This window comes from Pantherophis guttatus, chromosome 4 (assembly GCF_059756535.1).
Source record: "Pantherophis guttatus breed Tessera chromosome 4, ASM5975653v1, whole genome shotgun sequence".
NCBI classification, from domain to species: domain Eukaryota; kingdom Metazoa; phylum Chordata; class Lepidosauria; order Squamata; family Colubridae; genus Pantherophis; species Pantherophis guttatus.
In genome coordinates, this window is record NC_142066.1 from 28,944,714 (window position 1) to 29,068,392 (window position 123,679).

Sequence of the window (123,679 nt, forward strand, 5' to 3'; positions counted from 1 at the left end):
CTGTGGGCATGGCTTCATGGGCGTGGCGTGGCTTGGTGGGTGTGGCTTGGTGGGTGTGGCTTGGTGGGCATGGCAGTTGAAAGATACTGTAAAATCTCCATTCCCACTCCACTCCAGAGGAAGGTTACTGCAAATTCCCCATTTCTTCCCCAATCCAGGGGAAGCTTACTCAAAATCCCCATTTCCTCTTGATCAGCTGGGACTTGGGAGGCAGAGAATAGATGGGGGTGGGGCCAGTCAGAATTTTTACTACCGGTTCTCTGAACTATTCAAAATTCCGCTACCGGTTCTCCAGAACTGGTCAGAACCTGCTGAAACCCACCTCTATAATACACATTGTATTTGCTCCAGACCAGTGGTAGGTTGCTACCAGTTCGCCCCGGATTGGGCGAGCGCACGAGCACCCACAAGCAAACCAGTAGCCACGGGATTTGAAACACACTACTGCTCCAGACCGTCCTTATTCCTAACTTCTAGCTGAGGTCTGCAAGAGGTCTAACTCTTTGTTGTTGTTATCAATCCTCTAACCACCTAGAATTGATACAAGGGTTACACGTACATATTCTCTGTGAATTCTTGGTTCTTGTCAGACAGGCTCCACAATTACAGGCATCCCAATTTTTTTTTCAAGAGCATGCTATAGCCTTGCTTCATTTTAGCAGACAGCCCATCACTTCTGTGGTCATGTGGCCAACATGGCTATATGCCAAACCGCACGGAATGCTGTTAATGTCCCCCTGAAATGGTACCTATTTATCTACTTGCTTTTGTATGCTTTCAAACTGCTATGTTGGGAGGAGCAGGGCACGAATGGGAGCTCATCCCATCACACAATGCTTCGGTCTCAAACTGCCAACCTTCTGGCTGACAAGCCCAGTGTCTTAATAGCTAAGCCACCGCAATCCCTCATACCTTATTGCATATTATTACCTAAAGTGCTTGGGCTTCCCAAGATGCAGGCTATAAATGGCTACCTGATTATTACTGAAAGGGAGAAGTAAGTTGGCTAAGTTAGTCTAGAAGTGTAATGGTAGAGGCAAAGGGCACTACATATGATAGAATGGGAGTGTTCTGTCCTCACTACACGTTACTCCATGCGTAGTTCGACATGCAGTTAAACCCTCTTATCCTTGAATAAGCCAGACCGCAAACGTAAATCTTGATACTTTATTAAAGAACAGGATAGGGTGAAACAGCGATGCTGTGCATGGGATATAGATTTTGTCTTCAGAAGAATATATGTCACAGACAAAGCTGGATTCTTCTAGATGTTTCTGTTACCTCAGAACGTTACAAAATGGAGTCTGGCTTCTCAGGATGCACCTTTTTTCCAGAGTGAGGGATGATAGGAATATAGATGCTCTGTAGGATCAAATGCTATCAAACCAATTTCCAAACAATGAAAGATTTGTGTTTGGCTATCAGATGGAGCTCAATGCGCGTTAAAGAACAACAGCAATCAAAATACACAAACTATATGCTGGAGGCATGACAAGGAGACAAGTGTGAGACTAAAATAAAGGCAGAGACAGATAGCAATAGTGGAGAAGAAACCACTCCTAAGATGTAGAAATGATGGCCTGAAGAAACTCGGCTTTGTAAATGAAGAAATCTGTTTTTAAAAATGTGAATTTTTTTTTTATTACATTTATATCATAGTTATCTCAATGTCGGAGTGAATATAATTTCTTCACTGCAGAGAAGCCAACCCAATACTCAGTGGCAGAAAGTCTAGGACTTTAAGCATATAAAGAACATATAAAGAAAACATATAAAGAATGGTTGCTGGAATTGGGTATGTCTAGTTTAATGAAAAGGAGGACTGGGATGGCATAATAGCAGGGTGGAGTGAGAGGATAGTTGCCACAAAGAAAACCTATTCTCCAAAACAACTGAAGGCAGGACAAGAAGCAATGGAGGGAAACTAATCAAGGAGAGAAGCAACCTAGAAATAAGGAGAAATTTCCTGACAATTAGAACAATTAATCAATGGAACAACATGCTTCCAGAAGTTGTGAATGCTCTGGCACTGGGAGTTTTAAAGAAGAGATTGGACATTCATTTGTCTGAAATGGTATAGGGCAGTGATGGCGAACCTTTTTGCCGTTGCATGCCAAAAGCGGGGGAGTGTGGGGGGTTGTGTGCAGGTGTGTCCACACCCATAATTCAATGAGTCCCACCCCCCACACACATGCACGCTTGACACCCCCACACGACCCCTGCTTTTGGCACGTGTTGGCACGGTGGACCTGGTAGGCCCGTTTTTTCACCATCCCCAGGCCCTAGAGGCTTTCTTGGAGCCTGAGAGGGTGAGAACAGCCTCTCCCCCGCCCCCACCCAGAAGCCCTTAGGAGGCTGGAAACGTCCTGTTTGCCAACTTCTGGTGGGCCCGGAAGGCCCGAAAATCAGCTGAACCAGGGCAATGCTCGCGTGCCTACCATTATGGCTACGCATGCCACCTGTGGCACACGTGCCATAGGTTCACCATCAAGGGTATAGAGTTTCCTGCCTGAGCAGGGGGTTGAACTAGAAAACCTCCAAGATCCCTTTCAACTCTATTATTCTATTATCTAGTAGATTTCCTTTCTTGCTACAGTTCTCATTGTGTCAAAATCATTCTTCCCATAGCTTTCTAGAGGTACCATATTTTTCAGAGTATAAGATGCACTTCCCCCCCCTAAAAGAGGGTGAAAATTTGGGTGCATCTTATACACCAAATATAGCCCCGCCCACCCACTGCCTTCCCCCTGGAAAATGGGTCACGCGGAGGCGGCAATAGGCTATGGCAATCCCTGCAGCCTAAAACAGGTGATCTTCGGGAGGCCGATCCAACTGACAATCTGCTGCTTATGCTAATCAGGCTGTGCTGAAGCTGAAGCTGAAGCTGAAACGGGCTGTTTGCTGCAAGGAGGCAAATTCCTGGGAGACAGAGGCAGATTTTTTTTTCTTGTGCTAATCAGGCTGTGCTGAAAATGAAACAGGCTGTTTGCTGTTTGCTGCAAGGAGGCAAATTGCTGGGAGGCAGAGGCAGATTTCCCCCCCTTGTTTTCCTCCCCAAAAAAGGTAGGTGCGTCTTATAGTCTGGAGCATCTTATACTCTGAAAAATATGGTAGTTCTTCTTTTACAACTACAATTCAGCCCCAAATTTCCGTTTCTAAACAATACAATTGTTAAGTGAGTTTTGCCTCATTTTACAACTTTTCTTGCCACAGTTGCTAAGTGAATCACTGACGTTATTAAGTTAGTAACCCAATTGTTAAAAGAATCTGGCTTCCCCATTGATTTTGCTTGTCAGAAGATTGGAAAAGGCCTCAGGATACTGCAACTGTCATAAATACACGGCAGTTGTTAAGCACCTGAATTTTGATCACATGACCACAGGGGTCATGCCACTGTTTTCAGGCCATTGTAACTTTGAACATAACTAAACAACTGGTTGTAAATCAAGGACTACCTGTGATTCCTATAATTTCCTTAGAATGCAAGAATTCTGCTCCCAGCTCCTGAGTGGTTCATGCATTGACGCCTAAATCTTTCTTTGAAGGTATTTCTAGTTCAGAGAGAGGCACTAGGAATTTTTGGAATTTTTCACCCAATGCCAGAAGAGAATAACATCTGGGCTAAAATGACTTTTGATAGCGGGTGCTGCCATCCATCCTTTTTCCCCATTATTTTTCTGCTCTCCATCTCCCATTAATCTGTTTATCTCTCAGTGGGCTTTCTCTCTCTCCTGTCTCCCTGGTGATGCCGTTGACAAGTGTGGTAATTAAGTACAGAATTGCTCCAGATGTTCTCTTGCTAGAAGAGTAAACAAGACTTGCTGCCCCTTGGATGGGGACAACACAAGGAGGGAAAGAGTGCTGGACTTGCATGTGAGAAATGCAGAGTTCTAAGGAAGATTTGGATCCAATAGAAGAGAATATCAGTAGCTCAGGGTTGAACTATGGAGTCCTTAGTGCTCTCTGAATTTGGTTGCTTCCTTGCAGATGTTTTATTACCCAACTAGGTAACATCATCAGGGAGACTTGGATGTTTGGGGATAAGAGAAGGAAAGCCAAGACTATGTTCCCTGGTGGGTCCTGGTTGAAAGATGGTATTTGCTTAATGACTGGTTGCTTAGTGACTATTTAAAGTTACAATGGACACCCAAAAGTTCCAGAGTTCCGATAGCTGCATACTTGTGGTCAATTTAGGTGCTTGGCAAGCTCCTCAGCTTTATGATTTGTTATAGTATTCCATGGTCATGTGACAGAAATGTACAATGTTATTTTGCCAGTTTCCAGACTTTTTTAGCCAATTTCCAGCAAAAATGCCAATAGGAATAGTTAGATTTGCTTAATAACCACGTCATCATTTAACGACCCCTGCAAAAGAGTCCTAAAATTGGATCTGGTTATGTAGGTGCCTTAATTTAGGAGCATCATGATTCACAACGGAAATTCAAGGGTTCGTTATGGTTGTATATTGAGGATTATCTGTGTTGTCCATGTGGTTGGAAGGACTGCTCTGAAGAGGCTCACAGCAGTGGGCCCAGAGATGTAATTTGGGGCACTTTAATCTATGAAGGAAATACAGAACAGAAATAAGTATGAGGTGATGTTTTTTTTTTTAACCCTTGTACTAATCTTCTATTAAATGAAAAGGTTAAAAACCATTTCATATTACCAGTAACTGCTCGGTAGAAGCCAAAACAACCTTCAGCTTTGTGTAGCCCAAAGAAAAGACTCTGGGGCGGTGGTGAAATGTAAAATTTGTTACTACCAGTTCTGTGGGCGTGGCTTGGTGTGGGGGGGTAATGTGACTGGGTGGGCATGGCCAACTTTTTTTTTTTTTTTTTTTTACTTTTAAAAGCATTTTTTTCCCTACAACCTCTTTGGCTGAAGAGGTTGCAAAAAAAAAAAAAAAAGCTTTTAAAAGCCTCTGATGATCAGGCAACTCAGCTGGTTCCAGACAGATGACCTGTATTCGAGAACTGGTCTAGCAAATGTTTTGTATGTTCTGGTTAATAGTATAATATTACCGGAGAAGAAGCTACGCAAGATTAGGTTTACAACCCTTAATGCCTTTTTGCCGAAGTTACAGTGGGCTTTGGCACTTAGATCATCTGATATGAGTACTCCAAGGTCCTTGACAGAGTGAGGGTCATCTACAAGGTCATATCCACTCAGCTTGTATTTAGTGTTCTGATTCTTTTTGCCAATGTGTAAAACAGAGCATTTGTTGGTTGAGATTTGGAGTTGTCAATTGTTTGACCATTCCGACACAAAGTCAAGGTCTTTTTGAAGGGTAGCAGCATTGTTGGTAGAGTTAAATATTTTTACATCATCGGCGAAGAGAACGCAGCTGCTTATAATATGATCACATAGGTCATTTATTATAGTATGAAGAGTGTTGGTCCTAGAACACTGCCTTGGGAGACACCATTATTTACAGGTGCAGGATTTGATAGGGCACTCCCTATTTTGACCACTTGTTGTCTGTTTGACAGGAAAACAGTTATCCAATTATGGAGGGGTCTGGAGATGCCATAGGATTTTAATTTTAGAAGTAGTTTGTCATGTACCACTGAATCAAAGGCTTTACAGAAGTCTATATAAATTGCATCTATTGATTTGCCCTGATCAAGATTTGTAGTCCATATGTTTTTGCAGTGTAGTAGATTACAGGATAATTTTTTTCTGAAACCAAATTGTTTATTAGAGAGTAGGTTGTTTGTTTCTAGGTGGAGGGTAATGGAATGGTTGATGATTGATTCCATGACTTTGAAGGTGCTGCAGCATAAAGAGATTGGTCTGTAATTTTCAACTAGGCTAGGGTCTCCCTTTTGAAGATAGGGATGACCGTGGCTAGTGACCATAGGTTGGGTAGGGAACTGGTCCTGAAAGATTTTTCAAAGATTATGCTTAGGGGTTCTGCTATAGCAGTGGAAAGCTTTTTTTAAGAAATACGCACATAGTCCGTCAGGTCCAATGGATAGAGATGGTTTCAATCTATGTAGTGCCTTTTCAACATTATCTTCTGTGAAATCTATTTGTGTTAGATTGTTGTAGTCATTAGTAGTACGACTAAGGAATGCTGGGCATGAGCCATTGCTGTTAACAAAGACTGAGCCAGAGAATGTGTTAAAGAGGTTTGCTTTAACTGCTTCATCATTGCATTCTTTACCATTAGGTCCTTTTAGGGGTGGGATGGATCTCGAATCTTTAAGTTTGTTGTTTACAAAATTATAGAAGGCGCGATTGGATTTCGTGTGCAGAAGGTTTTCTTCTTGTTTGATGTGGTAATTAGTGCATTCAGTCTGTATTTGGTGGCATATATTTTTGTAGTGGCTTTTAAAGTTAGCTACATAGCCAGTTTTGTTTTTACACCAAAGGGATTTTTTGGGGGGATTGGAGCTTTCTTATTGATATGGGTAAATTGTTTTTCCTGGTTTTGGTGATTAGTGGTACATATAGTTTAATAACTCTATTGACTTTGAGGAAGAAAATATTATAATGGTCTTTGGAAGTGTTACAGTTAGAGAATAGAATTTGCCAATTAAGAGATGAGAGATCATAGTTGGCTTTTTTAAAAGTTGTAGTTGCATATGATTTTTGTAAGGGCGTATATTGAGACAAAAGTCTATCATGCTGTGGTCACTGTTGGAAAAGGGTTCTTTTATTTGTAGTCCATAAATTGAGCTTAAATTGAGTTTAATTGAGTTTAAGCTGTTGCAGAAGATGAGGTCAAGGCAGTTGTTGAGTCTAGTGTTGTTAGTTACTAGTTGATCTAGACCTAGATTAGTAACAGCACTGTATAGGATTGAATGGATGGGTTCAGTTGTACATTCGTTTATTGTCCAATTAATAAGAGGTAGTGTTAAGTTGGGTGAATGAGGATGCAGCAAGCAAGGCAGTAAGTGACAATAGCTCTTTATTGTAGGGTGAGAACCCAGCAATTGACCAGGGGAAACAGCTCCCTTTATATACCTTGCAGCTGTAGTGGTCAGCCAATCAGCTGATGGTCAGTTAATTCAAACTGCCCGCCCAAAATCTACATACATACCACTCCTCCCTCCCAGAAGTCACTTGGGGTGGACATTAGCATACAAAGTCTCTCAGGTGACCAGGGCGTGTCCACACCCTAGTCGACCTGTGCAGTTCAGCCGGAGGTGTGGCGTCGAGCAGGTCGGAGGAACTCCCTGTTTCTCCCTGCTCCGCCAATGGAACCTCCGAGAATTCATTGTGGGCGGTGACTTCTGCGGCTGGTCGATCTTCTGCGGTGGGGCAGCGCTGGATCTCGGGGCCGACAGCTAAGTCCTCCACTAAACTCGGGTTTGAGTTAGTTCGAGAGTCCTGTTGGTAGCTAGGGAGCGGTTCATCGAATTCGTCTTCTGTGTCGGCGGCCCAATGCTTCCATAGCTGGTCAATGTGTCGGTGCCAAATCCTCCCATCTCCCATGTCTACCCTATACGACTTGGGGCCGGTTACCTCCGTGATTGTCCCGGTTTCCCAGAGGGGCCCGTTCCCGTAATTCCTAGCGAAAACTGGCATCCCTATTGTGAACTCCCTCAGCCTTTTTTCTGCCCCTCTGAAACTGTCAGGGAAATAACTGGGATGTAGCCTGTCTAGGACTCCTCGGAGCTTCCTCCCCAACAGAAGTTCTGCTGGGCTCCTGCCTGTGGCGGTGCATGGTGTGGCATGTTGGGCCATTAAGAATTTATCTATCCTCTCCTGCCAGTCCCCGGGGCCTAGGCGTGAGATGGCTTCCTTAGCCGTTCTCACAAATCTCTCGGCCAATCCATTACTAGCCGGATGAAATGGGGTGGAGAGGACGTGTCTGATCCCCAACTCTGCTAGGTACCCCTCAAATTGCGTGGCCGTGAACTGGGGCCTGTTATCTGAGGCTAAGGTGTCCGGTAGGCCATGGGTGGCAAACAACTGCCTTAGCTCTCTAATGACGGCGTCGGTGGTAATGGTTTTCATGAGTCTGATCTCCAACCACTTCGAGAAAGTGTCCACTATGACCATAAATACCTGCTCGTGGAATGGGCCAGCGAAGTCTATGTGGATCCTGGACCAGGGACCCTGGGGCCGTTCCCATTCCCTGATCGGTGCTGTGGGGGGGGGGTCTGGCCTAGATTCTTGGCAGGGTTGGCACTTCCCCACCCACTCAGTGATGTCTTTATCCATTAGGCGCCACCATACATAACTCCTAGCTAACCCCTTCATCCTTACAATCCCGGGGTGCCCCTCATGCAATAGCTTTAAAACTTTCTCCCTTAGGCACAAGGGAACAATAACCCGATCGCCCCACAAAAGACAACCCCCTTGCATTGTCAGCTCACCCTTTTTGTTAGTGAAATGTTTGGATTCCCCGCCTTCAGACTTTTCCGGCCACTCCCTCGTGACCCAACTCATGACTTTCCTAATCACATGGTCTCTGGTTGAGGCTCTTGCTACCTCTGCTGAAGTGATGGGCCCCAAGTCCAAGACATCAATCAGCAGGACTGGAACTCCGGGTGTGGGGTCCTTTATCCTGTCCGGTAGCGGGCAACGGCTGAGGGCATCGGCATTGCCCATGTTCACCCCTGGTTGATGTACCAGGCGATAGGAGTATGCTGCCAGGAAGATGGCCCAGCGTGTCATCCTGGGAGATAGGGCTGCAGGGGTGGGTCAGTCTCCTGCGATGAGATCCAGAAGGGAGCGATGGTCTGTGATGAGTTCGAAGTCTCTGCCAAACAGGTATTCGTGGAACTTCTTGATTCCTGAGACAGCTGCTAGGGCCTCTTTGTCAAGTTGACTGTAGTTCTGTTCGGCACTTGAAAGAGTCCGGGAGTAGTAGGCGATGGGTGCCTCTAGACCGTTCGATAGTCTATGGCTCAGGACGGCCCTCACACCGAAAGGGGACGCGTCACAGACTAGCACTAAGGGAAACATAGAATTGTACTGAATTAGGAAACTCTCGGCCGACAGAAGTTTCTTTACAGCAGCGAACGCTGTAGCTTCAGCCTTTCCCCAAACCCATTTGGACTTTTTGGCCAACATTCTGTGTAGGGGCTCCGCTACTGTTGCCTTGTCCCTTAGAAAAATTGCATAAAAGTTCAATAGTCCCAGGAACGCTTGTAGTTCTGCCTTATCTTTGGGGGTGGGGGCCTCTCGGATCGCCCTAATCTTGCTTTTGCTGGGGTGAATGCTGGCTCCGTCTACCCGGTACCCCAAGAACTCCATGGAAGGGACTGCGATCATGCACTTGTTGCATTTTGACCCTGAGTCCTGCACTCCTGAACTTCCCTAGGACTTGTCTCAGCCTCTCCCCTAGCTGCTGTTTGTCTTCTGCGGTGACGAGCATGTCATCGAAATACGGGACCACCCTGGGGATCCCCTGTAACAGTTGCTCCATGGTGCTGGAATAGTCCTGGAGCTATGCTGACTCCGAATTGGAGTCTGGTACACTTGAAGGCACCTCTATGCATTACTATAGTTTGTGCCTCTGCGGTAGTACCATCTACCGGCAGCTGGTGGTACGCCTGCGCAAGATCGAGTTTCGCAAAGATCTTGCCTGGCCCTAGGAAATGCAGAAGGTGATGTACGATTGGAACTGGATAGGCGCTCTGCTGCAGGGCCTTGTTGATTGTACATTTGTAGTCAGCGCAGATGCGCACAGACCCGTCCGGCTTAACAGGGGTCACAATTGGGATCTCCCACCAAGCACGATCAACTGGCACTAACACCCCCTGCTTTATCGATTTGTCCAATTCCACGTCGATCTTGGGCTTTAGGGCGATGGGTTTCAGCCTGATAGGGGCAATGTTGGGGTCAAGTTTGAATGAGATAGGGGTCCTCACATACTTGCCAAGCCACTCATCGAACACATCCTGGAACTCCTGTATCAGGTCGTCCTTCAGGGTGCTTCGCACGTTGCAGACTCCGGTGAATCCCATGCCCAGGGCTCTGCACCAGTCCATGCCCAGGAGGCTTGGGAGCTTTCCACTGATGACAGTGAGGGGAAGCTTCTCCCGGAATTTCCCGTACTCCACCTGGAACTCGCCAATTCCTTCCACAGGGATGTGGTTCCCCTGGTAATTGCGCAGTCCCAGCCGCTGGTGCCGTAGTTGCCATCTCTGGATACTGGGGACGGTCTTCTTTATCTTGTCCCAGGACATGATGGTAAAGGGGGATCTGGTATCGATCTCCGTTACACACTTCTGCCCCTCGATGCCGACCGTCGTGTAGGTCTTGTCCCCGGGGGATGTGCAGGTCTGGCCGATTTGGATGGTGCAGGTCTTGAGATTCTCAGATTTCACACTTTTCCGGTAGCCGCCCTTCGGATTGGTTCTTGTTCGCTGCGCCGTCTCTGATTGGCTAGTGTTGCTCCGCGGCTTGTAGTGGTGGTTTTGCTTGGCTCTGCAGACTCTGGCGATGTGCCCCTTCCACTCGCATTGCCGGCAAATGGCGTCTCGGAACTTGCAGGTCTGGTGCGGATGGGATCCCCCATAACTCGCACAGGCATCTCGCTGACCTCGCCAGTTCTGCCGGTACTGTTCGGTCCTGTAGACCTCTTCATCTGACTCTCCCTCGCTCTCCGTTCCCACAGTTTCCTGGTGACCCGGAATGACTTCTATGCCGTTCTGCTCTGTGCCATCCCCTGTAGTCGCTCGGCTGCCTTGGATGAGGATTCTTGAGCCCTCGCCTCATCCAGTGCGATGTGTAGTGTGAGATTTGTCTTTGCGAGCAACCTCCTCTGTAAGGGAATATCTCTCACTCCGCAGATTAGTTGCTCTAGCAGCATCTCATCGAGATCTCTGTATTCGCACTGGTTTGCGGCCTTACGCAGGGCCGCGATATACTCGCTGATCGATTCTCTCTCCTGCTGCAGCCGTTGCCGGAAGTTGAACTGTTGGACGTACTTCGATGGCGTTGGGGCATAGTGGTCCTTCAGCAGTGTCTGAAGCATCTGCCACGAGATGGTGTGGACCGAATTCGGTCCGACAGGGCCTCGGCCATATCGAACACCTTGGCTCCACAATGGCTCAGGAACAGGGCTTTCTTCCATACGTCGGGCAGCCCCTGTTGGTCGCTGGCCACCAAGAAGCATTCAAAGTGGGATATGTAGGATCCCCACTTCTCTTCCGCGGGGTTGAAAAGCGCTGGCGGCACGTAGGCAGACATCTTCGGTAGATTCTTCCTGTGCTTCGCTCGCTCATGTGGCTGGATTCGGGTTTGCAGCTGTCTTGTCGGCTCATGGTTTCAGCTCTTTCTGTGGCTTCTGGCCTCAAAATCCCACCCTCGTCACCAATGTTAAGTTGGGTGAATTAGGATGCAGCAAGCCAGGCAGTGAGTGACAACAGCTCATTATTGTAGGGTGAGAACCCAGCGACTGACCAGGGGAAACAGCTCCCTTTATATACCTTGCAGCTGTGTGTGGTGGTCAGCCAATCAGCTGACGGTTAGTTAATTCAAACTGCCCGCCCAAAATCTACATACATAACAGATAGGTTGAGGTCACCCAGAAAGATAAGAGGGTATGGGCAAGAGGTTGCCCATGTTAGTAGTGTAGTTAACTTGTTCACATGTGCGATGTCGTAGTAACATAGTAAGAAGCAAAGTGTAATGTTTAAGGACAGTTTGCAGATGATAGTTTCCGGAAGAGCAAGTTCATGTGCAAGTTCATTGAATATTTTTTAGGTTTAGTAACTTTTTGTAGAAGATAGCTACTCCTGCGGGTTTCGCGATCAGACTGGTAAACGTGATATTCTCTTACTGTGATGATGGAGTCAGGGAGGGATGATTTTAGCCATGTTTCACAGACAAATATAATGTCAAATGTACCAGTATTTAAGAATGTTGGAAGCTATCCATGTTCAGGCAGGTTGATCAGCCATGCCTTCTCCCGTAGTGCTACCTTTTTCTCACAGAAGACAAAGCAGGGAAACACAAATCCTGCAACTACAATATGGATTCCATTCCTTCCTCAGTGGGCCCTAAAACCATCTTCAACCCCCATATTAGCATTCTGGGCTTCCAATACTGCCTTGTTTTTCAGCACTCTTTGTGGGGTTATGATGTTTGGACCAATTGAAAAGACATTAGTGGTGTTTTGGAGAAGGAATGGAGGGGAGGTAGTAGGTTCTATGGAGTCCCCTGTGCCAACTCACAAGCCTTAATGCCCTTCCTAATTATTACTGCCATTCTAGTTTCAAGATTCCTTTAATAAATTTTTATTGAAATTATCATAATATAAAGTACAAATGAAAAAAAAAAAAGATAATGGGGAAATGGAGAAGGGAAAAGAGGAAGAACAAGAAGTGTGGGCTAAGTAGGGGGAAGGAAAAAAAGCATTAACTATCAACTTTTTTTCCGCACAGCAGAATAAGAATAATACAACATAGCCACAACTTTTTTTACTTTTACATGCTTAGTATAGCCATTTGCATAAATTTACTATCTAATTAATACACCTGAGAGTCAGAATTTCAATTTTTTCCTGTCTCGAGCACAAAGCCTAGAAGTGGTTTTCAAATAGAAATAAAATTGGACATATTCTTTTCTTTAATTAAAGCAGTTAATTGGCCATCCCTGCTAATGCCATCAATTTTATCTTGCTCAGTGGCATAATTCCTGTTTCCTTAACCAGTGTCCCACAACAAAGGAACCAAGTCTATTCCAACACCACCAACACTAAAAAAAAGGTAAAAGTAATTTCGCAATGGACAATGCGTTTTAAACTTTCTAGCAGTTTCAAACACATTCTATTTTGAAAAAAAATACTTTCAGGAAGAATGTCTTCACTTTTTAATGGTTATTTTTATGTCTATAATCACTGTGCGAGGCCAGAATTAGACAGGTACAGCTTTTCTATCCTTGGTCTCCTTAACAGAAAAGAGACATAAGAAACATTCCATCCTTGAATGCTTTCGTAGCAAATGGACTTTAAACATATGACATTTGCATAGTGAGAGGGAACAAATCTAGGAATTCATTCCTGTAGGGCAGTATATCTCAACCTTGGCAGCTTTAAGGTGTATGGATTGGACTAGAATTCTGGGAGTTGAAGTCCACGCATCTTAAAACTGCCAAGGTTACGAAATAATGCTGTATGCATTCTGTTCTCTAAGGTCCATGGCAGGAGCCATTGGCTATCACTTGCAACTCAGATCAGTCAAGGTGCTGTTTCTCTTTCGCATTAAACTAATATCAAAGTAAATTGGGTTATTGCTGCTGCCTGAAATCTAAGGAAATCTGGTTCCCTATTCTCCAACAGAAGCTTTGTCTAAAAGCATGAAGAAGAATGAGATGATGAGAATTCACAAGATTTTGGTATTCTGCCTCAATCTTAGAAGGTATCAAATGAAGGCCAAATTTTTCTGGGATTTGACAATTTCATGGGATGCAGGTCCTCTTTAATTTTTAAAATATTTAATTATTTTTAGTTCCTGTAGTTATCATCTTGGTCATGAATGGGCTGTGATATCTGCAGACCTCATAGCCTCACAAACCTTTGGCTTATAGGATGGCCCTGAAAAGATTTTGATGACAATATAGTGGTTGGCACCATGGAAAAGTTTGAGAACCACTTCATAAAAACATTTTTAACTTGCTTCTCAGCTGAAGATGTTCTTATAACAATTTATAGATTGGTGATTAAAGACATTCCTGCCCTCGAGCTATTATTCACAAGAAAAAAGGAAGAACTCTAGAATCAACTCTTAGAAGTTAGCCGGGATAGATCCAGACAATAAGGCTCACTTTGCCCAATTTTTGTAGCCATCAAATGAAGCAGGCCTTAACTTAGCAAGACAGAACAGGAAGAGGCATACTGAGAACTGAGAGGTCACCAACATTTGCTCTGGCCATTAAATGAGCTCAGAAATATTTCTTCCCATTAGTACTTATAGTCTGACCAATAAGGAGTGCCTCTCTTTTCTCTCTCTAAACAAGGAAAAACCAGTATTTTGGGGTTCTCCTGATGCATACAAGCCACTAAGATGATTAAGCTGCTCTATGTATATTGCTTAATCACTTTCCATCCAACCATACTGAGATCACATCCGGCATGCCTACAATCTCCCATCAACATAACCCAGCATGACATCTGACTTCTTAGATTTTCCAAGCTTACTTTTCTTCTTGCAAATGTTTTATTACCAGGCTAAGTAGCATTATCGGTGCTTTCAATGAGTGCTTGAAAACAGAATCCCCTATTTGTCCAAAACTGCAGAAGGAAAGTGGTAAAGGTTCAGTCACGATGTCAACTTTCGTAATGAAACTGCAGCCTGCCTGTCTGGCATCTACCAAAGTCGATAGATGCACTTCAATGAGAGAAGAACTAAAATATAAAGTAGCACAGTTCTGTTTCCTGTCCCATAACATAGCATGGCAGCAATCATGGATGACAGAAGACAGGTTAAATGCATCTGGTCTCTCAGCTGAAAACACACAACTTTTTCCTCTATCTTAATTTGACCTAATTTTGGCTTTTCCTATCTAAACCGATAAGTGAACTTCTCCTCAACAACCCTTGAGCAGCCTTCTCTGGACCTCTTTTTGTAAAAATAATAATAATAAAAAATTCGTTATTTACTGCTATAACAGTTTCATTTTGTATCTGTTGTATATCACATTCAGATATCCACATTTGGATTTATTTGAATACCAGTAATCTAGAGCAGACTTGCCCAGACAAATTATTTGAGGGAACATCTCTCCCCAGTGGCATTTATTTATCCCATCAGATCCAGCAGAAGCAGTTTGTTGTGGGTTCCATATACTAAAGCAGGGGTCTCCAACCTTGGCAACTTTAGACCTGGCTGAGGAATTCTGGGAGCTGAAGTTCACAAGTCTTAAATTTGCCAAGGTTGGAGGCCCCTGTCCTAAAGACCCAGCAGGAGGGTCTTTTCTACTGCTAGACCTGTCCTATAAAACATCCTTCCCCACCACCATTTGTATTGTTCCTTTATTTATTTATTTGGGTTTTGGGAGTACTGTTTAGGTTTTAATCGTATGCTGCCCAGAATCATGAATTTGAGATAGGCAGCTATCTCAAATAAAATAATAAAATTAAATATAAAATTAAAAAATAAATACAGAAACTCTGCAGCTTTCAGCCTCCTTTGAATTTTGGGAACTGAGGCGGATCTGGAGAGGATCAGGTAGAAAAAAAGCTATTAAGCAACAAAATTGCAGTGGGAATCCACTGCTACTAGTTTTTGTATTCTCATGGTCTTGTGCTATTATATTCAGGAGAGTGGTCAAAACGCCCCCCACCCATCACATCATTCTTCCATATTCATTTAGTAGGCCTGATTTGCTCCTGTTCTGCTTCACCTTGTGTCTAGGGAAGTCTTAATTTGACCTAATTTTGGCTTTGCCTATCTAAACCTATAAGTGCACTTCCCCTCAACAACCCTCGAGTAGTCCTCTTCCTTCTCCCTCTCCTCCTCCTCCTCGCCTTTGCTGCCTTCCCAAGAGAAACCAGGCAGCCTTCACGCCATCTGCTCCTTAGTACAGTTTGTCAAATCTTGCGTGCGCCTTGCCCTGTTCTTCTCTGGACGTTGTTTGTTTGTTTCTTGTTATAAATAAACCTAATTAATTAGAAATTTTCTAGCAAGTGGAGAGCAATGCTTGTCACATCGCCTGCCAGGAGGGGCTCTATCGGCGAAGCTGCTCCAAGCCAACCAGCAGGGCAGAGGAGGCACCTCAGAAACTCCGTGGGAAGGGAAATGACTCCAGCTCTAGTGGCGTCCTCTGCAAAATGGCACGGATCTCACAGGGCCACGCTCCCCTTGCACTCCATCTCAACACAATGAAAGTCATTATTCATTCCGATAAACTTTCAGGCCAGCAAGCTTCTGTCATGTTAAGTATGTGTGTAAATTATTCAACAGCAAAGTCATCCATAGGAAGGGAGGGGGAAGAAGGTTGACAAAAGGAAGCTGAACTGAATTTGGTTTGTTCTTGACAATCAAACTGTTATGGATTGGTTTCAAACCAGGTTTTCCTCCCTAGCCCTCCTTGACTCCGAGGGTCAGCGAGATGGTCTCTGGCCTTTAAAAAACAGGAGCAGAGTACAAATAGTCCTTGAATTATGGCCAGAATTTCCACTAGTAAGCGAGGTGCTGTTAAGTGAGTTGTTCCTGATTTTTCAACCTTTTTTGCCATGGTGGTTAAGTGAATCACACAGTCATTGGGTGAATTCAGCTTCCCCCATTAACTTTGCTTGTCAACATCTGGATGGGAAGGTCACAAATGGCGATCACAAGCCCCTAGGACACTACAACTATCACAAATACACACCCATTTCCAAGGGCTCAAATTCTGATCACATGACCAACGGTAGTAAGTGCTAGTTGTAAGTCATTTACCGTGATAGCACAGTGGTTAAAATGCATTATTGCAGACTAATTCTGCCCACAATCAGGAGTTCAATCCTGACAGGGTCCAAGGTTGACTCAGCCCTCCATTCTTTTGTGGTCAGTAAAATGAGGACCCAGATTGTTGAGGACAATATGTTGATGTTGTAAATTGCCCAGACATTGCTATAAAGCACTCTGAAGGGGAATATAAGTGCTATTGCTATTTTTTCAATGCTGTTGTAACTTTGAATGTTAACTAAATGAATGGTTGTAAATCGAGAACTACCTATATCTTCTTTGGACATTAAGGGCAATTAGCCAGTCTTTGTACATCATGTGTCCTCTAGATGTCTTGGATACAGACCCTGGATTGACAATTTATCAAAAGAAGCATGTCGTCAGGGCATCAAGAGAAAGAGGACACTACAGAATTTTTTCAGCCTCTAGTTATCTTGCCCTTAATTTTTTTTTTCACTGCCACCTCAACTTTAGTTTTCAGCACTTACTGAGTCTTAATGTCTTGTCAGTTAAGCAATGGAAGGTACCATTGTTGGGCTATGCTTAGAGCGTTTGTTGGCCTTAATCTGACCCTGGTTAGACTCCAACTCCCATTTTGCCCAATTAGTTTGGCCATTGTTGGGCAGCTATTTGATGCATGACAGAATCCCTTTTAACATTCTGAGCCAGAATAGAGTTACTGAGGGAAATGATCCTTCATTCATTTTATGTCAAAGAATTAATAAATTATGTCACATATTAAGCCACCAAAGTTTCATCTGGCCCAGCATTCAAATGACTTCTAGCATAGCAGCCAACTCTCAAAAACCCTTAAGCATGCCAAGATGTCTTTGAACACAGAACTTTGGAATGTCTTCCCAGAACCAGCTGATCTGGGTGTTGGGAACAGCCGGGGACCCCTCCTTGTAATGCATAGGACGGTCATGGTGTGCTGCTAATGGAATTGTTTTCTAAAGAAAAATGTACTTGGCTTCCTGTTGTTGATTTTTAGCTAACAAAGCATAACAATCTAGGCTTTTTGTGCAATAATGTTGTTTAGAACCAAAATGTACTTTAAGTTGATGCTTGTTATGCTATTGCTATTGACTAGTGTCCCAATATACATAGAAGTTTTAAATTGTGACACAAGGATATGCTTTTCTATCTGGGGGAAGAGCCAGATCTTTATGGCTTTGCAGAAAGCTAAAAGGGTAGGGGTCTGCCAGATCATTGACTGAAGAGGGGGCTACCACAGAAAAGGAACACTTCCTATGTCCCACTAGATAATAATATTTTAGGGAAGGAATTTAGGAGCCTACCCATTCAATCTGAACTGATTAATAGGCAGATATCCTCAGGGAGAGGCAGTCCTGCTAATAACCTGTCCTGTGCCATGTAAGGTTTAAAGATGATAACAACTGAAATTGTAAGTTACCTATCAACCCGTAGGCTGCTTACAGCCCTAACTTATTTTCTTAAAAGTTTTAAAGGTTTCCCCTGTCCAGTCATGACTGACTTAAGGTGGGGCATGCTTATCTCCAATTCTCAGCTGAGGGACCCTCCTGTTGTCTGAGATACTTCCATCATCATGTGGCCAGCATGAAAATACGGAATGCAGTAATCTTCCCGCCAAAGCAGTACCTATTTATCTACTTTCATTTGCATGCTCTCACACTGCTAGATTGGCAGAAACTGGGGTAAGTAACAAGAGCTCACCGCAGTGTGTGGCACTCAGGTCTTAAACCCAGGCTGTCAGTTTTGCAGCTGACAAGCCAGCATCTTAACTGCTGAACTATCGTGCCGCAACGACTTACTTTCTTATGGCTCTCAAAATTGCCGTTCTGAAATTAATAAATCTGCAAATATTAGTGGTGCTGTTTTTTACACTTTCAATAAAAATGAGGAGGAGGAGGAGGAAAAAAGAGGATGAGGGAACAGAGAAAAGAGGGAAAAGGACATATTAAATCTTTGAATAGGTTTAACAACGTTCTACCTGCAGGAAACCAGAATCTTCCCCACCAATAAAAATTATAATGGGAGAACAGCCCTGCCATTAGCGTGATGACATGATATCCTGTCCCCTGCTGCCTTTGGACCTTAATATTAATTTGCGGGATTTTCTGCCGCAAGATGCAGTGATAATTGTTGGCTTAGGCAATTTTGAAAAGAGATTAGAGAGATTTGTAGTTGAGCCTGTGTCTAGGACTTTCAATGCTTAAATAGGGGATGAAGGTGGGGGGCAATATTGTCTTCATGCTATTTGTCAGATTCCCAAATATATATGGTCAAATATCACACAAAGCACAATGCTGGACTCTTTCAGCCATAAAGCTGGTATCCAGTAGAGCTTGTATTTATTTGTTAAATTCTCTTGAATTTTAAGACAAATTCAACAGTTTATATAATTGCCAAAAGAAATGACTTACATATTTTAGCTTTCCAAAGTGGCTTGGCATACAGTACTTAAATATGTATTTATGTATTAGATTACTATTCTAAGTGTGTGATTTTTACCTAAAGCCTGTGATTTAGCACATTGGAATCACAATGTGAATTTCTCTCCAAGTCAGCCCAGTAACTGGTCCTTCAAACCTAGTTATTCCTTGCCTTTTTAAAAACTGTATTCACCCTACACTCTTATGTCGAGAAATCATTACTTTTTACAAAGGTCTTAAAGAAAGTCTCCTGTATCAATTACCCTCTGGGATTCAGCGTGAAAGTGGTGCTGGCTGTTAAAAATAGACACATTCTCTCAGCTTCAAGACTCCAATTCTGTCCCTTCCTCCTTCTGACTACTCTTTCTGAAAACCGAATGGGTCATCAGGAGTCATTATTATAGAATAACAGAGTTGGAAGGAACCTTGGAGATCTGCTAGTCCAACCGCCAGCTCTAGCAGGAGACCCTATACCCGTGATGGCGAACCTATGGCATGCGTGCCACAGGTGGCACTCAGAGCCATATCTGTGGGCACGCAAGCGTTGCCCTAGTTCAGCTCCAGCGTGCATGTGCACGCCGGCCAACTGATTTTTGGGCCTTCTGGGCCCACCGGAACTCAGGAAATGGGCCGTTTCCAGCCTCCAGAGGGCCTCTAGAGGGGTGGGGAAGGCCGTTTCTGCCCTCCCCAGGCTCCAAGAAAGCCTCTGGAGCCTGGGGAGGGTAAAAAATGGGCCTACCGGGCCCACCAGTAACATTTTTGCTGTCACGTGCCAAAAGTGAGGGGAATGCGAAGCAGGGGGTCGCACATGCATGTGTGGGGGTGGGGGTGGGGCGCAGGGGGGAATTGAATTATGGGTGTGGGCACATGTGTGCGCGACCCTCCCACATTTCCCCACTTTTGGCACGCAACAGCAAAAAGGTTAGCCATCACTGCCCTATACCATTCCAGACAAGAGGCTGTCTAGTCTCTTCTTAAAAGCATCCAGTGATGGAGCACCCATTACTTCTGGCAAGCCTTCTACTTATTAGTTGTTCCACCTGTCAGGAAATTTCTCCTTAGTTCTAGGTTGCTTCTCTCCTTGATTAGTTTCCATCCATTGTTTCTTGTCCTTCTTTCAGTTGTTTTGGAGAATAGGTTGACTCCCTCTTCTCTGGGGCAAACACTAAGATATTGGAACACTGCTCTCATGTTACCCCTAGCCCCTCTTTTCCCTAGATTAGACAAACCCAATTCCTGCAACCATTCTTCATAGGTTATAGCCTTCAACTCCCTAATCATCTTTGTTGCTTTTTCTTCACTCTTTCTAGCGTCTCTACATCTTTTTTTTATAATATGGTGACCAAAACTGGAAGTAGTATTATAAGTATGGTCTTTCTAAGGCTTTGTAAAACGGTACTAATACTAATACTTCACATGATCATGAGTCTGTATTTCTTGATGCAAAGATAGGCAATGTGTAATTTTTAGCACAGAATGATACAATGGGACCTGCAGAGCATAGGCCAAAAAGGCAAGATGGTGGCTATAGAGATGCAATAAAAATTCTGCATGTTAAAAAAAATGGAGCTGTTTGTGACAAGGCAATTGAATCTTTTGGCCACAGCCTGTGGACACTCCTAGATGATCCTTAGAAGGTGTTGTGGTATGAGAACAGAACTAGACAAAGGACTTTTCCAGAGAGAGTGCAGTCTTTGTAGTGGGACAAGATTCTCATCTACTCATATTGTCAGTGCACTTTTAATGCCATATGTCAGCCTATAAAAACCAGAGTCGGGGTTTCTCTTTCTTGGGTATTGAAAGGAGGCATACCTGACACCATAGTTCTCCAATTCTCCCTGCAACAGTGTTGTCTGATCCTGAATAAAGACATATTGAAATTGATCCTTCAGAAACAAGAGTGAATCTCTACTCTTGCCTTTTAAGATTTGGCCTGTGTCCACTTCGATTTGTCCCATGACCCAGCTCCTGCTATATCATTGTATTGCAATGTTTCTCAGCCTTGGCAACTTTAAGATGTGTGGATTTCAACTCCTAGAATTCTCCAGCCAGCAAAAGCCAACTCCCAGAATTCCCCAGCCAGGCCAAATCTTAAAAGCAAAGCTGGCTGGGGAATTCTGGGAATTGAAGTTCATGCATCTTAAAATTGCCAAGGTTGAGAAACACAATAAGGCAGAAATTCATGAAGGGATTCTAATCCCTAATTAAGGATCCTAATTCCTTCACGCCAGCAGATAATTGGAAACAATAATATTTTTCATTGTGTTCCAGCAGGACAAATGATTCATGTTTTGGCCCCAAACTGAAGAGTCCATAGAAATTATTCTTGGTTGGTTGATAAACAAACAAATAAACAAACCCTGATTTGTTTTGCTGAGAGTTCTCTGTGCTGGGTGTTTGCCCTGAGAGGGTGAGTAATGATAGCATATCCATTCTCTGCAATATACACACTCCCCCACAAGCTTGTAAAAATGTCCATGCTTGTAGCACCTCCACGTTCCCAAACAAAATAGCCTTCATCAATCTCTGTTATGTTTTAATGTTAAATCAGAACAGTTGCAAGAAGGAAAAACAGTCCATTTAGAAATGCCCCAAGTCTTGTTTTAATTAAAGTGAAATTCTTCTGAATGGACCAAAGATACAAAACTTTGTTCAGACTTCCCCAAGGGGTGTAGGGAAATAAATCCAATAATTATAGTAGTCCTCAACTTGCGACCACAATTGAGCCCAAAATTTCTTTTGATAAGTAAGACAGCTGTTAAGTGTCTTAACAGCTATCTTACTTACTTACTTACTATTTTACAAACTTTCTTGTTAAGTGTTAAATTAGCAACACAGTTATTAAGTGAATCTGGCTTCCCTATTGACTTTGTTTGTCAAAAGATCGCAAAAGGTGATCACATGACCCTGGAGCACTGCAACTGACATAAATACATGCCAGTTGCCAAGTGCCCTAATTTTGATCACGTTACCATGGGGAGGCCTCAACATTCTTAAATGTGCAAAACGGTCATAAGTCACTTTTTTCACTGCTGTAACTTGCAATGGTCACTCAACAAATGGTTGTAAGTTGAGGACTACCAGCATAGACAAATGAGCATTCACATTTTGGACTTCTCCAGTCCATCTTCTGGATGGATACAATAGGCACAGCAAAAATTTGTTTAGGTTCCAGGTTCTTCTAATCTATATTGTGTGACAGTCATTTTGCCCTGTCATGTTTTGGAAGACAGATAATCTTGCATCCTCTTCTACATTTGGTGGCACCAAGTCCGACTCACCTCAGGTGACAAGAAGTGGCTTTTTTTCCTTTTGGGTAAGCAATGAGGTTCTGTCACAACTGAGGCCAAAAATACGGAAACTGTCCCTCTTCTAATACAATGAGATCTTTGGTCAGGCCTGACCAGGAGATGCAGTTACTGCTGGGGTTGGATTGAGATCCAAGCGCATAGAAGTGACTGTTATATATACAGGTAGTTCTTGACTTACGACCACAATTGAGCCCAAAACCTCTGTTGCTAAGTGAAAAATTTGTTAAGTGAGTTTGGCTAATTTTACAACCTTTCTTGCCACAGTTTTTAAGTGGATCATTGCAGTTGTTAAGTTTCATAACATGGTTATTAAATGAATCTGGTTTCCCCATTTACTTTGCTTGTCAGAAGGTCGCAAAAGAGGATCACATGACCCAAGGAGACTGCAACCGTCATAAATATGAGTCAGATGCCAAGCTGGCTCATTCAAAATTCAATCATATGAATTTTGATCACATGGCCGTGGGAATGTTGCAATGGTCATACTGTAAGTGTGAAAAATAATCATAAGTCACTTTTTTCAGTGCTGATGTAACTTCGAATAATCCCTAAATGAACTGTTGTAAGTCGAGGACTATCTGTAGATAGTCCTTGACTTCCAACTATTCATTTAGCAACTGAAACAATACCCTGAACAATAGCACTGAAAAAAGTGACTTACAACCGATCATCACACTTACACCATTCCACCATCCACATGGTGACAACATGATCAAAATTTGGGTGCTGGGCAAGTGGCGTGTATTTCAGTGGTGGATTCCTCCCGGTTTGGCCGAGTCGGTAGCAGTGATGATATGACATCACCGAACGATTCTCTTTGTTCGGGAGCTGGGCCCTCCCACCCCCTGCGTCATTCTTACCTTTTATTTGGCCCCGCCCCCAATCTATTCGCTGCCTCCCGAATCCCAGCTGATCGGCTAGAAGGAAAAAAACTGTTTAAACTCTTGCCGCGGGGCTTCAAAGGGCCGCCCTACAGCTGATCAGTGTTAAAAGGCAGTGTGGTGGTAGACCAGTGTGCTTGAAAAACAAATGGGTAGACCGGTACAGCTCTGCAAGCAGTTAAAAGCCTGGTAGACCAGTACCTCTGCTAAATCCTAAAGAATTGTCACATGACCATCAAACCACGGCCACAAAATAAGCCACGCCCACAGAACCAGTAGTAAAAAAATTTAGAACCCACCCCTGGTGTATTTACAATAGTTACAGCATCCTGGGGTTATGTGATCACCTTTTGTGACCTGGCCAGCCAGATTCCAAGAAGCAAAGCCAATGGGGAAAGCTGGATTTGCTTAATGACTATATATACACTTAACAACTGCAGTTATTTGTTTAACAACCCTGGCAAGGAAGATCATAAAATCAGGTGTAACTCACAACACACCTTGCCTGGCAACAGAAATTCTGTCTCCCTTATGGTCATAAGTGGAAGATTACCTGTACCTAAAGGTTCTTACGTCTGGCACGAGTAAGTTGCTCAAATAATAAAAGGAGAGAGAGAGACGACTCAAAGACTTGGATCTCAGCCTCGGTGCTGACATTGACGACGACAAAACGAAATTACCTGTCGCGCAGCTTAGAGGTGTTCATTAAATCCAAGAGAAGGAATGAAAACTTACCGACAGGGTGAGAACGAGAGATGATGTTAGAACCAAGGGCAGCCAGGAGTCCTGGACTTGGAGATACTCTTGAAGGGAAGTGAGGATTAGCAGCACAAACATTTGGCAGGAGTGGGAAGTTACGATTTTGGACATAATTAGATGATCAAAGGCTGAGGATCTCCCCGGGACCCAGAAAGGAATAAAGAGAATGAATTAGAGAGGGAAATATATGAGAACTACAATTTGTGTGACTTAGAGCAGATTTACAGAGAGCTGGTGCCATGATAACGAGGAAGAGAATTAGAAGAGGCAGCTCTTCCAACTTTGCATTCTCTAAATATATTGGACTTCAACTCACAGTATCCCTGGTCAACACTGTCCTTCTGATGGGGAGGATTAATTCTGTCCCAGGTGTGAAGACTAAAAGGAAGACTTTCTAGCTTGGAAATCTAAAAATGGCCTAGATTCCTAGGTATATTTTCATTGTTATTTTGATGGTATTTTTAATGGGCTTATACTTTGTCCGCCTTAAGCTTCTCAGACTGTCAAGAATGCTTTTTATGCTCTATTTTTCAGTCTAATTTTGCTGGATCTGTCTTATAACAGTTACATCCTTAACACTTTAGAAAATAAATTACTATGGTACCTGCAACTCTTCGCTTGAAGCTAGAATAAACTCCCATTTTTACAGAGCAATGGAGAAAAATGATCTTCAATGCTAAATTAAGTTGAAATTGTATAACAAAAAAGCAAACTGAGAGCAAACTAAATTTATTGTGATAGGATGAAGAGTGGTGAATGCTGCTTCTGCTCTATTGACAAGATGTATGAAAATCATTTGCACAGTCACAGTGATGTAGAAGTTTGTGTGGAGACTATCCAGATTAAGTATGAGGACATACATATATGTTCTGAGCACCTATGATCCATATTAAGTCTTGGTTTGAGCAAATTCTATTGAAAACAATGCAATTTGCTACTTGTCGCTTGGTTTGGATGATAAAATGGGTGTTGCTGAGAAACAAGAGACTTTTAGAGTTAGAAGAGCAGGATCTAAAGTTTGGATGGCATGGATATTTATGGTACAATAAAGTCAGAGCTAATGTAGATTTTAAAGAAGATTTTATTTGTGCCATAAATAAAAAATATGATATAAATCAAGGCTGTGCCTGAAATACTTTCACAGGTCTCTCAGCACAAGAAGCATTTTACAGATGAGAAATAATAGGCAAAATCAAATGGTTAATGCACCAAGAATTAATGGAAAATCATCAAAGACAATGTAAACTTAAATCAAGACAGCACAGCACCTAATGGCAGGATATAATTATCAATGCTCTTCCCATTTAAAGTTATCATAAAAATTTAAATGGATAAAAAGACTTATGGTATGGAATTTGAAGTAAAATTGTGTACCGATGATGAAGATGTAATTGTTAAAACATATAAACTTTTGTTGAAATTTGAAATAGATGAAGAACAAGCTAAAGACTATATGATAAAGTTGGCTAAGGATTTTGATTAGAATATAGAATGGATCAATGGGAAAATATGTGGTTAAAAAGTTGAAACTTACTCGATGTTAACATTTTTTTAAAAAATGTTAATAAAATGATATATTGTTAATACCATGACACCAGGGAAAGTCTCTAGAAGATATAAAGGCATTTCAAATGAATGTTGGAAATGTGAATAACATGAAGGGACATTTTATTATGCTTGGTGGGCATGTAAAAAAGGTTAAAAATGGATTCAGATATACACACAGATAGTCCTTGATTTATTACCACAATTGAGCCCAAAATTTTTGTTGGTAAGTGAGTTTTGTCTCTTTTTACAAACTTTTTTGCCACAGTTGTTAAGTGAATCAGTTGTTAAGTTAGTAACATGGTTGTTAAGTGACTCTGGCTTCCCTATTGATTTTGCTTTTCAGAAGGTCGGAAAAGGTGATCACATGTAATGGTCATAAATACGAACCAGTTGCCAAGCATCTAAATTTTGATCATGAGTCTGTGGAGATGCTGCAATGTGAAAAACAGTCATAAGTCAGTTTTTTCAGTGCCGTTGTAACTTTGAATGATGACTAAATGAACTGTTTTGTAAGCCAAGGTCTATCTGTATGGATACAGAGGATTTTAAAATATAATATTCAAGTGGAGCCAAAAACCAGAATAGGTGATAGAAATAAGAGAATTCTGATGAAATCTTGGAGAGAGTGGTTTGATTAGAATTGTGCATGCAACTGCTGAGATGAAAGATCAGAAACCATTTATAAGTGAAATATCTCCCAAAAAAACAACAACAAACCACAGAAAGTCCAGTTGCCCCTTGAAAAAGCACTTTTGTAACAATCATGACCTGGATGATCGAGAATCTCCATACATTTGACTTATGATCGTTTTTCACATTTACAATCGCAGCATCCCCATGGTCACATGATCAAAATTGGACAAAGCAATTGGTTCATATTTATGATGGCTGCAGTGTCCCAAGATCATAAGATCACCATTTGTGACCTTCTGACAAGCAATCTGGGAAGAATCTGACAAGAATCTGGGAAGCCAGATTCACTGTATTACTAACTTAATAACTGCAATGATTCACTTAACAACTGTGGCAAGAAAAGTTGTAAAATGGAGCAAAACTCACTTAACTGTCTTGCTTAACAACAGAAATTTGGGACTCAATCGAGGATTATTTGTGTATATTCATGTTTTCTAGTTTTTTCTCTCTTTTCTTCTGATTCACATTTATTATACACATTTACATTTATTATACTATATCTTTCTTTGAATGTATCTCTTATTTTATACGTAAAATGTTTGAATAAAAACTATTTTTTAAAATCAGTGGAATTTAAAAAACATTTGGCTGTGTTCACACAATATGATAAACCTGGTTATTAAAACTTCTCCATTTACGAAGTTGTAAATGTTGTGCCCAAACCAATAAACTGGTTTAATAAAGATGGCCTGTTTTTCACAACATCTAGGACAGTGGCTGGGTTTCAAGAACACTTGGAACCAATTTAATTTAGTCTGGCATGTTGTATAACATAGCCTTGTTATTGCAAAATCTTGATCCAACCCATTTATTAAGATCAAAGAAAACTAAGCCAAGGTTTTAATTATTATTTGTTAGGCAAATCACAATGGCTTTCTAAACTATAAACCATGGCTTTGCAAGTTGCAAAAGCTGTTCTTGTATCACATCAAGCCAAAATCAAATAACTAGCCAGTTTGGTATGGTGCTTAAGATGACTTTTGGGCAATCACCAAGAGACTGTGAATTCTGGTCCCACTTAGGTATGAAAGTCAACTGGGTGACTTTGGACCAATCACCAGGAGATGGTGAATTCTAGCCCCACCTTAGGCATGAAAGGCAAATGAGTGAGCTTGGGCCAGTCACTCTCTCTAAAGTCAAGGCACCTCATAGGATTGTTGTTGTGGGGAAAAGGAAGAAAGAGTATTATGTATGTTCATCACCTTGAGTAATAATTGCAGGGTAAAAGTCAAATAAACAAATAAGATTGTGGACTGCATGATCTACGATACTCTTTTAGCTTTCAGAAGGTTTCAGAACCAATCCAACATTCCTGATCTTCAAAAAATGGACAGGGTCTCCTATGGAGCGTAAGAAATGACACATCTTCCTACTGAGGTTGAGGAGTTTCTAGGGAATTGATTCAGATCCTGCTGCTGAGAGAAGATGGCAGCCAGAGCCAAGGAGCAGCTGTTGCCACTAAATAAGTGAACGGCCATGTTGGACCTCTCCAGCCTGCTTTTCTCAAAGGTGTTTTTTGAGGAGGCAACTGGACTTTCTTGTTTTTTTTCCTTTTGAAGACATTTCAAAAGAAGCTTCTTCTTGGATGAGAAGCGAAATGTCTTCAAAAGAAAAAACAAGAAAATCCAATTGCCTCCTCAAAAAACACCTTTGGGACAACCATGATCTGGATGACTGAGAATCTCTACAGACTTCCAGACTGCTTTGCACCTCAATCTATTCCTGCAGCTTGGAGGAGGTCGTGGAGAATGGACTTCAGAGTGACAGAGCTTCTGTTGCTGCACCCAATGGCCCTGAACGCGTTGATCAGAATTAAACCAAGAGTGGCATAAAAAGTGCTTCTTCTCTTGCATTAAGGTGTTTTGTCTCCCCTTCCTTGAGAAAGGAAGGCCAAATGTAAATGAAATACACTTAGCATACTCTGCTTGTATAATTAGGGCATTGATTTGTGTATTATGCAAATCCCATTGCCGGAATGTTTACGTCTGGGTGTTGTACAAAGGCCAGAAGGTTGGAGACAAGGGCACTAGGTGGAAACGGCATTATAGCAGGAGAGGCGGGTGTCACAATCTGGCTGTCAGACCATGGCACTATAGTCTTCAGGGTGTGCTTCTGTGTATACACACATACATAAATAAAATGAAAAGATGCATATCAGGCTTATATTACAGGTAATCCTCGAGTTACAACAGTTCATTTAGTGACAGTTCGAAGTTACAACAGCACTGAAAAAGTGTGAAAAAGTCCATTTTTCACACTTACAACCATTGTAGAATCCCCAGTTGTCAAGCATCTAATTCAGATGCTTGACAACTGACTCATATTTATGACGGTTGCAGCTCATGTGATCCCCTTTTGCGACCTTCTGACAAGTCAACGGGGAAGCCAGGTTCACCGTGTCACTAACTTAATAACGGCAGTGATTCGCTGAAGAACTGTGGCAAGGAAGGTCACAAAATGGGGCAAAATTCACTTAACAAATGTCTCACTTAGCGGCAGAAATTTTGGGCTCAATTGTGGTCGTCAGTTGAGTTGACTATCTGTATTTGGGCATGTGGAGAAGTAGAACATTTGCGTTTTACTAGACAGGAAAAGGGAGCCGCTGGTTTGAGCAGGCCCTGGTTGTTCTTTGCTTGGCAACCTTTTCCGAGTCCCTTTCCGCATTTCTGCTGTATGAGCCAAAGCATCAGGCTAGGCTTGTTCAGTCATAAATAACAGCAATAGAGAAGAAATAAGAACTCGACACTGAGCCCTGGGGAGGAGGGGAGGGGGATTGTCATAGGTCAGACAGAATTGGAAAAGGAACAAATCCTTTGGTGACTGCAAACAATGAAGAGATCATTTGGATTGTTTTGGGTCCTCCTTCTTCCCATGGCAGCTAGCGCAAGGCAAGGCTGCTGGGATGAAGAACTGTCCTCCTCCTCATCGCCTTAGATGAAAGATATGTGGGGCGGGCTGGGAAACACACCGTCAAAGAGAGGCTGGTGAAGTGGGAGGCTTGATTAGGGAGTGGGAAAACTCCTCCGTTCTCTCAATGGGTCTGGTTTATACTACCAAGATCCCTCCAGTGTTTACACACCCTGGAAGTGTGAAATCAACAGTGCTTGGAGCAAAGAAAGGAGCCGGATAAGTGAGGTGCTTTCACTCCATATGTTCCAGGCGGCTGATGACAGATTGTGTTTGGATTCATCCATCTGGGGTGCTTTTGCTGTTCTGGCTATTTGTATTGCTGTGTGTGTGAGAGAGAGAGAGAAAGAGAGAGGGAAGGAGGGAGGGAGAGAGGGGGGGGGAGAGAATTCAAATGAATTGCTTCATGTTCTACTGTGTGGTTGGAATCAGGATCTCTGCATCTTCTCTGCCACGGAAATAAGAGGGATAGATCCAGTGGTGGGATTCAAATAATTTAACAACCAGTTCTCTGCCCTAATGGCTGGCTGGGTGGGTGTGGCCATGCTAGGCGTGGCCAGGGGGTGTGACTGGCAGCATTCGGCCTCCTGCACCCCCCTGGGAACAAAAACGGGCCGTGGGGGGGATGCCCCCCCCGTACCTCATTTTGGGCCTAGTAGGCCTCTCTGCACTCCCCTGGAAGCAAAAACAGGCCGGGAGGGTGGGTGGGTGGTGCTGTAGAAGCTGGTTTCTGGTTAAATAAGTTGTAAGATGCAATCACGTGCCCATGGGATGTTGCAAACAGTCATAAATGCAGGCCAGTTGCTAAGAACCCAAAATGAGTTTATAATGAACCATGGAGAAGGGTCACTGTGGTAATTTCAAATCCAGGTCGTAAGTACCTTTTCGGGAGGTTTGTTGTAACTTTGAAAGATCACTAAGCAATAGTCGTAAATTGAGGATTCCCTAAAACTCTCTAGCCTGATCTCACTCTAGATATATGGATATATCTGGTTTCAACATTTCCTTCTCGTTGGACCAGCTTGGGGAACTGTCCCTTGGGTCTGATCCAGATGATGACCCCAGGGAAGGAGGTTCTACAGGTATCCTTGACTTACAACCATTCATTTAGTGACCACTCAAAGTTACAATGGCACTGAAAAAAGTAACTTAAGACCGTTTTTCACACTTATGACCATTGCAGCATCACCATGGTCACCTGATCAAAATTTGGATGCTTGGCAACTGGTTCATATTTATAATGATCACAGTGGTCATGTGACAAGCAAAGTCAATGGGGAAGCCAGATTCGCTTAACAGCCATGTTACCAGTGGTGAAATCCAATTTTTTTTACTACCGGTTCTGAGGGCGTGGCATGGTAGGCGTGGCGTGACGTGGTGTGCTTTGGTGGGTGTGGCAGGGGAAGGATACTGCAAAATCTCCATTCCCACCCCACTCCAGGGGAAGGATACTGCAAAATCCCCATTCCCTCCCTACTCCTGGGGGAAGGATATTGCAAAATCTCCATTCCCACCCACTCTGGGACTAGCCAGAGATGGTATTCGCCAGTTGTCCGAACTGCTCAAAATTTCCGCTATCAGTTCTCCAGAACCTGTCAGAACCTGCTGGATTTCACCCCTGCATGTTACTAACTTAACCACTGCCGTGATTGACTTAACAACAAATTCACTTCTCTGTAGCAAGGAAGGTCATAAAACAGGGCAAAACTGTCAACAACTGTCTTGCTTAGCAACAGAAATTTTGGGCTCAATTGTAGTCGTAAATCAAGGACCACTTATAATTACTCTGTTCTGACACATGATTCTTGGGTGTGAATAGCCTTGAGGTTTGAGGAGGAAGGCATGAGTGGGAAGAAGTGGCCACTAGCTAAGATTTACCCAAAGGGTAGCTTGGTGGACTGGAGAAACTGTTGAAAGGACTCAGCCTTTCTCTGCCCCCCATACCACATGTGCCACACAAGAACAAAATCCCAATTTGCTCACTCAGCACCATTTTTAAGTTCAGAGGCAGGTGAGGCACTTAGGAAATAATAACATGGAAGGATGGAAAGCTTTGTGGCAGAGAACTGGCAATTATTCTCTACGAACATGACCTCAAAGCAGAAACATAAGCCGTTATGACCCAGCAGCTGACAGGAAATTCCAACTCTTTCTCTCTGCTGCTCCTTCCCTTCTTCTCACCATGAACTCTCTTGATCTAACTTCCCTCTTCCACCTCCCCACAACTGATCCTCCTCACTTTGCCTTTGTCTCCTCAAAGGAAGGATCTCTCAGGCTGTCTAATCCATTCTCTCCTTTCGCATGGAACCTGCTGTCAAAGTTGACACCTGCTGAATATTTCAGAAGGCCCAACATGAATCTTTAAATACAACAAGTTGCTCCTCTGCTCTGATGAGACTTGTTGAGGGCCTATCCATGCAGAGCAGGGAGCAGAGGAAGCCAAAGACTGATGGGGTTGAAACACTCCTGCTTGGAAGAGATGGAGATGCATTTATTTGCATGGGAAGAAGGTTGATCGCTGCCTTTTGGGCATCTTTCTCTCCTGAGTCCAAGGTAGGTCACAGGGTCTGCTGGATTGGGGTGGGGGGTGAGGGGGGAGAACTCCAACTCACACTGCTGCTTCTAAGCCATGGCTTAATATGTTTGCGGGGAGTGCTTCCTGCTCAATTTCTATCTGTTCATGGGTCTTTGAAGGCAACTGCCTTCCAAGGTCAAAGGAGAACATTGACCAATAAAGGAGAATATTTGCAGCTCAGGGTTGACGTGAGGGTTCCTTGGTGCTCTCTGAGCTTGTTTGTTTTCTTGCAGACATTTCAAACTAGGTAACATCCTAAGTAGGTATTGAAACGTCTGCAAGAAAACAACTAAACTCAGAAAGTACCAAGAACGTTGACTTTCTAACAAAGACCTCATCTAGAAAAAGAGTCACAAGGGACCTTCCAGCAAAGGTCTGGAAGGACTTGAGTGTTGGGCAGGAGGATTTAAAAGTGAACCTCTCACTGCCTTTGCCCTAATTTTCCATCTGCAAAGTGAAATCCAGATCTTCAGAAGAGACTTTTTACAGTGAGGGTTCGTTCTTCGAGCCTGTGGGTTGGTTTCTGAATGTTTCGTTATCAGGCTAGGTTACATCTTCAGCGGAGTTTAGGGGATATCAGTGTTCTTCTGTTTATAAGGGCTTTGGATAGTCAGTAGGCTTTATGATGGTGCGGTCATGTCAGATGAGGGTCCCATCAGGTCAGGGTCTTGTGATGGGTTTTGTGAAGGGTGAAGGTGTGGGTGTGTCAAGTGAGGGTCTTGTGATGGGTCTAGTGTGAGTCACCAGTGAGACTCTTGTGATGGGGAGGTTATATTGGGAGGTGAAGTGCTGGTTGGGGAGGTGCTTGCATGGATTGGTTGAGAGTCAGTGCTGCCTCTGGGTGGCTGTGCAGTTGATTTGGATTCTGAGGGGTTTGTAGGCTAGTTGTAGATCAATGTATCTGTTGATGGAACTGCTTGTGGAGTGCCAGGCTTCGATGAACTCACAAGCGTGATGGGTGGTAGCGTGGGTGATTATTTTTGTGTTGCTCCAATTGAACTGGTGCTGTTTGATGTCAGTGTGGGTAGAGATTAAGGATTTGGGATCATGGCATTTGCCTGCCAGCCGGTGTTCATGGATCCTGATTTTTAATTAATCATGATGTTTGTCCCACGTAGAATTGGTTGCAATTGTTACAGTTGGTTTTGTAAATTAGATTGTTTCTTCCATCCTTCTGTATCTTGTCTTTGGTTCTGGATAATTCCTGTCGGACTGTGGCTGTGGGTTTTTGGGCTATTGCTATTCCTAATTCCTAATCACAAGACCCTGACCCAGGGGTGGGTTCTACTTACCTTTACTACCGGTTCACAACGGGGCCGCACACATGCGCTTGCTTCGCTCTCGCGGCACGCAATCTTCTGCGCATGTGCAGAAGCGTTCTGATGACGTTGGGTTCGGTGGGCGGAGCCTCCCGCCAGTTTTACTACCAGTTCTATAGAACCAGTGCGAACTGGGGGCAATCCACCACTGCCCTGACTTGATGGGACCTGATGTGGCCTCACCATCACAAGACTTACTGACCACATGAAGCCCTTATAAACAGAAGAACACTGACGTTGGCATTCCTTAAACTCCACTGAAGATGTTACCTAGCCTGGTAATTAAATGTTCGGAAACCAACCCACAAGCTCAGAGAACGAATCTTCACCCTCATCCTATACCCGAGCTACATATATTTGCCACTATTGCAAACTTTTTACTGTCGCACAGATGCAATGTAATATCAACACCTAATGTCTTTTTTTGTGCCAGGTTATGGAATTTTTTGCTATTGAAAATATCCCCCTTGTTATTACTGCACAGATAGTCCTCAACTTACAACCATTTGTTTAATTTGAAGTTAGCACTGAAAAAAGTGACTTAATAATTGGTTTTCACACTTAAACAGCAACCCCATGATCAAAATTTGGGCACTTGGCTTCTGGCATGCTTTGATGACAGTTGCAGTGTCCTGGGGTCACCATTTGTAACTTTCCCAGCCTGCTTCTGATAAGCAAAGTCAATGGAAGAAGCCAAATTCACTTAATGACCATATGATTCATTTAACAACTGCAGTAAAAAAGATTATAAAATTGGACACAATTCACTTAAAAACCATCTTGCTTAACAATGAAAATTCTGGCCCCAGTTGTGGTGGTAAATTGAGGACTACTTTTACATGAAGGGGATTACAACATTTATCTCAGCCGTTTAAAAAATAATTTGTTTAGGCTTAAAAAAATTAACGTTTAGAATCCTGTAGCCAGGTTTTATTGCTTTTTATTGCACACTATCATTTATAAACTGCCTAAAGCCAATATGTTTGAGAAGGCAAAAAGCAAATTGTTAAAATAAATAAGAATAATAATGGCACTTACAGAAAAAAAAAAACATTTTTTGAAGGATTTAAAGAGATACTGGGGCTGAGCTTTCCAAATCCTGTCCCCTGAGGTCATACACATGGGTGTGGCTGAGACTTCATTACAGACAGTCCTCGACCTATGACCACAATTAAGCCCAACATTTCTGTTGCTAAGTGAGACAGTCAAGTGAGTTTTATACCATTTTATAAACTTTCTTGCCACAATTGTTAATCTGCGAATCACTGCGGTTGTTAAATTAGTTAAATGAATCTGGCTTCCGCATTGACTTTGCTTGTCAGAAGATTCCAAAAGGTAATCACATGATCCCGGGATACTGCCACCGTCATAAATATAAGTCAGTTGCCAGGCATCTGAATTTTGATCATGTGACCATGGGGGGGTGCTGCAATAGTCGTAAGTGTGGAAAATGGTCATAAGTCACTTTTTTCAGTGCTGTTGTAATTTTGAATGTTCACAGAATGTATTATTGTAAATTGAGGATTACCTGTATTCTCTGGAAATGTGTGTTGGCAACTCCTTGCCATGGTAGCATGGCCTCAGCAGCTTGGAAGTTGCAGCCCAGCACATCTGGAAAAACCCCAGCATGGTTGAAGGATACTCTATAGCATTTTACTCTACCTGGCTGTATATATAAACCATTTCTTCATCTCAACCCTTATACCCCTCCTCTTCCTCCGGTCTCAGCATCTGATTAATCACATTTTCTGGTTGAATTGCACATTTACATTAATTTAATTTTTTCATTTCTATGTAAATGAACTTTCTTCGAAGTTCCAGATTGCTGCAGCAGTGACAGAACAGCCCACAGAAAAGATGGAGAAAGAGGAGAGAGACAGCAGATCAGACATTCTTTGCAATCTTACGCTGCTCTCTTTTTTAAGTGTTGAGATGAGGAGGCTCATTACAGGTAGTCCTCGACTTACAACAGTTCATTTAGTGACCATTCAAAGTTACAATGGCAGTGGAAAAAGTGAGTTATGACTGTTTTCACATGTATGAACAGCATCCTGACGGTCATGTGGTCAAAATTCATGTGATCAAAATTCAGATGCTTGGCAACTGACTCATATTTATGACAACTGCAATATCCCGGGGTCATGTAATCATCTTTTGCAACCTTCTGATCAGCAAAGTGAACGGGGAAACCAGATTTACTTAATAAACATGTTACTAATTGAACAACTGCAGTGATTCACTTAACAACTGTGGTAAGAATTTTTTTTTTTTTTTTTTTAATTTTGATTTATATGCCGCCCTTCTCCGGAGACTCAGGGCGGCTTACAGTGCGTTAAGCAATAGCCTTCATACTTTTGTATATTTATACAAAGTCAGCTTATTGCCCCCACAAACTGGGTCCTCATTTAACCTACCTTTGAAAGGATGGAAGGCTGAGTCAACCTTGAGCCTTGGAGAGATTCGAACCAGCTGTAAATTGCAGGCAGCTGTGTTAATAACAGGGTGCTTTAAACCACTGTAGTACCAAGGCTCAATTGTTGTAAAATGAGGCAAAGCTCACTTAACCAATGTCTCACTTAGCAACCAAAATGTTGGGCTCAATTGTGGTCGTAAGTCAAGGTCTACGTGTATTTACTTTCTTTGTTTACTGGATCCTTTACCAGTTAAGATAGCCCTAAGTAATCCTGGCTGCTATGCCTTGAATCGCTAGTAGTGATTGTGTTTCTTTGCCTTGAAAAAAAAAATCTCTTCGTTATTACTAATTTAAACAATTGGAAATTAAAAGCACAAAATCAGGCCCAAGTATTTGCATTTTCAATTGCTACCCTTTCTGAAATGCCACTTGGAAATTTGGATTCAAAACTATCCTCTTGTGATTTAGCCAGAAGCTTAGAAAACCTGTTGTACTAGAAAACCTAACAATCATAAATTCTTTATTGCCTTCTTCACTTCTAATCTATCAAACCTATTCATTTTTATTTGTTTTTGTTTTTGCTGTGCATTGTTATTTATGATTACACTGATGTTTTTATCTCCGTGTGCGACCCAGAGTAGCTTGCCTAAGATGTAGTCATATAAATGTAGTTGCTGTATATAATATATATATAATTTTTTTGTTTTATCTAGGCCAACAAAGAGAAAAATCCTCCTTTGTAGGCCCTACTTTGATCTTGAATAGGCAGATCCCTGAAGTGGCTCTTTGAAAACTGGTGAGTCTTTGGTCCTTAGTACAGGTAGTCCTCAATTTACAACAGTTTGTTTAGTGACCAAAGTTATAACGAGACTGAAAAAAGTGATTTATAATCGTCTTTCACACTTACAACTCTTGCAGCATCTCCACAGTCACATGATGAATATTTGGGCACTTGGCAACTCGTGTGTATTTATAATAATTGCACTGTCCTGGGATCACGTGTCACCATTTGTGACTTTCCCAGTTGGTTTCTGAGAAGCAAGCTCCATGGGAGAAACCAGATTCACTTATCAACCTCATGATCCACTTAACAATTGCAGTGATTCGATTAACAGCTATGGCAAAAAAGTTTGTAAAATGGAGAACAACTCACTTAACTGTCTTGCTTAGCAACAGAAATGTTGGGCTTAATTGTGGTCATAAATTGAGGATTACCTGTACCAGATGAGGAAAGTCTAGTTAAGCTTACAGTATTTGACAGATGCTAATATCCCTGTGCACCTGTCTGTTTAGAAATCTGTCATTTAACTTCTCTGTCATCTTGGCCAGTTTCTTTTTGCCTGTAGCTTGCTTTGGGTCTCCAAAAACTGAAGCAGATACCCAATATAAACATCCAACTTTGGGTGTAGAGAAAAAGGAAAAGAAAAAGAAAACTTTCCTGACAATGGCAGGTAGTGCAAACTTCAAGCGAACGCATTTTTCACTTCACTCAAAAAAAGTCACAACTTTGCTGCCTTGTGCTGTAAGGCATCTGGATGAAGATGGACAACAAACTGAATTTAATCCATCTATCCTATGGTCTCCTCTGTGCCATTTAGAGAAAAGATTCAGTGGCTTGTGTCTTGACCCCAGCCTTCCTCAGGTCCCTTGATACATTCATCTTCCTGATTTATGCTTTCTTCATTCACTCTTATCCTGGAGCCTTTTCCTACTTGTTAAGAAAAGCAAACAAAAATGTGGGATTCAGAATATCCCAGAGTTTTTATCTGCTTTAACAAAGGGAGAAGTCAAGAGATCCATTCTGCATTTTTGAGAAAGCTGTGACTTTCTCTTGTCCACAATATGGAGTTCTGGTTTGGAGGTTTGTAAATTTCAATTTGTGCTATAGGTAGATTATTTTGCCTAGTTCAGGCAAGACAGCAAGCTATAGTTAGTGCGAACCCAGGAGAAAGCAAGGAAGCAAGTGAATGGGATGAAAACAGTAGTAGGAAGAGATGGTAACCCCTCTCCCCTCCCCAATAGATCTACTGGGCAAATTCAAGAATAATTGGAAGAGATTTGTAGCCCGGAGTTGAATTGTAGGGTCCTTGGTGCTCTTTAAACTTTGTTGTTTTCTTGCAGATGTTTCATTATCCAACTAAATTCTCTTTTTATATACTAGTGGGACATATACTCCTGTCAATGTTGGTGGGACAGTTCCCACTTGTAGTACTGAAGATGTTACCTAGTTGGGTAATGAAATGTCTTCAAGAAAATATCCAAACTCAGAGAGCATCAAGGACCCTCCAGTCTAGAATAATTTCACCATATAGATACATACATATGTTTACAAAACCATTAAATGCATTGTTAAATGTGGTGAGGTTTCTTTTGTTTTTTTGTTTTGCAATGTACCAGAAGGTTGGGAAGAAATTAAAGGGACTTGAGTCCAGCTGTCTGTCCAGTGCAGGATATTGCTTCCAAACGGAACAAAATGGGACCAAGTTTGGTATGATAAGAGAGGCCTGCAGAAGAAAGATTGAGCTAAAGATGTGCTGGATCTGGGTGATTATAAAATAAAATACATTTAAAAATCCCTTTGGATTAGAGGTCTCCAAGCTTGGCAACTTTAAGCCTGGAGGACTTCAATTCTGGGAGTTGAAGTCCACCAGGCTTAAAGTTGCCAAGGTTGGAGACCTCTGCTTTGGATCATGGGAGGTTTATGTATTGATTAAGAAAATTTATACCGCTGCCCAACTCTCTCATTCATAGTGCCTCAGGACAGCTAAATAAAACCCCAAATATAAAATCCAATAAACCCCCACTATCCTGATGATAATAATCAAACCACTTGATGGGTTCCCTATCACTCTGGGGACCCCACGTCCATTGGCCGAGCAAAGTGTTCAGGACTTTTCGAAAGAGTATCAATGCAGGGGCCTATTTTATCTCCACTGGGATGATGTTCCACAGAGGGAGGCACCATGGAGGAAGCCATTCTTTTTGGTCCCATTAGATGGGCCTTTTTGTGAGAAGGGACCCGTAACATACCCTGCCTTCCTGCTCTGGTGGGACAGGTAGATGTAATTGGGAAATTATGGTCCTTCAAATAATCCCAAACCATGTTGCTGATCATTCCTTTCTAGGCCCCTCCCTCCTGTTCACATGCTCACATACACAGATGCAATGCAAGTGGAGAGTGTGTATACACACACAAACACAGGGTTATTTTGTTGCACAGAAAATGCAGAAAGTTATTACCTCAGAAAGTATTCAGTGAGCCACACTCTCTGTAGGCTTTCTCTACCTTGGGTTTCCCTTTGTGATCACTCTATGGGTACTCCTCGACTTATAACAGTTTCTTTAGTGCGGCTACAATGGCCTTAAAAAAAGTGACATGACCATTTTTCACACTTATGACCATTGCAACATCCTCACAGTCACGTGATCTAAATTTGGAGGCTCATATTTACAATGGTTGCAGTGACTTGGAGTCACCTGATCCCCTTTTGCCACTCTATGACAAGCAAATTCAATGGGGAAACTTAACAACCATGTTACTAACTTAACAAATTCAATGATTCACTTAACAACTGTGGCAAGAAAGGTTGTAAAATGGGGCAAAATTCTCTCTCTCTTTTTTTTATAGACAAGTTTTATTGAAAATTTTTTCTTTTCATCATACATGTTTTATGAATAGAGTGCTGACCAGGTCACATCTTATACATCTTATATAATTATATAATCATCATTGTAATATATCTTAATCTTCCCATTTTTTTCCCAATATTTATCTCTTTTATGCATCCTTTATTACAAATTTATAATTTTTTTCCATCTCTTCTTGTTTCAACTTCTGCCATATTATTTTCTTTCCATCAGTTTTTATCCTTTTCAATTTTATTTTTAAATAACATCACTTTACACCTTATACTTCTTCTGTTACAATCACTCCAATTGTTTACTTTCTTCCTTCATTTCCGGAAATGTCTTTCTAATTCCCTACCCAATCATAAACAATAAAACATTCATCTTAATTTCCATTATTATCAAAATTAATGATATTCTTATATTACTTATTTTCACCTTTCCATCTGCTGTGGTTTGTCACAAACATGTTCTATTCCTTCCTTTTTACATAAATAGTCACTTTCATAATTTCAGCCTTATTTTTCTTTACAATTAACATTTTTTACATTGATATCAAAATCAATATTATCAAATTACTCATTTTCACATTTCTATTAAAATTTAATGTAGACAAAACTCTATTCATTACTCTTTATCATATATTCACTTATAATCATTTTCCACCATATCTTATTTTTTCCACTTCTACCATATTACTTACATATTTCTTTGTCGTTTCATTTTCAGTGTTTTCATCTAGCTAATATCAGTATATCCTAAAAGTCTTCTCTCTTATCACTACTATAACAATTAAAATTCCATTCTAATTTTAAAAACTACCAAAATACTAATTATTATATTGTCTACTTTCCCCTTCCCATTTATTAATCTACCTCATTTATATTTGCCTATTTTTACCCCATCATTCTTCATCTTTAACCATCATCTCTAAATCTTTTTAGCATCCTCTTTTCTAATAATTTTTTGCATGACCCGTTATCTCTCTCTAACTTCTCAATTCTCTTTTTTATTTTTTTATATATGTTATATTTCATCTTCTGGCTTCCATTTTTCTTTTCTTTTTTTGTTGTGTTGTCTGAACCTCCCTCCCCAAAGCTTTCCCTTGTCTCTTCCAGATTTCCCTTCTTTCCTTTTGCCTGTTTCTTTTTTAGGAGGAGTTTACCCCCTTTCCTCTCTACTCTTTTTATATTCCCAACCATTTCTATGGTGCTCTCTGTCTGATTTCTATTTTTTAATGTTCTCTTCATCATTATTAATTTCTTGTTTCTCATTCAAATTTCCCTTTTCTAGCTTCTCTTCATTTTCTTTTTCTATATATTTAAATGAATTTTCCATTTCTTTTTTGCCTGTTAAAGATTCATGCACGCTTTTGAGCATCGAAAGTAACTCTCCATACATCTGCAACTCCATTTTGTGACAATTTAAAAGGTTACTAATACCTACCCCCAATTATGTCTCTATACACTTAGTCAAAATTTTAAGTCTGTATAATTTTCTTATTTCTCCACTTCTTTTCTGCTTCAATTATTCCTTTATTCTTTAAAGTTAGAATGTTCTTCTCAATTATTAATTATAATCCCAATTCAGCAACAGTCAAATCCAAATATAAAACTATCTTCCAGAAGAGAAGGAAAGTAAAACAACCACCCAGATGTAAAACACAGTCACTCCTTAATTTTTCACACGGTATCCAATTCTTCTTCTATACGCCCAAGGTCGAAATTTCCTGCTACTATTTCTTCTGATTTGTCTATTTGAGTAGAATATTGCAAAGCTTTTTCTTTTCTCCAGCAGATGGCACTCTCTGTTTCTACTCCGTTATAAAGCAGGCTCTTTTATCCATTTGTTTGTCAAAATGTCCAATAATTTTTTCAAAGTTCTCTTATGAATTATTATTTTCTTCTGAAAATCATTTTCTTTCCTTTTAACATTTTTGCTTTTCCAAATCCAAAACTTTCTCTTTAAATCACAATCCATGCCTTCTCTTTGTTCCGCATATGTGTGTTTTTTTCCCCAAAAGCCTGATAGCCGCTAGTCCAAACTCAGGAATGCTTTTGAAACTTCAATTTCCACTTTTTTTTAAGCATAAATAGGCATTTATCTCACCCAGTTCTGGCACTCCATCCAATCGCAACTCCTGCACAATTCTTCGGTCTGGTTGTCCCAGCTTCAAGATGATCACCATAAGATGGCCACTGCTCCCACTGCCGCTTCGGGAGAGCTGTTTCTGTTCCAGCGAGGAAAATGCCAATTCCTCGCGGTTCCACGAAACGCCTCTCCTTTCTTTACCATTCCTGCAAGACAGCTATCGCTCAAAAGCCTCCCGACAGCGGTTCGTCCGGCTGGATTTCGCACAGCTCATCAGAGCCTGCTATTTTCCAGTCTGTTCCCGCTGCGACATCAACCGGAAGTCCCAGGCAAAATTCTCTTAACAAATGTCTCATTTATCAACAGAAATTTTGAGCTCAATTATGGTTGTAAGACAAGGACTAGATCAGATACTGTTTAAATGATTTGTTTTTGTATACAAAAGGCATTTAACTGTATCTTGACCCCTACTGTGTTATTCTCAATTGTTAGTAGTTAATTTCTTTTCCTAGAACATAGTGGTTAAACTGGGACCAGGGAGACCATAATATTAATCCCTGTTCAACTGTGAATGGGCAACCTTTGACCAGTTACTAGCTTAGTTTATTTCACAGGACTGCTGAGAACAATACACTGGGGAGATGGGGAAAGCTGCTGTACACTATGTATCTTTCTTGGAGAAGGAGGAATAACATACAGGTAGTCCTTGAATTATGACCGTAATGGAGCCTACTCATCTGATCATGAAATCGCAATAGTCATAAATCAACTCACCCACAACCTTTTTCAAAGTGGTTATTAAGCAAATACTGTGTTTTGCCAAAATCTGGAAGTAAATGCTGGTTTTCAGCAAAACCATAATGCAGGACACTGCAAATAGCCATAAATGCAGACCAGTTGCCAAGTGCCCGAAGTCCAGTCATATGACTGATGTGTGTGTAGGGAAACCCAGCCATCAGAATTTGTAATCCAGGTTGTAAAGTAATTCCAGGAAAGTCCGTTGTAATTTCAAATGGTCATTAAGTGACTGATCATAAGTCAAGGACTACTGTAAAATAATTTATGAATGACATCTTTAGAACCAGCAAAAATCCAGTGGAAATTTCCCCATACTCATCATGTAAGCAAAGTTTCAGCCATTAGAAACACATTTTTTTCCTTTGTTTTGAACCAGAAGAGAATAATATTTAGTATTCTGCTCTAGTCTGTAGCCGGAGAATTAAAATGCTCTTGATTAAACCCATTGAGCTTTAACTCTGGTCTTCCAAGAGAAGAGATGGCTTAATTGCCAAGATGGTTTGTAGTTATGGGTTAAATAACATGCAGGTCATACACTGTGGGATATGCCCTAGAGACTGAATAGACAGGACCATACTGTTATTGATTGAGCCATCTTAATTATGTGTTAATGGCAGCAAACAACAATGTTCTTTTAAAGATGAAATAATTTACCATGCTTTTAGTAACTGATTTCTTAAATTTTTTCTCTCTTTTGTTTCATATAGAACAGAAGGTGGTGAACATACCTAATACTCCTTCCTCTTCCTATTTTCCCCACAACTCCTGTGAGGCAGATTGGGCTGAGAGAGTGACTGACCCAAAGTCACCCAGTTGGCTTTTATGCCTAAAGCAGCACTAGAACTTACTGTCTCCTGGTTTCTAGGCCAGCACATTAATCACTAGACCAGACTGGCTCTCAGTACTCTGCAGGAAATCAAATGGCAAAGGAAATTGTGACATAATTGAATTGGACAGAGATGCAGATAATCAAAAAGAACTTCAAGAGGCTTTTCCATTGTAATGAAGAATAGCTAGAGCTAGAGAGGTTTCTGTGCAGAATTTTATATAGAACTGACCGATGTCATGCTTGCGTTATAATCTGCTTACTTCCAGTAGGATTTGTTTATTGTATTCAGGGTGCATCAAAAGTCAAGCCCCACAGGCCAAAGACCAGTTTCTCAACCTAAGCAACTTTCAGATGTGTGGACTTCAACTCCCAGAATTCCCCAGCCACACATCTTAAACTTGCTGAGGTTGAAAAACATTGCAACAGAGGATCTGAAGGAGAACATCACATCAAAATTTGCAAGCATCAGAGAAGATGTTACTGTTCTTAAGAATGTTCAAGGATAATGCGTCAAACAAGAAAAGTTGTTAAGAGGAAAATGGCAACCATTTGAACATGCAATGTAATTTATAAAATAGTCTATGGGGTCTGACTTTTGATACACCCTGTATATTAAAAAATGGACAGATAGTCCTCAACGTATGATCAGTTGCTTAGTGACTGTTCAAAGTTATAACAGACCCCCTACCAAGGTACTTTTGACCTAGATTTGAAGTTCTGATGGCTGTCCCCTTGGTCACATGACCACATTTTGGCCGCTTGGCAATCAGTCCACATGTAATAATAATAACTTTATTGTCATTGTACGTGTATACACAGTATACCCATACAACAAAATTCACTTAACACCCAAAGACCAGGTCCAACACACATAACAATCCCCAAACACCCACCCACCCACCACAAATTCCCCGCCCCTAAACCACCCAAACACCCACACAACAGACCAAGTAATGCTGTCCAACAGCTCGCTGATTTAGGGCCATTTGTAGCATCCTGTGCTCACTGTGATTTACAACTGTTTTTGCTGAAAACTGGTGTTTACATTCAGTTTCTGGCAAAAAACACCCTTTGCAGACAATGGGTTTGTTTAATGACCACAGTATTTGCTTTACAACTATGGCATTCACTTAACAACCACAATTTCACTTTAGGATGATTTGCTTAACAAACACCGCAAAAAAGATAATATATCTAGCATGGTCACATTATAACTCACTTAACAACTGGCATGATTATGATCATAATTCTGGATTCAGTTATGGTCGTAAATTGAGGAGTACAAATCTAATGTACTGTAATTATGAGTTCTCTCTTCTAAGGGAAGCCAAGTCTTAGTATGCTACCCTGTGTTTTTCACAGATGAATGAGGCACGTTTAACCATAAATATGCTGTGCCAATGTCATAAAAATCCAGATCAGCATAGCTTAAATTCTCTACTGAGGAGAGTTAGATGCTACATAATTAAAACATGTACTGAAGTCGCGTGTTGCTTATTTTACAGGCTTTAACAAAGCTTACACAGTTTTTCTGTTTGCTCTTTTGTTTTGCTTATTGTTGACAGTGGAAAGGACTGAGTGGGAGGGGGGGTTGGGAAAAGGGAACGAAGACTGCAGGAGAAAAAGAAAAATGGAACTATTTGTCAAATAAAGAAATTATTATTTGATACGCACACTCCAAAAACACCACACGAGTCAACATCTGAGCGGGATTAAAAAAGCCTTTATTTCTTATGAATACCCTAAAATAGTATCGAAAACCCCAGGCCCACCCCCAATCTGGATTCTTGGGACCCTGCCCCACCCAAGCCCTGCCCCTTCTAATGTGGGGCACTGCCCCATGACCCCTCCCCAGCGAAACCCCTCCCGCTCAAAGAAATACCGCCCCCACCCCCTTAACCCGCTCCCTAAAACAGCATTTCTAAAGTTATTACTAAATTGCCCCCCCCCTAGGAAAAGGGACCGAGAGAGACACGAGGAAAGAGAAAGAGAAGGAAAGAGAGAGAGAAAAAAGAATAAAAGCACAATTGGGAGAGTGAGGCAGAAATTATGGACTTCTGGATGGGTGTCTATTACGTGAGGGGCATTGTTTGTGTGTGTGGCTCTGGATTTCCACGTATGGTTATATCTCTGTCTTAATTAAGGATTGAGATGTACATCATGGAAGTGCACATTCTGCCGCGTGTTTTCAAATAGGCTACGGTGTCTTTCAGTTCCTACTGCAGTGTCACTGGAGCCTCTGCGTTCATGGGACACCAAAACAAATTGCTGGTATCCGAACTGGTCCTCTCTGGGGTGCTATGACCATCCATCCTTGGCTGCTATGGACTAAGGGGCTACTTCACACAAGACACGGAGTCCAGACCCAGGGATGCACAGCGAAAGGAAATCTTTTGCTACATTTCACAAGTGACAGCGAGGACACACTTACCTCATGAGAGGGAAAACATCAAGAGAGCCACAGTCCTACTACAATCGCTCTCCGAGAATGCACTGTCAGCGTAAAGCGTATGCATGGGTGGGGACAGTGACCCTGCCTTCCTGCGTTGGGGATGGAGGCGCTGTGCTTGTGACATTGACTGCGGTTCCTTTTTTAATTTTTTTTTTTTTTGCTGTGCAGGCTCCTTTCAGCCGCACGCTAAGTCCGTTTGGTGCAACGTGGGTTTCGGTTGCTGGACTACTCTGTCTGCTGGCATGATCGGCGTGTGCTTGTATGCCTTTGTGCTTGACTGTGGCTGTGTAACTGGGTGTGTGTGTGTGTGTGTGTATAATATATATATATATATTTTCTTGCAATTCACTGTTTGGCAGTGTGTGCACCAGTTTGGGAGTGACAGTGTATTATTGTGGCACCTGGCACTGGGCCACTCTCGCTGCTACTGTATTGGAGAACTTGGAGGGTTGGGTGGGACTTTGCAGACCCACAGATCCAACCCCAGCCCTGAGACAGGATGTCCTGTTCCTAAAGCCAGCGCCCCACCAGCTTAGCATGTTCTATGGCTGAGTAGTTTGGGGGGTGCCAGGACCAGCTGGTTTTCCCAGAAACAGTCTTACTCCCCTTACGGTCCCCTTAGGACTATAAATTTTCAAGAACACAAAGCACCTCAAGGAAAAATGGTGGGAGGACAAGGAACAACTGACACTACAGTGTTTTTCATTAACGGTGACAAAATGTCATGAGATCAATGCTTCCTATGAATCCCCGTGATGTTCATGAGAAGAACACATCCAGATCTCATGTCTTGGGCCTCCTTTCGCCTTCCAGTTCATTAAAACATCTTCTTTGGTGTCTCCTTCATAGGTTCTTTTCCAATACTTTAAAACAGGTGTGAGAACTGCCACCAGGCCTCTCTTTCTCCAACAACTACATTTTATTTTTCTTGGGGCTAAGCAGCCTCAGTTCCTTCAGCATCTCAATGTATAACTCGCCTCTTCCAGACCTTTGATCATCCTTGCTGCTGCCTTCTGCATCTTTCTCAATTTGTCAAGCTCCTGCTCTGACTAAGGAGCTCAAATGAAGTGCAACACTTCAAACAAGGCCCTGCGAACAGGCATCACTTGGCTCTGGAACGGTGCAAGGAGAGAATCTGATTACTAAGTCTGACTGATGGCCTATCTAGCCCAGGGAGTCCTGTCTGAGAGGCAGAAACTGTGTGGAAATTTGGTTCCCCTTCTGCACTGAGACGAGTTTAAATTGGCAATCTGTTGAAGGTTCACAGATGGAAGAATCCAGTATTCGCTTGGCGGTCTTGTTCTGTTTCTAGTCTTCTAACCAGAAAGAGCAGGAACTCCGGCGAGTCTTGTCTTCCTTCTCCTCCAGAATCCTACTAAGCTTGGCAGACTTTGGCAAGCAGACCTCAAACCAGCATTAAGCATCAAATGAGGCCTGCCCCCTACTCCAAATGACTACATTTGCAATCAAAGCATTACTTTGGGAAATGAGAATTTTAAAGCCACCTCCCTCCCCGCAATGCTCCATTAAGAGCAATTTAGAAAATATAAAACAGTAGATTAATTGGAGCTGCTCCTCATCAAGCCCCAGAATCTGAAGTCTACCAACTTAAGGAGGATCCATTTCGTGAATTCCCACCTCCAAATCTGGAGAAACCCCTATCTTCAGACATAGCTTACTCCTTTGAACTGCCTTCTTCCAATTACATGGACCAGAAATATTAAGAAAATTCAGGATATCTAAATATGGGCCTGACACCGAATACAGTACTGAGCCTGCCTAGAATTGTACACAGATATGCTCAAACACAGTGAAGGAGGAGCTGGGAAGATCCAATGCCTGTGGCTGGGGGGACGGGGGACGACAACTTCTGAAATAAAGATAAAACTGACTCCCCCCACCTCCACCCAAGTTTTTCCTTGGCAGAATCTCTGATTACCCTATTTATGGAAATGGAAACTGAGAGCTTGGAATAAACCTCAAAAATGGATGTGCTCATTTCATGAGCTAGGTGTTAACAGAAGGGCCATACCAAATGACCAAAAATAGGGCTGGTAAGGAAGGTAATATTAGCACAACATGAATGCAAAGAAAGATGATGTTGAATATTTCTTCTGCTTATGTCTGTGGATTTCTTGCCCATCCAATCCCCAAAAGCAAAAATGTTTCCTCCTAACAGATTTTCATCAGTTTATCAGGAGAAAATGGATCGCTAATAAATTACTTTTTAATAAATTACTGGCCTGGCTAGGTGGCTCAGTGGCTAAGACGCTGAGCTTGTCAATCAGAAAGGTGGGCAGTTCGGCTGTTTGAATCCCTAGTATTCTCCTGTGTGAACAGGGGGTTGGACTAGATGACCTGTTACTTTGGTGACAACAATGCTGGGCTAGAAAGGAGCTCTCCCCACCCAAAAGTTCTCCTCTGCCATCCCTCCTATTCTATAGACCCTGCTTCAGAGGTGAAATGCTACTGGTTCGGGCCGGTTCTCCCGAACCGGTAGTAACAAATGCTACTGGTTCGCCGAACTGGTAGTAAAAAAATGTAAAAACAAAGTTCCAACGATCAGCTGAGCGACATGCGATCGTTGGAACATTTTTTTTTTTTTTTACTTTTTCAGCATTTTTTTTATTACTGGTTCTCAGGAACTGGTAGTTAAAATGCTTTAAAAAAAGCAAAAAAAAAAAAAAAAGCTTGGACGATTGGGCGGCACAGCTGTGATCGTCCAAACCTTTTTTTTTTTACTTTTTTAAAGCATTTTTTTAACTACCTATTCGCCTGAACCAGTAGTAAAAAAATGCTTAAAAAGGAAAAAAAAAAAAGTTCCCAAGATAGCACGCCACAGCTGATTTCCCCCCCCGCTGTTCTACTTACCTTCCCAAGTCTCCTTTTGCCGCGTACTGCGCATGCGTGTGCAGCGTGCATTTTGTGCGAACTGCGCATGCGCGGCCAGCAAACCGGTAGCAAACCGGTTCAGATTTCACCACTGCCCTGCTTGATGTCCTTGTCTGGACTGTTCCATTTGAAGTCTTGGCGGAAGGGGAGAGATGGGTCATACCATCTTGGCAGACACTTCTGAAGGACTAGTCCTTTGTCCTTACGGCAGCCCAAAATGGCCAGAAAAGTTGAGGATCCTTGACTTATTTTACAGAAATCTGGCAGTGACCTTTTGGTAATGGAAGGCTCTACCACCATCCAATCTTATTTCTCCCTGAACTTGATTAGGATTCATGCTTCATCATGCTAGAGAAAAGTTCTAAATAACACTGGAAGCAAAGAATAACATCGTTTTTTGTAGCATGTTCAATCCTCGCTGATTCCTGGATTATTGTCATTCCACACTTCCTTTTATCATATCTACTTATCATTCATACTGCAGTTTTCCAGACATTTAATTTAAATTTCCACTCCTTGAGAAAATGCAACAATGGCAGCTAATCACATCTGTTGTAGTGAGTTCCACCAATCAATGACGGCACACATTTCTCTAAAAACCTGGATCTTTCTTAGTTTTGTCTGGTATGTTTGGCACCCGAAGTCAGATTTCATGCCTGTTTATTTCCAGGAGTTCTATCAAGATCTTGGGATTTGAAGACAAATTTCCATTCCTCTGAGCACTCTTAAGTATAGATAGTCCTTGACTGACAGCCATTTATTTAGTGACTGTTCAAAATTACAACAGCACTGAAAAGAGTGACTTATGACCATCGGTCCTCTCACTTATGACTGTTGCAGCATCTCCACAGCCATTTGATTAAAACTTGGCTCCATGTATTTTTGACCGTTGCAGCAATGCTGGAGTCATGTAATCGCCGTTTGCGACCTTCCCAGACGGCTTCTGACAAGCAAAGTCAATGGGGGGAGCTGGTTTCACTTAATGACTGTATGGTTCACTGAACAACTGCAAGTGATTCGCTTAACAACTGTGGCAAAAAAAATAATAAAACTGGGTGCAGCTTACTTAACTGCCTTGCTTAGCAACAGAAATTCTAGTCCCAATTGTGGTCGTAAATCGAGGACTACCTGAAGGGTAATTTTTTGTGCCTCTTTTGTATGGGAAGAAGCACAAGAAATGCCTGCAAGAGCAGCAGCCCACTCAGTTTCCCACACAAAAATGCAGAACTAACCCTTGCAAGCAAGGGACGATGGGGTAAGTCATACAATCATGTGCACATCTTCCGTTTCTGCGGGGGTGGCCTCGCCCCACAATGTGCACAGAGAAGCCCTGCGCAATTGGCTTAAGAGGGTAGATGGAAATGACCATATCCAGCATTTTATCTATTGCATCAGATTTTTCTTCTATTGGCTTTGTTTTGCTCAGTTGAAGTGCTGTGTCCTCTCAGTCCACTGAAGAGCATCCTTATCCTGTTTTCTACCATTTTCATTATCACTCTCTTAGCTGGGAGAGCATCAATGCACTGGTTCAGGTTTTGAAAAAAGAGACCCTTTCAGATATGAGTCAGTTGGGATGCACTGAAGTACGGGGCTGCAATTGTTTTATTTACTTATTTACGTCCATCACAGCACACAAACGGATGAATCTGTATGTCTCTGCCTATGAAGTGGTGTTTGTTTGCTGTGGGTTGCTATCTCCCTAACAATGGGGGCCCATGATTGCAATTTTTATATATGCGATGGAGAAAGGGAAGAAATAAAGCACGAGAAGAGCAAAGAAAGTGAGACGGGAGAAGAGGAAAATGTGCAGGAAAAAATATCACAGTTTTCTGTTTGAACAAAGTCACAGTTTTGTCTCCTAACGTCCTTTCCCACCGCAAGGTCCAAACAGTAGTGTGGAGGGGGCCCTCCACCACCCACCCCCTGCCCTGGAGCCTGTTGGCACTGGCTGCTCCAGCTGCCAATCTGTGGGAGAACAGGGAGTTGCCCCCACCTGCTGGGACCCTCACTCGGTGCTTGTTCAAAGAGGAGCAGCCCTGCTGTTGCAGTAGCCCACTGCCACCGACCAGAGGACCCCACCCCACCAATGTGCCACAGAGTGGCAGGAAAGCCCTTTTTCTGGATATAAAAGGTCTGTTATGGAAACGCAGGTGGGAACAGCTCCCCTGTACCCCCACCCCCCGCTGCAAATTGGCTGGTGCAAGGGATTGGGTGTTTTGTCAGGGGGGCTATTCTGGTGGCACTTGGGGTAGCAGTAGCAGAGTGTTGCCCCTCTCTGAGATGTTGTCTCTGTTCTCCCTTCTGATTATTTTTTTCTTTTAATGAGAATATTAGTGGTTCCAGTCCCCACTGTGGTTTTATCTGTGATACTCTTTTGGTTGAACAATTCCCCTTCTCTGTGGCAGGGAGATATGACACTATGCCATCTCTTCTTGGTGGCATCCTGGCAGCATGCCCTTGGTGGGTTCATTGGTGGCCCTGATCTGCATCACCCGCTCCATGGCCATCTTCGTGGTATTGCCTTTGTTTCTTTAGTTGGGCCACGATGCCATCTCCACCTTCTGAGTCTCTATCACAATTCAGTCTTTTTTTTTCTCTTATTTCATCTTAAATGTCTTTCTCTACCCCTCCCCCACGCCCGCCCCACCTGGCGCTGGTCATACCTCGGACTCCAGGCTGGAGAAATGGGCCGAACCACGCCTGGCAAAAAGCTCCCCGCTTCGACTCACCCGGCGTGGCAGCCACTCCGGGGAGAAGCCACCCTGGTGTCGATGGGAAGCCCCACAGCGCATCATGTGGCAGGAGCTGAGGTCCTCCAGACTACGGGAGGTTGGGTGCAGGACTCCACCACCTGGCCCCATCTCACAGGAATGATGGTGGCAGCGTCGGTGGAAGCCGTGGCGATGCCGAGGAACCAGGCAACTGTAGTGGCTACAGTGTCGATGCTCCCAGTCCAGCCGGCGTTCCAAATGCTCTTCCGAGCAGCTCAAATAATGCAAGGCTTCCTTGCGGCACGGCGGAGTGGGTGGCGGGAGCATTTCTAGGCTCAGGCAGTGCTGGCAAGGACCGTGACACCCATGGCATTTGGCCAACTTGTCGGCCGACCAGTAGTGCAGAGGCTTGTGCGTGGCAAAGAGCTGCCTCTCTCGGGAGGGGTAGGTGCAGAAATAATCTGGCGACTGGTACCAGCAGCTGTGGCCATCACTATCCCTCTCACAGATGTCGGAATCAGAGTCTGAAAAGTCCACATAATGACTTTGGCTGCGCAAACTGGCACCGACGGCAAGTGGGTGGGAATGGCTGCGGCAGATGTGAGCCCGGGAGCTCCTCTCGCGGCTTGACGTGGTTGGGCATTTTGCTTCTGGCTCAGCTCGTGGCAGAGATGCCTCCTCAGCATGTCGGTAACGGGGGACTGGTGGGGAACGTTCATCTTCGTAGGACAGCCGGGTGTAGCCGTAGCGGCTTCGCTCTTTCCCAAAAGACCTGGAAGTGCTCCTCTCCAACTCACAAGGGCTTTTAGTGGGATAACTGCTTGAAGGACCATCATATTTTTTCACCTCGGAAGTTCGGCCAGCTCCTTTCCCTGCTTGGAAACTTTCATACAAACCCCGGAGAGATTTGCGTTGCCAACCTGATGCCACCGGTGGCATATCTGGAGAATCTTTTTCCCTCACTATAGCAAAGTAGGACGGAGGATTTTCCAGCCCACGGGAAGGCTGTGGGGGAGAGAGCTGACAGGGTGCCATTTTTTTGCTGCTGACATGATCTGAAAGCCCTTCGGGTTCGATGGGGCCATAGAACCGGTGGAAGCCATCCGAGAAAGGACTCTTGAGGCTGTGGCGTGGTGGTTTAGTGGTAGGGAGTTCTGCAGGTGTAGGGGGGTACAAATCCTTGTAACAGTTGGGGCTACGGGCATGACGCCACCGTTCCACAATGCGCCGTTCACGAGGCAGGAAGCTGGAACAGGGAAGTGGAGGCCCAGGAGGACTGGGCAGAGCTGGGGGTACACCTCGTGATGGTCCATAGGTGTGATTCAGGATGGGCAACTGCTGCTGGTCTGGTATTTTGGGGTCTTCACTGCTACAACAACTATACATGCCCTGGAAGAAATGGGAGAAATAGATATAGATACATAGATATATAATAGGTTCTTCAACTACAGTTATGTTTTTACCTGTAGCAAGCTTATACTTTCAATAGTGCAAAAAATGCAATGGAAAAATTGTGAACAAGAGAGTGCTCCGTAAAATGACACCTGGGCAGGTAAGACAATTAAATACAGGTGTCCTCAATTTATGACTGTAATTAAGATCAGAATTACATTCATAAGTCATAGTGGTTGTTAAAGCAGTTCAGCACCTGATGGTTCCTGATTTTATAACCATTTTTTGCGGCAGTCTTTAAGCAAACTCATTGTACCCAACTGGCATTTTTTCAGAAAACTGGAAATAAACATCAGTTTCTGGCAAAAAAAAAAATGTAAATTGCAGTCACATGACTGTGAGATGTTACAAACAGTCCTAAATATGGAATAGTTGCTAAGATCCCAAAATGTAATCATATGGCTATGGGAGGCGGGTGGAGGGATGGAGGTCTGTCTTAACTTTGAACAATCATTAAATAACTATTCGTAAGTAAAAGAATAACAGAATTGGAAAGGATCTTGGAGGTCTTCTAGTCCAACCCTCTGCTCAAGCAGGAAAGCCTATACCAGTGATGGCTAACCTTTTTGCCGTTGCGTGCCAAAAGCAGGGGGAGTGCAGGGGAGTTTCGCGTGCGCATGCCCACACCCATAATTCAATGCGCCCTGCCCACCGCGCATGCACACGCGAGATCCCCGCCGTACAACCCTCACTTTTGGCATGTGATGGCACAGTGGGCATGGTAGGCCCATTTTTCGCCCTCCCCAGGCTCCAGAGGCTTTCTTGGAGCCTTGGGAGGGCAAAAACGGCCTTCCTCACTCCCCTGGAGGCCGTTTCCTGACTTCCAGTGGGCCTGGAAGGCCTGAAAATCAGCGGGCTGGTGCACACATGGATGCTGGAGCTGAGCTAGGGCAACGCTCATGTGCCCACAGATATGGCTCCGCGTGCCACCTGTGGCACATGTGCCATAGGTTCGCCATCACGGGCCTATACCATTTCAGACAAATGGTTTTCCAATCTCTTCTTATGTCAAAAGCTATCAGTATTAGCTCTATACTAAGAACGTCCTAAATTGAGTTCTCAGCATAAGCTTTGAATAGGTTGGAAAAACATCTGCCTTCACAGCGATTGCCGGGATAAGGGAGACGATATCCAAACTAGTTGAGCCAGAGATCACCTGCAATAATTCCTGACATATAACAATAATGACAATATAAATCACTGCTCTCCAGTTTTACACAATTATCTTCTTTTAAGTGCAACTTAAGAATTTCAATGAGATACAGATGACTCCTCTCACCGAACGTATCATTTTTTTCCCCATCTCTCCATTTCCTATGTTGCCTCTGCCACCCAACAGATTTACCCTGAGCCCAATAATCCAGCATCAAATTCCTCGGCCAATTTATCTTTTTGAGTCTTTATATCAAATCCCTAGTTTGACAAGTGTCATCCTAATGAAGCTTGCATAATATACCTATTCAAGATGTACCAAGGCAGCACTATGAATTCTAGAAGAATAGGAATTCTTTATCTAGTCAGCCCTATAAAGTAGACCAGACTAAGAAACAGACATTCTGTAGGCCTAAATCTACTTTTATTAGAATAGCTATAGTAACAGGCTCTTATAAGTCTGACTGTATTTCCCTTCCTCCCTCTTTTATCTTCATGTGAATTTGGGGAGAGGGGCTCTGAGGCATTTTTTAAGTAAGGTAGTCCTCGACCTACAACAGTTCATTCAGTGACTGTTCAAAGTTACAATGGCACTGAAAAATGTGCCTTATGACCAGTTTTCAGTTATGACAGTTGCTGCATCCCCATGGTCATGTGATCAAAATTCGGCCTCTTGGTAACTGGCTCATATTTATGACAGTTGCAGTGTCTTGGGGTCATGTGATCACCTTTTGTGATCTTCTGATAAGCAAAGTCAATGGAAAATCAGATTCATTGAAGAGCCTTGTTATTTACTTAACAACTGCAGTGATTCACTTAACAACCGTAGCAAAAAAAGATTATAAAATGGGGCAAAACTCACTTAGCAAATGTCTCACTCAGCAACAGAAATTTTGGGCTCAATTGTGGTCATAAGTCGAGGACTACCTGTTATCTTATTTTGTTTAGGTTAGTCCTTGACTTACAAACAGTCAACAACCATGGTGTTTGCTTAATGACCAATGTAAAGCAAGGTCATTAAATCAGGTAAGTGGCCTGCTTTACCATCGTCGTGACTTACAACTGTAACGGGAAAGTTCTGTTACAGTCATAAGTGAAGGACTGCTGGTATGGGCTCCAGCCAATTTGATTGTCAACTTGGGTCTTCCCTCTGTCTATCAAGAGCATCCTGTATGTCAGTGTTTCTTAACCTTGGCAAGTTTAAGTTGGGTGGATTTCAACTCCCTGAATTCCCCAGCCAGCTCTGCTAGTAATCTCTACAACTTCCCATCTTCTCTCTTACTCAGTTATGGGTACACCATGTAAACCCTTCCACCCTGAAGCTAAGAAAGATAATTTCCCCCTACAAACAGCCTTCTGCTACTGATAGAGACCATTCCTCATGTTGTTGAATTTGCCCTTCAGTATAGACAAATGTTTGCAGAGAAAATTCACCAGGCTAATGAATGGAGAGAAGCAGAGAGGAAGAATAGCAGAAGGGATGGTAGGGTAAGGAAGAAATCCAATTAGATAGTTAAGTTTACAAGAGATCCGGACAGCAAGCAGAGAAATCAAATGGGAGATCGGATTTCTGCCACGTGGATAAATGGGCTCTTTCCCACCATTTTTAAACTTAATTTCAGTACTAGACAACAGTAATTTTAATTGGTTTTATAAAGCGATCGACATTTGCAAATAAAAACTAGACAGCCCTCGATTTACAACTACAGCTGGAAGTGGAAGTAAATCATGCCTGATTTTACAGCCTTTTGGACTAAGGTCATTATACGACTCCAGCTTCCCCCATTGTCTTTGCTTTTTGGAAGCCCCTTGGAAGATTGCAAATAGTGATCACATCACCCCAGGACTTTGCAACTGTCATAAATACATGCCAGTTGCAAAGCATCTGCAACGGTCATAAGTGTGAAAAACAGTCATGAGTCACTTTTTTCAAAACCATTGTAACTTCAAACAGTCACTAAACGAATGGTTGTAAGTGGAGGACCAACTGTTGCTCCTCTAAAACCACATCAAAACTTGATATTGCCTAGGCTTCCTTTAGTGGTCTTTGTAAAAGCTCAGAACTAGGCTTTAAAATCAAATAGATAGCTCCTGTTCCTTCTCCTTGTCCCCAACTTTTTAGAAATTAAGTCACCAATAACCTAAATTTATTTTTTTTAAAAAATAGAGGCATGGAGTTGTAATAGGATGCAGACAAACATCACATTAACATTTGATTGATGCATTTCTTCCTCTGCTCCCTACTCCTGGGAGCGAATCTGCCTTCTCCCAGTGTGTCACTACATTTGATAGAGGTACAAATCAGCACGTCGCCACCTCCAGTTCTTCAGGCAAGCTAGCCAGTTTTTTCTCCCTCAAGTTGAATGAAAACAGATTTATTCGACAGCATGCTAATTGCCCGCCTTAATTTAAAAAGAAGTGCAAATTTTTTTAAAATGCCGAGAAGTAGGGTTGTTTCTTCTTACACTAAAGGCGCTAACAACTGAGTTATGTTTGCAAGTTAATTTTTTAGCTTGCAAACACAGATTACTTTAGCCAGTTTTCTTTAGAAAAGAGATGTCCTTTTGTGACCAAAACATGCTGTGTAGGCTTCAAAAGTGGGACTAATACTAAACTTATGTACATCTGTAGACATGCCTAAATAAAGAGATGGGATTGAGAAAGATAGAAGCAGGAATACATGACCTAAAAATAGCTGATTCTTATCTCAAGTAGCTAGCTTCCATGTTCTGAACAAGTGATAGACAACAAGCAAACCTGAGTAAATTGATTCCCTTTGCAAAATTTAGTTTTAGGTAATGTCAGACCCAACAGTTGCACCTGCAATCTTGATGAGCTCCTTGCCCTTGTTTATGAGATTCCATATCCCATTGTCTATATACATACACATCCTCCCAAGCCTCTAGAAATCTATGGGTTTTTTAAACCCATAAAATTCTAAAAATGCTGATTTCTGTATCCATTTCTCCTTGGAATATTTGAGCAATGCAATCACAGAATTCCTGCAGCTCTAGATAAAAGGAGAGAAGTAAGAGAAGCTAGGAAAAAGTCTGCAGAAGGAAGCGAACAGTTGTGGGGTGTACATGGGAATTGCACACTCTTTTTAAAAACTCACCCTGCTGAAGGCGAGTAGAAAGTCCAGCCGGCCTGTGTGTCTCATGCAGTGGCGCAGTTTCCAGTAGATGAGATGTTCCCAGGCAAAGACCAGCAGGCTCAGCCCCATGGCTACCAAAAGCATGTAGAAGACCCCTGCCATGTTGTCTATATCCAGTTTGCTGCTCATCACCTCTATTTTGTCATTGTGGCAAATCCCTGACAGCCACAGGCGCTCCAGGAGCTCAATTTCGTCTGAAACAAAGAAGGGCAGTGGTAGAAAACATTGGGCGTCATCCCTTTGAGGTGGTCCAGAAACACCAACTGTTTGAGTACTAATATTTCCTTTATTGTAAAGTTACAGCAAAAGACCCTTTCGAGTCTGAAAGTATCTCTCCAATCCTGTACATTTACTCTGCTAAAAATTAGGGAAGGTCCCTTCTGAGATACTTTCTCCACTCTCCTCCTTCAGATTCAGATTTTTGTTTATCAGGCTGGCTGTTGTCTAATCTGCAGCTCTTTCTCTGGTCTCCCAAAGTCACTGTCACATACCATTATAATAGGGCTGTAGAGATGACCTTCTCCCCTGTCCTTTCCCTCCTTCCTTCCTTCCATAAAATGCAAATCCTCTTGTTCTGGACACAAATTGATTGCCATGGCCTGAAATGACCAAGTAGCAGTGACTGTCTCGCACAGCCTTTCTTAAGCTAGTGCCCTTTGGCTGCATTTGCAGTATAGGTAGTCCTTGACTTACAACCACAACTGAGCCCAAAATTTATGCTGTTAAGTGAGACATACTTCCAGAAACACCTCATCAGAAGAGCTCTATTGGACGTTTGGATTAAAACTAAGCAACAAAATTATTGCTTAGTACATTGTAAGCTGCCCTGAGTCTCCGGAGAAGGGCGGCATATAAATCAAATTAATATATATATATATATATATATATATATATATATATATATATATATATATATATAAATTCCTAATTGGCTGTCGACTCTGGAGATGTTTGTACATCCAAATTTCATGAAATTAGGAAGAGTGATTACGTATAAAGACATACTGAATGAAAAGGGAGAAGTGAGGTTTAGATAGGACTTAAAAGAAGGGATAGAACTAAAATGGTGGGCATATCGTCAGATTCAATCCCGATACGTAAGAGATAAAAATGAATGGGGCATAAGAACCGAACCAATAGAATTGGATGAAATCTTACAAGAGGCAGATGTGAAGATGATTAGGAAATTATATAAATATTTACTGGATTATGACATGATAGAAGAGCAAGTGAAAGAGACCATGCTCACCTGGAGTAAGAATTTTGGGTATGGCATAGATCTAGATAGCTGGCAAAAACTATGGGAGAGGAATAGAAAGCTTACCCTGGCCACTGCATATAAAGAAAATCAATACAAGATGTTTTACAGATGGCATTACCCACCCACACGACTGGCCAAGATATGCAAAAATTGCTCACCAAAATGTTGGAAATGTAAAACAACATTAGGCACCTATTATCATATGTGGTGGGGGTGCCCGAAAGCCAAGGACTTTTGGTGCCAAATAAAACAGTGGCTAGAAGAGATGTTAAATAAGACGATAGATATGATGCCAGAACTCTTCCTTCTGGGTATAGTAAGGGATAATTACAAAAAAGAAGAAATATATTTTATGTAAACACACTAACGGCAGCAAGGTTGATATTCGCACAAAATGGAAATGCAAGTGAGACATTTGTTAAGTGAGTTTTGCCACATTTTATGACCTTCCTTGTCAGTTTGTTTGTTTGTTTATGAGATTTATATTGCTGCCTATTTGCACATGGCAACTCAAGGCGGCTTACAAGAATATAAAAAAATCATATCAAGGGAATCATTGCAGTTGATAAGCTAGGAACCCAGTTGACAAGTGAATATGGCTTCCCCAAATACGACTTTGCTTGTGAGAAGTTCGCAAAAGGGGATCACATGACTTTAGGACACAGCAATGGTCATAAGTATGAACTGGCTCCCAAGCCTCTGAATTTTGATTACATGATCATGGGATGCTGCAAAGGTTATAACTGTGAAAAATGTTCATAAGTCTTTTTTTTTTTTCAGTGCTGTTGTAACTTTGAACAGTCACTAAATGAACTGTTGTAAATTTAGAACTACTTGTATATAGGATGGCTAGAGAAATCTGCTAGTGGTATTCACAAATACAACTGGGAAATCTGATTCGGGACCACAGCAATATTGGAAGACCCTTCCACAGTGTCTCATTTTCACTCAAAACTTTCACCCACTCTTAACACTGCCCAGTAATTCTTCAGTGAACCCCAATGGTTGAACAGAGAAACTGGCATCCAATCAGTGCCAGGCTTCCCATCAAACTTTAAAGTTCTGCCTATTTATTTAATGATGTCTAAATAATCAGTGTAACAATGGCAAAGACAAGCAAAAGTCTACCATGATATTTCAGAACTGGAATCTTGTCAGCGGTGTTGGGGTGTTGGAATGAAGTGGGAATTCCCACCCATGGGAAACTTGAAGCTTAGACACAGTGCAAAATTGAGGTGGCAGAGCCAGAAGTTGTTTATCTCTGCTGTTTAACAAAGAAGTTGGTGTGTGACCACAGAGGTTACAGGTAGTCCTCGACATACAGCCAAAATTGAGCCCAACTAAGCAAAACAGTTGTTAAGTGAATTTTGCTCTTTTTACAACCTTTCTGATCACAGTTGTTAAATGAATCAGTGCAGCTGTTAAGTTAGTAACACGGTTAAATGAATCTGGCCTCCCCATTGACTTTATTTGTCAGAAGGTCACCAAAGGGGATCGTATGACCTCAGGATGCCTGAACTGTCGTTAATACATGCCAGTTGCCAAGCATCCTAATTTTGATCATGTGATTGTGGAGATGCTGCAATGGTCATAAAGGTGTATAATTGTCATAAGTCATTTTTTTCCCAACGCTGTTGTAACTTTGAACAGTCACTCAATAAATGGTTGTAAATTGAGGACTAATTGGATGGCCTATCTGGGAATGAGGCAAATGCTGAGAGTAAAAGGAGAAAGGAAGCCACTAAGGGGCCCCTTTCCACAAACAATTATTTAGGGACTATCAGTTATAATGAATTTCAGTCTGCAGCACTAAAAAAATGCGAGTATCATGAATGTTTGAGAAGTGATGATAAAAACGTAGTTTGCATTTTTAAACTGGAATAAAGGTGAATTTTGCTAGCTGAAGGTGAAGCAGCCAGTGCCTTGTTCTTTAACTCTTAATTTTCAGTACAAGATCGTTGCATTTGCTGCTTGCTGCAGGAATATCCATTTGTTTCTATTACGCTCTACTGTAAATCAAACTGATATTACCAGTTGTATTTCATCTGAAAGAAACTAAACATGGACTTCTCAGTACAGAAGAAAAATGCAGTCGTATATTTGGCAATCTTGGTTGCAAATGTAAATGAATAATTAGTATGTGTTAAATGAAACTAATCAGTGCTAACTAAAGTTTAGAATCAATGCATGGAAAACAGAAGATGATAACAAAAAACATGAAAACAGAAGATCAAGTAGAACTGATAAAGTTTAATATTGAGAAAAAGTAAAATACTTGAATTACTGTGACTGTATATTATTTCAAAATAAATTATGTTCAGCCATGGAATGAAATTAAGAAGGACATCTTAAGATGGTAGAAATTAAATTGTCACTGTTGGGGAGAATTTTATAAGCAAAATCAATGTTTTGCCTAGAATGTTTTTGCTTCAGACTATACCTTTTTGACAACTGATATACCATTCAAAAATATATATCTAGATTTGTATGCAAGGGGAAAAAACACAATTTAAATACAGAGTGCTAACAAGACGCAAAGGAAAAAAAGAGGATTTGGTTTCCCAGTTTTTAAATTCTATTTTGGAGCCCCTTTTTTTTTGTTTGTTTGATGGTTTGGATGAAAGAATAGGTGTTGCTGAGAAAGAAAAGACTTTTAGAGTTAGAAAAACATGACCTAAGATATGGGCAGCATGTATACTTATGCTACAGTAAAGTTAATGTGGATTTTAAAAATCATTTCATTTGAAATGCCATACTGAGAATATGGAATAGATAGAAACCAAGACTGTGCAAAAAAAACATTGTACATATTTGTCTTTACAAGCAAAGACAAATAGTTAACATACCATACTAGAAATTATTAGAGAGTCAGCAAGGGGAATTTAACATTAAATCAAGAGAGGAACTAATGGAATAGGATATAGACTATATCATATATCATATAGTTGTCAGTGGTTTTCCGTATTACAGTTATCAGAAAGATTTAAAAGAGATAGAAAGACATCGTATGAAGAAAAGGAAGACAGAATTTGAAGTGCGATTGTGTACCAATGATGAACATGTAATTGCTAAAACATATAAAATTTTCTTGAAATCTGAAATGGAAGAAAAGCAGGTTAAAGAAGGTATGTTAAAGTGGGCTAATAATATACAGATGGATCCATCTATCAATGTATGGTCAAAAAGGTTGAAATTTACATTGTTATGATCTTAAGGATAATTTTTATAAAAATGATGTATTATGGGTACATGACACCAGAGAAATTATCTAGAAAGTATAAAGGCATTTTAAATATATGGAAATGTGAACAACTTGAAGGCACATTTTATCATGCTTGAGAGATATGTAAAAAAAACTTTAAAAAAAAAAGGATTTCAGTATATACAGAGGATTTTAGACATTCAACTGAAGCCAGAACCTTTCCTTATGAGACTGATAAAGGATAAAGGGTTTAAAAAGAGCCATGGAAGATTATTTCAATATGTGATTACTATGGCAATTATCATATGTACAAAGTGGAAAGTTTCGTCATTACACACCATGGAGGAACATCAGATGAAATTGACAGAATTTGCTGAGATGGCTAAATTGGCTTCTTTGATTAGAGAAAGGTCATTATTGACATTCATCAACCACTGGAAACCTATTATGGATTTTTTTGTGTGTAAAAAAGAAAATGATTTTGTGACTTATGGTTTAGATGATTAAAAAGAATAATGATTATGATGAAATCTTGGAGAGAGATTTGATTAGAATTGTATGTATTACTGCTGAGAGGAAAATTGGAAGCCATTTTTAATATCTCATATTTTATTTTCCATCTCCTTTTTTTCTTTGTCTCTTCTTTTCTTCTCCTTTCTTTTCTTCCTCTTTCACATTTGTTATATCTTTTTCCTTGAATATACTTCTTACTATATATGTAAGACCTATTAATAAAAAAGTATTTAAAAAGAATTTGTGTACTGAAAAATAGCATCACACCCCATTTCTAGCCGAGGAGAAGAAATATTTTCTTATCACAATGATGCTGCTTAATCCAATTTGATGGCTGACAGATGAAGTAGATTGCTGCTTGTCAATCTGAGAAGAGAACGTGGCCCATGCATAAGCCTTGAATGTAAAATTTTAGGAATTATTTTAAATATATGTCTTAGAAATAGATACGAGATGCCCCACAGCGGAAGGTATTACCAACTTAGGATATACAGTTTGGGAAATGGCTGCATGGAAATCTGGCTCCAAAGGGCAACATATGATTTAGAGTAAGGGTGTCAAACTCAAGGCCTGTGGGCCACATCCGGCCCATGGGGAAGTCTTGGAATCAGCAAAGAACTGGCCTGCTGTGCCTCTGCCAACAAAAACAGAGCTGGGGACCCCCGGGCTCCATTTTTGCTGGCAGAGGGCTAGCAAAACAAACTAAAAACAAAACAAAAGGAAAAATGTTGCCCCTTTTGCATTTGAGCATACAAGAAGGGACAGGAAAGGAGAAAGGGAAAGAGGAAAGACAAAGAAAAAGAAGGAAAGATGAGAAGAAAGCAAGGAAGAAAAAATAAGGAAAGAGGGGGAGGAAGAAGGAAGGAAGGAAGGAAGGAAGATTATAATAAGAGTGAGTGAGGGTCTCAGGGAAGTCCTGTCTTACCACTTGGCCACTACAGGTGCCTCCGACACGAGTGATGTCGAGCTGGCCACGCCCACCCCGGCCTCACCCACCCCGGCCCTCTGAGGTCAAGCACAACCCTGCTGCGGCCCTCAATAAAATCAAGTTTGATTTAGAGCATGCAGGGCCCTCTAATAGTATCTCTCAGGTACACCTTAAAGTTATTGTACATCTTCCTGAATTTGTCAATCTTAAGAAGGAGCCTACCTTGCTTTAAGGAGCTCTTGTCATGCTACATGCATATTTACAGGTACTCTGAATCACATTTGTTTTTTTCTTTCTAGATCTCTTCACAGTCCAATGGGCTATATAGTTAAAAAAAAACTTTTTTCCAGTGACACTCACTTGAGAGTATGCACTTAGAATAATGCATAATACTCTTTAATTTTAGGTACTGGTATATTTCAAAAAGTCCATTACAACATTTATTTCTGCCTCCCAATTCATTATTTGCTTCTAACCCAGGCTTTCCACTTCAATTCCCGTGTCCCTCCTTAGAACCTGGGCCTGATCCATGAAGTCTTACCATCGCTGAGAAACTGAAGCAGGGCCAGGTCAATGGGTCGTTTCCATTTGGATCCTTTTTGCAGGGCAATGCCATACCCAGTTGTGGCAAAGACCTTCCCACTTCCTATGGTGACAAGCTTGCAACCTTCTTCCTTGCGGGCCATGTAGTTGAGGACAGCTGCATCATAAATGAAAGCGTCCAGTTTCCTGCAGACAGGAAAAAAAGGCAGGTTGAGATGAGTTGAGAACACAGAGAAGGTGCACCTCAGGGAAGGTGGGCTGTAAGGAACTGCAGATTCAATTTCTCTCTTTTGAAAACAATCTAAGTATTTGTTCCAAATAAACCAGATACCTGTTTTTAATAGAAGATAGTATTTGTAGCTCAGGGTTGAACTGTGCTCCCCTTGATGCTCTAAGAGCTTGCTTATTTCCTTGAAGATGTTTCATTACCCATCTAGGTAACATCATCACTGTTAGCTCTCATGATGCACCTAGCACTGATAATGTTACCTAGTTGGGTAATGAAATGTCTGCAAGAAAACAACCAGGCTCAGAGAGCACCAAGAACCCCACACATGTTTTTGAATCTTGAAAGAATTCAGTTTTCTTGGAGTCTAACCCACACAGCTTAAAAGTAAATTGGTTTGATAAATCCATAGAAAGATGTAGAGTTGTTTTCCTGCGAGGCAAAAGGTGGCTAGTTTGGATTAGCTAATTGGGAGGAAACCATGTCTATAGATGGCCAGAAGGAAGAAGCTAGCAAATAATTTAGCAGCCTACCTTACTATATCTTAATCCTCAATCTATATCAATAAACAGCATACAGAAATATTATTTTATTTATTTGTATCCCACCTTTATTTTTTATTTGTATTCCAACTTTATTATTTTTACAAATAACTCAAGGTGGCAAACATATCCAACACACTTTCCTCCTCCTATTTTCCTCACAATAATGGTATGAGGTGGGTTCGTTCAGCTGAGAGTGAGTGACTGGCCCAAGTCATCTAGCTGGCTTTCGTGTTTAAGGTGGAACTAGAAGTCAAGGTCTCCCACTTTCTAGCCTGATGCCTTAACCACTAAACTGGCTCTTTATGACTGATTAATATCCCTAAAATAGTAAAAACATAGGCAGAGATTTAAAACACTAAGAATACAACTCATAAGCCAATAAGAAAAAAAGTTATTTATTGTTAGAATAAATCCTGTCCTTCACCTTGTTCTTCATTACTCCCTCAAGTTGATTGATTCACAATAGCCTTCATACTTTTATATATTTATACAAAGTCAGCTTATTGCCCCCACAAACTGGGTCCTCATTTAACCTACCTTAGAAAGGATGGAAGGCTGAGTCAACCTTGAGCCTGGTAAGGTTCGAACCTGCAGTAATTGCAGGCAGCTGTGTTAATGACAGGGTGTTCTAAAGCACTGTACTACCAAGGCTCATATATATATATATATATATACACCTCTATCTTTTCATCTCCTCTTAAATACTTTAGTTGTACAATATTGCCACTTCTAGTTTCTTATACGCATAATAGCCTGATGTTCTTATTACAATGAACTTTCTGTAGGAGAGATGTCTACAGTTCTGCTTCCTTCTAAAGAGACCAACCTCAGCCCTTTTAAGATGTGTGAACTTCAACTCCCAGAATACCCCAATCAGAAATGAGAAGAGTGGGGTATTCTGGGAGCTGAAGTCCACACATCTTAAAATCGCTAAGGTTGGAAACACTGGTCTACAATATTTTTGCACACCATAGCAACATTGTGATGCCTGGAACCAGCTCTGGATTTGGATGGGGTGGAGGTGGGGGGTAGAAATGCTACTGAACTGCATACAGAATCAAAAGAAGTCTGCAGGAATTTAAAAAGCAATGCAAATAATAAAATATAACAAATTTCCTTCAGGATAAAATTCACATTTAACTAAACTAGTGAGACTACTGTATGTGTGTGAGTGTTCATAATTTTCTACAGAATCATGTCGTAGCTGTTAATCTGTCTTAATTAGAAGCATATATATGTGTGATCTTGGTATATAGGATTAAATAGTAAATCATATATTTATAATAACCCAGCCAGTTGGCTTTTTAAATTGATAGCAGGCTTGACAGCTGTTCCAATAGCAATGAAGACCCTATCCATATGTCTGCTCAAAGGAGGCCGTTATAATCCCTCTTGTATTGTGGAAAATAAAATTTAAGTTGCAAAACGTTCACATATGAAAATTTCAGATATAAACCCCCCATTAGCAGCTTTACTAAAAGCATAATGCTGCACAGTTCCTTTAGCAATGGGTACCTCATGGGGTGGGGCTCGTTTTATTTAGTTTCTTTCCAAAAGGAATCAGCCAGAATTCATAGACATTCACAGAAAGCGCTGTTGTGACGAACAGTAGGAAGCCTGCTTAGTAGTAGGCACTGTTGGGACTAACATGTATTCATGGGAAGACTCAAGAAAGTTACACACATATTTATTTATTTCTTTAAACATAAATACAGACTTACTCCTATGTACTGCATTCAGAAGATTTGTGGAGACACCTGGTTGAACTGAAAGGATTCAGAATATTTATCAATTTACCATTGATAAAAATGGTAAGAGGCAGTCTAGTATAGTGATGGTACAGAGCTAGAAACTAGGAGATTATAAATTCTAGTCCCGCTTTAGACATGAAAGTCGGCTGGGTGATTTCAGCCCAATCAACAGGAGACTGTGAGTTCTAGTCCCACCTCAGGCATAAAAGTAACTAGGTCAGGGGTCTCCTTGGTAACTTTAAGCTTTGCTGGCTGGGGAATTCTGGGAGTTGAAGTCCTACAGGCTTAAAGTTGCCAAGATTGGAGACTCCTGTACTAGTTGACTTTGAGGCAGTCACTCTCTCTCAACCCAACTCACCTCATAGGGTTGTTGTGGAGAAAATGGTTTTCGCAGGTGTTTGTATGTAGGTCTTTGGTTATTTGGGTCTTCTCCCACGTAAAATTGGAAGTGTCTTGGCGATGTATCGACGAAGTCTCATTCGTCATCTTCAGGCTGGTGTTCTCGGCTTCATGCTTCCAGGAGCTCCTGGAAGCACGAAGCCGAGAACACCAGCCTGAAGATGACGAATGAGATTTCGTCGAAATGTCGCCAAGACACTTCCAATTTTACGTGGGAGAAGACCCAAATAACCAAAGACCTATATATATATATATATATATATATATATATATATATATATATATATATATGTGTGTGTGTGTGTGTGTGTGTGTGTGTGTGTGTGTGTGTGTGTGTGTGTATATATGTATATGTATATGTATATATGTATGTATGTATGTATGTGTGTATATATATATATATGTGTGTGTGTGTTTATATATATATATATACATATATATATATATACATATATATATATGTCTATGTAAGTTTTCACGGGTATATATGTGTGTACAGTTAATATTTCGGGTTTCTTCCCGTGTAATTGTCACAATTACACGGAAAGAAACCCAAAATATTAACTGTACACACATACACACACACACACACACACACACACACACATATATATATGTATATATATATATATTCACTACCTTGAGTTACTTATAAAGAATAAAGCCAAGATAAAAATCTAATAAATAAATAAATCAGCAGATTTTAACATTTTTAGTTTTTAAGTAATACAAATCCTTGAAGAGACAGTCCTCTTACATGGGAGGAACACATCTAAAAAGTTGTTTTCTCTATCCAAATTGTATTTGCTCTGAAAATAAAATATATATTTTTTGCCTTTAGAGCTCCTTTTTCTTGTGAGTCTCTCAACCGACTCACTGATTAATTGACCAAAACTCACGTTATTAACTTGACCAAGATTTATTTAATAAAAACTAATTAACAAACTTGTGTTACAAGGTCACAAAATAATATGGGTGTGAGAGTCAGCCATGTCACCAGCCACATCCAACAGCCACCCATGACACTTGCTTAATCAAATGTCACACTGTAATCGCCACAGCAATTAATATCCCTTTGCAGCTGTGAGTTGCATAGGCAGGGGGAAACACGGCCCCTTTTTCAGGGTATATGACTGCACTCCAAACACAGCCAGCTAGTAGAGAGAATGTGAGAAATGTCTAAAACTTGCTGGAATGTGTTTGCTGGTAAGATCTTCAGATGTTACACCTGTAAGAGAAGAGCAGGCAGACCCTGGAGGAGGAGTCAAGTGAGTAATTAGCCTGGAGTCCTTAAGTTCCTAAATCCAGCCCCTCTTGAATTCCATTAACTCTTATCTAGTGGCAATTTAGTACTGACTATTAGTTGACTAGATTCTTATGAATAGGCATGATCAATAAGATTCTTTGTACCTGGCAACACCAGCTGGAATGTGAGTGACCACTGACCATCTACTCTAGATCACAGGAGACAATATTAAAATTGGAGTGGCTAAATGAAGACATGGGGGGGAACAACAATCTTGTCTTCCTTCCCTACCCGTTCTCCCAATGTTATATTGGTCTTTCCTCCCATTCCCTCTTTACTTACCCTGTCTGCAGATTCTGAAGTGCATCTTCCACACTGCGCTGGTTGTACTTCCCCATATATTCATGCATTTCTCCATAGTTGTTCCGAATATTTTTTTCGGTGCTACCATTAGGAACTGTGCCAAATCTCAAAGGAGGATAATGGTGCTGGGGTCTCTGAAACTGTGGAGAGTAGACAAATGAAACAGGCATTGCCAGCCCATCCTTAGAAATGGAAATACACTCAGGATATAAGAGACTAATCCTATCTGAGAGGATTGGAAGCTTCTGTGTTTTGGCTGAGTGAAATACATGATGTTTGGCTAGCCAATAGAAATCATATCCAAAATTTGGATTTCTAGATATCAGGAGATTTCTGCTATGTCAGAGGTCAGGTAAATCTAGAGCTGGCTGGCTAAAATATGGATGGTTAGGAGGACAACTCATTGCTGGACTTATCTTTTAAAAAGTTTTATTAATCTTAATTGTAATATATGTTTCTGTGTGTATACACACACATACATATGCGTATACGTGTGTGTGTGTGTGTGTGTGTGTGTGTGTGTGTGTGTGTGTGTGTGCATACACATACCCACACATATATAAGCTGAAGCAAGGACAGGTTGAGCTCCTGTCCTTGCTTCAGCTTCTGCCAACCTAGCAGCTCAAAACCATGCAAATAGAAATAGATACAGTAAATAGGTACCACTTTAGTGGGAAGGTAACAGTGCTCTGTGATGTCATGCTAGTCACGTGACTACATTTTTTTTTTTTTAAACAGCGCTGGCTATATGGTCTTGAAATGGAGGTGAGCACCGCCCCTTTGCATTGGACACAATTAGCGGGGTAAAAATCCACAAGCACTTCTTTACCTTTTTACAATACATACATACATACATACATACATACATACATACATACATACATATAATATTTCTATTTTTTATATTTCATTCTAACAAAAGGAGAAACACTGGTATCAGGAAGGATTTTTCCAAGGATATAGTCATAGAATTTCTCCTTTTAATTTTTCTGGCAATCCAGGTGAATGATGTTAGTATTTCTTGAAAGTATATCTGAGAATAAGTCTCAGGGGCTTCTCACTTGTCACATATAAGCAGGTATAACTGAGCTCCAATATCATTTTGTAATTAAAAACAGCTTTGGGAAAGAGGCTTTCAGAGTCAAGAACATGAGGCCAAATAAACTTTTGTATACCCTTAGCAGAAAAAACAGTCGTATACTATATGTGTAACTCCAAGTCACATAGTAACAGTTAGGAAGAAAGAAAGATAAATACTGTTGATTGCATTTCACTGCTCTAAATATTATTTTTTGAATCTACCTTGTATTTTCTAATGGCTCTCCATGTCAGTTTCATGCAGCACAACTGGTTATTAACCCTACAGGTTGTAATCAATTACCAGGTTTACAATTTGGGCGCTTAAAAGTTAAGAACACTTATGAAAGTGGTACCTAGGAAAAGCCTAGAGAGATTCTGAATTCTGCAAGTAGCTTTGAGGCTGCACAAAATTTATGTATATCTTTTCTAGGATGATTCTCTCTCTTTCTCTCTCCGTATATACCTGGATATATGCATTTAAACTCAAGATACATGCATGCATATAAACTTGATACGTACGTACATACATACATACATACATACATACATACATACATACATTTAAACTCAAGTTACATATATACATTTAAACTCAAGATACATATACACATTTAAATTTGATACATGCATACATGCATAGTCTAGGGCATGTCGATTTTTTCAACTTTCAATTTCCAAAAACTAGGGGTGCTCAAAAGTTGTGACATGCCTTGAGGATTGTAAAAATATTTTGGTTATTTTAATATAATTTAGCTATTCTTGGTAAGTAACTACATAAATTTTGTAACTTTTTAACATTTTGTTTCATTTGCATACTGTACATACAACCATACATACATACATACATACATACATTTAAACAAGATTGTACATGCATAGATCTAAATTCAACATACATATATTTAAACAAGATGCATTCTATATATTATATATACATATATTTAAACTCAAAATACATGCATACATGTAAATTCAAGATGCATACATATAAACTGAAGACCTATATTTAAACTCTGGGGTGAACAGTTAACTTTGTCTTTTATGTAAAAGAAGAGGAGAGCAAATAATTTAGAAAGCCAACTGCAAGCAGGGTATATGCCTATGGGTGGAAGCGAGGTCTCCAATGGCCTCAGAAATAGATGGACGCCATGGAAAGATAATTCTAGATACAAAAGGATTCAGCAGTTGTCAGAAAATGATTGTTGACAGAGAGGTGCACAGAGATCAGCAATACGGAAATAGACCGGGACACATTTAGAAGGATCAAGGGCAGGGACAGCCTGTTTGTTCTCTTCTAAGAAAGGACTTCAGAAAGCTGTAGAGAAAAACATCCTTGTCACGTTTCAAGCCACATCAAATTGATTGCCTATAACACACTGCTGTTCTGGGGGACCCTCGGACCTTTCTTCAGCATAGCACAGATAAGGAAGAAGCGGCCAATTTAAAACCCATCCCTAGTCAGGGACAAAAGTCAGAGCATCAGCACACTGAAGGGATTGATTCCTCTAAATGAGGATCGTGGAATGAGGCTACTCGGTGGCAAATAGCTGAGGAGCCATTACAGCAGGGGTAGTGAACCACGGCCCTTTTATGACTTACGGGCTTCCCAGAATCCCTGAGCCAGCATGGCTGGCTCAGGAATTCTGGGTGTTGAAGTCCACAAGTCGTAAAAGGGCCACGGTTCCCCACCCTTGCATTAGAGGGAGAAAAGGCTCCAGAGAACCCTGGAAAGGAATATAGGAGACGGGTGCAGATTATCTGGAGCTTGACAGAGCTGTGGATATAATCAAAGAACAGTGGAAAAAAGGAACAGAGAAAGGACCAATGGAAGTGGCTAAGAATATGTGGCAGGAGAAGATGGCAGGATGCAGAGATGGAGAAATGCTTGTGACTAAGAACATGAAGAGGCTTGTGATACCTTCGAGATGAGCTGGCTTGTTAGGTTTTATGGACTGCACAGCTTTGTCAGAGAAACAAAGGCAAGATTTCTGTTTTAATAGGCAGTAATGCTGGAGTTTTATCCTTCAAGAGCCACATTGTGACAGGGTCACAAACCAGCGAATAGTAGGGTTGGAGCCAAAGGGAGGAGGAAAGCAAGAATTTTTCCTTTTTTTATTGCCCCAGCCACCTCTGCCTTTTACTTCTGGAGGAGCATGTTTCTCTTGATCACACTCTGAGCCAAAGGCTTGCTGGGGGCTTTGAAAAGAGGCCAGAGGATCGAGACCTCAGGTTGCCCATGGCCACAAAAGAACGAAATCCAGTGCCCTTCATCACGGCAAGCTCCAGAAGAGCAATGCTGCTCCTTCAAAGCTAGCATCTCCAATTTTATCTGTTTGCTTCTTGCTGCTACTGAAAGATTCTTCACTGTAGTGTTGTAAGACATTAACAGGCCTCCGCTGTGGAATTTTACACCACTAAATCTGCAGTCCCAGATACGGCTGCCAAGGCAGAAAGCTACCCAGCTCTGTGTGGCTTAATTCAGAGTATGAAATCTATCCAGCAATGCCCATTTCAAGCACATTTTGCAAAACTTTCCTTTCTTTGCTTCCAATTACCAACTTTCCCTCCCTCCCCACCCAGTGTGAATTTGTTAAACTGAGCTGTTTAATATTTATCTGAGATTGCGTTTCTTGTTGGACATTAATTATGCCTATTAATTACACCCCAGCTTGTTAGCTCTTAACGAAAAGGATTCAATGGGAGCCGGGCTGCCATGCCACAGCTGGTCCGATTTGCGTGGCCCCCTCCTTCCCACAGCTGTGGTTGTTCGTCAGGGGCTAATTACCAGGCGATAATCAGCCACGTCCTGGTTTATAAATACATCCAATACATGCTGGGTACCAACAAGGCTTCCGGTGGAGGGCCCTGTGGAGCTTCTAAATGTGACAAATGAGTCCAACAGCTTGCCCATCTCCTGTAACTTGGTATGCTCCAAAGGTACTGGAATTCCGTTCCCATGCTGGAAGGAAGGATGGGAATTGAAGTCTAAAGCATTTGAAGGAATCAGGTTTGGAAATACACCTGGTTTAGGTAATTTACACCTTAATAAACAAACATGGGAAGTGAGACCCCTTGCTTCCTTTTATTTTATTTTATTTATTTGATTTGTATACCGCCCTACTCCCGAAGGACTCAGGGCGGTGTAATTTGATTTATATGCCGCCCTTCTCCGAAGACTCAGGGCGGCTTACAGTGCGTTAAGCAATAGCCTTCATACTTTTGTATATTTATACAAAGTCAGCTTATTGCCCCCACAAACTGGGTCCTCATTTAACCTACCTTAGAAAGGATGGAAGGCTGAGTCAACCTTGAGCCTTGGAGAGATTCGAACCAGCAGTAAATTGCAGGCAGCTGTGTTAATAACAGGGTGCTTTAAACCACTGTAGTACCAAGGCTCTTCCATCCAGTTTGTCAGGGGTGCCATTTTTAATCTTTTATTGTAATTTCTTTGTTTATTGGGAGCCAACTAGTATCATTCCAATCAAGCTGCATACAAATTTAATACAGTTTTATTATTATATCTGTGTGATCTCTCTCTCTCTGCAAAATATAACCTCTATGTTTGAAATTAGAAGCACTTAACAACCACTTGTTCAATGGTCATTCTAACTTGCACTTGAATGAGTGGTACTTATGATCAGTCCTAGATATTTCAGCTCTTATAGCATCCCTGCATTGGTCACCTAGTTGCCACTTGAGACTCCTTTGTTAATTTCCTACAAGCAAAGTCAATGGGGAGGCTGGCAGGTCGTCACAAATAGCGACCATGTGACTTCTTCACTTAATGATGGCATGGAATTTGCTTAACAAAAGCAGGAGATGTTGAAATTGCCATTGCTAAGCAAAATGGCCATAAAATGACTGCATCGTTTAAGATGGTCACATTTGCTGTTGTCAGCTGAGGACTACCTGTATTGGCTACTGAGATGCCTTTTCATGAGATAGACAGGAGGGTATAATAACAAAACCATGTTGGATTTGTGGCAGATGTAGAGTTGGAGCTCTTCTGTTTTTCAGATAGCCATGACATCAGGGCTTCTTCTGATTCTCCAAAGGAAAGATTACTGAATTCAAGGCAGCACATGCTGGGTAGTACAAGGTATAATATGATGAACACATTTGCTTTCTATAGAGGAGGTCTGAAATTCAATATCATCAAGGTCTTTACAAATAGTTCTCCAATGATCATAGACTTCATAACTTTCTGGCATTTTAAAATGGGAAACAAAAATCTTTATAGGTCCCTGCCTTCTTGTCTTATTCAGGATAATTCTATCTTCTCTTTGACTGGCATTTCCTGAGCCACTCTTCAGAATACAGAGCAAGTTTTCCCTTTCCCGAGCTGGCCTGATCACAGTCAGGTACATCTTCTAAACACTATTTAAAATAACCCTTGCAAAGTCTGAATGGCTCAATCAAAGGAAGGTTATCTTGGAAGACAAGCTGCTTTGCAAGACAATTCACAGAGCTCAGATCTAAGACAATATAAGCAGACTAGGTAAAAAAAAAATCTTGGTTTCATCAGGAAATGTTAGATGGAAACGGACAGTGAAGAAAAACAAAGATGCAACCCTACTCTTAATCTTAAACTGTACCAATAGCATACCTTTCCCTGATGTTTAAGTTAGTCAAATATCAGAGCAATGGACTAGACAAGGAGTTTTCAATCACTAGAACATTCATTTCTACCTCAGTTTAAAAAATGACAGAATTCTCAATCCATTTAACCTGACGGAAGGTCAAGTTTCATTACCTGGTATCTTGTTTTATTTTAACAAAAGCAAAATAGTTTTAAGGATGAAGGAGAGGGGGGAAGCCCAAGAAATGAGGAACCATGTATATAAATAAGTCTGGAGATTGAAGGCCAAGCAGATGAGTAGATCGCCTCTTTTTCCTCATGAACCCCATCAACCATCCCCTTCTTCTCACCTTCTGGTCACTCAGCCCAGACACCGTGTCAACGTACTCCTCCTGGATCATAAAGGCAGCCAGGTTGGCTGTGTAGCTGGCAAGGAAGATTACGGCAAAGAATGCCCAGATCAGCACCATGATCTTGCTGGTGGTACCTCTGGGGTTCTCCACAGGCACAGAATTATTAAACACCAATGCCCAAAGCAACCAGATTGATTTTCCAATGGTGAATTTGGAGCCTCCAGTGCCTAGAAAGCAGAGGGGGGAATGGGAGGAGAAAATAACTTTCAAAAACTAACCTGACCTGGGAAAGCTTAAAAACCAATCAGATGCACTGCTTGACTTCCAGGGGGAGCCCAAATTTCCACTCTCTCTCCCTCTCCCTGAAGCAGTGGTATACTCACGTTTGCTGTTGCTGAGGCTGCGGTTGTAGCCCACTGGGCTGAAATATTCGAAGATGAAGACGGTCACTGCAACAACCGTCAGGCACATGACAAACATCATCACCCAAACAGCAGGGCTGTAAGGCTCTGTGGAAAGAGAAATGGGGTGGATGCTCAACTGACATTTTTTTAAAAAATCCCCTTTCCTTCATGAATTAAGATCTCACCTCACCTCTTCATTTTCCAGCCTCCTAGTCAGATTACTGATACCAAATTAAAGATGGTAACCAAAAAAATTCAAGACACAGCTCATTAGTTAGAACAATTAATCGGTGGAACGACAGGTCTCCAGAAGTTGTGGATGCTCCAACACTGGATGTTTTTAAGAAGAAATGGAACAATCATTTGGTCTGAAATGGTACAGGGTTTCCTGCTTGACCACGGGGTTAGACTAGAAGACCTCCAAAGTCCCAACTTTTGTTATTCTGTTATTCAATCAATCAATCAGAATAGAACTGGAAGGGACCTTGGAGTCTTCTAGTCCAACCCCCTGCTGAAGCAGAAGACCCTATACCCGTGATAGCAAACCTATGGCACGCGTGCCACAGGTGACATGTGGAGCCATATCAGTGGGCACGTGAGCGTTGCCCTAGCTTATCTCCGGTGCGCATGCACACACTGGCCAGCTGATTTTTGGGCCTTCTGGGCTCACAGGAAGTCAGGAAACAGGCTGTTTCTGGCCTCTGGAGACTCTCCCCAGAAAGGTTCTGGAGCCTGGGGAGGGCGAAAAATGGGCCTACCGGGACCATCATGCCATCACATACCAAGTGGGGAGAATGCGGGGGGGTTGCGGGGTGCATTGAATTATGGGTGTGGGCACACATGCGTGCGACACCCCCCCCCCGCATATCCCGCTTTTGGCACGCGATGCCAAAAAGATTAGCCATTAGCCATTAGGACATTACTGTCCTATACCATTTCAGACAGGTGGCTGTCCAGTTTCTTCTTAAAAACCTCCAGTGATGAAGCACCCACAACTTCTGAAGGCAACCTTTTCCACTGGTTAATTGTCCTCACTGTTAGTTTCTCCTTAATTCCAGGTTGCTTCTTAATTCCTAGAACAAAGGAGGAATTTCCTGACAGTTAGAATAATTAATCAGTGGGACTGCTTGCCTCCAAAAGTTGTGGCTGCTCCAACACTGGAAGTTTTAAAGAAGATATTGGATAACCATTTGTCTGAAGTGGTGTAGGGTTTCCTGCCTAAGCAGGGGGTTGGACTAGAAGACCTCCAAGGTCCCTTCCAACTATTGTTCTGTTTTCTGTCTGTTTTTCTTGATTAGTTTCATCCACTGTTTCTTTTTCTTGCCTTCTGGTGCTTTCCCTGAGACTGACTAAGTCCTTGTTCTGAAATCAGTGAATGTTACCATGCGGGAAGAGTGACCTGTAACCTCTTTGTCCAACACCACACCACCCCATCTCCCTCCCTCAATGTTTTTTCCTTTGCTCAAATCTCATCCTGAGCATTCACCTAGGAAGGCAGAAGGTGAAACAGTTCCATTGCTGCGGGACACCATGACACTGATGCCTGTCTCAACGAAGGGCACAGAGAAATCTATGACTTCAGCTCTTTCTGCATTGATGGTCAGGGATCCAATTGCCATGTCAGCTCGCTTGTAAAACACCTGATAGGGAAACAGACAGGATGAGAGAGTGGGTTTGTTTTTCTGAGGCAGGAGACAAATAAACATCCTGAGATTTGTGAGCCAGATGAAAAGATTAATGCTGTCTAAGGCATAATATGTTAAGAAGCAAGAATATATAGTTTTAAGGGGCAGGGGCAGCTTTCCCATAAGCTGTAGTGAAGATTAGATGAGCAATCACTGTCAATGGACTGTTAAGACAGTCCCTTTCTTCCATACAGTTCCAGAAAGCTCTATAAGTAGTCCTTGACTTATGACCCCCAATTGCGATCCGAATTTCTGTTGCTATGCAAATTGGTTAAATGAGTCACACCCAATTTTACAATCTTTTTTGCCATGCTTGTAAAGCAAACCACTGCAATTGTAATTCATAAGTGAATGATGCGGTTGTTAAGCAAATTCAGCATCCACCACTGAATTTGTTTGCTGAAAGCTGGCTGAGGAGGTTGCAAATGGTGATCATGTGACCTCAGGATGTTGCGACCATAGTAAATATATGCCAGTTGCCAAACGCCCCAATTTTAATCATGTGACCGTGGGAATGTTGTGATTGTTGTAAGTGTAAATAGGAATATTAGTCAGCTTTTCCAGTGCCATTTTAACTTTGAATGGATGCTAAACGAATGGTTGTAAGTGGATGGCTATCATATAGAAGGACTTAAGAGTCAAGAGGAACTGGAATTGCTAGTGTGAAGGAGGAGTTGAGAACAGGAATAGAACAGGAATCCATTTCTAAGATTTTGTGTGGAAATCGAAGCCCCTAGTCTCCAATTACCTCTCCAATCATGCCGTTCCACATGCCATTTACTTTTTTCCCATGTTTGCCATTGGTGACAAGATAGAGGTCATAGGTGAATCCCAGAGTTTTCGCCAAACGCTTCAAGATGTCGATGCAAAACCCTTTACAACATCTCTTCTTTAACTGATTGCTGTGAACAGTGCAAGGAAAGTGAAAAAGGAACTCAACGAGTAATTTAGGAACATCACAGAAAGTAAATAAGAACCAGTGCAGCATTGTGGTTGGTGTGGAACTCAATTCCTCAGCCAGTCATAAATTTCATTGGCTGGGACTTTGGGGAAGCCACCTGAGTAACTTTGGGCCAATCACCAGGATACTGTGAGTTCTAATCCTGTCTTAGCATGACTTTGGGCCAGTCACTTTCTATCAGCCCAATCCACCTCACAGGGTTGTTGTTGTTGTGAGGAATAGAGGAAGAGGGAGAAGTATTAGTATGTTCACTGCCTAGAATTATTTATAAAAATACTAAAGTGGGATATAAATAAATAAAAATGATAAAAACATGGAGCTAGAAAAGAAAATAACATGTACCACTCCAGGTTTCTTAGGAAAAAGGTGGAATCTAACTGGAATGATGTACATAAGCCCCATGAGGTGCTCTGATATTTTTCAGGAAGAACAGGATTAAAGTCTAAGAATAATTTGCCATACTTGTGAGCACCCTTTTCAAGCATATTGAAAATACCTGTCAGTGTGGTTGAGAGGATGATGGCAGGGCACCGAGTCACGGATACAAGTCTTGGTGGCAGGATCAATGTCATCCACAATTACAAAGGGCCTTTCCTCCAAAGTTGCCACCATCAAGTGCTTGTTGTCATCCACGGGTTGCAGGAACTTCCTATAGCGTGACATACTCAGGATTCGTCGCTCCCACCTTCCCACCTGCCTCCCAAGGCGAAGAGAAGAGATTAGATACATCCCCAATCTTCATAGTCCTGCCAGACCCCCTAAGGCCGTGATGGCGAACCTATGGTACATGTGCCACAGGCACGCAGAGCCATATCTGTGGGCACACGAGCATTGCCCAACTCAGCTCCAGCGTGCATGCGCATGCCAGCCAGCTGATTTTCGGTCTTCCAGGCCCACCAGAAGTCGGGAAACGGGCTGTTTCTGGCCTCCAGAGGGCCTCCAGGGGAGGAGGAAGGCAGTTTTTGCCCTCCCCAGGCTCCTAGAAAGCCTCTGGAGCCTGGGGAGGGCAAAAAACAAGCCTACTGGGCCCACTGGGCCATCACGTGCCAAAAGTGGGGAAAGCACAGTGGAGTCGCATGCGCGAGGGGGCGGGGCGCATTGAATTATGGGTGTGGGCATGCAAGTGCGCGACACCCCCCCCTCCGTCCTCCCCGTTTTTGACACGTGACGGCAAAAAGCCACCACTGCCCTAAGGCGATGCCAAATTCATTCAACATACAAGAATTGTTTCAATCCATCAAAACAAGACAGGCCTTTTCCTTTCGAAAAAGAGCTCCGAAATTCAGCTTCTTATATTACATTTTGAATTTTCCCATCAACCCCTTTCCCTTAAAATCACACTCATCCTTCAACGAATGTCCTTTGGGAACAAGACAGAGGTAAAAATATTGGATAGACAAGAAACGTCTTCTGGCATCATTCAGTGATTTAGCTTGGCTCAGTGTCCAGCCTCAGCAATTTCCAAAGCTGGAGTCAGGACTGTATACATTAGCCCATACATTTTTCTATTGGCCAGAAGCCACATAGTGATTATAAAATCTGGTTTGATTTAGCTTGTTTATGTAATTAAAAGTTCTTTGGTCTCTTTTATCTGTAGGGAACTCAGATGTGATGGGGAAAGAATGGAGACCGGAAAGCTCTCTCTCTGCTTCTAGTCGTCAGAAGCTTCCAGAAATCTGCCCCAACTCCAAATTCACATGTATCATGTTTTCCGCAGTCACCTTCACTCCATATTACTTCTTTTCTAAACCTGCCTGCCCTCCAGCTATCTTTCTCGTCAACCTACAGCTCATTCCTCCCTTTCCCCCACCCCGCTTAAACTCACCTCTTCCCAAGTCCGATGTTTGCTAAGTGAGATTACAGCCAAAGACGGATTGATCAGGTAGCCGTCTTCATTAAAGGAGAAGTCCTTGTCACCCCACGTGACATTCATGAAATAACTGTGTGAAAAGACAGAAGAGAAGCTCTTTGGACAACCCCAATCTGTTTTTAACCCCTACCTATTCTCCTGTCCCCAAGCCTGACCCCAAAAACTTTTATCCAATGTCTGAGAAAGAATATTTGGGAAGATGTGGACTAGGCTTCTAAAAGAAACCAAGAAACAAAAAAAGCCAATTTTGAGTCGAGATGGATGACACGTGGGAGGAATTCGGTTTGCGAATACAAGGTGGAACAGGTAAAGTTGCAGAGTAAAAAGAAACAGATCTATTCACTGACCTCTGCAGAAAAGCTAATTTTTGCCCCCCTTCAACTAAATCTTAGCAACTTTTCCCACTAATAAAGTAGGATATTCTCTACCCACTTTAGAAACAATGAGATAGAATATCAGTATTCAACTTGCTGTGCCCATTGCTAATCCCTCTCACGCCTTCCTTCCATCTGTTCCACCTAGTGGTCAAATGGTTTTGTCTTGATTTTGTGAATGTGCCATTCATTATAGACCACATGAGTCGTCTTCTTGTCCAGGTTTTGCATCTATTATCCCCTTTCTATTCCCTTATTATTGGCCAATGGAAAAACATGAATTGTCATGGGTCTGGCTTCAAGATTCTCCCTGTTTTTTCTCCAGTGGTGCATTTCTTCTGCATTTGAATATCTTCAAGTAAAAATAATATGAAATAAAGAAAGTCCAGAGGAGCAAATCAGACCAAAGAAGAAGGAAGTTGGTCCTGACCTTATCCTGTACCCTAGCTTAAATTAGAATGGCAGTAATCAAGCAATGCTTGTAATCAAGCAACCAAAGCCACTTCGGCATCCCTTATTCTGGGGACTACAAGGAGGAATATCAGAGCAGGGATGGGCTGCTGCGAGTTCGCAGGGGTTCGGGAGAACCTCTAGCTAAGATTCTGTGCAGTTCGGAGAACCCCCAAAACCCTCTCCTGGCTGGCCCCACCCCATCCACCCCACCCCTTCCAGGAGTCCTCATGCGACCCATTTTGGATGCAGGTAAGTGCAGGGCACGCTCAGAGACTCGGGGAGGGTGAAAAACGGGCCTACTAGAAGTTCAGGAAGGCCAGAAACGGGCCTGTTTCTAGCCTCCAGAGGGCCTCCAGAGCTTGAGGAGGCCATTTTCGCTCTCCCGGAGGCTTGAGGAAAGCCTCTGGAGGCCGGGGAGGGCAAAAATGCCCCCCCCACCATGGTGCAGGAAGCCGACTAGGCCACGCTCACTATGGCCACGCCCACCCAGCAACCAGGCAGAGAACCCCTTGCTAAAATTTTTGAAGCCCACCCCTGTATCAGAGTGCTGGTTCTGAAAGTAAAACTATAGTTTGGAATACCATAATAGAAGCAGTATTGCAGTGCCAAGAAGAAAGCATAGTATGATTATGCTCAAAGACGTAACAGAGGAACAGAGTTAGACTCCAGGTGATTAGATACAACTGTGGTCCATTTAAGTTTATGCCATATTGTAAATGTATGCATGATGCAAGACTTCTTATTGCTTGGGATGATCCTTCTCCAATTGTCTTGGATACTACACAATCTTATGCCAGCTAGGAAAGGCAAAAGCTGTATCCAACACATCTGGGAGGCATCAGATTTTGGAATTAAATGGGTGGAATGATGTGCAAATCAAGAAAAGAATGGAAGTGGAGAAAAAGGCACAGGGTGGGAACAGGTCAGAGTTGTTCGTGGATGGGAACAACTTGATTGCACCACCCTCCCACCTAAAACGCCCTCCCCAGCCTCTTTCCCTGCTAACCGATGTAGATTCTCGTTGAATTGGGTGAGATTGGGTGCCCGGCAATCACTGTTGAATTTTGGAATTGAGCCGTAGACTTGGAAGAGGGCCTCAGCGCCTTTGGCAATTATGGCCACCCCGTTTTGTACTCTGTGGTAAAGATCATCTTTCCATCCTGCTGAAAGCACCATGAAGAGTCCCTCAGGCAGTTCCTCAGGCAGGTAGGCAGTTCTACCAAAGTTGGCGCCTGCCATGAACCAAATATACCCAGGACCAGTAAGTTTGACTTCACGAGCGGCACGGAAGATGCTTTCTGCTTCATCACGGGAACAATAGAGAAGGCAAATACGGGCATTTATTTCTCGGAGCTGGCGTTTCAGGCGGGCTCCATCTGGGTCATCAGTGAGGTTAAGGGTCACAGTGCTGCGGCGCTCCCAACCAATGAAGCTGCTATCGGTCAGGACCTCAATGTAATCTACAAAATCTTCATAGCCAGGAAACAGGGTAGTAATGACGGCAAATGCTGTCCAGTCATATTGTTCCAGGACCTCAAACATCACCTGCAATTGTTGTTTGGTTGAGGAACCAAGCTGCAGGAATGTTGATCCTTTCTCCTGGATTTTAGAAAGAACAAAAGTGATCAGGCTGAAAAGCAGAAATGGTTTTATATATTTATTTATTTGTAAAATGTACTGGCTGCCCACTTTATCACAGGGCAACTCTGGGCAGCTTACAATCTTAAAATGAGTTTTCCACTCATTTCCCACCCAGATTCAAATGAAGCATACAACTTTCCAAATATTTTCAATTTAATTTAATTTAATTTAATATTTAAATTTATATACCACCTTCTCCCGAAGGACTCAGGGCGATGAACAGTCAGAAGTAAAAACATCAAATACAAAATTTAAAAACAATTTAAAAATAAATTAAACATTTTGGCCTGACAGTTAAAATCCCCCATTAAAAATCCAAATTAAAATACACAATTGGAGAGATTAGGCCAGCCCGACTTGATGAGGAGATAACAGTTCCAGTTTTAAGTTCTGCTTTCAACCCAGCCCTTCCCAGCAACTGATCTTTCACAAAAAATAATTCCCAAGTCTTTATGAACAGAATTAGACCATCTTATTAGATCTACTAACTCCTACATGAAGCTGAAAATGAAGATGTAATATAATTCTATTATACCTCGGTAATATTGATTTTTTTTCAGTTCTGCTATTATTTCTAATCTCTGCCATGTCCCCTCCCTCATGTATACACATTTCTGTACACCTAACAGTTAAATTATCAACTAAGGGCCCTTTTTCCTAATTGTTCACCTAATGAATAAGCAGATTTCTGTTAAGTGACCGAGCTTCCATGTATATTCAGGTAGCAAAATAAGCCCAGGAAGTTGTTACCTTGGGAGTAAGAACAATGGCTGATCCTCCATTGATGCCAATGATTGGAACTGAGGTCTGTGCTGAGATGAAGTCCAGGATCTGGGCGACGTCCTCCGTTCGTATATCATCTTCAAAAACAACTCCATGGATATGCAAGGAGGAGAGGACATCACAGAGCCGTACAATTAGGCTACGAGGATTGGTGTCGTTCAGAACGACAGGGATGGGGTTGATCTCCATGGAGAAATTGCGAAAATCCTCAGGTGAGAACCGGGCACTTTCTGGTGTGTAGGTTGAGCCACTGAAAATAATGGGAATGTTGATGGTTCGTCGCCGTAGGTCCAGGAAAGGGCTGGCGCAGGCCAGAGCCATAACAAAGAGCATCCTAGCAGCGGGGGTGCCCGGGGGCAGGCTCATCTCGCAGGACCTCTATGTTCCCCCTGTAGTAGGTTGGAAGAAGAAAGAGACTAGGGAATGAGAAGCAAAACATCAAAGAGGACAGGAGGCCAACTGTGACCTCAGAACTCAAATGGAAAGAATTTGGCTTGGCAACCAGAATGGTGTTTGGGCTAGTCTACCTTTTCTCTCCCAAGGCATCCCTTGATGGTGTCCAGTTTCTTTGTATCAGAGGTGAGGAACCATGGCCCCTTTATGACTTGTGGACTTCAACTCCCAGAATTCCTGAGCCAGCATGGCTGATTCAGGAATTCTGGGAGTTGAAGTCCACAAGTCATAAAAGGGCCATCATTCTCCACCCCTGCTTTATATCATTCTTGTCCCTTGCTAAACGGACCAGCTCAGGGTTGGGAAGATAAAAAGAGAATCCATTGAACATATGAAATGAAGTAATTCTTCCTCCCAAACTTCACATTTCCCAATTTTTCTTCCCTGAAGGTTAGTCCTTCTAAACCCCGGTCCTGTAGATATACAGGTAGTCCTCGACTTAAGGCCACAATTGAGCCCAACATTTCTGTTTCTAAACAAAACAGTTGTTGAGTGAACTTTCCCCACTTTACAACCTTTCTTGCCACAGTTGTTAAGTGAATCACTGCAGTTGTTAAGTTAGTAACATGGTTGTTAAGTGAATCTGGCTTTCCCATTGACTTTGCTTGTCAGAAGGTCACAAAAGTGAATCACATTATTCCGGGTCACTGCACCCATCATAAATACATGCCAATTGCCAAGCATCCAAATTTTGATTAAATGACCATGGGGATACTGCAGTGGTCATGTGTAAAACAGTTGTAAGTGCCATTGTAACTATGAACAATCATTAAACGAATGGTTGTAAATTGAGGACCACCTGTATATGATTGCAATCCCATTATTTCCAACTAAAACTGAGCAGTTCACCCAAATCTATTGAACCTAATTCAGAGCCTGAATGTCAGTTGTCAGTCTTTTGCTACATTTATACTACTAAGCAGTGGATAAGATTAGGCCAATTAAAGAAAATCAAGCTAACCGTAACATGGACTGAGTATAGATCAATGGAGTTGATTAAAATGAGATAGGACTGATAACCACTTAACTCTGGTTAAGTACATGTAGTTCTTGACTTATCACCATAATTGGGACCAGAATTTCCATTGCTATGCAAGATGGAAGTTAAGTGAGTCACGCCCAATTTTATGAACTTTTCTTTACCATGGTTATTAACTGAATCGTGTGGCTGCTAAGTGAATCTGGTTTCCTCCATTGTCTTTGCTTGGGAAGGTTGCAAATAGCTATAACATGTCCCTGGAATGCTGCAACCATTGTGAATATAGGCATCCAAATTTTGATCACATAGGGATGCTGTGATGGTTATCACAGTGTGAGACCATTAGGCTCTCTTTTTTCAGTCCCATTGTAACCTTGAACATTCGCTAAACAAATGGTTGTTAAGTCGAGGACTACCTGTATATAATATAATCTCTTTCACTGCATAAAAATGGATGCTCAGACATTATGAAATGCTACTTCAGAATCAGAGGGCCAAACGCCACAAACAAGAGCCACATCTCTGAATTTCAAACATACTCTGAATTTCAACATTGTGTTCCTACTATTGTTCCTACCCAACACTCAACCAAATTTGATCATGGATCTCATGTGGCTGATGTTGGGTCACTCGGTTTTAACCTGACCTACTTCACAAGGTGGTTATGGGGGTGGAGTGGGGGAAATGAGAGGGGACTCTACTTTTTGTCCTCCAGAGAAAAGTTTTTTAAATATATGAGACAAGAAGCATTCAAAGATGAAGTTCCCATTTATTTGGCAACACAATCTAGGAAAATTTGCAGTGTATAATCCTGCTGTTCATAAAGTTTATCTCTAATATATAAACTATGCAGAAATCATTTCTAACCATTGTGGTATTTTTTTTATGATACTTTACCATCCAAATTCTTGAATTACTAGTGGGAGCTACTGATTTACTAAGAAATGAGGCAGGAAGATTTTGTTGCATGTATCTACGTGTGTACAATACACACACAGAGAGAGAGAGAGACATATGTGTCAACCAATCCTTAAACTCCCTGATGTCCTAAGACGGGAGTGAGAATTTACCCTTTTGTTGCAAATTTACCCTACAAATTGCAAGTGCCTAACTGAGATTGTTTTCCTCCTAGCTAAGGGGAAAAAGGTCACCAGAATCCTGCAAATTAGAGGCACAGGTTAAACACACACATATCCTTAACCCCTTGAGTTATCTATAGATACTCAGTCCTTACCATCCAGGTGCTACACAGCCAAGAGAGTCCCTTGGTATGTTAAGAGTAGTGGCAGCTGGGCAGTTTAAAAGCTATAATTAACCACCTGTCTCTGTCTCTGTGTGTACCTCAAAAGCCTCTTCTTCACAAGAGAAATTCTTATCACAAGGTAAAACATTACAGAGGATCTTATGTTGCCTTTACTAATTTTTATTACCACTTTCACTCTGAAACAGACTATCTGCGATAGTTGCGAGTGCGATTCAAGGTGTTGGTCACCACCTTTAAAGCGCTCCATGGCTTAGGACCGGGGTATATACGAGACCGCCTGCTGCCAGCAACAGCCTCCCACTGGCCAATACGCTTCCACAGAGAGGGGCTCCTCAGGGTGCGGTCGGCCAGATAATGCCAACTGGTGACACCCAGGGGGAGAGCCTTCTCTGGGAGGGCACCAGCCCTCTGGAATGAGCTGCCCCTTGAGATTCATCTCATCCCTGACCTGTGTACCTTTCGCCACCCCTTGAAGACCCTCTTGTTCCAACAAGCCGGCCTGGCTTAATACGAATTTTAGAATGGGTGTATGTGTGTTTTAATCTATGGACCAAATTTTTATATATTCAATTTTAAATTGTTTTAAATTTTGTATATTTATATGTGTTTTAATATGGCTGTACACCGCCCTGAGTCCTTTGGGAGAAGGGTGGTATAGAAATCTAATAAACATAACATAACATAACATCTATGTGGCCATTTAACCACATAGCTCGTCACAAAGAATTGTTCTGACATATCAGTAACCTTAAGCTGTTGCTTATTTCCTTTCCTCCTGACATTTCACCCACATTCATCAAAAGTAAATTAGATTGTACACAGGACACAAACACATACCACAAAGGCACCCCCCCCCTCCAGACAGGCATCCAGTAAAAACTGAATAAATTTTCTCTGTGTGTGAGAGAGGGAGGGAGGGAGGGAAGGAGAGAAAGAGAATTTTAACAGAATGGTTTAACTTGTAGTTACTCTGAATCTTTAATTTGCCTCAAAGCAATCTGCCAAAGCCAATTGATCATTAGCACAACCACTTTATAGACATTGGAGAAGCAACTTCCAAGTCTGCTTCATAAATTACATGAAGTATTTTTAGGATGCTCCTAAGAATACAAAAATCTCCAAAAACAACTCTCAAAATAAAACAGTAGTTTATTTCTTTCCCCCCCAAATGAAGAAAAAAAAATCAGCATTGGGGAAAACATGCATCCTGTTGCGTGTGAGTTTATTAGTTTATTAGAACCTGCGATTTTTTTCTTGCGATGCTTTATATTCCTTTAATGATGAAACCAGTCATTTAATATACAGTTATCCTCGACGTACGGCAGTTCATTTTGTGACCATTATGACCATTTTTTACATTTACAACTGTTGGATGGTCATACGATCAGAATTGCGATGCTTGACAATTGATTTATATTTATAACTGTTGCAATATCACTGGGTCATGTGATCCCCTTTTGTGGCCTTCTGACAAGCAAAATCAATGGGAAAGTCAGATTCACTTAACAACCATGTTACTAACTTAACAACTGCAGTAATTCGCTTAACAACTGTGGGAAGAAATGTCTCATTCAGCAACAGAAGATTTGGGCTCAATTGTGGTTGTAGTCAAGGACTACCTGTATTTGTGCATTATTCAGATATCTGGAATCTTCTAACCACAACTAATATAAAATATGTTTCAGAAAGAGTTTTTTCAAATGATCATGAAGGTAAAATACAGAACTTTTGCTTATTATATTATAAACAAAAACAAAATTGCCTGACAATTAAAACAATTAATCAATGGAACAACTTGCCTCCAGAAGTTGTAAATGCTCCAACACTGGAAATTTAAAGAAGAGATTAGATAACCATTTGTCTGAAGTGGTGTAGGGTTTCCTGCCTAAGCAAGGGGTTGGACTAGAAGACCTCCAAGGTCCCTTCCAATTCTGTTATTCTATTCTATTCTATTCTATTCTATTCTATTCTATTCTATTCTATTCTATTCTATTCTATTCTATTCTATTCTATTCTATTCTGCATAACAGTATCTTTTTTTATCCTGTTTTGGAAACAAATCCATTGCTACATAGATGAATCTGCATTCACAAAATCTACGTTTCAACTCTATTTTGATAATAATTAGAGCAACATATTATATATATGTATATGTATATATCTACATGTGTATGTGTATATATATGTGTGTGTGTGTGTGTGTATATATGTATGTTTGTATATGTGTATGTATGTGTGTATACACACATTATATATATATCTGTAGGTCTTTGGTTATTCGGGTTTTCTCCCGCGTAAAAATTTCGACTTCGTCAAAACGTCGCCAAGACACTTCCAATTTTACACGGGAGAAAACCCGAATAACCAGACCTACATACAAACACCCGCGAAAACCTCAGAAAACAAATATATATATATATATATATGTGTTATATATATATATATATATATGTTATATATATGTTATATATATATATATATATATATATATGTATAAATTTTTGGGTGTTTTTTCTCTAAGGAGGTGAATGATCAAGAGTATCTATCTGTCTTCCTGATCATTCACCTCCTTAGGGAAAAAAAAACAAAAAGAAAGAATATGATTTAATGATATGATGCTTTATTCTTTCTTTTTGTTTTTTTTTTCCCCTAAGGAGGTGAATGATCAAGACTGCCCATCATTTCCACATGAAATATCTGATAAAAGAAGAAGGTATCTCATCTCATGAGCAAAAATTATTTTGGCTCCCTTGTCCATAAAGTTGCAATGAGAATTCAAGAACTGACAGATATTGTAAAAATCCTTTACACATACCAAGTGCTACGGGGATTATAATGTATAATAATATGGCTACCACCTGCCACATTCAGGAAAATCCTATGCCAAGTATGTTAATTCAGGGCTGCTCTAATATGCAAATGAGCTCTGGCCCTCTGGCTGACTGTATTATTGTGATGCAGTCCGCAGTGTGAGCGCCAGTTTCTTGCTCCTGGTCCAGTGCCACTTGGCACATTCAATTGGTCGTGGTAGGGGAAAAAAACCCCAACAAGATAAAACCCCACTGATGGCAACCATGCTAACTGATATCTCCCTGCAGTAAAATGGGCAAAATTGCATCAGATGATGGCCAAATCTCTTGATTTGGCTACAGATGGAAAAGGTTAACCATGCAGATTTCACCCACAGCAGAAGATCTCGATTCACATCTGGAGGTGCCCAGCACACTTGACCTGTCGGTTGTCTCCTGCAATGCTAGAGGCCAGTGTTTCTCAACCTTAGCAACTTGAAGATATCTGGACTTCAACTCCCAGAATTCCCCAGTCAGCACTCCGCACATCTTGAAGTTGCGAAGGTTGAGAAACACTGCTATAGGCACAAGAGCCCTGCTTTGGGACCTAAACCCACACAGCTTCATAGCAATGTGTAACAAGGTCTTTTTCTTTCTTATCACCCTGACTCTGTGCAAGAGCCTCTAGCTCTGGTTCTTGCTTAGGTTGCTTTCTCTTTATCGTTTGACTACCTTTACAGTTTTTCCGTTCCAGTCTGAATCTGTCAAGCCTTCCTTAATTGGTTTCTGGTTGTACCTGTTAATCCTCTTCTCAAATCAATACTCAGATCACCAGTCATGTGGAACTGGATGATCCTTCGTTAGGGATGTAACCATAACACACATTAATCTGTTTTTAAGAGAATGTTTGAACTCGCATACTAAATGACAGGCAGTGAACAGAGCAGCTTAGATCATTTGTGGGAGTGTGAGGACGACAATAACAAATTGTGTTTGGTATGGCAACTCCTTTCCAGCATGAAGAAGTGACAGCTCTAAGGATTCGGATCAGAAGACATCTGTGTTGAAAGATAAATATAATTGGGTGAAGGTACAATCTTCATCAGTCTGGGATCTTAATTCTCAGCCTCCTTCCTTGTTGTGATGGAGCATTTTCCGTCGTCAAATATTGCAATGCTTCTTGGCCCGTGGGGAATTCACGTGGACTTTCTCGTTGCAAAGACTGCATTCTCAGAATTCAGATAGGACTTGCCATAAAGAAGGGTGTAGCAACAACCTAATGATGTGGAGACTGTTGACATGCAGACTGTGAATGGAGTTTGACTTCTTCCTTACTAATGAAGAACTCTGTTCTGGAATATCCCTTTCTCTTCAATGCAATTCTGAGACTTGATCAGTATTTCTCAACCTTGGCAACTTGAAGATGTGTGGACTTCAATTCCCAGAATTCCCAGAGAGTTCTGGGAGTTGAAACCCACACATATTCAAGATGCCAAGGTTGAAAAACACTGGCGCAGATCAATTCATTCCCCAAGGCAAAATGTCTCACAAGGGTTTTTAGCTGCTGCTGAACCCACCAGAAATGTTGAGCTGATTCCTAACAGGTGTTTGCTGCCAAGTAAATATTACCCACCTCCCTGGCACAGAGTGGGTTCATCATTCTCCACTCCTTCAGGTTCGGATGTGCTTGGGAAATGGTGATACCAGCAGCTAGGGACTGGACTGGTACCAGGACAGCTTGCTCAGTGATGGAGGAAATCCAGGTAGGAGGAACCCATGCCAGACAAAGGGACAGAGAAGTGGTAGTTAGAGAGAAGTCCAAACCACAGGTACCTGGTCTATAACTTTCCTCCCTTGCCAGAAAAGACCAGGTGTATGGAGACATGCCTAGCATATCATGCCCACTGCAACTCAGTCACGCAAATCTGCAAACATGCATCCTCCTAAATAGAGGTAATCCTCGACTTACAACAGTTCATTTAGTAACTGTTGGAAGTTATAACGGCACTGAAAAAAGTTACTTATGACCAATTTTTACACTTATCCCGCATCCCCATGGTCAGATGATCAAAATTCAGATGCTTGGCAACCAACTCATATTTATGATGGTTGCACCGTCCTGGGGTCATGTGATCACCTTTTGCGACCTTCTGACAAGCAAAATCAACAGGGAAGCCAGATTCACTTAACAACTGTGTTACTGATTTAACAACTACAGCTATTCAATTGCTACAACTGTAGCAATGTTGTAAAATGGGGCAAAACTCAATTAACAAACGTTTCACTTGGTAATAGAAACTTGGGGCTCAATTATGGTTGTAAGTCGAGGACTACCTGTACTGCAGCTGGGTACAGATTTGCCTCTTCCAGCCACTCCGTCACTCTGAGCCTTAAGCAGGAATTTCCTACTTGTTTTTGCTCTTTATTGTTGTGTTTTATGTCTGTGATCCTTTTGAATGCCACCGAGCCATTCTGAGTGTTATAGAAACAGAAAAGCTTCCTCTCTAAGAAATGAAAGCCATCCTTTGCCCACACATACACAATGGCCTGGTGCCATTATAAATGCGTGGGCAAAAGGTAGCTTGGCTTTCTTGGAGAGAAGATAGCGAGTCCTGCAACAGCTAATCGGATATTTCTACTCCAGTATTAATATTGCTCCTTGGGAAATGTATACCTTGTCTCTAGGAAATTTATACCTTGACTCCAAATAACAGCTCCAGGCGACACACACACAAAAGATTATATTTTACAAAGTTATAAAATTCTGCCCAAAAGAGTTAATAATTACCCTCTGAACCAAAATAGAAACGAGAGAGCTTTAAAATAAACCGGAATGCAACTAATCAACTGAAGCTGAAAAAGTATAAAAGCTTGGCCAAAGGGAGCAGAGGAGATACTAAGGTTTATTTCCTCATCTCATTCTGCTCTTTTGTGTAATCCCAATTGTGGTGGTTTAAACCGTAGCTAAATTGGGAGGGGTTTTTTTTTCCAGAGAAATACCATTACCAAGACAACATGAAACTCTTTTGTCCAGAAAAGATTTGGAGGAGAGGGAGAAATGAATTAGAAAAAGCACAGAAGAGAAATTGAACTGGGCGGATTTGATGGCTGTTGCTGACTACTACAAAATTCTGAAGGATTTGGTACCTGTACTAAAAGACTGGCACTGGTTTTCCAACTGCTCACCAGCCAGCCACAATCTGAGGCATTGGTTCTAACCTTTAAAGACCTGCACCATTTACAGTCTGAATATCAAAACAAGCCTCTTCCCTTAATGATCTACGAATGTAGCTGTTGCAATCAGGAGAAGCTCTTTTGAAGACGCTCCTGCTATCAACAACCTTGGAAATTGCTTTTGGCCTCTGAACACATCTCTTCTGCCAGACCTGTAATTCTTAACTCACTTCTGTGTGGTGATTGTATTAATTTTCATACAAATTAATATGTGTTTAACTTTTTGGATCGATGCGTTTGGCTAATGGCTTAAATACGAATCGAAGTGGAAAGGCAAGGCATGCAATTAATAAATAAATTATTGGATGGATGGATGGATGGATGGATGGAAGGAAGGAAGGAAAGAAGAATGATGATGCTGGGTGTATAAAAATATAGATAAAAAACAATTTGTGTGATAAAGGCTTCATATGGGGTCCATCCTAAATAGGAAATTTGTGGTTTGTTGTTCAAAATATATGTGGAATTTTATCTTTAATTTATCTTTAATTTTATCTTTAATTTTTATGGCTGCCTTGGTCCACCCGCCATCAGTTTTTGCTACGTGATTGGCCCATTTCAATTTTTTACTCTCTTGATGATATTGTATACTATATAGCCGTGATGGCGAACCTATGGCACGCGTGCCACAGGTGGCACGTGGAGCCATATCTGTGGGCACGCGAGCATTGCCTTAGCTCAGCTCCAGTGCACTTGCGCACACCGGCCAGCTAATTTTCAGGCCTTCCGGGCCCACCGGAAATCGAGAAACGGGCTGTTTCCAGCCTCCAGAGGGCCTCTATGTGGGTGGGGAAGGCCGTTTTAACTCTCCCCAGGCTGCAAGAAAGCCTCTGGAGCCTGAGGAGGGTAAAAAACGGGTCTACTGGGCCCACGGTGCCATCGCATGCCAAAAGTGGTGGGCGCACAGAGGGTCATGCACGAAAGCGCAGGGCGGGGCACTTTGAATTATGGGTGTGGGCACGTGCGTGCGCGCCCCCCTGCACCCCCCCACCCGCTTTTGGCACGCGACAGCAAAATGATTAGCCATCACTGCTATATAATATCATCAAGAGAGTAAAAGAATGGAAATGGAAATGGGCCCGTCACATAGCAAGAAGAACTGACGGCAGGTGGACCAAGGCAGCCATAAAAAGCATCCATGAAAGAGATGAAAACAAGATGGAGTGACAACATCAGCAAGTATTGTGGGCCCAATTGGCAAAAGAAAAGTCAGGACCATACTGGTTGGAAACATATGGAAGAGGCCTTCGTGGCTAAGATGATGATGATGATATGTGGAATTTTATGGTTAATCTGTATGAGCAATTGCAAATGGGTACTCAAGAAAGGGCTGCCATTTTGAGATGGGTTACATGTACAAGCTACAGCTTGTTAATGCTGACCAGGCAATGCTACTGCATCAACAGAACTGAAATCAAAAGCAACACTGAATATGTTATTAGTTTTAATAGCCATACCCCTAAAGTGCTTCAGACAACTTACAAGTACTGTAAGGATATCCTATTAATGAATGGCAGAAATTTAAAAAGGTGAGGAAGAGGAAGAAGAAAACAAGTAATAGTTCTTAGTACTTACAGCAGCAGCTTAAATGGAAATGATTCAGAGAAGTCAGGACCCAGACTAGCATACCAGTCGATCCCCACATCCCACTTGTTCACCTGCTACAGCCAGGTGGAATCACAGATTTAAGATCAATGCTATATTATCCAGCAATTACTAAAGCTACGCTGATCTTTGGATTTGGTTCTAAAAAGATGCTTTGGAGTGTTTCGGAATGCAAACACAGAATTTGTCTCAATAAAGGAGAATATTTGCAACTCAGGGTTGAAATGAGGAGTCCCTGGTGATCTCTGAGCTTGGTTGTTTTCTTGAAGACGTTTCATTACCCAAACTAGTATCATCATCAGTGCTTGTAAGAAGTGGGGGTTTGCCTAGTATTTGCCTGTAACTCTTCGCTTCTCTCAAATCCTTGAATCTCCCTCTCCCCAAACGTAGCCATCAATGTGCTACATAAGATAAAATCATTAAATGTATGGGTAAAATAATGTCTTTCTTTTAATTACATTATATTTAAATTTGGGGTCTTTTTTTTCCTTTTGGTTCCCTCACTATTAGGATTATAGCTTCTGAAGAAGGGTTATGCATTCTTCAATTAAAGGCTTCTCTCTTTACAGGATTGGGAAGTGACAATGGTGCAAATCAAATAGGCCAGTGGCCCCCAACCTTTTGGGCACCAGTGACCAGTTCTGTGGAGAGAGGTTTTTCCATAGACCAGAGGGGGCATGGTTTTGTATGCTGTCTACATCCCAGGGATGGGGTTTCGCTTGTTTGTGCGGTCTTGCATGCCAATCCACAGACCGGAAGTTGGGGACCCCTGAAATAGTCTTTCAGCAACAATTAAGAGGCTATTCATCACTTGTGTTCTACCGAGAATGATGTAAAATAAGATGACTCTGCAAACATGAAACATTTAATTCAAGCTAAAGAAGTTCTTACGAAGGAGGTCTTCTTCTCAGGTGTGTTTTGCCTGTCATTTAGACCAGTACTTTAACTATGTGTTAGTATACCCACACTCACAAACACACACACACACACACACACACACACACACACACACACACAGACAAAACCACCAGAAACCAAATTCTTAAAAAGTAGAAAGATAATAAATCACATTCTGGAATGAAACATGAAAACAAATAAATATATTAATGCTTTCTAAATAATGTAAACAAAAGATGACAATTCAAGGGAAAAATACTGATAGCCCTGGGAAACAAATTTGCAAGTCTCAACATCCTACCAGCTCTCGTTTGGATGGGTGACAGTATAGGTGCACTCAAGTGAATTCCGTACATTTCCATGTGCCAAGACTGCAATTCAGAATTCTATTTATCAACATCACACGATATTCAGTAAAAGGCACGCTATAGACAGACATGTATGTCACATATGTACACAACATCCATGACAATGTCCAAGCCCACACCCACATATACAGACAGCACCTTGCTGGTGCAATCTGCTGGGAAATACATAGAAGGTTGTGTCAAGACTCTACACGTCTTTGTCAAACCCATCATTACAAGTGACTTCAGGAAAGGTTGTCTTCTCTCACCACAGGCGAAGTGTGTGTGCTTGTGTGAGCCATCTCTCCCCTCAAATGTACTGGTTATGTTTAGATTTTTAGAAGTAAACCAAGCTCTTCCTTCAAATTAAAAGTGTGAAGATGCACCATGGACAACACCAACATTGGGGGGCTGGGGGTGGAGAAACAGTCCCTGCTGTTTTGACAGCATTGCATAAATTCCCTAAATTGTCAACCTCAGATGGAACACAGAGCAATCTGAGGTTCCTTGATCTCCTTCATCGATACAAGAGAATGAGAGCTATCTGCAGAGATGGGTCTACAAGTGCAATCCCAAATGGAGAAGTGGTTAAGCATCCATCTCTTGTGCCTCTTCGCAGAGGAGGAAGCAATTTCTGCAATCATAGAAGTGTTTCTATTCCTGGGAGCGCAATCAAAAAAACAGCACTCTGCCCAGCTCATCAGGGCCATGTGTGAGCAGAGACCAATATCCCCAAGCTGCCTCCATGCCGCCTTTCCTGCTTCTGTCACTCCATCACTGGGGGTGGGAGGAAAGGAATCCTCATTTTTGTGTCCAGAGGCCATCCTGAATAGCAGTGGTGATGGTGGAGGGGAACAAGACTCACAATAAAGAGGGATAATAATAGAAAGTCAGGATATCCTGGGAGGAGAGGTGGGGAGAGAGGTCTGGAAGTTCTTTTGTATGCATTTTAATGTGTTAAGACAAAGGATAGACTGGTTTTGCTGCTTGCCCACCTCCAAATGGCATGTAACCAAGAGCTGGTGGCAATTGGAATGTTTCCTACCCTTGGCTGCACCTCCTTCTCTGCCAGCGTTACTAAGAGTCCCTTGCAGCAAGGCTGGTGAAGGGGGCAACTTGCATCCAGGAGGGAGTGAGAGTACAGTGCCCAGTAGCTGGGGAGTCAATTTCTTCTCCATTATGGCACCTGCCCTATGGAACATCTTCCCATCCTTCGCAATACAAACAGCTCTTATTGTTGGTCTTTTGCAAGGCCGTGAAGACCAAGCTCTTTGCCAGGGATTGAAGTCAAAATGGGGCCTCTGATATGGGTTTATGAGATTTGTAGTTTTACTATGCCTCAGCTATTTGATTTATCTTTGGTTTAATGCAATGTTTCTCAACCTTGTCAACTTTGAGAGGGGTGGATTTCAACATCCAGAATTCAGAGAGCTACCTGGGAAATTTAGGGAAGTCTGCCTCTCTCAAAAATGCCAAGGTTGCATGGAAACCCTGATTTTTATTTTGTTCACCTTGAATAGATGGGTGGCCTCAAAAAATGGAAGAATGAAATAAAATAAAATTCTGATATAATTGTCTAGAGCCTCAAGAAAGTTGCTTTTTTACAACTCCATCATGCCCTCTTTGTAAAATGGGAATTATAATCTGAGAGAGAAAGAGAGGGGTGGGAAGAGACAGAGAGATGAGGAAAGGGAGGGAGAGGGAGAGAGACAGGGAGAGAGGGGGAGAGAGGGAGAGAGGGGGAGAGAGGGAGAGGGAGGGAGATATTACACAGATAAACAGGAAGGGGTAACTCTTCATCATGCTACAAAATATTCCAAGTCTCCTTGAACTTCTTAAATGTGTGAGATGAAGGACTGTGATAGTGTCAGACAGCTTGGAGAAGGAGGCTGAAGAAGACCAGGGTTCCTTGGGGAGCCTCTGACTGGTCTGCCACGCCGTTAATCCTACCCCTCCAAATCTCTGTGAAATCAAGGGGAAAAACATGTGCCCTCAACTGGCAACCTCTGAGGAAGAACCGGTTAAAAATTCTGAAAAAGAATTCACTTTCGATCTGGATTTAGCCTGCTTAGAGAAGTTCCATCAAAAATGAAAGGGAAGCTGGAATTGCTAATGTCTGTATCACATGTTTGCATGGATTTCTCAATTCTTCAAGAGATCTTCCCGATTCTTGCTCCATTACTCTCAATCTCTGCTTCCCACTTCCCTCACCCCTGCCTCTTCCCCCCCCCCCCACATCTCTCAAGAGCTTTCTTTCTCTCTTTCCTTCTCCCCCCACCCTTCTCTCTTTACTTCCTACTGGAGATATTGATTTTTTTCCCTGCCTTTTCTCTTCCTCCCCTCGGGCCCCGAGTCGTGCTGTGTTTTTGTCCCTTTCCTTGCTTTGTATTTCTGCACGTGTCTCAGTTGGAAGGACGCAAAAACGAACACGGTCTCAAGGTGTAAGACATGGCTAGATGAATGCCACCCGTCTGGGTGCAAGGTCTCTCTCTGCCTTACACCCAGGCCAGGCCGATGGCACTCATCTGGGATTAAAAGAGGAGGGTCACTTGGGGTGCAGCAATTTGACTTGGCCCAACCTGCAACTGTTTCTCATATGGAGAACAGCCATTATTGGGAGGGGTGTCTCATTAGGGCATGTGCCTCCCAAGGGGGTGTCTGCAAACCTAGGAGTTCTTCAGGTGGGTTTCTGCAGATCCTTCTTGCTAGGGTGCAGGATACAACTGTGGCTTCGTTATGTTTGGCAAAACTAATATGCTGTTAGTTAACACTGCAGCAAGGAGCATAAACGCTGCCAAAATACTAAGGGTTATAAAAGGAGGCACTTCATCACTTGAAGGAAAAAGAAGGTGGAATTCAAAAGGTCAGTGTCATTCATCTAAAATAACTGGTCTGAGCATTCTGAATTATCCTTTTTTTAAACAAAAAAATAATCCTGGTTTAGATCGTGTAGGATGAAGGTTGTGTGAGTTTGTGATAGTCAAAAATCAGGAGTCTGCGGCACATATTCAGACTAACAGATATTATTAAAGGGCAAAAGCTTTTGTGAGCCTCCATTGAGTTTATGCCTTTTAATAAAATTTGTGAGCCTGAAAAATACTACGGACTCTTTCTGATTTCTGTTTCAGACCAGGAATTGAATTGCAACATGTACAGTACAGAAATTCCACTCATTTTCTGAGTTATTCCCCACTCATCCATCTCAATTCTCCCTCGCCCTGCAATGATGAATACAGAATAAAGGATTGAAAACACAGGAAGATCAATTCCAGATGGATGTTAGGGGAAAAAAAAACAAACTTCCCAATAGTAAGAGTACAGGTAGTCCTCAGACTTACAACAGTTCATTTAGTGGCAGTTCTAAGTTACAACGGCACTGAAAAAAGTGACTTATGACCGTTGCAGCATCCTCATGGTGACATGATGAAAATTCAGATGCTTGGCAGCGGACTCATATTTATGATGATTGCGGAGTCCCAGTATCGTGTGATCACTTTTTGCGACCTCCTGACAAGCAAAGTCAATAGGGAAGCTAGATTCACTTAACAACCATGTTACTGATTTAACAACAACAGTGATTCATTTAACAACTGTAGCCAAGAAAGGTCATAAAATGGGACAAAACTGACAAGATAAAGGTGAGGACTACCTGTAGTTGGGTTATGATCCAACACCCCAAAGAGGAAGATGGACTTCTTTTCATTTGATGTCTTCAATAAAGATATCCCAGCATTTTTCAAACTTAGCAATTTTAAGATAGGTGAACTACAACTCCCAGAATTCCCCAGCCAGTATAGGAGTTGAAATCCACAGATCTTAAAATTGCCAAGTTTGAGAAAAACACTGGGCTAGACAGCCACATGTCTGGATGCTTTCGATGCATTAATCAGAATTCCTGGAGTGAGCACCAGATGGTCTTATGTCCCTTTCCAAGCCAAGGGTTATATTATATTACTGAAATATATTATACACTGGAAGGACAGACTGTATATTTCACTGGCAGAATCAGAAAGGCTGAGGCTACCAGAGATAAGTTAAGAAAACCAGAAGGGACCTGTCTCCATCTGCAATAGCACTTATTCCACAGTCCTTGCAACCAAAGCAGAGAGACCAAAACGCTTTTCTTAGTACAGGTAATCCTCAATGTCCAACAGTTCATTTAGTGATCATTCAAAGTTACAACAGCACTGAAAAAAGTGACTTATGACTATTTTTCATACTTATGACCATTGCAGTATTCCCATAGCCACATGATTTACATTCGGATGCTTGAAACTGATTCACATTTATGACGGTTGCAGTGTCCTGGGGTCATGTGATCACCTTTTGTGACCTTCTCATAAGCAAAGTCAATGGGGAAACCAGAATTGCTTAACAACAGTGTTACTGATTTAACTGTGGTGATCCACGTAACAATGTGGCAAGGAAAGTCGTAACGTGGGACAAACTCACTTAACAAATGTTTCATTTAGCAGCATAAATTTTGGGCTCAGTTGTGGTCGTAACTTGAGAACTTGGTTCCTTATGTTGGGTTGAAAAAAATCCCAAATGAAGTTGAGAAGCAAGGCTAGAAAAGCATAAGAATCTGTGGGTCAGGCCTGAAGTGCATTAAACATTGTTGCTCTAATGACATATAGGACATCGGAACTCAGGCTGAACATGATCCGCTTATGAGTATTAGATGGCAAAGACATAGCCCCACTTGAACTCCAAAACTCTCTTTTGGGCTAAGGTTGTGGGAATCTGGGTTGATCTGTTCACACAAGATCAATTGAAATACGGTGTGCTAAACTCTGTTAGTATGGAAAGAGTATTGATATTTTTGAACATTGGTATTGGGGAAGATTTCTGAGAATGCAAAAAAATAAAAAATGGATCATTGAACAAATCAACCCAGAGTTGTCACTCAAGGCAAAAATTATCAAATTCAAGTTATCCTATTTTGGACACATTATGTAACTAGAAGGGAGCTATTACTGAGAAAGGTAGAAGGAAAAAGAAGAGGATGACCATCAGCAAGATGGATGAACTCATTAGAAAAGCAATGGGTGCACTATTGGAGGACCTGAAGAACCGGGTTTGGGACAGACTGTCATGAAGAAAATCTATCTATCTGATTGCTAGGAGTCGACACCCCCTGGATGGCATATAATCAATCAAGCAAACAAACTAATTAATTTTAACCTTAGTTAGGCGGATGCATGTCTGCGTGCATCCAATTTCCTGACAGCTGAGAACCTCATGCTCAAAGGCATCTCTGGATTAGTTATTATGATCCAGTGTATTGATGAACCCAGAATGTGGGTAAACTCAGTACCAGATTATAAGTCTTGTACTCCATTGGGATGATTAGAAGTTCTTTTGATCCCCCTCCAAAACTCTGTGAATGTCTGAGCCAGAGAGGGACTGTAGCATTTACTGGCTCAAATCAAAGGTCCATTAAGTTTAGGATCCAAGATACTGAACCAGATGTTTTTCCATCAATGTCTTCTGTTTGTCCTACACAATACATTATATTCAGAGATACACCATTTCTGAACATGGGATCTCCATTTCACCCACCCGGCTTTATAATTACTGACAGACATCCCTTCTATGGAAGGTTTAAAAATCTCTTTTTAAACCTCCTAACTGTATTGCTCTCATATATGAGGGCAGAAAACATCATCTGTTCATTCTATGTTGAATACAGAAGAGGTTTCCTGTTGCTTCTTTGCATCTCTGGCCAGCTATTTTGACAAATACTCTATCTGCTTTCTTCATCATTATTGATAATTTTATATTATCTCCTATTCACTTTTTTACATATAATTTTATTGATTTATTGAAGTTTTTTTAAAAAAAATAAAGATATAAACTAATATAAAGTGAGAAAAGGAAAAGAAAGATACAGATGTCAAAGAGAAAGTTAGAAGTGCAAGAAAGGAAAGGGGGGAAAAGGAAAGGAAAAGGAAAATAGAAAAGAAAGCAGCTACAAAGAAGTAGCTTCCGAGCTTCTTTTACAGCAATTATAAGTACAATTATAAATTTACCTCTTACTCTATGGTTACAACTTAACTCTCTCCTTTCTAAAGTCTCTTCTATCTGATGATTGAAACCATGCATCAGAAATTCATTTTTCACACAAAAAGTCTACAAAGGGTTTCCAGTCCAATAAATGTGGATAATTGTCTTTTCTCTGAATTTAGAGATTTCAATTTAGCCATTTCAACTTAGTCCCCTGTTTTCCTAAATTACCACCTATCTAGCCTGGAGGTCTGCCCTTTAACATTTCAGGGTTGAAGGGGATGGGGGGAGGTCAGCCTAGGATCGTCAGACTTGGCTTCTTTTTCAGTCACACTGCCTGGATGAGGCATACAAGCTTCGGAGAGGTTTAATCAAAGCCGGCAGGTTTCATTTCCACCTGCCAAAGCTTGAAGGAATAAAATCCCCCGGATCATTGCAGGTTTGGGGAGGGAAGGTGGAAGACTCAGACAGCCTGCAAAGGGAAAGAATTAAAAGGGGAGTGGATACTACCCAAGGGGAACCAATTGTTGGGTTCCCAGGGCTGGAGGAGAGATGAGGGGTCCAGAGTTTTGTGCCTCAATTTCACACCTTCCACAAACCCTTAATCCCATCAAGTGACACTCCCAGACTCTCCACTGCTGGTAATTAATTTACAAGCATATACATGCTCACACTCTCCAGACTTTTGAGCACAGAATCTCTGCTGATGCCTCATTATTTTGGTTTGCTACATCCATATCTCTGCTTTTTCCATCTCCCCCTCCTCCCTACTTTTAAAATTTTGTTCGCAAGTATGGAAGTCCCTTGTTTTCCTACCTTTTAGCCACATTATTTAGTCCTGACTCTGGAAGATGGACATAGTGATTGGCATCTGTAAGGTGCATTTCTGTAGACTTCACTAACCTGCGAGATGAAGCTGCTAGAAGTTGGGGCAGGAACGACAGAAATAAAATGAGATTTCAGCACAGCTCCCTCTCATCAAAACCAAAAATAAAAGCCTTCTTGGATTTGCTTTGGAAAGAGATTCTCCCAACCCACAATTCCTTGTCCCCCAATTCTAGATGGGGTGCATGCTGCAGTTGCTCAGAATTGAGAGTGGATGGAGCTGTGCATATGCTCTAGAGAAGCGTGCAGGAGTTGAATTCTGGGTGAGGCTAGATCAAGCTGAAACTAGCAGTCCTCAAATCATCTGCCAACTTTGCTGCTCTCGGTTGCTTCAATCTTCTCGCACTGGCCTCCATGCAGAGGTAAAATAAGATCCCACCCACCCAAATCGCTGCTTTCATCTCTCCTCTCAGCAAGGCCCTTTTCCAGCTGTTTTGATCTCTGCCCGTTTCCTGGAACCCAGACCCCATGTGGCCACTTTCACTCGGACACCGAGTAATTTTGACTGCATTCCCTGCCGCTGCCTTTCTGCTCTTCCCTTATGTGTGTGTGGGGGGGAGACCTTTCCATAAGTGTCCATTAGTGGCTTGTTTTGGTAACGGGAACATCTGGAAGAAGAGGGTGGATCGGCAATCATTCCAGGTTTATGCTTGGAGGAACAGGTTGGGGGTTGATGGCACTGAGAGATAAATGAGAGAAGGTGTGGGGGGGACACAGAGACTGCGTGCACACCAGAAAAGTGGTTCAGGGTGAGAAGAATCAAAGGAGGGAGGGCCACCAAGAGGTCTATAGGTCCAACTGAAGGAAGATTCAGCATCACCGTGCCAAGCAGGTAGAAAGAAAGAGGGCACTGTCTCATAAACCAGGATTTATAGCAGAGTCTGGGTTTCAGAACGGTTGTAACATGCACATGCCAACACAGTTTTCGCTGAGCAGCCTTCGGCCACCTCATGCCCTGCAGATGTGCTGAGCTTCAATGTGTCTCGCTCTCATTCCTGCATCCCGAATCCCTCCAACGGCAGTTTGCAATGTTCATTTGCACAGAAGATGCAGGGGACGAGTCGGACTTAGATGCGGCTGGGTTTTTGTATAAGTGCAGTAAGCAAGAAATAAGGCATTGTGACGGCATTTATGAACTGTTCGTACAATGAAGGGGAGTACAAATATTTAAACTCGCCTGCGCGGGTGTGTGCATCCTTCTATAAAGACCAAAATATGAGTAGCTATAGGCTGAAAGGCTACAGAAACACAACACAGGCATTGTTATGTCAGTGCACATAGCGTGGATAACCACATCTTCTTACAAGGTTACACACAGAACACTTGAGAGCCCGGGATAGCATCCTAAAGTCCCGATATAAATTCCATATTGGTTCTGCAGGACGGATACAAGAATACAGTATAGGTCAGGCTAAAGAAAGTACAGCTTTTCCAAGCAGGAACAGTCAGAAATCATGCCTCTAAAATTCTCTAGTGACCGTGGGGAAAAATATGTAGATATAAATCAGAACTCCACTGACAAAGCATCTATCTTCCAAATATGTGGTTAAAACGGGGGAAAATGTACGTGATAAATTCTAGCCACTGTGCACAATCCCCAAACACTGTAAATAACAACTTAATTGTACAAACAGAACTGGGTATACCAGCCCGTCAATATACATAAAGGGAGGTTAGAAAATATGGACTATTCACACTTAACCGACAGCAGTGCCTGTTTTCTAAGTGGGGCAAATATGCCTCCCTACCAATAAATGAAAAATCCTGTTAATCCCCAGTCAACCTGAAGACTTTGCACATTGACTAGACAATGTACAAACCTTTAGTTCAGAGGTTGTTCTTTTATGCATATTTTTCACAATGTCGATTGACTGGGCAGAGTGGCAAATAATATTTATGCATATTTTCCACTCAACACACATGAATCGTAAGTATATACATGTTACTAATCAAAATAGTAATACTTTGTTCTTCAGAAATATAGTTAATGAAAACTAACATTAAAATATAGTACTCAATAGAGAAATAAGGACATTAGTAAATAAAGTTAATGGGGGGGTTTAAGGAAAGAGAGATTACCTATACAAATGGGTTCCCTTGTAGGGTATATTTGGGAGAACCACAGAGTTGGCAGTAACTATATTTGTTTCTGTTTAGTTTCTTTATTCCATACCTGCTGGGTGCAGAGAAACTCTTATACTGTTTTAGCATGGCCATAAGAACATCAAAGCTTGTATGCATTAATGTAACCCAGTAAGCTGGATACGTTGGAATCCCTTATTAACTACACAAAATTAGATGTGTTACTAGGACACTTCCACCCTAGTCAACATCTTCTCTTAAGGTAGGAAAGTAACAACCAGTGGGAAAAACACCACAAATCACAGGGAAAGAGCTGGCAGTTGTACATTGGGAGCATGGGGCAATCTCACTGTGACCTCTTTCTCTGGCGGGAAAGAAAATTATTCAGCGTAAAAATCAGCAGCACCAACAGAAGCTGCCATCTTCCTTCATTCAGGTCCTTCCACATGAAGTTCTTCAGTTCTGTTCAGTTGCAGTTCTGGTCACTCACATCCAGCAAAATCATCCTTTAGTATTTCAGGTGGATACTATATCAAGAAAGGTGCCCTCTGACTAGATTACTCACACTGTGTTATACAAGGGAAACTGCTGAAGACTGCTAAGTGTTCCTCAGCCCTTTCAGATGGGCTGGTCAGCTAGATTTTGAAATCTGACATCTGGAGACCCATAAATTGACTAAGAGGGGTACAATGTATGGGGGAAGAGGGCTTAAGCTAAATCTATAGCCAATCTTTGCATGATTACACAGAGGATCAGGAAATATCCTACCTTGATACACATTGTAGTAGGAGAAACAACTGCATATAAACAAGATACCCAGCTTGAATTGAGACAGCTCCTAATGCTGGGAACACTTATACTAGAAAAATCACATACAGTGAAGAAGGGGTTCAATCACTGAAGCAGATAATCGGAGAGCAATAGTCAGTAGCCCACAGATACAAACAGTTAGAGGAAGGGAACAAACCATATGCAAGACACAGGCCTACACCCAAGGAGTAATTCAGGCCCAAGTTAAACGCATAGCCACAAGCATACTTTGGTTCAGCCAATGGTAAGGAGACATAGTCAACAGTGTCCCTGTTGTAGAAGCCAAGATCACCAACACATTAACAGAGACGCACATGGAATTGCCTCAAGGACACACCTGTTTCACAAAGACGTGAGCAACATCACAGGTGGATTGCCAGCCTCCATGTATGAAAACTCACAAATATTTGTTCTCAGGGACTTCCAAATGCAAATATTGGAGTCCCAAATGCAAATATTCACAGACATGGAATTACTCAGAAGTCATAGTCACCATTAGCCTGGCCCAGACCAACGATCCATCTGAGCCTAGTCTCCAGAACTCAACAAGAGAAACATGGCTTCAGCCCCCATTGCAATGGGGGCCACTGGGGGCAGGGGTGGGGGCTCCATTTCCAGTCCTAGGAGAAAAAGGGGCAGAAACACATGGGTGACTCACAGCCACTGACTGCTGGTGAGGTTGCACAAAAGACGTACCATGCACCCAACACGGATGTGATGCCACTGGGCCTTATCCAGATACCCACCCTCAAAAGGAACGAGGCTGAAAGAGTGGTGAGAATAGAAAAAATTCACACATCCTTCTACATAAGACAGCATCTCCTCAGGGATTCCCACACACACATCCTGAAAACAGTTTCCAGAGGAAATCACAGTGGTAATTATGGCATGATTTTATCTTCTCCCTCACACTCGCAATTTAACAGATGGCTTGCCTCCGCTACCTAAGCTTCTTGGCTGATCCCACCCTCCATCATCCCCTCAAACACAGTCTCTCTCTCTCTCTCTCATTTTTTAAAGACCAGCTTAATGTCCCACTGACAGAATCCTGTGACAACAGGTTCCACAGGTTGCTCATAGGCTCTGTGTAGGAAAAACGTCTGGTAGCAACAAAATAGATGATAGAGCATCCTCAGTAAGGCAAATGTAAACATGCCAGCCAAGATAAACAGCTTATTGTCATTTGTCAAACACCAACAACACCTTTGCAATGTCAGCTTTCCCCCTCTCTTTGGTTCAGCTCCCTGCTGCTTTTTTGTTCTTCAAGGAATGGCACCTGACCTGTGATATCCAACCTCATCACCATCTCCGTTGTTTCCTGCCTAACTCCATCTTTGTTCCTTTCCTCCATCTTTTAATTCTCCATGCTTTGCTTCCCCCTCCCCGCCCTTGGCTGAGTGTCAAGAGTTCCAAAAGAGTTGGAGGCCACCCAACTTATGGAAAAGGGGGCCTAACATTTGAATGGTTGTGAGAGCCTTTTGTAAAACACACGGTCTCACTTTTAATCTCCAATTTCACCCAAACACTTTTCCCAGGTGTCTTCTAAAGCCAAGAGCTAGGAGGGCATCACAAAAGGAATCTGAGCCCAAATCTGGGAAAGCCCTGGAAACATCTGCAAGAATTCCACTGCATCCTGGCACCAACTCACAATGACTGAGCCTCTTCCCCTGCCCCCCCCCACTCCCCCCAAGAGAAGCAAATCCACTGGCCAGGCAGGCCAAAGAGCAACGCTGCCATCTCCAATCACCCTTCTGTCCTCTGGAGACCAGCGAGCTTAAACTAGCCCCCCACCCCCAGGCTAAAGAGAGAGTTGGCCAAGAGACTGGTCACTGTCTGCCTTTCTTGACGAATAGGTCCTGGCTCCAGTGAATGGAGCTGGATTGGTGGGGAAGTCAGCTATGGATTTCCAACCAAGAAGTTGGGGAACCCAAACTTCTGTAGGACATGAGCTGAGAAACGGGGGACCAGCCAATGCAATCATTTGGGGGAACAGGTAGCTTGAACCAACGGAGTGCCCTGGATTTTTTCCCACTCTACCTCAACTTTCTACATGTTTATCTTTCTGGGGGTGGGGGTAGGGGAGAGAAATGAAACCCGGGCAGCTTTCCATTGTCCCTTAGCCCCTTTTGCTTTGAAGTGCCAGCAATGAGTTTTTTTTTTCTAATGACCAAGAGATAAATCACTCTGCAGCTCAGCCTCTGAGCCTTTCCATTCTGTTCACGAAAACCCTCTCCCTTAATTCCCATCCTACCTGTCAACCCCCTTATTAAGAGGCCGATTTAGACAAACCTTCAATCAACCTAATCATGCATTCCACCTCCCCCCCCCTCATGTGGGGAAGAGTTGTGTTTTTAGGAGCCAGTCTGCTGCCTAAAGAGGTGGAAAAGGAAAGCTCCTAAGCCCTCCACACATCTTCAAGATACCTGGTTTTCCTTTGGGCAGGCTTGGGACTTCTCTCTCCATTCCAGACCCTAAGGTCTGGAAGAGAGGTGTGGTTCCTCCACATTTGGGGATGGATAGAGTCGCCCCAGCCCAGCTCCACCAGCTCACCTTAGCCAGCTTCTCATCCAGGCATCCTTTGGCTTGGCGGGGGGCCCTCACCCCAAATTCCTCCAACAGACCTAAAAGGGTCCCGTCTTCTTTTGTGCCTCCAATCCCAGCATCAAATGGCATTCTCAGCTATCTAAGGCCCTGCTATATGCATGTTGTGTGTGTGTGTGCATGCGTGTTTGTGACTGTGCGTGTCTTGGAAGCTGGACAAAACCCAGCAATACCCACCCCTTGAGCTATAACTCTCCCATTCCCCAGTCGCCCTTCCTTTTATGGACAGATCTTGCAGTGGGGAGGATGCCCTGTTACTTTAATCATAAAGCCCCACACAGAGAGCTAAAGATGCCTGAATCGGATGCTACTTCAACCACTACTACTACTCTCCCACTACTTTCATTAGACATCTCTTCCTTACTACCCTTTCTTTTCCGGGCTCAGCCCAAGCCCCGTAACCATTAGGCACATCTCTCCTTTTTCTAGGACTCAAGGCACCCTCCCACTGGTTCCCACTCCCAAAGGGCCCAGGGGATCATTCCCAATTTTAAACCTGCCCACTTCCTACTGGCTACCCCCTGCCCTCCCTGCCTGGAGGCCATTCCACACCACATGAGAAAAGGAACTCTTTGGGGTGAAATCAAACGGGCATTTACCCCCTCCCCCCCTCTCTTTCTCTCTTCTAAAGGGGAAAAGAGAACAGATGCCCTTCATTTAAGCTGCATTTTCCCCCCTTTTCAACCAATACAGATTCTCTTCTCTGCTAAGAAAAAGGCAGAGGCTGCAGTCAAGTCTCTATAGTGTACATGTTTCTGATTCTTTTGCAGTTCCAGACCGGTCTGGATTAATTCAGCATACAGTAATGAGGTTAAAAAAAAAACACCTTTTTTTTTTTTTTTGGCATTTCATATTCTTGCAGTCTGGATGATCAATGCCACAAACAAACCAGGAGTGAAGGTACGCGCTCTCTCTCTCACACACATGAATATCAGAAAGGGAGGGGGGAAACTAAGAGAGGGGCCATCACCCATTCTTTTTTCCCCCCTGCAAACCAAGCCCCGGTGGTGGGGGGGCAGGTAAGAAGAGGCAATAATGTGCTTTCGGAAGTCTGAACTCAAACCTCAGGCTGGGGACACGTCCCACAGAAAAGGCAGAGGACAAAATTGTGACATCAGGGTGAAGGGAGAAATGCTGTTTTTTTTCCCCAAGGGAGGGAGGGTCTCCTTCATTTTCCATCAAGGGTTCCCCCCCTTTCTCTGGCCCCACAATAAGAAAAAAAATGCCCCCAAAAGAGGCAAGCAATGGAGCAGAAGCCCACTCACCCCCCACCCCCAAGTAATAAACCTCAGTGCTGCGACTCTTCCACAGACCGGGACATTTGCTGCGGGAAGGTACAAATTCAATACATAAAAGAAGAAGAAGGTGGGGGGGGGGCAATGAATTAAATAATTAAATCCGGCTTACCTTTTCATGACAACTCCTGAGAAAAGGATAAACCAGGAAACTGAAGAGAGGAGCAAAATGTTCTCCGCCTCTGGAGATACACAGAGAAAGAGATGGTCTGTATTTTTCTTTCTTGATTTTGGTTTTTTTTTTTAAAAAAATGAAATATTATTTTTTCCTAGCGTCTCCCCCCCACCCCCCCACCCCCATTTCTTTCCCTCCTGCGGGAAATCAAACAAGCGCTAAATCCAACCAGCCGCGGAACCAACAGCAGCATCTTCCCCTCTCCTTCCCTTCCAAAAATTTCTTTCCGATCTTTATTCACCGCTCAGGCGCCCCCCCCTTGCTTTTCTCTCCCACCCCCCCAACCCCCATCTGTCTCCGTTCAAGGTTGTTGCAGGCTTCCGCGCTACACATGTTGCATCCCAAAGTTAAAGCAGAACCTGGCGCCGAAGCGGGCCCGGCGAGGAGGGGCTAAAATAAATAAATAAAGGGGGGAAGCCCCGCTGCCTTCGGCTCCCCACCCCCGCTTCCAAGCTGCCTTTCCCGGGGCCTCCAGCGTAGAAATCTCTGCATCGCTCACAGCTTTGAGTTTCCTTTCCTTTATTTATTTATTTGTCTCTTAGACCACCCCTCCCTTTTATTCTTCTTCTTCTCCTCCACCTCCCCCCAGCCACCCTCTTTTCCCGGGTCACCTTTCTATAAAGACACGCGGCGGTGCAAAAATAAAAATAAAATAAAAATAAAAAAAAGAGGGGTGCGAGGAGACGGAAGGAGAGAAGCGCACGGGGAAAAGGTGGAGGAGAGGAGGGGGCGGGCCCGTTTGGGGGGGGGGGGGTAAAGGCTTGATATATTTTTATTCCTTTAATGCAGACCAGACCACGTCGCCTGTCCTTTCCCCCCGATCTTGCAAGGCAAAGGCAGGCAGGCGGGCAGGCGCGCGCGCGCGCAAGCACCGGGGAGGGTCATTAGCATTCAACACCCATCCCTGAGCCTCACCACCAGCGCGGCAGAAGCAGGTTGCGAAGCCGGCGCAGCCGAAGGAGCCCAGCGCCGCAGTCCTGGGCGCTGGAAGGCGGGGAGGGAATGGGGGGGGGGAGAGGAGGAGAGAAGCAGGGATCCGACCCGATCCCTCGGCTCCCCGAGCCGGAGAAGGGAAGCTCGACCGTGCACGCGCACACGCCACCTGGCACCGGCAACCGGCAGAAGCTGGGTCCGGCGTCCTGGGTCTCTGGGCAGGTCTCAGAGGCCGCCGCCGCCGCCGAGCTGAAAGAAAAGCGACAGCCCACCCGCTCTAGCTCGGAGGGTGAGATTGCGCTCCCACGGGGAGACAGGATCTCTCTCTCCACCATCAGAGAAGAGAGACCAAAAAGCAAATTCACCGCAGAGGGAGGGGGGGAAGGTGAAAATTGACCCCCACCCTCCCCGGCTCCATTGGCTTCAAAAGTCCACCGCCCCTTTCCAAACTCACCCACGAGGGAGAGAATGGAGCGAAGGAACACACCCCAACACTTTCCGTTGCATACGAGAATCATGGAGATCTGTGTAGATGGAGCCGTCCCGTGTTTTAATAGGGCTCGGAAATAAGCAGAGCAGCAACCGGGTTGCAGAGAAGATGGGGTAAGGTGGGGTGGGGTGGATCCTGCCGGCTCTCCTTGGCCGCCATCGCTTACGCCAGGAAGATCCCTCGGGTGTTTTTGCAACGCACGGGAGAGGACTTTTAAAAAAATAGGTGTGAGAGTGCATAAAATATCCTGTCCCAAAAGTCAGGGTAGCGCACACGGCAGTTGCTCTCTTTTGCCTTTGTCATTTCCGCCTTGTAGCCAAAAGGCCGAGAGGCTCGTTGTCAGGGGGACGGATGGGAGACCAAGCGGAGTTTTTTTTTTTTTTTAAGGGGCGGTAGTTATTCAGAGAAAACTACAGAGGGCGCTACGCCGCTTCCATCTGGAGGTGTAGATTGACCCCCGAGGGTGGCGTTTGGGAAGAGTTTCAAATAACACAAAAAACGAGACCGCTTAACCCATTTTTGAGGGTCAGGGCGCAACCGAAGGATCCGATTTAGGAGAAGCGGGGAAGCAGTGCTCGGATGCGTGTGTATGTAGACTCCAAGACTGGGATGGGCTGTAAAAGGGCAAGAAAGAAAGCACCCAACCGGTCACCCGAAAAGCAGTTTTATTAAGAATCATGCCGTTAGCCTAATCCGGAGCGCGTCGTTGAGTTAACGCTGCCAGGCGGCCGTTCGCCTTCATCTCCTGCAAAGGTCTTTCCCGGATTTCTCCCAGCTTGAGCCTCACGCAAGGTTTGTGGCTGAGCGCTGCCGTTCCCGAGCGAAGAAGCACATGCCGGCTTAGAGCCCCGCCAGCACCTGCCTCCCTACCTCTGCCTGCCTTTCGGCGCCTGTTCCTTGACCCGTTCAAGGGATCGAAGGCTTGGAAAAGCAGGAATGGGCAAGACCCACGGCTGTAAAGCCCAGGGATGGCGCGAGGAATCCGCCTGCTTCCCCTTCCCCTTCCTCTGCGCTTTAGGACTTTGGTTCACTTACCTGAGCTGCAATTCTCCCTCTAACCAGGAGATGGCAGCAAAGCTTCCCAGCGGGCCAGGTCTCTCTGCAGCCACCTAGTGGCCGCGCGCACGTGGGCCGCAGCACCCCAACTAGAGAAAAACGAAAAGAAGAAACGAGGCAGAGAGGGAAGAGCCGTGGCCTTCAGGGATGCGTAGCATCCTCCTGTTCTCGCTGTTTTCCCCTTTCATGCTGCTAGTGAAGGCATGAGGGAGACCGTGTGTGTGTGTTTAGCGAGCGAAAGAGCAAATACTTATCTTCCTGTGTGGGGAGCTGTGGGGAGGGGGTTTGACTGAGTTATCTCATCAAGGGGGGGCGTACGTGTGTACGTATGTGTGTTTTTTCACCAAGGGGGTGGGGATTTCAGAAGTTTGCTTTGGGGCCAGAAACCTTTGTGCACCAAGTGGCACCACAACTTACCTCCTTGCCCCACGCACCTCTCCAACCCTGCAAGACTTACAAATAACTCAGCTCCCAGGATTGTTTTTGTTGTGGGAAAAATTGGTGGAGGAAGGAATATTAGGTATGTTAGTCGCCTTGAGTTATTCATAAAAATAATAAAGACAAGGATATAAAATCAGATTCCAACCCTGGGAGAGGAATGGGAAATACCATGTCACTCCAGTCTGTTTGTGCATCGGTCACATAACGGAGCACTCTAGGGGCCCCTTGCCGATTTTCACACCGCTAATGCCAGATCAAACAGATTTTCAGTCTAATCCATTCAGCAAGACATCTTGTTCCCCAAAGTCCTTTCACCTTTGATCGGTGAGATTCTGAGGACCGGCATCTATCTTAACACACCAAAAAGGAGAGGGACAGGATTTATGATGGATGACTTTGTCTTGGTGCTCAGTCTGCAAATGTCTTAACATCTCTCTCCCCCCTCTCCTCCCAACAAACACACACACACATTTCCCTGTTGAAAGCACCAGCACTCTTCTTGCCATACAAGGATGCTCAGATTTGGAGGGTTAATGTTGATTGTGCTCAGAGAATGATGCCAGTTTAGGGGCATAGGGCTAATTAGCAGGATGTTAGAAAAGTTGGCATGACTGGGTACCCTGCAGCACAGGTCCAGTTCATGCAGTTCTTCAGTGCAGAGAAGACTTCTGCATCTGTTAGGAAGGTGATATTAGGAAGATAAGACAGTTTTGCTTCTTCTGAAAGTCCCAAACAGTTGTTTTTATTAACTATTGTTCTCCCCCAAATAAACAAAAAAATAACACTCTGGAACATCGTCAGCAATGCAACACAATCCTATTACAGTTGCCAAAAAAGTTTTTGGAACCTCTTTGCTGACATCTAGCAGTGGTTGGGATCTTTTGTAGTTCTGCTACTGTTTACATTTAAACCATGGTAGGCAATCCCATGCTGCTCCATCACAACCTGTTAATAGGGTTTCCTGCTTGAGCAAGGAGTTGGAGTAGAAGACCTTCAAGGTCCCTTCCAACTCTGTTATTCTATTATTCTGTTAATTCTGAAATGCTTTGTAATCCAGAGAACACCAAAGACTCCAGTGGCTGTTTCAAAACATGCTGAAACTAAACATTTTCATTTCCCAAAGAAACAGTTTTCTTTGCAGATAGTCCTCAATTTATGATCACAATTGGGACTGGAACAGTTGCTTAACCAGGCAGTTGTTAAGTGAATCACACCCAATCTTGCAACCTTTTTTTGCTGTGGATGTTAAGAGAGTCATTATGGTGATAAATCCCACCCTATCATAGCAAATCCAGATTCCAAATTCTCCCATTGGTTTTGCTTATCAGAAGCTTCCTTGAAAGGTTGCAGATGGCGATCACATGACCCCAAAGTGTTGCATCCATCATAAATACACACCCAATTGCCAAGCATCTGAATTTTGATCACAAGTGATAGTCATAAGTGTGAGGACCAGTTATAAATCACTTTTTTCATTGCTGTCTTAACTTTGAACAATTATTAAATGAATGGTCGAATATCGAGGACTACCTACCCTGTTTTCCACCAAAATAACACATCCCCTGATAATAAGCCCAATTGGGCTTTTGAGCACATAGGAATAAGGCCAAGCACTTATTTCAGGGTTCCAAAAAATATAAGACAGGGTCTTATTTTTGGGAAAACATGGTATATTATTATTATGCAGCCTTTGGCAGGATGGATCAACTATTTTGACCCTTTTGTCTCCTTTGAAGATGTTGCAACTTCGGGATGGAAATTTCCTTTTTCTTGTTGATACTTCTGTACTCCTTTCCTTTCCTTTCCTTTCCTTTCCTTTCCTTTCCTTTCCTTCCCTTCCCTTCCCTTCCCTTCCCTTCCCTTCCCTTCCCTTCCCTTCCCTTCCATTCCTCTCCTCCCCTCTCCTCCCTTTCCCCTTCTCTTCCCTTCCCTTCCCTTCCCACATAGCATCTGCAACACTTGTCTGAAATGGTATGGGGTCTCCTGCTTGAGCGGAGAGTGGGTTGGACTAGAAGACCTCCAAGGTCCCTTCCAGCTCTATTCTGATGGATAAACAAACAGAACATTAGAACTGGGAAGTTTAAAGAGGGAGGCTAGAATAGGAGGAGCGTTTTAGCTGAGTCCTTCTAACAGCAGCGGGAAAGCAGAACAGCTCAGAAAAACAAAGAACTCCCTTCTCTATTCATGACGCTCGACTTTTGCTGGCAGGGAACAAGGGAATGAGGAAGAAAAGGAGAAAAAATAGAAACAAGAGAATGAAAATTGCCAGGATTCCAGCTGCCTTTAATGAGGGAGCTCCATCCCACATTTTAGGGGAAAAGGAAACCAGACTAATAAATTGAGGCAGGATGAAACTCTTACTTCATTCTCTGAATGGAAGAAAAGCACTTGCAGAGAACCAGAACAGGTATCGGAACTCCTAACTTCTGAATACTTCCATACCTGAAGAGAGGAAAGGCGACATGACACACAAAAATGTTATTAATGTTTAATAACATTTTATGTTATTAAACATTACATTAATGTTGTAGAAAGGATTGGGGAAAAGGAAGCAGCATAGTCACTCGGGGGTTTTTATGTTGGATTTCTACAAGAATTTTGCAGACAGAATTCATAAATTGGGGACTGCATCCTGCTCTCATTTGCTCGTATATCTTTCCTGGAGATTCTCTATAGGCTTTCTGCCTCCTTCCAAGGTTATTGTTCTCCAAGTGTAATCATTTGTGCACGTACCCATTCAGAAAAGGAAGGGACTGTACTGGCACCATGGAAAACAAAGCCTGGTCCTCACTGAAATCTCTTTCAGTATATCTTCCATCTTTGTGCCTTCTTCCTTTGTGCTTCCTGATTTATATGTATGGGAGCTACAGGGAGATTGGAAAGGCTCTAGTACCTTAGGTAAGGTGGTGTGATTGCAAGTGTGTGTGCGTGCGTGCATGTGCGCACATGTGTGCTATCCCTTAGAAGGATCCACAAAGCCTGGTTGTGACCTTGCAAAGTGAGGAAACTGCCACACTTCTTTGCAAGCAAAACATGTGCTTTTGATGATGAATGTCTACTGACACATAGGCTATAAAATAAATTCAGCCATGCAAGCAATCCTTTGAGAAGTAGATATTGATATGGCCTTTAGACATTTACAGATGCATGTATTCATGACTGAACATACATACACCGTCATGGTGGGAGAGCACCAGGCTGTTTAGACCCATGCTTAAATCTAGCATTCCTGTTTCCAAGGATAATTAAGCCAAGCCAAGTGCCAATGGGTGCACCCTCTCTAGACTTAATTTCTTTAAGTCTAGAGAGGGTGCACCCATTGGCACTTGGCTTGGCTTAATTATCCATCCATCACCTCCCTTTTTGATTTGGCACCAGTATCTGTCTTCTGAACTGTGCAGGTAGTTCTCAATTTATGACTGATTGCTTAGCGACAGTTAAAATTAAGACAGACCCAAAAGCTACTTACAATCCCATTTCAAAGATACAGTGCCACATACACATACCCCCAGAGTCACATGACCACATGCTTGGCAACCAGCCCACATTTACGGCAGTTTGCAATGTGTCACAGTCACATGACCACAATTTATGATGGTTTTGTCAGAAATCAGCATTTACTTCTGGTTTCTGGCAAAAACTGCTTCAGAGCGAACAGTGGATTTGCTTAACCACTACTCCAAAAAGGTTCATAAATTTGACTTCAGTCACATGGTGATTCATTTTACGACTGTCACCTGTTGCAGGGATCAATTACAGTCGTAACTCGAGGACTACCTATACTTATTCCCTGTATGAACGATTCATCTAGCTGTTATGACCCATTGCCATTGCTAGAACTAAATGCTGTTAATTTGATTTTAATTACTAAATGTTAATTTTAATTTTAAAATTAATTTTTAAAATTAAAATGCTACTCAATTATTGAGAAGTAAAATAAGAGTTTGTGAAGGTCCTTCCTTTTTCAGATTAACTACCTATCAGTTTGGGGTGATCTCAAATTCCAGTTTTTAAGATAAACTGAAGGTAGCTTCCTAGTCTTTTCTCTAGATGCCGTTTATAAAACACTATTATGACTCCCTATGCCCTATTTATTAAGTAATGCCTTTTGTTGTCCCTGGCTTCATTAAATCACACTTAAATTCAAAGAATCAGCCTGCTTCTAGATCAAAGATCTACGGCTATTTCCTTCTCATGCACAATATTCCACAGAGATGCAAGCCTGTCTTATAGAAAAAGTATCCACCAGTTTGTCATACGAACATTTCTAAAAAAACATACAATCTCATTTCCAGGTTCCTAGGTACATCAAGGCAAACAGGAACTGTTTGCAGTATATATAAAATTAAATATATGCATGCCAGAAAGTAAAGAATTCTGATTTGCACATACTTTCAAAACATAAATACGAGACGCTATTAAAATACAAGGATTTAATTGAAGGACTTCAGTGTGCACCATTTTACAACTTCATGTCCACCATCTCCCCCTTTTTCCATCTCTCTCCAGCCCCAGTAAGTGAATTTGTAGGGACAATATGTTCTTTGTTGCTGAGGGAACATTTTGTTGCAAAAGATATACAGTATTCTAACTTGGTTCCTCTCTCCAGTATCACTCTAACACAATTAAAATGTCCACATCCAGAGAAAACCAACAGGCAAAATGGCTAATAATCTAAACAAACGGTATATTTCTAGTTGACAAGAGAAAATTATTTGAACCAACTTACCAGGATGAGTCTAGTTTCTGGTGCACATTTTGCTTTCTTCTGTTCTTACAGGAACCAAAATTCTTGCAAATCAACCAAGCTACAGGCCAATTCTCTGGAATATTCCAAAAAACCCTGGAAGTTTCAGTGATTCAACCATTACTTTGAAAATTGTGTGTCTTCATTGGTACTCAAGAGAAAAAACACAGGTACTTAGAGGCACTTTTCTCTGTTAGCTGGAAGGAGGAATGATTTGAAGCAGACTTGAAGAAGGCCTGGCATCTCAGCATGGTTTGGCTCCATCAACCCCTCACCATTGTGGTTCCCAGCCTCTTTTCCTTTAACTGCACAAAAGTCACCAGAGTCTTGATCTGACTCTCATTCAGAATGCTCCTTTACTCCCTTTTATTTTTATTTCTCACACTATCAATGTTCACTAATATTTCCTAGGAGATATTGTATGTGGCAATTGACACCCCCTTTTATTGCTCTTCCACAAGCAGCATGTGGTGCCATTTGGCCTCGAAGGTCTCTGTGGTACTGAACACGGAAGAAAATGATTCATTTATTCCTCTCAGCCACCCTTAATGATGTTGCCATTGCCATTGGCCGTGGCTGCCTGGGTAAAATTAATGTTTCCCTGCTTTTTAAACCCTTTGTTAATTGCTTTCCTGGATGTGCTCTGCTCCGCATGAATGCGACCAAAACAACTATTGTGCTCGGAGATCTTTGGGTTTTCTGCAAGAGTAATGAGAACAACCCAATGGGTTTCACAGGGAGAAAATCCATGTGGCTAAGGCAGATCCGGCAGTCTAATTGAAAATGAGAGTGGTTAGACCCTGGATTTTCTGGGGCAGGAAACAGATGGGCTTCTTCAGTGGAGGGGAGAGGAATAAAATATCTTACTGACTGGTTCACAAAGGAGGGGGTTAGCTTCCTTTCGAACATTCGTTCCACCTGAATGGTTGCTAACAGCTCTATTAAAGAAAGAAAGCGACACTGCCCAGGTTCTCACAAGCTGCCTCGCTGTCCTGCATAGGATATCGGTAGGCCTGGTGCCCTGGCTCAGGTTTTAAAAATGGGACACCTGGCTGTGAAATGTTGGATATGGGCAACATCACCAACTAAGCACTAGTAAAGGAACCTTCCAAAGAAAGAAAGAAAGGAAGTTTTAACAGGCAGAAGGCTTCAAGATCTCTCTCTCTCTCTCTCTCTCTCTCTCTCTCTCTCTCTCAAAAAAGGAAAAAATCTGACACCTCCCATGTGTCTTGGATTCCAACTCCTATAAATGCCAGTCTGCATGATTATGAGATCTGTAATCCAAAGCAAGGAAAAGACCAGACTGGCTATTCTAGAGTCTCTATTAGTGTTGAACAGGTAGTCCTTGACATATGACTGCAATGGAGACTGCCCATTATGGTTGTACATCAGGAATACTGATCATCCTGATTTTACAAACTTTTTTGCAGCAGTTGTTAAGTGAAAGTGGCAGTCATAAAACGAATTGGGGGGGGGTTGTCATTAAACAATTGTTTGCTTTGGTGCAGTTTTTCTGAAAGGCAGAAGTAATGTAAAATGTGGTCACATGACCATGGGTTGTTGCAAAAGGACGTAAATTTGGTTGTGTTGCAGAGTGCCTAAATTGCAGTCACATGACCATGGTGTGTGTGTGAGAGGGAGGGAGGTGGGGAGAGAGAGAGAGAGAGAGAATCAGAATTTCAGAACCTGGTCATAACTCCCTTTTTCCAGGTAAGTCATAGCTTCAAATAGTTGCTAAGTGACCGGTTGTAAGGTGAGGACTTACCTGTAATATGTAAATGAAGTAATGGTATGATTTGATTACTTCCCAAAATATAGAACACATAGGGGGTCAGCTGTGACACATTTTAGTGAAGTGTGTCAAGGAAAAACAGGCTCAGGTCAAGTTCAGGCAAGCTGCAAACTTGACATGGAAATAAGAAATAAACAAAGCATGGATGGAATTTAGAGAATGTCCTCTCTTCAGTTACTAGGTAGCTAATAATGACAGAAATGTGCAGAAATTGCCTTGCTTTTTTTATTTTCTTGCCAACCTCTTACCTAGAAAACCTTTAAGCATTTTCCCATCCACTTGTTAACTGGTAAGTGAGTTATGTCCCCCTGCCTGCATTTGAAGTGCTTAAGTATATTCACACACACATTTGCAGTGGAAGTACTGGAAGAAACTAGAGACTAATTTTGAGGTTGAACTGCCCTCTGTTGCCCACAGCAGAGACTGCAAATGCAAGGGGGGGAAATCAATTTTAATTATTGGAGAGAAAGGAGTAAATGTAGATATTTGATGAAGTGCCTCAAGAGTCTCTCCTGAGCAAGAATGGCTTCACATTCAATGCTAGGTAATAAATTCCGTTGAAGTGTATATGTAGTTGTCATATGATTATCATAAATGCATGCACTTTACATATAAGTACATATAAATATAAATAAATATAAATCCCTTGGACTGCAAGGTGAACAAACAAGTCAGTCCTAGAGGAGATCAACCCTGACTGCTCCTTAGAAGGCCAGATCCTGAAGATGAAACTCAAATACTTTGGCCACCTAATGAGAAGGAAGGACTCACTGCTCGGCCTAATGCTGGGAAAGATTGAGGGCAAAAGAAGAAGTGGACGACAGAGAACGAGGTGGCTGGATGGAGTCACTGAAGCAGTAGGTGTGAGCTTAAATGGACTCCAGAGGATGGTAGAGGACAGGAAGGCCTGGAGGAACGTTGTCCATGGGGTCGCAATGGGTCGGAAATGGCTTCGCAACTAACAACAACAATATATAAATACATGTAGTTGAGAGAAATACTCATCTTCATAGGGGGAGGAGTTTGGATGTTTGCAACTTCGCAGATAGCAATTTGCATGGGTCATCACTTATGCACAGAGACTCTAGGAAGTGAAGTTAAATAGCCCCTAGAAAATACTGCTAACCGCCAAGTTTATAATAAGCACAATCTTACAAGGTGATGTGGATGTTACCTGCAGTTTGTAAACAGGTAAATGGAAAACAAACAAACAGGCCAAAGGATTGGAAAAGATCGACTTATTTTCCGGTACCAAAAAGATAGCACTGAACACTGCTCAAACTACTGAACAATTGCACAATTTTTTTTTATTATTAAAGAGTTTTACAAAAAGAAAAAAAATTTTTTTTACAAGTATTTCCCCATGCCCCCCCTTCCTTACCCCCCCTCCCCCCCGAACTTCCCAGAACAAAATACAGGGTATAACAATTAACAATCATATGCTAAACTAAGCTAATTAACTAAGGATTCCTATCCCCCCCTTCACACTTTAACTCCCCTTTTACTTAACTAAATATAAATACTCTTAATTTTTCTATTCATTCATAAGCTATTTGATACTTTTTAGTCCAATATTTGTTTTGAATATAATCAATCCATCTTCTCCAGTCCGATATATATCTTTCTTGTGAGTGATCTTTCAAATATGCTGAAATCTTCGCCATTTCTGCCAGATTCGCTACTTTTAATGTCCATTCTTCAATAGTAGGCAAATCTTCCTTCTTCCAATATTGCGCCACCAAAAGTCTAGCTGCAGTTATTAAGTTTAAAATCAATTTAGTCTCTATAACCGTACAATCTGTAATTATACCCAGCAAAAACAATTGTGGAGTAAAACAATTGCACAATTTTATCTATGATCATGCTGAAGATTTTACAATCTAGACTTCAATAAAACAAGGAATTAGAAGTCTGTTAAGTTGGGTTCAAGAAAGGCACTGTTTATACCTGATGGATAAAGAAGAGGTTTCTATTCCGTTTCTGCTCCATTGATCGTACAATATCTGTTGACTGTATAGATCACAATAAACTCTGGATATCTATGAAATACATGGATGTCCCAGGGTACCTCATCTACCCATTAAAAGAATTTGTACATTCGGGAAACAACAGAATGGAACAATTAGTCCTCGACTTACGACCACAATTGGGACCAGAATTTCCATTACTAAGCAATGCGACTGTTAAGTGAGTTCTGCCCAATTTTACAAGCTTATTTGCTATGGATATTAAACGAATCACTGCAGTTGTTAAGTGAATCTCATGGTTGTTTAAGCAAATCTAGCTTTTCCTATTCACTTTGCTTATCCAGCTTTCTGAACTAGCTGGAAAGTTCAGAAATGGCAATCACATAACCCTGGAATACTGCAACCGTTATAAAAACGTAGAGAATAACAGAATTGGAAGGGGCCTTGGAGGTCTTCTAGTCCAACCCCCTGCTCAGACAGGAAACCGTACAACATTTCAGACAAATGGTTGTCCAATCTCTTCTTAAAAATCTCCAGTGATGGAGCATCCTCAATTTCTGAAGGCAAGCTATTCCACTCCTGGTTAATTGTTCTTACTGTCAGGACATTTCTCTTTAGTTCTAGGTTGGTTGCCTCTGTAATTAGTTTCCATCTATTGTTTCTTGTTCTGCCTTCAGGTGTTTTGGAGAAAATAGCTTCTTTGTGCCAGCGCTTTAGATATTGGAACATTGCTATCATGTCACCCCAATCTTTCTTTTCATTAGATTAGACATAACCAGTTCCTACAACTGTTCTTCATATGTTTTAGCCTCCAGTCCCCTAATCACCTTTGTTGCTCAGTTGCCAAGCAGCCGAATTTTGATCATATTACCACGAGGATGCTATAATGGTCATAAGTGCAAGGACCAGTTGCAAGACATTTTTTTCAGGGCTGTTGTAACTTCAAATGGTCACTGAACAAATGATTACAAATCGAGGACTACCTGTAAATGGAAAAAAAGTGCACCTTATACAATCACTTTATTTACTTAAACTACATGCATATTATATATAGAGATGTTGGACTAAAAGAATTAGAAATTGGAACTAAAATTGTTGGGAGAAACATTCACAGCATGAGATATCCTGACTATATCAGTTTGATGGCTGGAAGCCAAGAACACAAGGAATCTCTTTTGAAGGTGAAGAAGAAAATGAAAAAAAATTGGGCGACCGCTGAAATGAAAGAAATCTGAGATTGCATGAAAAGGCAACATCAATATAATAAACAGGTGGAAAAGAAGCTGAAGTAGTAACAGATGTTTACCTTCCTAGGCTCAAAATTTGACAAGGATGGGGGCTGTGTAGCCATTAATTAAAACAGATGTCTGTTACTCAGAAGAAAAACAGATCTGGACAAAATATTATAGTTTAGAACCATCACACTGAGAACAAAGTTTTTGTTGTCAAACCTGTGCTTGTAACATATGGCTGCGAAAGTTGGACCCTCTCGAGAACCGAACAAAGGAAAATGGATGTCTTTGAATTGTGATGCTGGAGAAAACTGCTGAGAATACCTCGGACCACAAGAAGAACCTATTATTCAATATTAGATGAAGGAACAACCAGACCACATCACTGGAAACACCAACAATGAAGCTAAAGGTTAAATATTTTGCACACATAATGCAAAGGTAGGAGTGACTGGAAAAACCCCCGAGATGCTTGGAAAAATCCAAAGCAATTTGGATGCAAGAGACAATCAATAGAAAAGATGGTGGATAGACTCCATTGCTGATGACTCAAGCAAGACCTTATAGAAATCAGAAGACCTATCACTGAGAGAGTCCTGACCAATATCATGCTCCATAAAGGCCATAAAGAGTCAGAAGTGGCTAAAACACAACAAAGAAAAATCACATATGATATGCAACTAAATTGCCAAGCTCTTGACAAACTAAATTGCCAAGCTCTTAGCAAACAGCCCATATATCAGTGGTGCTATTCAGCATGTTCTGACAGGTTCTGGAGAACTGGTAGTGGAAATTTTGAGTAGTTTGGAGAACTGGCAAATACCACCTCCGGCTGGCCCCAGGGTGGAGTGGGAATGGGGATTTTGCAATATCCTTCCCCCAGGAGTGGGGAGGGAATGGAGATTTTGCAATATCCTTCCCCCAGGAGTGGGGAGAGAATGGAGATTTTGCAATATCCTTCCCCTGGAATGGGGAGGGAATGGAGATTTTGCAATATCCTTCCCCTGGAATGGGGTGGGAATGGAGATTTTGCAGTATCCTTCTTTCAGGAGTGGAATGGGAATGGGAATTTTGCAATATCCTTCCCCCAGGAGTGGGGAGGGAATGGAGATGTTGCAATATCCTTCCCCCAGGAGTGGGGAGGGAATGGAGATTTCGCAATATCCTTCCCCTGGAATGGGGTGGGAATGGAGATTTTGCAGTATCCTTCTCTCAGGAGTGGAGTGGGAATGGAGATTTTGCAGTATCCTTCTTTCAGGAGTGGAATGGGAATGGGAATTTTGCAATATCCTTCCCCCAGGAGTGGGGAGGGAATGGAGATGTTGCAATATCCTTCCCCCAGGAGTGGGGAGGGAATGGAGATTTCGCAATATCCTTCCCCTGGAATGGGGTGGGAATGGAGATGTTGCAATATCCTTCCCCCAGGAGTGGGGAGGGAATGGAGATTTCGCAATATCCTTCCCCTGGAATGGGGTGGGAATGGAGATTTTGCAGTATCCTTCTCTCAGGAGTGCAGTGGGAATGGAGATTTTGCAACATCCTTCCCCCAGGAGTGGGGAGGGAATGGAGATTTTGCAATATCCTTCCCCCAGGAGTGGGGAGGGAATGGGGATTTTTCAGTATCCTTCCCCTGGAATGGGGTGGGAATGGAGATTTTGCAGTATCCTTCCCCTGCCACACCCACCAAGCCACAGCACGCCCACCAAGCCATGCCCACAGAACCAGTAGTAAAAAAAAATTGAATTCTACCACTGATAGTGTTCAAAAAGGAGTGAATGAAATCAGGATGATTTCCATACAGAAATGCCTTTCTTATATGATCTTCTTCAAAGAGAAATGGCCTTTAAAGACACTTATACTTGACCCTCCTCATGCCCATTATAAGTACTTCTAGCTGATTTCAGCAAACATATTTTTGGAATAGTCTCTTAAACAGAACACTCCTTTATTCTACCCACTTTCGTTTTTTCCCCATCAGACCCTTTCAACTCTTCTTAATTACAGACTTTTCAATTCTTGAGCAGCTCTCAGAGCTGAGAGGCTATATTCCAATTTTTTTACTAAGAGAAGTGACTGGCCCATGTTCAGATTTAAGCCCAAGCAAACACCAGGTTTGGCATTGTGGTTGCTTGTATTGTCACAAGGGGGTTCTGATTGGATTGATAGTACCACAAGTCTTTACATTCATTCTTTTTTTCTAAATAAGAAGACAGTATCTCATTCAAACATTTCACTGGAAACAAGAAACAAACAGCTTCAAGTATAGGTAATTATCAAAACGGTGAAACCCTGAAAAATTTATATCCTGGAGAATGTCTATATAGCCTTAGTGAGTTGCCTTTGGTATATAGCAGAGTGTCTCAACTTTGGCTATTTAGCTGGCTGGGAAATTCTAGAAGTTGAAGACTACACATCTTAAAGTTCCCAAGGTTGAGAAACGCTGGACTATAAAGCTATCAGGAGAAATGTAGAGGGTGAAATATTCCACATCAGAAATATTCATGTAGCGATGGGAACACCTATAAAAAATTTTAAATCCTGATTTGAAATTGATAAAACACTAGCAAAAATTTTACGGGACCGCCTACTACCACAAGCAGCCTCCCACCGGCCGGTACGCTCTCATAGAGAGGGGCTCCTCCGGGTGCCGTCAGCTAAACAATGTCGACTGGCGGCCCCCAGGGGGAGGGCCTTCTCTGTGGGGGCACCCACTATCTGGAACGAGCTACCCCCAGAGATACGGAGGATCCCGGATCTACGCACTTTCCACCGTGCTCTTAAGATTTTTCTATTCCAGCAAGCCGGCCTGGCCTAATTTTCTCCCCCGTTTTAAAATTCTTTTACATCGAAATTTTAATTTGTTTTAAATTATTGGAATTTTTTAATTGTCTTGGGCTAAATTATTTAATCTGGTTTTAATTATATCTTTTAACTTTTGTATTTATGTATTTTATTTTGTGCCTGTTCACCGCCCTGAGTCCTTCAGGAGTAGGGCGGTATATAAATCTAAAATAAAGAAAAAGAAAGAAAAGAAAAATAACCTCCTCCTTTTCTCCTAAAAACTGATGTGAATTGCAGCTTTGTGAACATGCACTGAGATTCAAGATTCCTGGACTTCCTTGAGGGCAGGGAAGTAGGCCAAGGACTAATACATCTAAAAGACTTCCAGATTCATCACTTGTCTTTTCTACCGATCAACAAAAGAGTTAAGGATAGGTTTTTCTGCTGCTTGCTTTACTAAAAGCTTATAGAAGAACTACAGTGAGACAATAGTACGTTTGGGCTGAGGGCCCCCTCCGTTAAACTATATCACCTTGTGGGTGTGAGGAGGTGTGTCTTCTCTGTTGCTGCCCTGTTGTCTAGAACAGCATCTCCCCAAAAGATATGCAAGCTCCCCCATCTCCTGAGGTACCAGAAAATCCTTAACAACAGACTGGTGTTAGTGTGTCTGTAGAGCTCCTGCTTTTGCTTTTATTGTTATGGTTCAGTGGTGGGTTCTACCCGGTTCCGCCAAGCCGGTAGCGGTGACGAAACAATGTCACCAAACCGGTTCTGCCCCCCCTGCCCCACACCGCATTATTCTTACCTTTTATTTGGCCCTGCCCCCAATCTATTGCTGCCTCCTGAGTCCCAGCTGATCGGCTAGAAGGAAAAAAACTGTTTAAACTCTTGCTGGGGGCTTCAAAGGGCCGCCCTACAGCTGATCAGTGTTAAAAGAAAACAAATGAGTAGACCGGTGCCTGCAAAAATAAATGGGTAGACCAGTACAGCTCTGCAAGCAGTTAAAAGCCTGATAGACCAGTACCTCTGCTAAATCCTAAATAATTGTCACATGGCCATCAAGCCATGCCCACAAAATAAGCCACGCCCACAGAACCGGTAGTAAAAATTCTTAGAACCCACCCGTTATGGTTGTTTTTAGTTCAGACTGCCATGTCTCGTTTTCATGTTTTTTAAACTGTTTTTTATTTATTAGACTTTTATCCTGTATCTGAATATTTTTATCCTGTCCTGCCTTTATCACTTTGTAAGGAACTAGAAGTCGTGAAGATACCAGTGGTGGATTTCAGGTTTTTTTTACTACCGGTTCTGTGGGTGTGGCTTGGTGG

At 42.2% G+C, this 123,679-nt stretch overlaps 1 protein-coding gene across 2 annotated transcripts; it reads right to left on the reverse strand.

The window, feature by feature from the left end:
- Nucleotides 1-50,166: 50,166 nt before the first annotated feature.
- On the reverse strand, nt 50,167-106,939 carry GRIN2D (glutamate ionotropic receptor NMDA type subunit 2D). 2 transcript variants are annotated; one of them, XM_060692799.2, is made up of 13 exons: nt 106,850-106,939; nt 81,458-81,879; nt 80,073-80,665; nt 78,195-78,309; nt 76,866-77,062; nt 76,157-76,310; nt 75,210-75,363; nt 73,703-73,828; nt 73,317-73,546; nt 67,287-67,447; nt 62,776-62,963; nt 56,292-56,524; nt 50,167-51,961 (listed from the first exon to the last, which is right to left on the reverse strand). In XM_060692799.2, the coding sequence occupies exons 2-13, from the start codon at nt 81,854-81,856 to the stop codon at nt 50,519-50,521; spliced, it is 3,993 nt and encodes a 1,330-aa protein (XP_060548782.1). In that variant the 5' UTR covers nt 81,857-81,879; nt 106,850-106,939; the 3' UTR covers nt 50,167-50,518. The 2 variants fall into 2 exon arrangements, with proteins under 2 accessions (XP_060548782.1, XP_087747970.1); XM_087891844.1 differs by lacking the exon at nt 106,850-106,939 and having other exon boundaries at nt 81,458-82,097.
- Nucleotides 106,940-123,679: the final 16,740 nt, after the last annotated feature.

Coding starts and splice junctions, on each gene's coding strand:
- GRIN2D (XM_060692799.2), bottom strand. CDS start 81,856: ATGAGCCTGCCCCCGGGCACCCCCGCTGCTAGGATGCTCTTTGTTATG. Junction 80,666..81,457: donor CCATTGTTCTTACTCCCAAG/GTAACAACTTCC, acceptor TCTAAAATCCAG/GAGAAAGGATCAACATTCCT. Junction 73,547..73,702: donor CAGCCTCAGCAACAGCAAAC/GTGAGTATACCA, acceptor TCTGCTTTCTAG/GCACTGGAGGCTCCAAATTC.